This window comes from Diabrotica undecimpunctata, chromosome 5 (genome assembly GCF_040954645.1).
Source record: "Diabrotica undecimpunctata isolate CICGRU chromosome 5, icDiaUnde3, whole genome shotgun sequence".
Classification (NCBI taxonomy): Eukaryota; Metazoa; Arthropoda; class Insecta; order Coleoptera; family Chrysomelidae; genus Diabrotica; species Diabrotica undecimpunctata.
This window is the reverse complement of record NC_092807.1, coordinates 127,175,885-127,320,063: the sequence shown is the minus strand read 5'-3', so window position 1 is coordinate 127,320,063 and position 144,179 is coordinate 127,175,885.

The following is a 144,179-nucleotide window of genomic DNA, read 5'->3' as shown; positions in this document are numbered from 1 at the left end:
TAACATAAAGACTAAAAACTCTACACCCCTCACAACTTTTGATAGGAAGAATCAACTCAATGTATCGCTAAATATAAATGCAAACTATTTCCCATAGACAAGCTATCCATTAAATGTTTACTAAACACTTACAAGGTATTCCAAATCAACTACAAATTCCACAATAATTAAACATCTATTCATGGAAATTCTAGACCAATATCCTAATTATTTTCAAATCTTTATCGATGCCTCTAAATCTGTCAATAGTCACGCTGCTGCCTACAACTGTAAAAAAAAATTCTTATGGCATATCGATAACTGCAGTTTACTCACAGGCGAGACCACAGCTATTTTGGAAGCCCTAATCTGGTCCATGTATAAAAAGAGTATCGGATTGGATGCGTTGAAGTGAAAGATCTTCTTGGTAAGACATAGGGGCATGTAGTCCAGAAGCCAAGTTGCCTAGTGCTAAAAGATGATCTTCTGTATAGAACCTTTGAGAACGATGATGGTACAGAATCAAAGCTTTCGTTGATTGTACCTAAAAGTAAAGTGTCAGAAGTATAGCGCCAGTTGCATCACGGTGCATCAGGTGGACATTTTGGTATTACGAACACTCTGCAAAAGGTTCGAGAACGGTTCTATTGGGTAAACTGTGAAGATGATGTAAGAAGATGGTGCCGGAAATGTGAACTGTGTGCAATCAGTAATGGTCCAGTTGGTAAAAACAGGGCACCCATGAAACAGTACAATATTGGTAGTCCTATGGAAAGGTCCTGCAATCGTCATTGCAGGTCCAGTGCCAGAGACGAATGGTGGAAATAAATATATCCTGGTACCCATGGATTATTTTACGAAATGGACTGAGGCCTATGCGATACTAAATTAAGAAGCTGCTACTGTTGCAGAGGTACTTGTTAAAGGATTCTTGAGCCGATTTGGTGTTTCCTAGGAGATTCACTCCGACCAAGGGCAAAACTTTAAGTTAACCCGTTTCCAAAACGTTTGTAAATTGATTGGTGTCACTAAGACCTGAATGACACCCCTGAATCCTCAATCAGATGGAATAGTCGAGAGGACGATCCGAACGATGGGTAAACACCTGTCTAAAGTTGTATCAGAACATCAAAGAGATTGATAGCAGCACATTTATTTATTCCTAATGGCCTACCGCTAGGCCGTGAATAAAACTACAGGCCAGACTCCAACCTGCCTGATGTTAGGTCGTGAAGTTCGTTTTGTCCTGAGACCTAGAGTTTGGCTGCAGACCTTCCGAAGAACATGTTGCATGAACTTGCCCGACAACACATCTAGTTAGCCAGTGATAGAAGATCAAGATGATTCTCGATGCAAGAATGAAAGCTATGAAGTAGGTTAATCTTATTTGGCTTTATAATTCACAACGTCGTTGAGGTTTGTCTCCTAAATTGCAAAGACAATGGGAGGGTCCGTATGAAATTAAACAGAGAATAAATGACGTAATATACCGAATTAAGAAGTTGCCGAAAGGTAAACCAAGAGTAGTTTACATAAATCGTCTTGCACATTATGCTGGCTCAAATGAAACAGAAGAAGGATGAACCCTTCAACATAAGATAAAAGATGACCGGCGACCAAACTTTAATGAATTTATGTCAAATTACGCAGAGAAAAAGAGTGCTAGATTCGGCGTGACCACAGAAGTTCAGCAGGATCTTTTATGTTCCGCATAACGCCTCTCTAGCTCACTGTGTTGCCCAAGATCTTGAGATGACTAAAGGAATCTCATCCGTATTTTATAAGAAATTTGGTTGTTTGGACGAGTTAAAAAATCAGCAGCCTAAAGTTGGAAAAGTACTGAGATTAGAAGATGGTCCTAGATCTTTGCTGTATATGGTGACCAGGAAGTCGTATACAGACAGGGCAAGCTGCGAGGATGGCGTGCTCTAACTTATCTGAGGAAAATCCTGTGCAATTATGATATCAAGAATTTGGTCTTACCCAACATACATTGAACCGTGATACAAATGAATTAGAGGTGGACTCCTCCTCGTTTGAAGAGGTTTACTCTCCGGACTCTGGAACTCACGTGGGGCATGGTTATGTGTTGTCAGAAGTTAAATATCTTCTTCTTCAAGTGCGATCTCCGCGGCGGAGGTCGGCAATCATCATAGCTATTCGGACTTTTGAGACGGCTGCTCTGAAAAGTTCATTTGATGTACATCCGTACCACTCTCTCAGGTTGCGCAGCCATGACATTCTACGCCTCCCTATTCTTCTCTTTCCTTGGATCTTTGAAGTTAAATATAATAAAGTATTAAACATCACTTACTTTTAAATAACAACATGTACATTTTTTGCTAACTTCATTTTTTGTAAAGGGTTGTACCCTAATATTTTGGTGGCTCAGGCATGTTAACCTGCTTTTTAACCTGATGATGGAATTATTATTCCGAAAACAATTTTGTGTTTTTTGATGTAGCCCTTTTAGGGGTTTTAAATATACCTACATACAAAGATTAAACCTCTTTTTTAGACATCAACTTATTCAATTGTATTTAATGTAATATTTCTTGTATTTGTTATATCCATTAATAACCCTGCGCGTTTGTGTTTATATAAAAAAATTCTATTTGTTTTTTCCATTTAAGAGAAAAAGGTTATTTTCTTAAATGACTGTATAAGTACTTTGTCAATACTTAGTAATTGTTGGTCTTATAAGGTCTCATACTCATATACTATGAGTATATGAGTCTCATATACTCATAGTATAATAATTGTTTACTTACAAATAAATGATGCCGACTGAAATACCATTACCAGTATATTGGCAATATCCCTAATTTATGCTGCGCAGTATATTATTATATCTCGATATTCTGCCATTGCCGGGCCAATTTTAGTTTGTTTAGAAAATATAAAATAACCACAATACTTACTTTTGTAATGTTTATTTTAATAAACTTTAAAAATTACAAAAAATATCTCTTTTGTTGTATTGTATTTTTATATATTTTTGATAGACACAAAAAAGTGTGCTAGTTTTTAGTGTGTAGTAGCACGTAACTCTTACTTTGTCTGAACTCAGTCTAAATTTAGTTACAGTAATTCGTGCAAAGGCCCAAACTCTGTCATCTAGCGCTTTTATCAAGAACACTTGAAGTTCATAAAGAACTTTAGAACATCAGCGATAAAATACGAAAGCATTGTTCTTCGCCTATTACAACGGTTAAGATATCTCTGTCGAGAATTCTGGCTCCAGTCCCGACGAAAGGCCTTAATATATTCAGTTAGAAGTGTGGCGATTTGCATGAGTCTCGAGACACCGTAATGGAAAAATCTAATAAAACAGTCAACTTCAGTGATAACATAATTAAAACATTCAGGTTTTCTTCTTGTGCTAACTGTCGGAAAATGCGGGGAAAACGAAGAAATGTTTAGATAATGAGTTTCGGGAAATTGGCGCTGCTCGATCATATTAAATTTTCCGACGGATTTTCATTTTTATGCAAAAATTTTTTTCGGCCCTTCTATAATTAAGTGACAAGGTAATTTCATTGAAAATAAAAAAATCTTATTACGTGTTTATTAAAGTTGTCAATCTTTAGTGCGGTAAACTTTTTGATAGCACCAATTTATTCAGAAAGTTTTAACAACAAAACCTTGGAAACGATTACTATGTAACATTATTTAAACAAATCTCTAATAAAGTATATATATATATATATATATATATATATATATATATATATATATATATATATATATATATATATATATATATATATATATATATATCATCATCATCATCATGTGCAGCTTTATCAACCGTTTCCAATTACGGTGCAGCCTCCCTTATTTCAATGTTATATGTTCTTATTATTATTCGACGATGTCTTAGTTATACGTTGTTCTAATAATTTGCGCTCATTTGCGCCCATATTTTTCTATCTTGTGATATTTGAGACCACGTTGTTCCTGTTAATTTTCTAATATCATAATCCCATCTGAGATTCGGGCGCCTCTTTGGTCTCTTAGCGTTCCTGGGGTACCACATAGTTGTTCTAGTGGTCCATCTGTTATCTGTTCTTCTTGCCATATGTCCTGCCCATTGCCATTTCAGGGATTTTATTCTTTTAATTACATCAGTCACCTGGGTTTGCCTCCGTATCCATTCAATTCTTTTACGATCCCTCTTTGTTATCCCTAGCATACATCTTTCCATTGCTCTTTGAGTTACTTGGAGTTTCGACGTTATTTCTCTCTTTAATATCCAAGTTTCACATCCATATGTCAAGACGGGTAATATGCATTGATCAAATACTCTCTTCTTGAGGTATAGTGGCATTTTGGACTTGAAGACTATGGAATTTCGTCCGAATGCTGACCACGCTTGTTTTATTCGTCTGTTGATTTTCGGAAGTAGTGATCCCGATTTATGTATGAGCTGTCCCAGGTATATGTATTCATTTACTACTTCTAGCGAGGTTTCATTAATTTTTATTTCCACGTTGGCGATCAGATCATTGCACATTATTTTAGTCTTTGCTAGGTTCATTTTTAGGCCTACCTCATTGCTGGCTGTATTAAGGTCATTAATTTGCAGTTGTAATTCTTCAGGACTTCTAGCAATTAGAATGATGTCATCAGCGAATCTAAGATGGTTTAGGTATTCTCCATCTATACATAGACCTTGGTTGTTCAGTCTAATTTCCGGAAGATATTTTCTAAGGTTGCATTGAAGAGCTTAGGGGATATGGTGTCTCCTTGTCGGACTCCTTTCTGAGTGGGAAATTCTGGGGTATTTTCATATATGCTTACTCTAGCTGTGGCCTCTTTGTATATATTTGCTAGCGTTTCGACATATGGTTTATCTACTCCTTGGTCGACAAGAGCTTCTGACTGCTCTTGGGTATACGGAGTCAAATGCCTTCTCGAAGTCTATGAATGCTAGCGCCAGTGGTAGATCATATTCCTTTGTTCTGCTCATTACTTCCCTTAATGTTTGAATATGATCCATTGTGCTGAAGCCACTTCTAAATTGTGGCTTCTAAAAATAACTTTTGCGAACTTAATGACAAAAACCCTAAAACGGGTCAAAAAATTTAATTTGTTTGCTTTTTACTTTTTTTTTGAGAAAATGAACCCAAATCTAAGTAAAATTTGATAAACTAGCAAAACTTACAAAACACAATATGTAGTGCGATTTACACAAATAATTGCATGAGAAATCCTAAAAAAATGTTTTAATAGGTGTTCCCAAAATGAGAACGTTGTCAGTTAAAAGGTTTCAATTACATTTTTAAGTATTGCAGTCTAATGAACAAATATAATTCAATATAATTTTTTTATTTGTCCTACATCTGCTTATATTTCCTACGACTGAAAATAAGGTGGAAAAAATAATAAAATCTTTAAAAAATAAAAAGTCACCACGATATAATAATATTAGATCTGAAACTTTAACCCTAGGATGCATAACATGAGTCTAAGACTCGGGCGTACATTTACATCTTCGCAAAATGTGATTAAATCCATACCAATCATTGCCGATTTAGGAATTCGTTTTTGACATGTATAACTGTTTGTTAGTGTATAAAAATTTAAAGAGTATGCACAAAAAAACTAAAAAAAAACAAATAATTTTCATTCATACTTAAGAGCTTTTTTAAAAGCTGTTTTAATAAAAGTATTCGAAACTGAAAGAGTATTTAAGAAAAAAGTTTTGCACATTTTTATATCCTGATTATTAGTGTTCCTGATGTTAGCATCTATTCCAAATAACAGAGATAGAGCTAGAAACGCCGAAGAAAACTTCAGTATAGACCAATATAATTTTGAGGTAGTAAATAAGTTTACATATTTGGGTTCTCTCATAACAAACGATAATGACACATCTGAAGAAGTAAAACGGAGGGTACTGCTAGCAAACAAATGTTATTTTGGACTAAACAAGCAGCTAAAAAACAGAAGTTTAAGCCAGAAAACCAAACTAGTAATATATAGAACACTCATCCTACCAGTGCTGACATATGGGTCAGAAACATGGACCATCTCCAAAACAGACGCAAATCTTCTGCTCGTCTTCGAAAGGAAGATACTAAGAAGAATAATGGGCGCATTCTGTGAGAATGGTATTTGGAGAAGGCGATATAATTTCGAATTGTACGAGAAGTATAAAAAAATAGTAAATGGTAGAGATGTAATATCCTTCATAAAAATAGGTAGGCTTAGATGGGCTGGACATGTGTCAAGAGCAAATGAAAATTACCCACCCAGACGAACTCTATTATCGGTCCCAGTGGGAAATAGGAGTAGAGGCAAACCACGACTGAGATGGAGGGACGGTGTGGACAAGGACGCAAGGAAAATCGGCGCGGCAAATTGGCAACGGTTGGCGATGAACAGAAACGACTGGCGAAATATACTGGGGAAGGTCAAGGCTCAACTAGAGCTGTAGCACCACTGATGATGATGATGATGTTAGTGTGTACGTAAAAGTATTTTGTTTTTCTTTCCCGTCATTGATTTAGTCCTCGGAGGTGGCTCAGTCTACGAGCAATGTCCTGGAATTTTACATGCGAAGCAACATATTATTTTTTGCAATTCCAAGTTGTTTCTTCATTCCAAAATGCATTAAAAATATGTTGCTTCTGAGTTTTATCCAATTTTGTGGAGCATTAGTTTCGACAATTTCGACAAGCAGGCTTCATTTGTTTTGCTGGAACGGATTTTCCTAATAATGAAACGTATTTTTTTCCAGCACATTTTTTGATTTCCTAAGGTTTTTTTCCACTGCTTTTCACACCGTACTCGCTTTTTACCTTTTTGTACATCAGTATTTTCTACTGTAATTTCATCATCAGAATCTGTATCCAAGTATGGGGCTAATGATGGTAAAGTATTCTTGGTAGGCTGTTGAATGGGCTCCGCATGAATTTCTGAATCAGTATCACTCGGAATAAAGTCCGGATCTGCATCTGAATTATCATCTTCATTTGTTTCACTGCGTCCTATAGGAACCACGTCAATGTAATTTTCTTCTTTACCAACCAGCAATTTAGAAAAACCATCAGTAATACCTGTATTACATGAGAATACGTTTTTTTCTATCAGTGAAGTTGTATCTTCATTAGGCAGTGCATTTAGTTCACTATTCCTTGCATGTGTTTTGTTTTCCTCTAAGCATTCCATCATTTTTCTTGTCCTACTGTTAATTATAATAATTTTTGCTTTCTCCATATTACAATCAAACCATAAAAAGAATCTTGCACAAACAAATAAAATCACATAAACTCGTTTGCTGTTGAGAGTTCAACGGTTCTACTATTTTTTAATTTGAATAATTTAGTTAGGTTAGGATTTAACTTGACACAACATAAACAGCACTATATCTAAGAAAAACTAGTTAGAACCATAGAAATCCAACTCCAAGATAGGTTTATTTAAATAAACTTTTTTTAATCAAAGTAACATATCTACCAATTAGATCTATTTGGCTCTAAAAATAAGTTTAACTTGGGTTCTTTAAACAACTAAATTTTCCCTAATTTTATGTATATGGAGAAAGGTCTATATGGCTCTTATAGAATAAGAAACAAGCAGTTCATTACTGTATATATCCTATATTGGACAAAAATGGAGTTGGGTTAGTCTGGCTCTCAGGTACAGAAATATGAACATGTTGTTAGAACTCGTGTATACAGAATGTATAGTAAATGTTTGTATTAAAATATAGTTTGCCATAACCTACTGAAAGATCACTAGCCGCTTTATATTTTTTCTTGTTTATTTTAGGCCAACATGTTATCCTTCATACCCTTTAAGAAGAACTGAAGGACATAGATGAAATTACCATTTCTACTAGTTTCCCTGAGTAGGGTTTTAAAAGATATGAAATTCAGATGGTTAAACTGCAATATATCAAATCGAAAATATCTAATGGAACAATCCTGTGTAGCATATAAAAGATTACAATTTTTAAAAAAATACAAAAAAAATCAACATGATTTACATATGTTACAACCAATTTTCTTGGAAGAGACTTGGATATATAGCAAGGAAGGATACAGCAAGAGTTGTCAAGATGGCAGCATTAACGCTAGTAGAAAGAGGAGCGGAGAAAGTGTACGATACATTGTACTCCATGCGGGTTGTAAAAATGGATTCATTGATAATTGCAGTCTAATTTTCAAAAGTTCAAAAAATACTGGAGATTATCATGATTCGATGAATGCGGAAAATTTTGAAAAATGGTTTGAATATCTACTTTTAAAAATTTTAGAGGAACCGTTGTTAATAATTATGGACAATGCACATTACCACTCCATTTTAATGGAAAAAATTTTAAATTTAAGTTGGACTAAATACTCTTTAGTCAAATGGATAAAAGGGAGACATAATTATACGTGTTTCAAAAACCATGATGAAACTTAAATTAATGAAGATGGTAAAAAAACATTAACCAGATAAGGTTTCCCAGTATGTATTAAGAGATATTTTATAAATGAGATTATATTTGTTTTATTCTACAGATTAGATGTACTGGCTCTTCAACATGATCATGATATTATTGAGATACTGTATGGTTATACTGTAAATGAAATTACTGTATTAAGAATTTGGAAAGAAGCATCAGAACAGGTAATTTAAGCATACTAAAATTCGTAGATTATAATTGGATAATAATTGTGGTTAAATTTAAGGTTACACCAGAAAAATAAAAGAAATATGTAGGAGATGCAGAAGATATCATAAATGAATACTAGGAGACAGCCAAAAAAATTGATGCCACCCACATATCTTCTATAATTATTGATTTTAACGAATCATATACTGAATCAGATTGTACATTCAGGAATGATATTAAGAAAATATCTTAAACTATTACCGTTATGGATATTTATATGTATTAAATCGGTTTTTTTAGAACCAAGAGATTTTTTTGAAATGTAAGATATACGTATAATTAATGCCAGCCACATATCCCCTGTACTCATTGATTTTAATGAATAAGATTCTGAATCGTATTGTAGATTGTTTAAAATATAATATTCATTTTTGTTATTCATTAACAAAGAAGGTAAACTTACATTCGGTATCTTGTTTTTTAACTAAACTCCATTAACACTATTTTATCTGCATACTGGACCTGGTAAATTAACTCAAAAATCAACCGCTTCACCATTTAAACTATTTACATTGTTTTTTAACTAAACTTCATGACACTCTTTCATTTTCACACCAAATCTGGTAGAATAACTTAAATATCAACTGCTTCACTATTTAAACTATTTCCACTATTTAATGATAAATCATCAAAAAAATAACTTTGGTTGCCACAGAAACTTATCGGAAAATTACTTATCCAAATATTTGGTCAATCGATGCTATTTTATCACAGGAATGTTTACCTTGATGACTTGCAATTGCCAGTAAAATTGTTCATCTCGCAGTCAACCCTTAAAAAGATTCTAGGAAGAAGCGTTATTTTAAATAAACAAACATTCCAATTCCATAGTGTTTGTAATAAGTAAGGATAGATCCATAAATAAATCTTAGCTAATTAAGCACTTTTCTTGGAATGTATAGAATAGGAATAATGAGAAACTGCCGTTCCAATATAATTAGCAATAAAAATCTATATACAGGACGGGATCTCTAATATGTAAATTAAAAAAAAATTGAATTAGAAGTTTTTATTCCATATTTAAAAAAAAATAACCTTTTCACATTTAGCCGATTTCGATCCTGCAACTGTCAGAATTAACTAAAATGTCATACAATAATTCTCGAAATTCTTAAAATCCTATATGACGTCAAAATAAGTGACGCCCTGAAAGAAGGGTTTGGGACAGACCCAGATTTTTCACCGGAGATAAAAATGTTAAATATTCACGAATCTAAATAGACATTTTCTAGAAAAATAATAATATTATTTAGTATTTGATAATTTCTTTTTTAATATTTAATCCCTAGTTGCATAGCCGTCATATTTATAAATATCCTTAAAAAGGAAGCAAAATTAATGAAGGAAAATTCGTCATCAACACAAAACCAACAAATACAAGCAAAAAATAACACAGCAGCCCATAACGAATTGGAAAGAGTGCATTTCCTTTAAGGCGACTATAAAATCGCAGCGCCCTCTAACAAAAGCTTTTTGTTTAACGAATCGTAAGTCCTGAACAAGCCCGTTTCAGGCTTTAAAAGAAACAATGGGCACCTTTCGCTCGGTGAAAAAGCGGGAATCATATCTACAAAACCAGGGACGAAACTAAAGGGGATGAGGTCAAGGATTTTATAAGTCCTATCCGGTTCACTATCGCTCTTTCATCTGAGGAAATTGGATATATCTCCACAACGAATGTCATGTCTTGCACACAAAAAATATATTTAAAGGTACAATACAATTTTTTTTAATCTTAAGATTACGATAATAAGTAAGATTTAAAACATTTCTGTTGTTTACATTTTTTAATTAAATTTTCGTAATTACGTTATACATATTTTATGATTTCATACCAGTGAAATTACATCGGACTGGCTAAAATCGATCTTTATTCCTCTACCTAAGAAACCAAATGTTAAAAAATGTAGCGATTGTAGACTCATTAGTTTAATGAGCCATGCCGTTAAAATACTGTTGCATATTCTTCTAAACCGAATTAACAACAAGTGCGAAGCAATAATTAAACAAGAGCAGTTCGGGTTCCGGAGATGCCTTGGAACTAGAGAAGCACTATTTTCTATGCAAATACTCCTTCAACGATGTTGGGAGGTAAGAAAACCCGTATATATGTGCTTCATTGATTTTGAAAAGGCATTTGATCGCGTTCAGCATACCAGACTAATTACCGCCTTGCAGAGCATCCAACTAGATGAGAAAGACATCAAACTTATTGAGAAACTTTACTGGAATCAAACAGCCATTATTAATACCAACAACAGAGAATCAAAGCCAATCAGTATTGAACAAGGCGTAAGACAAGGCTGTATACTATCTCACACCCTCTTTAACGTGTATTCTGAGAATTTATTTAGGGAAGCTTTAAAAGATCAAATAGGAATTATCATAGGAGGAGAAATAATTAACAATATACGGTACGCCGACGATACTGTGATTCTAGCTGAAAACATCGACGATCTGCAGGAGCTAATCAATATAGTTGACATGGAATGCACAAATTGGGGACTGTCGATAAATATCGATAAAACTAAATACATGGTGACCAGTAAAGTGGATATCGGCGCAACCCAACTGATATTAAACCAACAACCGCTGCAGAGAGAGTTCAGAGATTCAAATACCTTGGATGTTGGATTACCCAAAATCTAGATCCATCCTTCGAAATTCGATGTAGAATTGAACAGGCAAGAAACTCATTCCAAAAATTCAAGCCTCTATTATCCAATAACTCATTAAATTTGGAAATCCGTGAAAAGTTTACAAGATGTTACGTGTGGTCTGTACTTTTGTATGGATGTGAAACTTGGACTTTAAACGCCGATATCATGAATAAAATCGAGGCGTTTGAGATGTGGTTGTATCGAATGATACTAAAAATTCCATGGACTAGCAGAACTAGAAACGAAGAAGTTCTTCAAAGAATGGGACATCAACGAACTCTATTAAATATTATTAAGAGGAGTAAACTAGAATATCTTGGACATATAATCAGAGGACCAAGATATGACTTCCTTCGGCTAATTCTCAACGGTAAAATCGAAGGAAAGAAATGGATAGGACGGAAGAAACTCTCTTGGTTGAGTAATTTGCGGCAGTGGACAGGTTTGACAGCGGACCAATTGCTACACGTAGTGCAAGACCGAGATCAGTATAAAAATATTATAAGCATGGTAGTCGCCGACGTTCCGTAGGGATATGGCACTCTAAGAAGAAGAAGATATTTTATGATAAATGATGTATCAAATAATATTTCACAGAACATTTTTAGGCAGCCAAAAATTCTGAAATTTGTTTTTTTTTGTATGTCTTTTTGCTCTATGCTAAAATGCCAGATAGTGTCAGTTTGATACCAATTTGGTAAACTATCGAATTGTAGTAGAATCGGAAGCCGATATTTGAACTCATCGTGTAACTTAAAGTCGACTAATGCAAGATTTTACTTATTTTGAGTAATTTGTGCCAAACTTCCAGTCCTTGCTTTTATGAAGAAAGTGATATAAAAACTGGCAGTATATATTTGTTCTCGTCTTACTAAGGCGCGTTGAATAATATATCGCTTGTATTATTTAAGCGGCTTTAAAACAATATTTCCGGTTGAAATTCCTAATTAAAGTCTAAAATTTCTTACCTTTATAACCTTTGGGTTATACGCTCTCATTCCGCACTTCATAAGTCATTATATCTGTATAAGGCGGAGTTGTGTTCTCTGACAGATAAGTCTCACTAGATGGACGGACAGGCAGACATGGATAATTTGACTTTTCGCCAATTTTTTAATGTTGGAAAATGGGTGAAAACATAATGTTCAAGAATAGACCACTATGCCAAGTGGGAAGAGATCAATTCAACACGAATCCAGTAAAATTCATCCTGGAAAAAAAAGCAGCAATTTACCTTCTTTTTTGGATGTGTTGAGCATAAAAGGATTATAAAATGATATGCAATTAAAGTTTACAGAAAACCAATAACAATAAAAAACATCAAAAACGGAATTAACAAATTACTATAATATAAGTACGAAATACATGCTCTAATGGAAACGCATTTCATGATGAAAAAAACCTGCTAATAAAGGGTTTGACAAAACTTGACTCCCATTGTCATTAACTAATACGGAATTTTAAAAGATGGAAGAAACAAGACCACAAAACACCACAAGCAACCCAGAACTACTCACAACAAGGAATTCAAAGATGACAACAATATCTTATGTAAAGTGTTAATTAGAAAAACTGAAAAGGATAGGAAGTACATTATTTAAATGGAAAAATACACTAAGATCTCTCCCCAATGGATTTATAAAACAAAGTCAGCCTTGTTTCCCTTTACTATTTTTTTATTTCTGTTTCTTCTGTTCCATCCGTGTCTATTGCAGATCTCGGATATGTGAAACTTTCTAGAGTTTCAGTATCGTCCTCTAATTTAACCGTGTGTCTGTTTCTCGTAGCTCTTGTCTATGTAAACTTTTTTGTCTTTTGAATATTTATTTCCAGTCCGGTCTTTTTTACCTCTACTTTTAATTTTAAATATATTTTTGCCGCCTCTTTTGTTTTTCGAGATATAATGCTAATATCATCGGCATAGGTGAAAATCTGTATTGATTTATTTGTTAGGAGATTACCTCTTGCTATATTTAGCTGTCTTATCACATATTGGAGAGTCAGATTTATTAGTGTCGGCGCCAGCCCGTCTCCTTGTTTTAATCCTGTGACTATTCAAAAGTTCTCCGTGAGCTTATTTTGTACTCTGATGGTTGCTGTTGACGGATCTATTGTTGCTTTTACTAGTCGGATATATTTTTGGAGATATTAAAGCTATGCAAAATTTAATATAACTTTTGTCTATTAATTAGTTCGTAGGCCTATTTGAAATATATGAATATTTTGTGGATGTCAATGTTATATTCCCACGATTTGTTTGCAATTTGTTTTACTATGAAGAGCTGATCGGTTGTAGATCTTCCTTGTCGGAAACTAGTTTAATATTCTACGACAATACTTGTAGTTAGTTGTTGGAGTCGTTTGTTTAGTATGCTTAGTACAAACTTTGTACGTTATACAAAAGACGGTTATGCAGCAATAATTTTCGCATTTTAATTTATCCCCTTTTTTATAGATTGGGAGTATAATTCCGGTTTTCCAGTCGCCGTGGATCTAAACATCATTCAAATCTTGTTCATAAGCATATGAATTTCCCCTACTAGGTGTTTGGCATTTAATTTTTATATATACATCAGAGGGGATGTCAACACCTGGAGTCTTGTTATTATTTGTGCTCGTATTGTATTTTACTCATATCATCGGAGGTTCTATATTTTCGGTATCTCTCTCAATGTGATGCATACCTAAATTCTCTTTATGGTCATCATTTTCTTGTGCCCTTAGAAGAGTTTAGAAATAGGTTTTCTAGACTGATTTTACTTCTTTTGAATTACTGGGTATTTTTTCTTCATTATTCCTGCATAAATTTGTTTGGGATTTGTATTCTTCACTTCAATTGCGCAAATATCTATACACTTGTCCATTTTCTGTATATTACGGTTTTCGCATTTACTTTTCATCCTTCGGCATATCGGCCCTCCATATTGCAGATCATATATTGCTTTTCTTTCTCTGGTTCTTCTTTTTATACATTTCTTGTCGTCTTTATTTCATATCTGTATGGCCTTTTATACTCGTCGTTAAACCATTTTCTTGTTCTTCGTGTTTTATTTGCCTATAATATTTCTTGCTGCGTCAACTATTTTCGTGTTAATTTCTTCCCGATGTCTTTGGTGCCTAGACTGCCCGTATTTTTCAGTGCTTATATTACTTCTGTCTTATAGTACTGTTTGATATCTTGTCTTAATTTTGTATATCTAGTTGTTCTGTTGCTTGTTAATGTCTGTTCCTGCTGTTGCTTTGATTTCTGCATCTGTAATTGATCTGTTATAGGAGATGGCCAGATCCGCAGCATGTTCCTCTTTGGCTTTTCATATCTTGTATGTTTGTTGCGCACCTTTTGTTTACCAAGACATGAATAATTGGGGGTTTTTCCAATAGACATAAACCATATCGCTTTGGGTATGTCGCGGTGTAGAAAAAAAATCTTATGATCATGTTTTTTCTACTGGCAAAGGTAATAAGCAATTTTCTATTTTCGTTGGTGATTTGATAGTGTAAATGTTTACCAATAGTTTATAGGAAAAGTTCTTTTTTGTCTACTTGAGCATTCATATCTCCTAGTACGATCTTGATGACATTTCTCGGTGAACTTTCGTAAGCTTCCTTTAGCTATTCATAAATCACTAAGATCTATCCAATGTAAAACCAAATTCAATAATTCAAAACGGAAAATTAAAGAATTGCATGTATAAAATACCCTCTGAATGTAACAATTTCTATGGGAAAGAAACTGCAAGACTGGGAAAGCACGAATGCATAATCTTAGATATGCAAACATGCCTGAGAAAACAAGCATAGTAAAGATGCAACAAAAATCATTATAGAACCGGAATCATTGACCGGACTTTGTGGAATTTCCATTGCTAGAGAACCGTCTTTAAAACCTACAGTATGAAATTACGATTTTATATTTTGGAAAATAATATGAGTTACTTAAAATATACCTAAAAATGTTAAATTTAAATTTTCACATTGCAAACAGTCTCTAGTTTGGGAAATTTCTTCCACGAACACTGTATTGGATGAAATTTGTAACTAAAGTTATGTTGTTTTGAAAAACTTGTGCAATCAAACAAATGGTGTTATAAATGTTTTAGTTTGTTTGCAATGAAAAACTTTAAATTCAATGTTTTTTAGGCATATTTATAATTCCACATGTTTGGTGCAAAAACCCAAAATAGAAATTTTATCTTCTTCTTATTCTTCCTCTTTCTTTTAGAAGCAACTCTACTTGTTCATTGGCATATTATTACCTCTAAGGAAGGTTGGCACTTCATGTTTTGCGCGGTTGTCCGATACTTCTTTTACCGATTAGTGACGTATCTCTTGTGTTTGGACGACACCGGTCTTCTCTATTCGGCTTATGCGGTTATTGCATTCTTTTTTTCTATTTTGTGTCCACGCCTTTATACACTAAACGTTACATTTTCTTCTAATGTCTTCACTTTTTTTCGATCTCTCAGAGTATTTCCTGTAATTGTTCTTAGTACTCTTATCTCTGCCGTTTTCAGTTGCCTTTGCTTTGTGACCGTGTCGGGTCTTGCTTCTGAGGCATATGTCATTATTAGTCTTACACTGGCATTATAAATTCTTGACTTTATCTCAGTTTTATTATGTCTATTTTGCCACACAGTGTTACTAAGGCAACCTGTCAGTCTATTTGCTTTTTGTACTTGATCTCTCATTTTCTTGTCCAGGTCTCCATAGCCGGACAGTGTAATTTCCAAGTATTTTATTGTCATTACATGTTAAATACTGATGTCATCAATTTCTATTTTACATCTCATTGGTTCTTTGCTGAATACTATTGTTTTAGTTTTCTGAGATGAGATTGTCATATTACATTCTTTTGTTCTTATGTTAAATCTGTGGACCCGTGTTTGCAGACTGTATATCTTGGGCTATTAATATTGCGTCGGCTGCGTAACAGAGTATTTTTGTTTCTTTAATAGCATGAGGCTCAACAAATCCCCTTGTCTTATTCCGCTGTCTATTTCTGTAGATTCTGTAAGTTGTCCATCTATTCTAACTTCCATTTTGTTATTTTGGTAGATGTTTTTAATAGTTTTTGTAATATTTAGTGGAATTTCTCTATTATACGGAACAATGATTACAACTTTGAGTCTTATTCTGTTAAACGCTTTCTTAAGGTCAATCAGACACAGAAATGCTGGTCTATTATACTCCAGTGTGTTCTTAGTAATTGTTTTATAACGAATATTGCATCTGTACACAATTTTCCACTACGAAAACCCTGTTGTACATCTGCTAAACTTATCCTCTGAATTATTATCAGTCGTAAAATTTTAGTTGTAAGTTTTAGGGTAGTATTAAACAAGTCTATACCTCTGTAGTTTTCTGGCTGTTTTTTAATTCCTTTTATGAATAGTACAGTTAGTTCGCTGGTTCTTCATTCTTGTAGGATTTGATTCTATTTTATAATTGTATTAATTAATGTTGTTTATTTATTAATCATTTTATCAATAATTTTATTAATTATTGTTCTGTCATTGTTGATCCACAATATTTTAGTAATTAGTTTGGCATCCTGTCTTTACCTGCTGATTTTTTGTTTTTTAGCTTTTCAAGTATTTTCTGAACCTCCTGTATATTTACATTAAGTTCTTCATTAGTGGTAATTTTTGGTGTTTCCGGTTAAGTTTTTTCTTTTCTTTACATTTTTCCTTTGCGTCTGTACAAAAAAATGAAGTTCATCGCCTTGGGAACGATTTATTTTTATTTATATTTCTTTTACCCAGTACTTCCTTAGCCGAGACTAGAATATTGCACTTAATTTTGCCCTGCTTTCTTCGGCTCCATCACTTTAGTGATATAGGTGTTTCTTCGTTTTCGGTTACTCTTTTTTTTCTGTTTCTATATTTCTATCTTTGTGATATATTTTGGTGTTTTATTATCACATATATGCGTTTTTATTCGGACTTTGCAAAATTTTATGCTATAAAGATATAAAGACTAACTCTAACAACGGAAGTTCCATTTTTCCATTTTAACCGGTCGTTGAAATTATATTTTTTAAATTTATCTTATGAACATCGTAAAAAAATGCAAACATCGCCCAATGTTTATATATTTACGAATCTTTATATATTATTTAGTTTATATATATTTGACGCCTTTCAAATAAATGTAGCGCCGCTGATTACCATTCGAGTTAGGGTTAGTCTGAGATTTTCGCAAACTGGGTCCAATGGACTGTTCACTCTTAACTTGTTCAGGAAATGTAGACAAATTTGGATGAGAATGAACAACTTAATTCTGCGAAGAGAATAAGGTTTGGCTGTATAAAGGAGGAGGAGGTTCTAAGGAAATTTTAATTAAGTGTTTTTTAAGTTGTACAATTAAATAAACATACTTCATTCATTTTCAAGATGGTGTAAAAATAATGTTATACCAAAATATTAGTTAAGTAAGTACTTAATAATTGTTTTCATTATTTGGATATGGCTTTATTTTTTGTGTTGCTCTTTTAGTTTAAAGGTAAACATAAAAGACTATTTATCAAATAAATTTATGGCTGAATGGTGCATTAAACTCAACATATCACATATTATGCCAGAAACCACCTTAGGAGAAAATATGTCAGTCAGAAAAATGCTCTATGGTTGCAAGCTAATAATCTTATTTAAGCATTTAAATTCTACGTCAAGGCAGAAAGTCATAAAAATTCAAAAACCGGTTGTTTGCCAAGACAATACAGACGTGAAAATGAAACATAAAATATCGTAAAGCTATATAAAAGATAAAAAAAATTAAGGAGTAAGCTTTTGTAAAAGGAAAAGAAAATTAACTATAATTATTTGGGAATGATACTAACACCCAAGTTGTCGTTTAAAGCTCATCTAAAAAAGCGCCAGAGTTTGGCAAAAGTAGCGATTCACACGGCTTGGAGCAGGTTAGTGTCTAAGGCTGATATACCCTTTTTGGCTAAAGTAACAGTGTATGAGTCGGTGATAAGATCAATTTTGACTTATGGGTCTCAGGTATGGGGTCTTTTTGAGTACGATGAGGTGGAAATAATCAGAAGATTTTATATAAAAAAAATGTTCTCTTGTCCATGGTATTGTCCTAACTTTATGTTAGATTTGGAGACAGGTATTGCTAGAGTCAGCCTATATACAATGAATTTACATCAAAAATACGTTAAAAAAATACTAGGATATTCGAGTGATAGGTGGCCAAAATTTCTTTTGAAAGAAATGATAAGAGCAAGGTGTGGCTGGTGGAAAGATTGGATGAGCATGGGAGACAAATTTGGAATTGAGGTAAGGTGTGAATGGGAATGGACAGAAAGCTGGCCTAGTATGATTGAGAATATGATAGAAAAAAAGAAGGAGGAGATACAGCGTCAGGCTGAGAATAGGGCACTCGAATCAAATTTTTGTGGACACTACAAAGAACTGCGGGAAGAAGGAGTAAACATGCATTATCTACTGGAAATGGAAAATTTTGGGGACATTCGATGGCTCTTCAAATTAAGATGTGGAGTTCTATATTTGAATGATCGACCTGGCAGAAATGATGAAAGAAGGTTTTGCTCAATGTGTAACACAAAGGAAAGGGAAGATGTGATACATTTTTTGGGAAAATGTTCGGTGTTGAGACATATTAGGTTAAAGTGGTTGGGTAGACATGAACTTAGTAGAGTGGAAGTAGTTACAATGATGAGACAGGGAAAGGCTGAGTTAGCAGGTTATTGTAGGGAAGCATGGGCGTATAGGTATGAGTTAGTGAGCCTATTTAATTACTAAATCTATTAGCATGGTGTTATTTCAATAGTATTAAAATATTAAAATTAGTATTAATAATTTGTTTGCGAATAGCTATTTTTTTTTATCTGTCTTGTCTATCTTGACTATCTTGTTATTATTATTATTATATCAACAGCTTTCACCCCCTCTAAGTGACACATTCAATCATTTTAAATACAATATATACCTTACTGTTATACTTTGTTATTACTGTTTAGTCTAGGGCGAAGTGCTACTTAGTAGGATATACACATTTAGTTTATTACTTACATTTATATGAATATTTACTTAAATTATTTTTTATTAATTTTAATGAACTTGTTAGATGTAATGAGCCTTATTGTATTTTTTTGTATATTAATTAGGGAATAATATTAGTTTGCCAACCCTCCTGATGGCATGTGCCAAGGAGAACAAATGTCACTAAAAGAGAAAATTGTATTTTTTTTAATGGGAAATAAAAAGACATTATTGATTGATTGATTGATTGAAAAGAAAATTCGAACACTATTAAAGAAAAAGCGGGTGTTCGTCTACAAATTTCTTGTTGGGCGCGGCAAATCCTTATGACGAAGTGTCACATTGGATTTACTTATAGTCTTTTGGTTGTAATTTGCTGATTCTGTTGTTTAATTTTTGTTGTGATGAAATTATATATTATCCTTTATTTGCAATACAAACACAAACCATATGCACTTAAGAATTACTTTGCTCTTTATACTATGAAACTGGTGATAGAGGAAGAGAGAGAGAACCAAAACTTTCTTTGAGTAAATGTGTACGTCTTGTAAAATAAGTCAAATTTAGAAAATTATAGTTGGTTTCCCAACATAGGTACCATCTAGTCTTGAAGCATTGCTTTAAAAGGAAAAAAAATGTTACGACAGATCCGTGTGATTTATTACATATAGAAAAAGTCCCTTGGCGGATGATAAAAAGTATTTACGAAATCTAGAATAATCGAGATGTTATCGAAAATAAACGTTCCGGTTTGTTTTGCTTACCCTATCTCGAGTCCACGAAGTAGACGACGCCATGAGTAAGAGAGGCCTAAACGATGGATAATTAGACAACAGAGAGATAGAAACGGTTGAGCGAGGGAAGACAGTGAATACTGTAGAATCCCTGAATATATTTTCTGTCCCCAATTTTCAATCTCCTATCTTCTTCTTAGGGTGCCTGTCCGTTCCTAACGTTGGCGATCATCCTGGCTATGATGACTTTGTTGGTTGCTATACGAAATAGCTGTGTTGAGGTCTTTCTATACCATGCTCTCAGGTTAGCAAACCAGGATATTCTTCTTCGTCCTGGAGCCCTTTTTCCTTCAATTTTGCCTTGCAAAATGCATTGAAGTAGCTGGTATCTGTCTTGATTTTTCATTATATGTCCCAAGTACTGCAGCTTACGGCTCTTCACGATGATGACCAAATCCGCAGTTATGTTCATCCTCTATAAGTGATCAATCCCCTATAAGTGATTCCAATTTGGTAGGCAATATAACCGCTACAACAGGCAATATAACCGCTACAAACTTACCACTGAGATGAAGTCTAGAATTTAGATCAGAAGCAAGACCCGACACAGCCACAATGCAAAGGCTACTGGAAACGGCGGAGATGAGAGTACTGAGAAGAATTACAGGAAATACGCTAAGAGATTGAAAGAGAAGTAAAGACATTAGAAGAAAATGTAACGTACAATGTATAAATGAATGGACACAAAATAGAAACAAAGAATACAATAACTACATAAGCAGAATGGAGGAGATCTGTGTAGCGAAAATAGCAGGAAATAAGTCACCAATCGGTAGAAGTATCGGACGACCGCGCAAAATATGGAGTGACAACCTTCCATAGAGGTATTATTTCGCCAAAGAACAAGCAGAATTGCTTATAAAGATGAAGAAGAAAAAGCAAAATGTTAAAACTCTTATATCGTCTTTCTAATCCTACTATTTCTGCACATTTTTTTGATTGCCACAATTCCTTGACTTGTTTGATTTTCATTTTATTTACGTGTTTGGATTGTTGTTTGTTTGTTTTTATTCTTGTATTACCCCTTTTCCGATATCAATGATTTTATTGCTTGTGCTATCCATTGTTTTCTTTAAGGAGATTTATCGCACTCCAGTTGTTATTATATGATGCTCCACAGGATCTTATCTAGCTATCTTTATTTTTCTGTAGCGTTAAGTGTTCCTTATCTTTCTACTTTCTTGACTTTTTTGTGTATTTGTTCTTTAATCCGTTGGCAGATATCAACTTTTTTTATTCTAATTACGTTAATTATAGGTATTTTTTTAGCTGTTTTTATTTTCCTTAATTTCAGTTTCATGTCTGCTAAAAAATGGTTGTCGCCACTTGCTACATCTGATTTATAATAATTTAGTCAATCTTACTATTTTCTGACCGTCATGTCTAGGGGCTTTCCAGGTGTATATTCTTCGGACTGTTCGTTTGTACGATGTGTTCTTGATAATGAGTTCGTTGTCCGTTCCAAACGGAACTAGCCTCTCCCCCCTCTTATTACGTATTCCTAGTTCATATTTGCTTACTACTTCTCCATGTCTTTCTTCCCCTATCTTCGTCTTGAGGTAGCCTAAAACAATATTAAAGACTTCTTCGTCTTTGGTTTCTTTTAGATGATTGCCTTATTCTTTATAAAAGCTATCTATCTCTTTCTTTGCGATATCAGAGATCAAAGCGCATGATGTTCGTTGTTGGTGTAAACCGTGTATTTATTTTTACTCATACCGACTTTTGGAGCTTTTTCATTTACCTTAAATACTTTTTATCAAGCCCAATTTTTTTGACATTATTCTAGCACTCGTTGTCATAGCATCTGCTATGTTCTCTTTCATTTTCCGGTCAGCAAATATACCAACTACATTCCTAGTGTTACTGAGTTACTTAGTCATATACCATAGTTTGCATTCGTGACCGACACCGTAATGGTGTCGCTCTTTTTAGTTTATATTTTGACTGTTGAATGCAAGAAATTTGCACACTCCTTCTTTAATTAACAGGTTGATTGCGTTCCCAAAATATGTCAACCAAATAACAGTGCGTTACCAGTCCCCTGGGACCGATGGCTTGACGCGAACACTGTGCGTTACCGACCGTCGGGGACCAGTAGTGACGTAATTAGTTTTTCATTTTTACAGTTATATAATATAAATTATACGAGTTTTAAGATCAGTTATGAACAGTAAAAACATTTTAAAACTTACCATTGTCATTCGTTTTTTGATCACGTTTCCTGTTAAGATTGTTTTAAAGTATCAAGACAGCTTACTATTTTTTACAGATTTAGATTAAATGATCAAAACTTCTTAATATTTTATTAGTGTAAATGATATTTGAAAACAAAAAAACATGTAAACTAAATAATATTTATATCCTTAGCTATTAAACAAAAAAAAACATAAAGTTTCAGGAAAATAAAAGATTTTTTTGTAGTTATTAAAAAAAACAATCAAGTTTCAGAAAATAAGATTATTTTTTATGAATGCTATTAAAGCAAGATAAACACATTCCTGGTTGTCCAGGACACTCATTACAGTAACTTGTTACTTTTGTCACCATATTACTTGCCTGTTTGCTTGAATGTGTTTCTCTTAATTTATGATAGCATCCTTGGCATTGTCTTCTCCTTTTCTTTCCAGGTCCTGACAGTTTAACAAAAGTATGTGGAACTCTTTTGGGAGTAGTGGTGTTTTCGTGTGCAGCTGTAGTAACAAGTAACTCCTGCGCCAATCTTCTTCTAAATTCCATTATAGATAATGTTGTAGAACAACTAATCTTGTTATAAACAATCCAGGCATTTACAATAGATGTTCCAAGCAAAAATTCAAAGGCTAGTTTACGGTACCATTTTAAACTTTTTCTTAAAACGGAATGATAAGAACTCATCTGATCACTAAAGTCTACTCCTTTTTTTGCTTGATTGTAATCAATAATTGCCTTTGGTTTCAATTCAAACTCACGTTGCCAGTTTCGCTTTCCTGTTGGTTCTAAAGTAGTTGTATGGGTTGGATCAGTGCTTAACATCAGAACTGTCAGTTTATCCATCCATTTTATAATACGTAAGGATTTGTTCTGTGTACCCCAAATTTCTCCCTTTTTCATTTTTTTAGGTACCGTTTTGGGAATACCTCTTTTGTCGGACCTCGAGGTTTCACAATAAATTATTTATTTTTTGAATAATGATTTGGCTAAAGGTATACTCGAGTAATAATTATCAGCATACAAATGGCGACAGTAGCTATTTTCGAATTCAACATGTTCAAGAAGATCATACACTATCTGCTCACTCTGAGAGGTATTTGCATTGGTAGTTGTATTTTTACCACGATAAACGATTATGTTGTTAGTATAACCATCCGCTGTACATAACTTATATAATTTAATTCCATATGGGTGTGTTTTATTTGGCAGATATTGCTTTATTGGCAGTCTTCCTTGATAAGGTACTATACTTTCATCGACTACCAAAATCCGTCCTGGAGTTAATGCAGCTTGAAAATTTTTATTTAGTACTTTTAAAACTTCCCCTAACTTATAGAGCCGATCATCTTTATTACACTGCTGATTATGACAAAAATGAATGCAACGCATCAGTAAAAGGAACCTGTCTCGTCTCATGCTAGTCGTAATAAACTCATTCCTGAACATGGGATCTTTCGACCAATATAAATTTATTGCGGGATCATCAACTAATCCCATAACTATACATATTGAAAAAAAAAACGTTTCAGTTCGGCTATATCGCAGTCAACCCAGTAACGTATACGTGATTTTGATCGATGTATATTTAACAACATTGTCCGAGCAAATCTATTTGTTTCAGTGACAATATTCTGTAAAAGATCATCGGTTACAAATAACTTGTAAGCGTCTATAGGATTTTTTATTTCATTAACGTTAAAATTTAATATAGGCATATCTTGATATTGATTCAACTCACCAGTTTCATTGTCACTCTCACCTATATCATGCCACTCGTTTTCAGATTCTGGCATTTTTTCGTTATCAATTTTTGTCTCATTATCATCGTCGAATAAATCACTTTCACCTACATCACTGTACGAGTAGTTTTTGTCGATTATAGAATCGTCCGAATCAAAAGGATCGTCCCGTTCATTTTCACTGTCACTATTTGGCAACTCTGCAAGCACATGGTCTCTTAAATCAGTTGGACTTTGGCGCGAATTTACAATAGTTGGGTTATCTTCGTCATATTTTTTATTTTCAACTGAAGTACTCGGTTCGTTACACTCTACAGTTTTTGTTTTGTTTGTATCAGTTGTTTGAGCTAAAAACAAAATCTTTTTAACGCGAGATGACATTTCCGTGACTAGTAAAACCACGTAAAAAACGGACGTAAACACACCTGCTATTGAAATACAAACGGTACTAAATGGCGATTGACTGCGCAAGCATGCAGATATATAAATATGCACCGGTCTCGCAGGACCGGTCTTGCACCCGAGTAACAAATTGTAATCTCTGTGTGTTACCGGCCCCCAAAGCCCGGTACATTTTTTTCTTTTAGAAATGTTTAGAATCTTAAGACAAGTGTAATGCTGTTTTTAGCATTTAAAACACACGAATATTAACGAAGATATGCCTTCCGCAATTTTAATTGCTCCATACTCTTATCTATCAGATTTTCAAGATTCCAACAAAAGCAGCATTTTAATTTCGACTTGCTTATAATTTGCTTTATGTTGGGAAAGGTCTTTTTATTATAATGACTCAAAAAAAATGTCAGAATATTTATCTTATTTGCTAATAATTATAGATTTTAACATTATTTAGCACTTTTAAAAAAATGTTTTATTGCTCAAGATACTATCTCAAAAATTATACTCTTGATAGACTTTTTCATTTATGTTGCCTAAATTAAACTTAGACAACCTTTTTTTTATTATTGTAATTAGAAAAGAAATGTGATATATTCTCTGGAGTCCATTTTCTTTAGGTCCATAAAAGGTTTGATTTTTTGCACATCATTCAACTCAGCAAATTAGAAATAAAAGTTTTATTATTTGTGCTCCGGTTTCTGCGAAAAAGCACTTTGTCCGAGCTCACAAAGCAATCCTCAAAAAATTATTCTCTACTACAATGTATCGAATCAGATCAACCTTAGATCTTCGAATTTATGAAAGGAAATAAAAAGGAATAAAATAACTCTTTGTGATAAAAACAATTCTTTTCGTCGAAGCTATTTTAAAAGAGGCATTAGTCTGTTCAGTGTTGTACGTCTGGTAGAAGTATAATGTACATAATTTGTTTTAAAAATAAACAATAATATAGCATTTCTTTTCTATCTACATTTATGTCTTTTCATCGTTTTTTTAATATATTTATTTAGGCAAAAAGAGCTTCTCGTGTTCCCAATCAGTTCCGAATTGCAAATTAAGTATTACACACTAAACTTCACATATTTTATAAATTGGTATATGGATAATATTCTCGCATATGACTTATATCAATTACAGGACATTAATATTGACTACCTTTTCTACCAAGGTACTATTGTTGTCCACTTATGATACACCATATACTAGAATTTTTAGCTGGGTCACTTTGTTCGATTCGCATTACATTACATGCCCTATCCACCTCAGACGTCCTATCTTAATATGTTTAACGAAATCTGGTTCCTGCTATATTCTATAAAGCTATAAGTTGTATTGTCTTCTATCCACACTATATTGTCATTCACCGCTCCATAGATTCGCCTTAGTACTTTTCCTTCAAAACATCCTGACATGTTTTCATTCCTTTTTGTTAAAGTCCAGGTCTCTAGACCATATGTTAGGATTGGGCATATTATTGTTTTGTAGAATTTTACTTACCTAAGTATTTCTCGATATAACTGGAGATATAAGAAAACGCTTAAGCCCAGAATAGCATCTATTGTTCAAGCAAATTATAAGGTTTATCTCTGTGATAGTACATCTCATATTTTAAATATTATCCATGGTATCAAAAATAGTAAAATGTTGTACAAAATAATAAAATTGCATTATATTTTTTTTATGGTAGTAATAATTAGAAAAGGCAATCGACTCAACAATAGAACTTTGGGAAATAGAGAGAGCTATGTACAACTGCAGAATAGACTCCCGATACAGAATGCTTATACATATTATTTTCAAGAAAGCCACAATAAAAATACAAATAGATGCAAAAACCAAAGCTATACCAATCAACAGAGGAGTTCGCCAGGGAGATGTTATTTCACCAAAGCTATTCACAGTTGGACTGGAAGATGTGTTCAAAGACATTAACTGGGTAGATAAAGGAATAAATGTTAATGGGAGAAAACAGCCCAGCGTTGAGAAATACTGGGATGACATATCAATGCACACAACCCTTAACTTAGCTAATATCAAAAAACTCATTTCTTTTGTTTTTGACTCTGTGTTTATTTTTAATGACTGTTACTACAAACAAGTCTTTGGTACTCCAATGGGTTCCACTATTTCACCAATACTGTGCAATAATATCTTAGATGACTTGATTGAAGATTGTTTGCAACAAATCAATTTTGAAATACCGTTCATAAAGAGATATGTGGATGACTTAATCTTGGCACTACCTGCAGACTCCATACATTCTACGTTAAACGTGTTCAACCAACAAAACCCACACTTGCAATTCACGTGCGAGGAGGAGCGGGAGGGATCTTTGCCTTTCCTTGACATGAGATTGCATAGATGTGAGGATAATGTTGTGAAAACACAATGGTATAGAAAACCCATATGTAGCAATAGATTCATAAGCTACCACTCTCACCATCCTCCTAGGATGGTGAGAGTGGTAGCTCCTCCTGTGTCACAATTAGTGCCCTCAGCACAAAATAATTCTGCTCCAACAAGTGTGTATTTTTATGCCCTTCCATATATTCCAAAACTGACCGTTGAACTCACTAAGATTTTTAAAGACTTTAAGAATATCAAAATAGCTAACAAGAACATCAAAACCATACGTCAGCTGTATAGCAAAATAAAACAACCCCTAACCACTCTAGAGACTACAGATGTTGTTTATTGCATTCAATGTACTGAATGTCCATCCACGTACATTGGTGAAACTGGAAGGAATCTGTCTAGCCGTATCATTTCTCATAAGAGTGATTGTAGATTAAACAAACCTACTTGTGCTTTGGCAGAGCATACTATCGATCTAGACCATAAGATAGATTTCAACAATGTAAAAATATTAGCCAGAGAGAAAAATAAATTTAAGAGAACTTTCTTAGAGATGGTACATATCAGCAAGAGTGATAATAACAATCTTAATAAGAGATCTGAGATCCAGAATCTTAGCAAAATTTACAATTTTGTATTGACTTTTGACTGAGCTATTTTGCATCTCAGAGTTTTCTTTGTTTCTTTTCTTTTTTTAAAATTTCGGTATTATTTGAATCATCATCCAGCCTCAAGAGTCTACTGCTGAACATAGGCCTCTTCCTCATGTTTCCAACCCCGTCTATCTTGCGCCGCTCTCATCCAGTTTTTATTGAGTCTTCTTAAATCGTCAGTACATCTTGTAGGTGGTCGACCGACGCTTCTCTTGTCTTCCCTTGGCCTCCATTCCAATAACCTCTTTGTCCATCGCCCATCTGTCATTCTGGCTATGTGTCCTGCCCATCTCCATTTTAGTCTGGCTATCTTCTCGATGATGTCAGTCACTCCGGTTCTTCTCCTGATGTCTTCGTTGGTTATTCTTTCTCGCAGAGTTATTCCTAACATGGACCGCTCCATTCTTCTCTGCGTGACTCTCAGTTTGGTAGCTGCTGCTTTTGTTAAGGTAAGTGTTTCTGCTCCGTACGTCAAGACTGGGAGGACGCACTGATCAAATACCTTTCTCTTTAGGCATGTGGGCAGCTCACTTTTAAAAGTTTCTCTCAGTTTTCCAAATGCTGCCCACCCAAGGCCGATTATTTGAATACTTGTGATCAAACTTCAGTTACTAATTTAGTTTTGTTTTGTTTTATTATTTTTTTTTTGAGTTAATATTTTTTCTAAACCTATTTACTAAATACTATTTTCTTTCGATTGCTTATGTTATAAATAACATTTTTAATTTCCCGCTTATTTTTAAGTTGGTAATACAGTTGGTAGTACTCAAAATTCATAAACAGTATTTTGTGAGACGTTATTTTCAAAGTTGTTTTTTGTATTTTCTCCTAACTATTTAAATAATAAATGTCCACCCACTTTCTCTTTCTGCTCGTGAAATGTGACTGAAATAAAGCCTGCAGCGACGACTGTTTTAACATGTCGTCCTTCATTTTGTTTTTAACTTTTAACGTATTTAGTAATCTTTAAAGTGTTTTTTTTAACAGTAACTTTTTTAAGTTTAGTTGCAACTTCAGTATTATCATGTTATTTAACGTTGTTGTTTATGCCACGAATCTTACATTCGGGTAAGTTTTTTATAGTTTTTATAGCCTTTTTTTGGCACCATTCAAATTGCTACAACATAGTAATTTTCTTTGTAGACCTTGATAAAGGTGGCAAAAAACCACCGAAAGCTTGGATTCAGAATAAATAGTACGCCTTAGCAAAGCTCTGTTTTTATTGACTACCACACCCAAAAAGGAAAAAGTATTTACATATATTTTTTCCAAACTAGTCAAAAAACTTTGGACTACTTTTTAATATATATATATATATACATATATATATATATATATATATATATATATATATATATATATATATATATATATATATATATATATATATTTATGCTTTTATCGTCAGGTAAAGTGGCATCCTCAGTTTGAATACAACTGCATTTAGTACGAGTACTAAATATCTATTGACTACCAAAGATGTCCAAACCAGTTTATTTTTCTATTGATTTCTGAGAGTAAGGAGCTAGATTTATGCATTAATTGCCCCAGATATACATACTCGTCTACTGTTTCATGTAGTTGTGTTGTTGTTTATTATTACATCTTGGACATTCACTAACTCTCTGTGCATGGTTTTTGTTTTTGTTAAGTTCATGTTTAGGCCAAATTCATTGCTAGCTCTATTTAAGTCGCTTATAAGTTCTTGTAGTTTTGCAGGGTTATTAGCAATAAGAATGATGTCATTTGCAAATCTTAGATAGCTAAGATAATCTTTATCAATGGATAGACCTTTGTTTTGTTAGTTTATGTTGCTGAATATATTTTATAGAGTTGCAGTGAAGAGCTTCGGTGATATTGCGTCTCCTTGTTGGACGCCTCTGATAGTGGAAATTCCTGGATCGTTTTGAAAAAAATGGTTATCTTAGCTGTTACTTTTTTGTATATATTTGCTTAAGTCTCTATGTACAATTTGTCAACGCCTTGGTTGATTAAAGCTTCTATTACTGCCTTAAAATATATACAATTAAAAGCCTCCTCGAAATTTATAAAGGGTAATGCTAGCGATATTTTATTATCATTAGCTCTACTCAGTAGTTGTCGAAACCCATGGATGAAATCCATGGTACGAAATCTACTTTCGAAGCCCGCGTGCTCTCTTGGCTGTGCAGGATCTAATGCATTTGTTAATCTGTTGCTGAAGATCTTTGTGCATATCTTGTATATAATTTGTAGTAGACTTATAGGTCAGTACTTTTTTATATCTGTCTATTTGCCAACATTCTTATAAATTAGAGCTATGTTTGCTGTATTCCAGTGTTCTGGTATGGATCTTGACCTATAGCAGTTTGTGAATATGCCTCTTGGGATTGTCTATGTAAAATTGCCAGAGTATTTAAGCAGTTACACAATTATGCCATTAATTCCAGCTACTTTATTGCGTTTAGCTTTTGTAATTGTTAATTATACTTCTTCCGAAAGGACTTCTGGTACATCTTTTTGATTACCGATTGGCTTTTTAACAGCTTCAGCGGCTTTGCAAAGTTCGCTGTGGAATCTAGTTGTGCGTTGTACTATTTTATTTCTGTCTTAAATTCTGATGTTTTTGTTTGTTAGAACAACGATTTACTTCTTTCCAGTGTTTGTTACTTTTCTTTTTTTCTTATAGTTTTTTCTGTTTTCGATTGCATTTCCTAACAGTCTTTCATTATATTTCTTATGTCTTCCATAATACTTTTCCTTATCGTCTTACAAATTTCTGTGTATTGTATTTTCTGAATGTTGCTACTTACTTTCATTTTCCTTTTTTATTTTAGCATTATTTTAGCTTTATTAGACACTTTCCTATGTTTGTTTTTGTCGCGGGCCCCCGATTTATTTGACACTATCAAGGATAATTTCCACTAGTTGAGAGCTGTCGCTTTGACCACGTAATCTTTTATTAATTGTCTTGGTAGTAATCTGAGCTTTCCTTTAGATTCTTAATATTTATACCAGTTACTGTCGGTTTTGTGACTAACTTTATTCTTTCTAGTTTTAGATATAGAATATTTTTTTCTCTGATTAGTCTATGGTGGTTGACTGCTTAAAATTTATTTATTACATTGACATATTTTATTGTAGAAAGTTTGTTGGTTAGAGTGAAGTCAATTTTGGCCTTAGTAGTTTCATTTGGTGGTGCACAAGTCCATTTTCTGTTCGATTTTATCTTAAAGAATGTATTTGTAACAGGAATATTTTTGTAGTGTGCCAACTAAATCAGTCTTCCCCCTTTCATTTCTCTCGCCGACTCCTTACTTCCCATGACTTATTCCGTGTCATTTTTTCCCACGTTGACATTAAAGTCACCAATTAAAAACTTGAGGTGACTTTTACTGTTATTTAGTGCTTTAGTTATGTTAGTGTAGGGTTCGTCTATTTTTTCGTCAGTGTGAGTAAACATTGGGGCGTATATTTGTAATATTTGTATATTGTATATCTTTGATAGTTGTAAGGTTAAGCTATCGTTAAGCGATTAGGAATCCAATACTGCCTGTTCTTTCCGTTGATGTTTTTCGGTAGTAGAATGGATTTTCTAACGCTAATTCCAATAGCTCTTTATCTTTTCGTCTTTCTTCGCTTATTTCTATGACGTATCATTTCATATTTGTAGTGTTTTCTCCAGTTGTTTTCTCCAAAAGAGTTGTTGTTTTATTTGGGCATTGGTTTGGAATTTTCAGATTCTAAGCACCTTCTGTTCTCCTGGCTTGATCCCGAAAGCTAACTAGTTCAGGACCATTTGAACCTACGGACCATGATTTGGGTGTATCTTTTATATATTTCATATATAAGTATGTTTATATGTAATAATATATATATATATATATATATATATATATATATATATATATATATATATATATATAATGAACCAGAAGTATTTGCTGACAACGTAAGGAAGTAAACGTTAAATAGTGGGTTTGCAGCAATAAAAATGAAACGTGTACTCTTTTAAATTTTTATTCCAAGCTTTCGGACATTGGTTATGTCCTTCATCACGGAGCTACAAATGTGATGAATAAATTGTTGGCGTTGGTATAATTAATTAAAAAATTCACTACTTACAAACTTAATGAGGTTGTATCAACGAAGATGTATTATAATGTTGATAAAATTTATCATAGTCTCTCATCTTTTTTAATATATAAAACCTATTTTTATGTTTAAAAATTTAAAAAATTACTGTACATCCAAAAACACTTAATTATTCTAAATAAATACATGACATTATTCTGACAAAATTCTTTTAAATGTCAATTGATAAATTATTGTTTGTGTTATTATTGCATTTATCTGGTAGTAACAAATAGGAGAACATTTCATTTAGATGACCAATATCTGTTCTATGATTCATTGCATTATGATTTTGGCAAATGTAGGCCATTTCAAGAAAAAGTCTTTTGGTGATATTACTTTCCTGTTCTACTACGTTGATGTTATTATAATCTATCTAATGTCCATTTTTAAATACATGTTCACCCAATGCACTTTTTTCAGGATGCAGTCTATTATCTGACTTGTGGGATGTAATGCGGTCTTTAAGGCATCTTGATGTTTAACCATAGTATACTTATTCACATGATCCGCACGGTATACAGTAAACAACATCCGTTAAAAACAAGAGTGCGGATTGGTCTTTAAGTTTAGAAAAAACTTTGTTAACTGTTAGTACCGTTTTATGTGCAATTTAGATATTATTAATTAATGAAAAAATTCTACTTAGTTTCTGTCCAATGTCCTTAATGTATGGAAGAGATACATATCTAATTGTAGTTTGTTTTGGTAAAGGATCTACAGGTCCAATTCTATCTTGTGATACAGACAGATTTTCTTCGTTTCTTAAATGACTAGTTAAATTTTGTGGAGTGTTAAACAAAATTTTCTTTAGTAGTATACTTGGGTATGAGTTTTCAATGAATAAGTTATAAAGGATTTTTAGATTTTTTGTATGGAAAGCGGTATCGCTGATTTTAAGGACACGATTTTTCATTTCTTTAACTAAATTAAGTGTCATTGAATATTTATGGTATGACCAATAATTGGGATATCTACCTGAACTGAGAGGTTTTCTATACCAATCAACCAGTAAATGGGTACCTTTTCGTATTAATTTGGTATCTAAAAAAGGTACTGAACCTGTAGTATTTTTACATTCTAATGTGAATTGAATGTAGGGGTTGTAACTATTGAAATACCAAAGTATATCATTTATCCCCAATATACTATATCACCAATAATTTCCTGTTATGTAATGGACCACATATTAGACACCATCGTCCTTGTCCTACGTTATAAATTACATTTTATAAAAAATATGTTGATGACATAATATTAGCATTACCAAGTACAGGGATAAATGGTATACTTCGGTATTTCAATAGTTACAATCCCTACATTTAATTCACATTAGAATGTGAAGATACTACAGGTTCAGTACCTTTTTTAGATACCAAATTAATACGAAAAGGTACCCATTTACTGGTTGATTGGTATAGAAAACCTCTCAGTTCAGGTAGATATCTCAATTATTGGTCATACCATAAATATTCAATGAAACTTAATTTAGTTAAAGAACTGAAAAATCGTGTCCTTAAAATCAGCGATACCGCTTTCCATACAAAAAATCTAAAAATCCTTTATAACCTATTCATTGAAAACTCATACCCAAGTTTACTACTAAAGAAAATTTTGTTTAACACTCCACAAAATTTAACCAGTCATTTAAGAAACGAAGAAAATCTGTCTGTATCACAAGATAGAATTGGACCTGTAGATCCTTTACCAAAACAAACTACAATTAGATATGTATCTCTTCCATACATTAAGGACATTGGACAGAAACTAAGTAGAATTTTTTCATCAATTAATAATATCAAAATTGCACATAAAACGTTACTAACAGTTAACACTAACAGTTAACAAAGTTTTTTCTAAACTTAAAGACCAATCCGCACTCTTGTCTTGAACGGATGTTGTTTACTGTATACCGTGCGGATCATCATGTTTATGGAAATAATACATTACAAATTTTAGATACAAAACAGAATAGTAATTGTGCTATACAGCGTTCCACGTTAAGAAAATAACATTAGGCTTATGGAGATCAGTGTTGCCAAAATTCTCAGGCATGCGGTTTACTAGATTGTCGATATATTTTTCGAATTTCCATTTTCAATTAACATTTAACTGTAAAGTCAGAATAACAACTGAAGAACCACAAAGCCTTATTATCATTATGTAGTCTCAGAGAACGACATAAAATCGCTGACATACGTACACCGTATTATTTTAAGTTGCAATTAGTAATTAGATATATGCATTCCAAGCGGTCCGTTTATTTGCTTTTAAACCTTTAATAGCCGGCAAAGTGGATGATTTAACTAAGCAATATTTTCTACTGATTTCTATAATTCAGGGTATATGATATTCTTACCGAAAAACAAATAAACTTTCGTTACTATAATTAAAATAAGATAAAATAAAATTATCTTTTGCAAATACTATTTATTTAATTAAAATCATTTTCCTTACTTTTCATCTCTTGTTTCGAATGGGCACTTTTGGTGAATTACGTTAAAAAACATTAATTTAATAATTCATGTCTGTGAAAACGAAAATACAAATTATATACAACCTTGAATCGTGCTTGTGTTCGTTCATCGTGGCATCGCTGCGCTTCTATCGTCCATAAGAAATACATGGCCCTATCTGCGCAATGTTATTTTCTTAACGTGAAACGCTCTATAGAAAAGAACCGATAACCCAATTAGGAAATAATTTATATTTAAATTTAGATCACCTTCATTATAATATAATTATAATTATAAATATCGAATGAGCATTACTTCTGACTTCATCTAAGTAACGCCTCTGTACATAGTGAAAGCTTCAAGCCATAAAAACACTTTATTAGTAATAGGGTCAGCACTTGATTCTGAGTGCTCCAAGGATATAAGCTAATAAAAGCTCGCTTTTATTTCCGTCCATGTGTATATTTTTCTGGAATCGCATAGCGCTCATTTTTTAAGCTCAGAAATAAAATATTTTATACCCTTCACACACAAAATAGTAAAATACACTGTAGTAATTTACCTTTATATACTTTTGAAAATTAAAGTTGAAATTAAATTCCTGGAAAATGTTAGCAGGAACAGACAAAGCTTATGTAAACCACAGCAATTATCTTTAACAAAAATAATCAAATAAAAGCTTTCATTTAACATTGGATATGATTATCTAGAGATAAATCTAATGCAGTTTTATCTTGTATCCTAATTTACTTGACGTCAACAAACAATTCTAACAAATATTTTGTATTAAAAATTCTCCATATTCTCATATTATATGAAAACAAACAGTAAAATTTCCTAGTACAGTTTCCTAGAACTGTCCGCTGGAATAAGCCAAGCGTAAACAAAAGATGAATCACAACGAAATTAATCTTAATCACAACGATTTCACACCATAACGACCTAATTGATTTCTTTAATGATCCATCTAATGATTTTTTGGTAGATCTATTAATGTGGCAGTTAATTTAACGATATACCCAAAAAGAAAACCTTATCCCGCTAAATGAAACTGTATTCAAATTCTTTAAAACGGTCTAATATTTCTTTAGTTGTCGCGCATCTTAAATCACCAACAAGTAACAACAAATTAATGTAGAATTTTTCTTCTCAAATTTAGTGACATCTTTATATATGTTAACAGATGGTAATAAGTGCTGACTTACGAGTGCTGATGTTTTCATTATTATTTCATAGTTCATTAGTAGTAACCTATACCAGATCATCTACTAAAAAAAAATTTTGGTATTATTATTGGAAAATGATAAAGAATAAATATGGAATATTGATTAATACTGGATAATAAAAAATAGTAATAAAGTACTTAATAATAAAATAATAAATAAAAAATAATAAGGCAAAGATGGTATGAGTACTTTAGAAAGTTGCTAAATGAAGAACACCAGAGGAGAGACAAACGACGCAAGATCTCAAATATGAGATATGAGAATATCGAGTCGTTAAATGGAACGAAGGATAATAAGACAGTAGTACCTGATGAACTACCTGTTGAGGTTTCTAAGGCTCAAGGACAGGAAGGGCTTGATATTTTGTGACAAATGACGAGTAGGATATATGAGGAAGAAAGGATGTAGCATTTGTACATTTCTTGGTATATATTGAAATCCCCTCGTATGTGTTAAAATACTAAAAATTATTTTTAATCCTCTTTGCGTCGCCGAGTTAATACAACAACATTTTAAAGTTGTTTATATTTCACAGACGTAGCATATTTCTTGGTATTTTTATTTGATAGAAAGCCGCTCGATATTGTGTTTAAAATAAATATCTATTTAGATTGCTGGGAAGTTTTTGACAAATACCAAGAATTGATATATCAAGACCTTGAATAGAATACCAAGACAAATTCTTGAATGACAACCAAGAGGTAGGCGGAGACCAGGAAGGCCTAGAAGAAGTTGATGAGAAGGAGTTGATAAAGAAATGAGAGAAAGAGAACTGGAGGACGATCTATGGAACGATAGAATGAGATGGATATTGGAAATCGGAAGACGTCGAAGAACGTTGTAAACCGACATTATATATATCTAAGGTATGTTGATAGACAATTTTAAATACATTTTCATAAAAAAATAGTGTGGCGCACAGGACCCTTATGATGAATTTGATATGGAAGTGAAAGTGTTAAAGCCAGAGAGTTGGATGGCCAGCAAGAATCAGCAGACTGGTGAAATCAGTGATTGGTATGCAATCGATACAAAATGTATAAATTAAATATAATATATAATGATTTATTAATATAATGAAAGCAATACATACAAAACTTGTCCAGAAATCACTTTTACACACCAATAAATCGAAAATAGGTATAAATTATTACGATAAGATAAACTGGATTTTAATTGTAGTTGGCACACGACTTACTCATTCGAGTGCTAAAACAGGATTTGTTTAATTTAGTTATGTTTGTATTTTGAGAACGATTTTCGAAGTAGAAATAGAAACGTCAATAGACGTATTTTAACCTTCAATTGTGGCTTATTCCCATTTAAATAGTAATTACTTTAAAATGCCACAAGAAAATAGCTTCAGAACAGTATTAAAACAGAAATCACGTGTATATTTAAAATAAGATGTTTTATAGCAGTTATATAGGTACATTTTTGTATAAATTTTTTACATAAAAAATTAACAAATAAGGGTAAATGAGCCGGAACTTCGACAATTATAAATAAAAGCTGCTTTCCAATTTAGTTTTCTTAACTTAACTAAAATATGGATATAAACGGCTTCAGATAAGATTCTTAAAAGTCTGTAGGGTCTTTTCATAATTTAACTTTTGGTAATTTCTCTTTTAAGTAAATGTGCTCAACTAAATAATTCAGGTATTTACCGAAACTTTGAATTTTCAGTTTAGAACTTCCGCAAAGAATTAAGTCGAGAACAAAATTTTGTACATAACCTGCAATAAAACATCGCTATTACTTACTAAGTATATTAATAAACAGTATTAAATCGGTAATAAAATTAACAACTTCAGAAACCTTATCGCAATATTTTTTAATAATACAAGTACCTTTAAACGTTATTTTATACAGATTCTGAACGTAACTAGCAAGATTAGTATGCAAAATATTTTTTTAATTTTTACTACTACCTAATAAGTAGTTAGGTGTACGTATAAGCGTGGTAAATTTCCTAATTACATTTATATAATAGTTTATATCTACTTAGTATTACCTAATAATCATTTCAGCACTGAATGTACCTACCAATTTTAACCTATGCTCCCTATATATCCATTTTTTTTTGTCAAGTCAACTCTTTAGTTAGAGAGTTAACGCCAACGTGACAGATTTCCACAGAGATGGGCAGAGAATAACGCCAGAGAGTATTCAAACCACATAACTATAGCATTGATGAGCGACACACTAAAAGTATTTTTAAAAATAATTCATAAATATTTAACCCGTAACTGCTACCGACAAAAAGTTATCTCGCAGCTGCTATTGACGGGTCACTGTGACCCAGTTTTAAAATTCTGAAATAAAGAAAAAACATTAGCTAATACATTTATTTTAAGTCATAAACACTTTTTTATATAACGGTAAACTAATTTAATGTAAAATAAATTCCTATTTACAATTTGGGCATATTTTTAGAGCACATTGCGCATCTCTTCCTTTTAGATATATTCTGTATTGGCAATGGTGCAGGTGTGTCATCTATATCTACTCCAAGGATATTCGCTGCGAGACATCGAAGTTTCCGGGGTACATTTACGTTGTAAAGTCTTTTCTTCATATGTGGCGTGTACAGTGAACTGCCTAGTTCTTTTAAAAAATTGTAACGGGATATTTATTTTCCTCGGGAAAACTGATATATTATTCGGCTGTTTACACCAGACACATTTAAAATACAGTGAAAAATTGCCATAGGCCATCGATGGGTCCTTGGACAAGTGGAATATGTTGCACATTTTTCGTCCAAAGCATCTACACCTGCTTTGGTTTGGTTATAAAACATAATTATTTCGGGTTTCCCAGTGCTCTGATCAACAGTACTATCGTGATGCATTGATGATATTAAAACAACAGATTTTCCTTTTTTTGGGACATATGATACCAGAGTATTGTCTGATGTAAATCCGAACTCTGAAGAACTAGCAGGTCTCTTTCTGTCGGCCATAAATTCTGGAAGAATCATTCTTTTATTTTTCTTCACTGTACCTACATATGTAATTCCTCGTTTTCTTAACTCGTTGGTTAATTCCATTGATGTGTACCAGTTATCTCCACTGACATTACGGTTGGAATTTTCAATACATTTTATCATTCGAAGAACAACCTCAGTTGGATGTGAAAATAGCGATTTTTGTTTCTGTTGGAGAATTTTTCCTGTATAGACCTCCGCGTTATACATGTAGTGTGTTTGGGAATCGGCTAAGATCTGCACTGTTATACCATATTTCGCAGGTTTATTAGGTATGTACATTCTAAATGCACACCTTCCCCTGAATGGTACCAGCATTTCATCTACTGTTACGTGAGGACCTGGAACATAGTTCTGTTTCTGAGTTTTTTACAAAAGTTTCAAATAGGTTGGATATAGCTGCCAATTTATTAGGTTTCACTCTTTCAGACCTTGTAAGATGATTGTCGAATCTTAAACAGCTTAGCAAAAATAAGAATCGTGCAAGTGACATCGAACATCTAAACAAATCTCTCCCTGTACCATCTGTTGCCCATAATGATTTTAAATCTTCATGGTTAGACTTAAATATACCTTGCATAAATAAAAGTCCAATAAAAGCTTCTATCTCAATTTTATCTGTTCTTTCAATGAAAGTTGGGGCAAATTTTGAGAGAGAGTTTTTACGTCGTTTGAATGTAGCGTAATTTGAGGATACTAAGTCAATTCTTGTGTTGACATGTTCAACAGTAATTTCCAACATGTCATCAGTTATTAATAATTTCCAAGCTTCTTTAGGACACAGTGGTGGATTCTGATGGGTAGAACCTTTCAGTCCTGGTAAAACTCTTATAATGTTATAAGATTTTACTTTGGACCTTTTTGGCGATTGTTTTGCCCATTTTGTAGAATCTTTTCCATACCAAGCTAATTTTGAAATGTTCAAAGTAGCTGTTTTGTTACTTGAAGCGTTATTCGGGGCATCATCTCTGTCCAAGGTGTTTTCATGCAATAGTTCAACCTCAAATTCACTATCAGTGTCGTGTTCACTGTAAATTTCATTGTCTATTTCATCGCTGTCACTTTCACCTGAATAGTTCAATAATTTGTGTGCAGCTTGCTCCTTATTTTCTACTTCTTGGAGAGTATCTGTCGTTTCATCGGCATCTTCCAAATCTTTTCAAAACTCTTCACTGTTTAGAATGTCTTCCATCTCAGACAAAGTTAAATGCTTACTTGAAGAAGCCATTTTATCTAAAACAAAAAATGTGTATTAAGCAAATGATATAAATATTTAAATTATTCAAGCCGTTAACATATTAAAATATATATATATATATATATATATATATATATATATATATATATATATATATATATATATATATATATATATATATATATATATATATATATATATATATATATATATATTGATACGATTAGGGTTTATAGAAAATAATTTATAAGTTATATACTACATAATATTAGATATTTGGTTGTTTTAAATAAGTTATATACTAGAGAATTTAATAAAAATTATTTATGTGAGGGTATTTTTAAGAAATTATCATATAATAATTGTAAAAAGTTGTATTTTAATGTTGTAAATATATTTAAGTGAGCCATGTGCATAGGCAACCAAAAATACTCTCGAAGTGACAGATAGAAATTAAGAATTATAAGGAATATAAAGTGGGGTTATAATAATAATGTTAGTTTAAAATGTTTAATATTTAATGATTTAAGTGTTTATTCTGATCTGAAAAGCCTAAATGTCAACAAAATTATCAATGGAACATTAACGAATTCTCCAGAGTGCAGAGTGTGACCATTGTTTACGGTCGAACATTCTGGAATAATGATTATGTCGGTGGATGGAACAGATATTTTTTCGAGAACATCCATATCGAAGAAATAGAACGAAATTGGAACATGATCTCTTACCAGATGGTTCTAGAATATCCAAAAAGATATAAATACCCGTGATTTGGATTCAAGATGGCAGTTTTTAGTCAGAAGTCAGGCCAGTTCATTATGAAAGTTAGTAGACACATTTAGTGAAGTAAATTGTTCAGAATTTTCAAGAAGTCAGTCAGAAAAGTTTAGGAAGAAATATGAAAGTTAGTTGGAGTCAGTGAATCAAGTACAAATAGTTCAATTGTTTAATATAGTGAGTTAAATGAAGATTAAAAATTATGCATATATTTAATGCACATTTATAATTATACACAAATAATTATTGAAGATTATAAAAGTATATTAGAAGAATATTGGATGGACATTGGAAGGAATTAAAATTATATTATGATTGGAGATTAGTATAAATCAACTTATAATAATTGGATATTGGTATATTGAAAAGAAGAATAAATATAAATGGTGTTTGCTGGTGGTGTATAAATGCTGGTGAAGAAAACTATATCTTAAATTGGTAGAAGCTGATAATTGGAAAAAGTAATTTCACAAAAACAAGGATAACCGAAGTACGAAGACATTCAGTGGTGATTAGAATCTATATAGTGGAAAACAGTTCATTTAGGCATTCAGTGAAAGAAAGGTACAAAATTTTGTTAATATAATTTAGTTAATGTCATAACAATTTCAATTTTGAAGATAGTTTGTTTAAATTTTACATTGTCTATAGAATTTAATTAGTTTTATAAGAGTATCAATTTAAAGATAGTTTATTTTAAATTTACATTGGCTAGGTTAGATATATATGTGTGTTCCATAATAGTTATAATAAAGATAATTTAAAAAAGTACTTACAAACTAATTCTTTGAGAACCGCGATAAAAACCCTATATTATTAAAAATACTCATTGCTCATCATTCAAACAAATAATACATCATAACAATATATATATATATATATATATATATAATAAAAATAGGTACATACCTTTATAACCAAAAAATATTATGTTACTTAAATACTATAGACGGGTCACCGTGACCCAACTACGTAATTATTTCGAATTTGACACGATCAACAAAACTGCTCACTTTGCCTTTTTATAAAATACTAACTGGCCAGAGAATAGGTGGACAGACAGCTCCCCCACTATCAAACTTAAATGGGTAGGGCGGTTTAAAACTATTGATGGGTCACGCTGACCCTGTCGGTAGCAGTTACGGGTTAATAAATTAGAAGAGGACATAAGCGCCACACAGTTTGGATTCAGAGGTAGACTGGGAACACGGGAAGCTTTGTTTGGTCTGAGTGTGTTAATGCAAAGATGTTTGAATGTAAACCAAGACCTCTACGTAGGTTTCATAGATTTTGAGAAGCCCTTCGATAAAGTCAGACACCAAAAGCTGTATGAAATCCTAAGAAGCAAAAACATCGACAGTCGCGACATTAACATCATATCCAGGTTGTACTGGGGACAAACAGCAAAAATCAAAGTTGATAATGAGTTAACAGAAGATATTGAGATTCGTCGAGGTGTGTAGGTATGTCGAGGTATGAGTTAATTAACAATATACGATACGCTGATGACACGCTAATAGTAACAGATAACGCAGCAATTTTAGTTTTTGATGGAAAACATAAACACCCATACCAAAAAGTATGGTCTAAAACTGAACATCAAAAAGACTAAATTTATGATTTTAACAAAGAAGCTATACACCAATGTAAATTTAACCATAAATAATCAGCCAGTTGAAAGAGTTACGTCCTACAAATATTTAGGGGATTGCTTCACTGATACTAATGACCAGACAAGAGAAATCAAGAGGCGAATAGAGATAGCGAGACAATCGTTTGTCAAAATGAAAAAGTTCCTATGCAGCCCGGACATAAATATAAACTTAAGAACGAGAATGTTAAGGTGCTATGTTTTCTCCCTTCTGCTGTATGGCATGGAAGCCCAGATACTGAAAAAGATAAACATCAAAAACATTGAGGCATTCGAGATGTGGTGTTACAGGAGAATGTGGAAAATACCATGGACAGAAAGAGTAACAAATCAAGATGTTCTGCTGAAGATGGGGAAGGAATGCGAAGTCATAAAAACAAAAAAACTGGAATATCTTGGCCACATAATGAGAGAAGAAAAGTACTCTCTTCTTTCTCTTCTTAGACTCATAATCCAAGGAAAAATCTCGGGAAAGAAAAATGTGGGACGTAGGACGATTTCCTGGTTGCGAAATTTAAGGGAGTGGTATGGGTGCAATCCAATACAGTTGTTCAGAGCTGCAGTCAACAAAGTAAAGATTGCTGTGATGGTAGCCAACCTCCGATAGGAGACGGTACTGCAAGAAGAAGAGGGCAGAAACTAAGAAAAAGACTCTAAAGAAACAGTGTACTAAGGCAGTTTATTTAACAGATAACTACAATCAGTAGAAAGATATGACATAATATATCTGCTTTACTTTCTTCTAAACTGGTCAGAAATAAGTATCTTACATGGTTTAATTGCAGTTTTATTTAATTTTTCTTTCAGTTGTATTTAAATTTTACACTAAACATCACCCGTCTGCTACCATTTCATCTACCGGTTCTAAATCTACTGCGTGCATCTCCATCTATCTTTTTACCGCTCTTGTATCTCTGATCTTAGATAGTAAAACCTATTACCCTGATATTATTATTTCAAACCGAAATTGTTAAACTAAACAAAATGCCATTGTATGAACAAAATTTCGATTTTGTAATTGACAAACCTACCATCATACTTTTTCAGCATTCAGATTGTAATATCTTAAACCAAGCCAAACCAAACCAATAATAAAATCGATTTTGAACAGCCTCGAGTTAAACTTAACAAAAATATATACATATAAGACAAAAACGTATCGAAATACAGGTTGGGTATTTTGTGTTTAAAGTATAAATCATATTGAAAAGTACAGAATCTCAAATTATTGGTCCATTTTTGCTGCTAAATCCTTTACCATTTTAAAGGCTTTAAAATGGTGTGCATCTTAAAAATGCACAAATATTGCAATAATTCCAGACTTGAGTCAACATTACAAGCTATTAGTGGTCACCCACTAAATCAATTCCCAAATGCCTCAATTTTGAACTTAAAAAAATTAATTATAGATCTCAACCAAAAATAATATTACTGTTTGGTTTATTTGGACATTGCGGAGCCAAAGGTAATGAAATTGCGTATACGGCCGCAAAATATACTCCCAGTCGACACCATATTAACAAAGTATTTAATTCAAAGGATTTGAATAATGCTCTCAAATCTAATATCAGTTGTAAATGGGAAGATAATTACAAAAAAATTGCAAATAAATCTACAAATAAGTATTTTAGCATTCACTCTACGCTTCCAAAAAACATTCCTCATATCACCTTCTAATTATACACGAGCACAAATCTCAGTATTGACTTGTTTAAAAGTAAACCATGGGTTTTTCCATCCCACTAATATATAATTGGAATACTTAACTCTTCTATCTGTAGTTGTGACACCGTATCAATTGGTGATCAAGTGGTACATAGTTTAACCCTTAACCACTGACATGCGGTATACCATACCGCACCGAAAATATATTTTGTTGTAAAAGGTGTTTTATATAAGATTCCTAGAACACCATCTGTGTACTTTCAAGTGGTGTGTAATAATTCTCCTTAGAGTGCCGTTTCTCTACGGAGGTTGGTAATCATAATGGCTATTTTAATTTTTGAACTTGCTCTAAACAAATCAATCGATCTGCATTGATACTAATCACGTATATTCTTCAACCATAAGGTCTGCCTTCGGCCAACAGATCTTTTTCTTGAATCTTTCCCTGTATTATGAGTCTCAAAATTTCATATTTTGGTCCGCTCATCAGTGGCCTCTCTTGTTTGTATAGTGGTAATTAGTTCTGTTTCTTTACCAACCCTTTAAAGTACTTCTTTATTTGTAATTCTATCAGTCCATGATATTTTTAATACTCTGCGGTGTAACCAGAGTTCGAAAGTGTCGATTGTGTAACGTAAGAACTCCGTTACACAATCTTGTAACATCACTACCAACTCTTCGGTCCAAAGATGTAAGAAACGAGACTTTCATCATTTTGTTATTTTTTTTATTTCCGAGGGTATAATACCAGAAATACTTAAATGGACAAATAATAAATTATGTGCAATTCGTGAAAACTATAGAAAAATAAATTGACCAGAACTAAATGAAATTGGTGAAATAGAACTGAAAGCCTTTTTGGGATTGTTTTTATACACATCAACTTTTAAATTCAATGACGAAGATATAAACTCAATATTTGCTACAGATGGCACTGGCAGGGAAATATTTAGATGTGTTATGTCAAAAGAAAGATTTGCGATATTTCTAAAATGTTTACGTTTTGATAACCCTTTGGATAGAGAGAAAAGTAGAAAGATATATTTAACAGCAGCCATTGGTAACATATCTAATACATTTATGTCAATTTGTCAAAAACTCTAATCCGTAGGCACATGTGTGATTGGTGACATTGATAAAATGTTGGTCGGCTTTAAGGGAAGGTATAGGTTTAAAATATATATGCCTAATAAGCCTGTGATGTATGACATTAAAATAATGTGCCTGACTGATGCACGAGCGAGTTACTTATACAATGCCTATATATGTGGAGGCAAGGACACTGACGGAACAACGTTATCTGAGGAAGAAAAGAAGATGAATAAACTAACTCAATCTGTTCTTCGGCTTGCTAAACCCGGAATTCCAGCCACACCGTTGCAGAGAAGTAAATTTAATTTAGTTTAAAAGGTTAACCCTAATTTCCCATGTGACAAAAAAATCAAAGGCTGTGTTAGTTATTCCTTCAATAAGCATGTATCAGATTGCTGGAAAACCAGAGACTATAGCTCATTATAATCTGACGGAAGGAGATGTCGATACGTTAGGTGCCAAGTGTGCCAAATATGCTGTTAAATGTCGTTTTCGCCGATGGCCACTTACTGTTTTTTACCGCATCATCGATATAGCTGCTGTTAATTCGCATGTTGTGTACCAATCACTATTGCAAAAAAATACGAAGAGGTTAAACTACATAAAGGAATTAATGAAGCAATTAGTTTTACCACATCTTCAGAGAAGACTCGAAAATCCCAGAATCCCGAAAGAATTGACATTGCATTGAAGCATTGAACGAATACTAGGACAAAAGCACCAAAAAGAAGCAGATTTTAAAAAAAAAATCTTGAGAAAAAGAGGACATGTTACTTATGTTCAAGTGCATTAAAGCGAAAAACCTTTTATGTGTGCTTTTCTTGTTGGAAACTAGTGTGCTTACAGTGTACAAAGAAAATTTGTACACCTTGCGCTCAAAATTACTAGTTATTTTATTGTAATTTTTAGTTATTGTCAGTGTTTTGTATTTTATTTTTTGTTTATTTATATTATTAGTCTGTGATTTTTAACCTTTTTGAAGTTATGCTTCTATACGCGCGCTCCACGTTGGAAATTTGTATGGGAGTGAATCTGTGAAATCATTACATATGTAAGATAATGAGTAAGAGAGAGACAGAAGATATATTTTCTCTCTCTTCCTCTCTCTAATATAAAAATGTTCCTTTTGTATATATACTTTAATATAGCACCCTCAGTGCAAGACTGCAGTAAGTCAGAATAAGTAAGTTTCGAGATAAAGACGATTTTGTTTATTTTCGTGATAATATCGGTGAAATAAGACACAAGATTTAAGAAAAATTAACAATTAATTATGATTTTGCATGTTTTTCAGCCTATATTACATTAAACAAAAATAGAAATTTAAATAAAATAATACTAATGCTAAAAAAATTAGGAATTTCAAAGTTACAACACTTTTGCGCGGAGAAAATTGTTAATCACTACACATTTAGTATTAGAATTTTAAAGTTACAACACTTTTGCACGGAGAAAATTGTAAAAAGTGTAGACCCATTTTGTGTTAGTTGTTTTCCTCTTCTCGTATATCATCTTGGGCCAAAATTTTTTTATAAAAACTATGGTGGGCTTCTGGTATCATACCCGAATCGCATAAGTATACCAAATCTTTCTTTTTGGCCATTTGAAGTTTTGACTATTCTTTGTAGGCAGGTTTAAGTAGCACTTCTCTTATATTATGTGTAGTCCGTGATGATTTTTTTAGATAGTTCCATAGTTCGTCATCATAGTTGTAATTAAAAAAAAATTGTGTGTGGACTATCTTTTCGTCATTGCAGAATTTTTATATCTGTCCACTTCACATTTTCTTTATTTTGATCAATTTTATAGTTGTTTCCCAACAGAAAGGAAACATGTTTAAAATCAATGAAGTCCTTTATTTTCATTTCTTAAACTATATAGGATGAACCACTTTTTTTGCTGCATTTCATTACAATTCTATCAGTTTCTATCTCTGCACATGTTTCTGATATTTTTTCACAATTTCTTCGCTTTGTAATGACAATGTTATAACAAGGTAGAAAAATTATTTGTAAAACTTTCAATATTTTTATTTAAATTCAAAACAAAAGGACTATAATAAAAATATGCAAATTAGGCTACCTTGAGTACAGTGATTAACAAAAGGATTGAAATTCACTACCTTAGTGAAAGTTGGGAATTACTGGGGGACATTATGATAAGACACTCGCTCCCGAAAGGTTACATGAAGATTTAATACAATTTGGGATTTAGTTTTTATAGAACAAGTTTTCTGAGAATAGATTTTTTTTTACCTGTCAGTATTGTTAATACACAAGTTTTAAGATAACTGTTTTTCCTTTCATAAGAAAAAATACTTTTTGGCTGTGAATAATAAGTCTTAATTTATGTGTTTTTAATCCAATCTAATATATCAATGGTCAAATATAAATGGTGCGATATGAAATCGCACACATTTTATGGAAATTATATAATGTGACGCAAAGGACATAAAACTTACATGGATAGATTGGTCTCGTAAATCTTTGTTTATTGTCTCGGCCGTTAAAGGGATTATGTAGACATGCTGTATATTAAAATTAAACACCACAGATATAGATATTAAAATAACAAATATCTTACTTTTTTCGTGCCTTTCATTGCTTGTTATCGAAACCATTGCAATGTTCCGTGTAAAACTGTTGTAAGTAACTCTGTTACATTCGAATTATAACAGTTTTGCACGGAACTCATGTATAAAAATGCAAAATAATTTTAATAATACGCATTTTAATAATATTATTACATTACTGTCATTTTTAAATACTTATGGATATTGCATTTTAATTTGTATTGTATTATTATATATGGAATTATGTTGCACTGTATTGTAGTGTATTTTTTTATGTATATTATTGTCATTTTTGAATACTTATGAATATTGCAGTTTAATTTGTATTGTAATATTATATTAATAACAAAATAAACAATGAATTTTACTGCAGAGTATGTTTAAAAAATTTTGCATTCAACTCCTTTCATACATATATGAAAATAAAAATATACATTTTCATCAAAATATTGATTCAATCCTTCATTGTTAGTAAGTTGTTATTAATTATGTTTCTCTTTCTGCTATGTCTTACCTATAGAATTACATATGTAATGATTGTGCAGATTTACTCCCAAATAAATTTGTAACGGCGAATGCGTGTATAGAAGTGTAACTTCCACCGGCAGTCACACTGGACTGCCACGCCCGTTTTTTTTACCATTTTTAGTTGCCAATACCTACTCAAATTTTTTTGTAATTTAATTTATAAAGTATTTTGTAATAACCTTTACCATTTTTTTTTAATATAATACATGCGTTCATAATTTTCTCGAAAAAATAAAGTTTATTTTATTTATAGCAGTATTTTATTGCATAGGAGTCTGAAGAATCATTCCGTAGTTGATATAAAAAACAAATACAGTGATATGAGACAAATTCATATTAAAAACAAAGGAGCATACAAAAAAATAGATTTTGTCTGATATCATGACACCCCACACAATTCAAAACACTTAATTGTTTAATAATTTTAATACCAAAATATTTTATCGAAATATTAAATTTGCATACATTGACTAACCTGCCTTAGATCAGATATTTTGCAGCCATCTACAATTTCTGCAAGTTTCCTATTATGGTAATGGTATAAAAATGATTCTTTTTAATTTTGTGCTTATTTGTTAAAACATTTTTTTATAACATTATTTGCAGTTTTTCAAATCTTTTATAAAAAATGAGTTTTCTTAAAAGAAAAGAAAATTTCTTTATAGAAAAAGCCAGGTATATTACTTTGAAAATCAATATTCTATATAAAAGTGAAATATTACTTACATAATCTCCTTGTAGCATTAAAAGCTCAATATGAATTACAGCTACCAGTCTCCGTCAGTCGGGAATTTTTCATTGGAAATTTACTAGGAACGGTAATGGTTGATTACTCTACCTATCAATTTAAAAAATGTTGGAATTTACTAAAAAGTAAAGTTTTAAAACTAGAAAGATTATAATCTTCACATACATATTGATAATGGTTTTTTCATTATATATGTGTAATACGTAAACAAAAAAATAAACAAAATTATTTTAAATACACCAGCAAATTATTTGTAACATATAGGGCCTTTTCTACTTAAGTTATAACTTGAGTAATATACGAACAAAACATTACAAAACCACCTCTTGCCTATCAATTTTTTGTTTGTTTTTACATAATATGTTAACAAACAATAACATTTAATTAACTTTATCCTTTAACACTCAATCAGTTATTTATGTTCATGAACTTATAACTTATATTTTTATATTTCTCAGGTACCAAATGTGGCCTTTTAACATAGAAGGCCTTTCATGCTTATGATATAAGTAGACTAAGGCAAATATGCAAATTGTATATTTTGCATATAATGCATAAAAAATGCAAAAATTTCAAACTTTGCATATTTTTATAAAAGTGAGCATAAAGTGCATATAATTTGAAAATTTGGTGTTAACTATATATTTTTATATTCAAACTTACAGATAGCATGAAAATGTCAATATTTAATTTTGTTTTATAATCACTTGGTATTCAAATTTTTGATATAGTAACCAATAAAAGACAGCGGCTTTGTCACGTTTTCTCCTGGAATTAAGGGTTTGTGTTTGCCAGTTTAAGTCTCTAGGTAAAAATTTTTATTTTGATGGTCAGTTTCACTTGGGTTCATTTTTGTTGTAAAATTGGAGGCGTAAAAAACGCACGTGTATTTCTAATTGTGGATAATTATTGTGCTTTGAAAATGCCGAAAATAATTTAAAAATTTACACGGTGGTACAAACAAACATTTTAAAATATGTTATATTGAGTTATAAATATAAGAAAGGTACCGACACAAGGCTAGTTCGCAATAAATCGATGTATTTTTTTTCAAGCATTTTTTAAACTACTTGCGATAAAAAATAGGATACCTATTTAAAATTCAAATCATTCAATAGTCTACTGAAAGGTCGCTTACATTTTTTTCCTAACAACAGCATAGTTTGCTTTAATTTTGCTAAAAATAAAAACATATACTAACGGGCGTTAGTACTAAAACCACCGATTTAGTGGATTGAATATTTGAGCCTGTGTTTGGATCGTTTAGAAAAATAACTATGGATAATTGGTTTACAAGTTACGAAATTGTAAAACGCATGCTGGAGTAGCACAAAACTACAATTGTTGGAACAATTCCCAAAAATTGAAGGGAGATTCCAAAAGAACTTCTTGATCCCAGCAGACCACAGTACTCGTCTATGTTTGCATTTTACAAATTCATTACTTTGTTTTCGTATATCCCAAAGAAAAAAAAGTCGTGACGCTGTTATCATCTTTTCAGTATGATGATCGATCGATGAAGATTCTGGATATGCCTGTAAGCCCAATATTATTACTTTTTATAGCATTACAAAATTAGGCGTTGACTAAGTCGATCAGAAATGTGTAGGCAGAAACACCGGAAGATGGCCTATGGTTATTTTTTATAATTTACTCAATAATGCAGGCATAAACTCTGTAACGATGAGACTACCAAAGCGAATTGAAATACTATTGTAAAAATAATACCTCAATCAACCATGGGAGCTTATCGTCTATACCTTGCCTAGCTCAGTATCTCAAGGGTGAGTTCGTCTTGTCTTAAACTAGGGATTGAACCTGAGTTCTCAGTTGATAGCAAATAAGACAAATTTTAACCAAACATATTTATTTAAATGAATAAAAAACAATAATTAACCCTGCCAAAGCTTAACAGTTAATAAGTGTTACTTATTGCTTCGATGGGCTGCTTGTGTGTTCTAGCTGTTGGGTCCTCCAATTAGAAGTTGTGGCTTCTGGAGAGAGAGCTGCAGTCACACGTGGCTGTACCAAAATGTGCCAACTGTGACCAAGCACACACAGCCAACTACAGAGGATGCTCCAAAGCTCCCAAGAAGAAGATCCCTGCCCCCGTAAAACCGGCGAGCAAACCGATTACACCAGCAACAACAACAACGGGCTTCAGCTATGCTCAAGCTGCCAAATCAACTACAGAAGAAGCAGCTCCTACCATGCATGATGCTGCCACACTTATTGCTTTGTTTCATACGGAGTACAATAAGAAGATGATGGAGATGATGTCCATGATGGACCGTGCAACTAAAATGATGACTGCATTCGGAGAAATACACCGACAATGCTAGCGAACCGTACGGAGGATCTACGCATAGGGTCCTGGAATTCCGGTGGAATTTTCAAAAAACTCAACCTTTTGGATGAGATGATCAACAGATTAGAGCTCGATATCGTAGCCCTTCAAGAAACCAAATTAGTGGAAAGGAAGAAAACCAAATTCCCAGGCTACGATATCTATAGAACTGACCATAGAGCGATATCAGGAGGAACAGCCATACTAGTTAAAAAAGGCTTAGAACATGAACACATACCAACACCAGATGGACTGGTGACAATGGAAGCCACGCTAGTCAGATTAAAGGCCAACAACGAAACACTAAAAATAGTGTCAGCTTATGTCAGACCTAACGATTTGATATTCGATGAAGACTTGAGCCTAATCCTCGATACAGAAGAGCCCACAGTGATTATAGGAGACCTTAATGCGAGATCTCCCCTATGGTTCGACAGAGCAACCAATAACAACGGGAGACGACTTTGCGGCCATCTCGAAAACAGACCTAATACCTACGTGATCGGACCAACAGGACCGACCTGTTTTCACGGACAACTCCCAACACATCTAGACATTGCAATCCTACACAACGTGGGTCAACAACACGAGATACAATCTCTAAATGAAGGCGATTCAACGCACAATCTAATCGTCCTGACCCTGGGTGCAATAGAACTAAACTATTTGCAGCCCCACCAAAAGAAGATTACAAACTGGTCAAACTTCAGAAGGGTTTTTAGCGAAAACATCGGTAACATCCCAACAATAAACAACATCACAGAACTAGAAGACAGTGTAACTAAACTAGAAACAACCATAAATAATGCTATCGATGCCAGCTCAAAAATCGAAAACACTACCAGACAACAAGGAAGATTCGGAGATATTAGTCTCGAACTACAAAACCTAATAAAGGAAAAAAATAGAAAAAGAAGAAGAGCCTACCGTACTAGAACTCTAGAAGATAAAAGGATTGCCAATGAGCTAGACAGGGAAGTTAAAAGACAACTACGAGAACATAGAAGCGAAAACTGGGACAACTATATCCAAGAATTAGACCCAAACAAATCCGCCTTCTGGAAACTATCGAAAATACTCCGACAGGACAAGAAACCCATACCTCCACTACACGGAGAAAACGGGATTGTTCATACGGAGAGAGATAAAGCTGAAGTCCTAAAGGACGAACTAGAAAGAGCATGCAGAAACAACGAAGATCCCAATGAAGACATAGACTTCGAAGAAGAGGTAGAAAGAACAGCTAGAAGATTAAAGAGAAGAAAGGGTAGAATAGGAATAACTCATACATCCCCTGACGAAATTAAAGAGCTAATTAAACTATCTAATGCCAAAAAAGCCCCAGGACCTGACAACATCACAAACAGGGCACTCAAAAACCTACCCAACAAAGCTATTGTCTACATAACGAACATAGTAAACAACATGCTCAAATCAAGATATTTCCCAGACAGATGGAAGGAGGCACATATAATTATGATCAAAAAACCAGGGAAAGATGGCACTTTTCCGTAAAATTATAGACCTATCAGCTTATTATCATCAATAAGCAAGATAGCGGAAAGAGTTATACTAAAAAGACTCAATGAAGAATCGGAAGCACTAGGCACCATACCAGAAGCTCAATTTGGATTCAGAAGCGAACATTCATGTGAACTACAAGTTCTACGTTTCACAGAATTCACAACTAAAGGATATAACGAAAAAATGTACACGGCAACAGCATTTCTGGACGTCAGTAAAGCATTTGACAGGGTCTGGCATGATGGACTCATCTATAAAATGAACACCATGGGATACAGCGAGGCGATGACATGCCTCCTTGGATCATACCTAGCCAACAGAAGGTTCAGAGTTCGGACAGGGGCAACCCTGTCCGAGGTCGGGACCCTGGAGGCAGGTGTGCCTCAGGGAGCTGTTTTGTCGCCTTACTTGTACACCATCTATACGGCCGACACGCCAAAAGAACCAGGATCCCTGTTAAGTCTTTACGCTGACGATACGGCAATAGCTGTTAGCTGGAGAAATCCAAACCATGCAGCTAATCATCTGCAGAGAGCACTCAACAGATTCATAAGATGGTGCATCAAATGGAAAATAGCCATAAACCCAGATAAAACACAGGCTGTAATGTTTAGTCACAGAAAAAGTGTACCGAATTAAGAACTAACAATTGGAAACACCCCAGTACAATGGACAAATGAGGCCAAATACCTAGGAGTGTTACTCGATAAAAAGCTTACATTTACGCAGCACATAAATCAGCAAACGTATAGAGCCAAAGCGCTGAAAAGTCAGCTCTCATCGCTAATTGGCAGAAGAAGCAAGTTAAGGTTCAAAACCAAAATTAGGATGGCGAATAGCATTATCCTACCAGTCCTCTCGTATGCCTCCGCTGCGTGGGGACACACCTGTAAAACTAACAGGAAGAAAATACAAACAGCGCAAAATCAAATAATAAGAGACGCACTGAACCTGCCAAGATATGTACCTCTGAGAAATTTATACAGAGACTCAGGACAAACGAGGATCCTACACACAATGGACAAAAAGGCATACGAACTTTTCAATGGACTAAATAACCACCCAAGTAGCATGTTGAGAGAGCTGACAAACTACAACGCAAACACCAGGACGGTACACAGAAGACCTAAACAGCAAATAGCCGGATATAGGGTCCCAAACTAATAAATGAAGAATGAGATGGTCGCAAGGACGTCTAAACAAAAGAATGCAGTCATCAGAAAACAACCACCAAAAAAATCCTTCTCTTTTAGGACTCTGGCGAGAGGATACAGGTGCCAAGGCACTTAGATAAGGACACTATACACCGGGGTGTGTGGAGGCCGTATACACCCTGCAATGCACACCCCAACCCACCCACACACTTAGCATGTAAGAAATAAAAGGGTAAGAATTGTGTCGGCATTTTAAAGTCCCAACGCCAAGGAAGACCCCACATAAAAAAAAAAAAAAAAAAAAAAAAATCGGTTGTTTTCTTTTAAATACAGTTAGTTTATAATCAATTTTAATCATTAAACGTTTTAACGTAAAGTCACTTTAATCTCTCCATATAGAAGACCCTTCAGGCCTTCTATATACCGCTGATGCGGAATAGGCCCTTAAGGCGGATCGAGTGATACAGATCCTCTCGCGACACCCGAGCACTGAGGTCATGTGCGGCAAGCATGGGCTCAGTGGCCGGACCCACATCGGACACCCAGCCGGCGAGGAGAACAAAATTTATTTTGCCAAATCGGCGGCTGAGTGATCGAGCACACACTCTTTCCGAACATGAAGTCGACAGCTCAGGCTGTCGACTCCATGGACGGAACACACACGCTACTTTTTCTTTTTTGTTTTAGGGACTCAAGTCCCGAAGTGCAGTTAGAGTAAAATCTATAGAATCAGTAAAGTAATTAGGGAGAAAAGCCTAGATGTGGCTACCCCTACAGTTAGGTGGCATAACCACAATAATTAAAAACGGGAGTTGTCTCATTACCCAAGGCAACTCTAGTAACTTTCAAGATCATAAGCCTCCTCACGTATGTCACACGATGAGGAGGGGTGGTGGAAAAACCTGGGGGTCAGATAGGTACCACTTCGACTAGCGAAGTGTGACCGGTTTGATCTTCGGACATGTGGATCCCATGCTTAGTATGGTATACACATGTTCCTAGAGGTTGGGTTGATCGCTTAGCGTGATTGTGTGTGTGTGTGTGTGTCACACGTGGCTGTATGTCCTGATTAGTAAAATTGAATGTGGCCAATCAATTTAATCTGGTCAATTCAGTTAATGATAAACCAATATTTCCAATAAATTCAATGAATCCAATAAAATGTCCAATAAACCAATAAGGTTTTGATATGTCCAATAAACTAAAAGACAAGGAACAACTGCATTAGAAACACATCAAAAAGAAAGGTTTAACTTCCTTGCCATCTTACAAAATTACACTTAAACAAATAGCGTCTGGCAAGGATAAAATGAAATGTGAATGTTACTACTTAGTTAAATTCTGTTAAAGAGTCCTAATGCATATATCAGAAAAAAAAATGTGCTTTTGAAAGAAAGTACGGTTACAAATATTGGAAATGTGGTCAGAATTATAGAATAAATATCACAATGAAAGTACTTACCCCAAGAGAATTTGTAGACCATAAAAATGAGTCTTATAATAATTTTTGCCTTCTTTTATAAATTTCAAAAAGAGGCAAAAAATAATCCCACTACAGAAAAGTTGTTTTGACAGAAAGTGGGATTGCCCAAATCGTAAAACACGATATTTTTGTGTCAAATGCCAAAAATGGCTATGCTTAGAGCATGTTAAACTGATTTGCGAGGACTGCAATGAAAATTGAAATTAGGATTTGGATTTTGTTTATCAAGTTATGTGAGGGAAGTACATTTTTGTTAACTTTTTCTTTTTATTTCCTAAATATGTTGTTTATTTTATCATTGGGTTTAAAATGGTTAAGATGTATTAAAAATGAAATAAAAAAAATTGTACATATTATATCAAAAAGTTTTATTTTAATCCTTTCCAATGTATTGTGTAAAATAAAAACTGGGCCTTACAGACCCCACTCGACTGTTCATGTAATTTGCCTGTACCCGATTATTGTGTCTATACTGATATTAACATCAATTTTCACATTCTAATACAATTTACTATTTTTTGGGAACTAGTAACAATTTTAATTTAAAATGCAAAAACACCGGTTGTCATGGTAAACGTATTTAGACCTGGAAATCTACCTCTAAGTTATATTTCCACACAAAACTTCGCTTTACGTTAATTTTTATATTATTCACAACTGTACTCAACTTCTAAGTCTTCTTTCTTCCCATCCAGGTTTAATTTACGTTACAATGATAGTAAATTTTATAAGTGCACGAAATTTTTTCTTTTGCAACTTCTTACAGACAGTATAGACTTTATATTTTGCGAGCTGATTTGATTTTATTTAACAATGGTAGATTTTTCTTTCCGAGTGCATTGATCCTCAGCATAATTGCCACAGTATTTGAACAACGTGGTATTAGATAACAATATGCCTTGGTGTGTCCGTAACGTTAGAGTCTGGAGCATTGGGGCATCTACCCATTTTGATATGGTGGTTAAGTTTTAATTTTATAGTTTAACAGATATAAGTCACCGAATCTTGCTGGCTTTGCTTGCCCGCATCTCACACTGAAGTTTTGGTACCAAAATTAACTTTTATTTTTGATATTTATATGCCAAATGAAATTATTTTTGGTTTGTAATCAGTGTTATTAAATTGAATTTTTACTTTTAAACGTTAACGATATTTTATAGTGTTCGAACAATTAGAACTGGTTACTATTCTTTTACCTTTAACAGTTGATACATCTGAAACCAATTAATACTTATTTTTAAAGAAATAAATGTAGATAAATCAGATTCCTTTTATCGTTATGTACTTGTATTCTCTCCTAATATTCTTTAAGAGTTATGAATTATTTTCTATTAATGCTACCTGCTCGTCCTCTTTTGGGACAGATGTGTAGAATGAGGAATATATGATTAAATTTTCGTTTAATATTAAGGTTTACTTCACTTTATAGTTTTAATTTTGTTTTCGTTTTACTTAAAATGAACATTCAGTCATTTTCACCCTATGTATATCAAAAAACTTCCTGTTAATGTAAATGCCTGCTTTTGACAGGTATATATAAACTCAAATCCATGTTTTCCAAATATAGAGGTAATCAATAATCATAAATTTAGATACAAAGGTTTAAATTAATGTAGGTAATTCGTTGAGCTTAAAACTAAATATAACAATACTGCAATTTCGAACGTGGAAGACCGCGAAAGATTGCTTACGAACTAAAAAATAACAGGCAAGTACTATTTTATATAGGTGTAAATAGATTTATAAAAAAATCATCATTTAAACCGTATCCGGGCAAGGTGGGTCCAACGGACTCGGGACGCCAATTCTTTTATCAAAATGTTTTTGAGTGCCTAATGAAATTAAAAATGAAACTGTAAACTATCCATCTTACCTCCGACAGATGTGGAGGGCAAAAAAAACATATTTTTTGATGAGTATGGTAACCTTTTGGCTGTTGAAAAAAGCTCCTGCAACTATGGAAAGAGCTGAGTTTGTGTTTCCCATAGTGGGCCATTTTTTTCTCACATCCGATTGGGTATTTAATTTGGTAGAATCAAAAAGTAGATCAGAAGAAAACCAGTGATCATTGAACCAGCCGAATACGGTAAAGTTTTTTCTTACTATGTAACTGTGATTCCACTGTATGGCTTAAACTATGATTGGAAAACAAACTTCGAAGTGGTACGACCTCCTGCCCAGTGGCACTTCCACTTCAATTCTTCGAAAAGGTTCCACCTTAAACAAAGTTCTAAGGGCAACGATGTTCTTATCAAAGGATAGAAACTTTAACTACAGTTAGATTTTTGCCAATACAAGGAATTTTGTAAGAAGGAAAGTAATTTTTCAGGTATAGGTGATCCTCTGCTAATTGCTACAAAACAGGGACAATTTCCTCACTAAAAGCCACAGATGTGAGGAAGTTACTGGAAAAATATTTCGGAGAAGATTGGGGGTCTATAGACACTCTTGAATGTTACAAAAGGTGATCAGTTGGCAGCTGAAGCCAACCAAAACAATGACGACATTTGCCAGCACCTCACTGAAGAAGACGGCCTAGTAATCTAACCAGTCAATTTTGTTACATTTCAATAAACAAAATTAAAAATATAAAAATTGCACTTTTATTTTTTTTATAAAATAATAATTTAATATAATAATCTAATACTATAAATAGCTCAAATTTATGCATAAAACTTAATTTCTTGGTACTTAGATTTAATTAAAATCCATATAAATCAGCTACAGTTTGTTTCAAAACAAGATATATCTACAACATTAGATACATTACTAAAGTTGGTTTTAAAACCAGGTAGATCCAAAATTTAACAATTTTTTTAAAAACTAATTATTGGTCAAAAGTAAAAACACAGCCAAGGATGTAATCATTTATGACCAATTTATCTAAAATATTTAAAAAATAAATAATTAGAAAACATGCTAGTTATAAGTTTTTCCTTCTTCCTAAACAATTTGTAAAAAGTGACTTACCTGGTTATGAAACTAGACGGCTAATATATCCCTATGATCCCTAAAATGCTCCAATATATTCTTCGTAATTCCAAACAGTGACTTTATAATAATTATATGGATATTGGTGGTGTATCTACTTTGAAAATTTAATTAAATAGTTATAATCCATTAGTAAACTATTTTGAATTATAAATATAATAATAGTCCGGTAAAATTAGGATGCAACCTCGGAATGAAAGATAATAAGCTGAAAATTTGCATACGTCTTTATTTTGATGGTATAAAACTTACCTCAAAAGTCTCATATATTCACGTGTCCGCGACTTAACCCCTTAACGTACACTTTAATTTTGAAGTTATGGTCAAAAAATGATCGAATTTTTTTTTTAGTAAAAATGTTTTGTTTTGGTTATAATTGAATAAAAAAAATATTTTCAATGGCGTAAAACCTTTACTTTTCGTGGGGGGGGGGGGGGGTATATGCAAATCCGTTGAAGTTTAAAAATTTTGTTCAGACGAAATACTTTGAAGGTAAATAGTAGTATGATTTATATGAACAATACAAATATTCCAACATATTTTATTGACACACACACACACACACACACACACACACACACACACACACACACACACACAATATTGTATTTTAGATGAATTATAATGAAATTTAGTAAAACAAAAAATACACACATTACTCTAACCTACCGAATATTATATGCAAAATTTACTTACCAAACAATATAATAATATGTTGAAAATAAGGCAAAAATTAGTTCAAATGCAAAAAACAATAAATATCGACTTCAGACGACTTTACACCGGCAAGACAGAACGCTTGTATCAAAACAAAAGTTCGACAATAATATCGGTTATAAATAATGATGATTGCAAATTGCAAGTTATGAGATAATAAATATATTTTAAACTAACTCAATACTGACTGAGTCATCTATTTTATAATAGAAAAATAATTTAGATATATGCTTACATATGTGTCTTTATACAAATATCCGCTTTGCAAGGCTTGAAAAATTTTATGGATAAAATTTAACCGGCGCCCGTGTCCCAGACGAGCGCGTACAAAATTACCAGTAAGGCGCGCCCGTGTCTGAGACGGGCACGTACGTTAAGGGGTTAAGATATTTAAGGTCAAAGGTCACGAAAATGAGTTTTCTGCAAATATCTCGTTTCCCTTACACTTTATGACATTTAAGGTGGTAAGAAAAATTGTAGAATGAAAAATTCTCTTCAATTTTTGTCTCAAGTACTTTTATGTACCTTCAACCCTTCTTAAGATAGAGCGCAAAGAGTGGGGGACCGCTTACCTGTGTATACGGTAACGCGAAGTCAGCTAGTAGGCTTCAATAAATAATAAGTTATATAGTTAATTTTTCACTTAAAATACTATTATTATCATTAAATTTTTATTATTTATTATTTCATAAACTATATTTATAGATATTAATTATAAAATATATATTTTTTATATAATATTTATTTTATTTTTAACAAACATACAATATTAAATGAAATATTTCAAATGAACTTTAATGATATTTTTAACAGCTATATACCTATACGATAAATTAAGATCAAGTGCAGAATTCAACAATAATCATTTTTATATTTAATTAAATACTGAAAAAATCATATTTATTATTTTTTTAAATTATATATTTATTTATTAATCCAATAATCGATTTATTAAAGTAACAAATATAATATATATTCTTTTATTATGTATGGTTAATATTTTTGTATTAATTTTCTTCTTCATCGTCTTCTTCTTGTTCTTCTTCTTCCTCTGACTGCTCAATATCGGATTCATCATCATCATTCTCGTTTATTAAAGTATCAGAATAAAAATATTCAAGAATATCAGGTGCATATTCACTTTCTTCATTGAAATCATCTGAAGTTGATAAAGCGTTTAGACATGATTGTCCATTACACTGCCCACAAATTAACGTACATTGCAATCCTGATTTCCTGCATCCGCAATTAGAACCACAACCTTTCTTGCAATTGCAAAATATTGTATTCAGCAGTTCTTCTGGTGCTGGCGGTAATAATGTTATTGGTTCCAGAAATTCATTTTGCGTTACCCAGCCGAATTTTTGGGGTTCTAAATCATTTCCCAACCACATTTGGGTCTGATAATAGACACAAATGATATGCAGAGATTTGTATTTCGAGATATAGTATTCGTAGTAATATGGACGAAAAGTATTTTATTTAATATTGTATGTTTTTTAAAAATAAAATAAATATTATATAAAAAATATATATTTTAAAATTAATATCTATAAATATAGTTTATTAAATAATAAATAATAAAAATTTAATGATAATAGTATTTTAAGTGAATAATTAACTGTATAACTTATTATTTATTGAATCCTACTGGCTGACTTCGCGTTACCGTGTACACAGGTAAGCGGTCCCCCACTCTTTGCGCTCTATCTTAAGAAGGGTTGAGGTACATAAAAGGACTTCAGACAAAAATTGAAGAGAATTTTCCATTCTAAAATTTTTCTTACCACCTTAAATGTCATAAAGTGTAAGGGAAACGAGATATTTGCAGAAAACTCATTTTCGTGTCCTTTGACCTTTAATATCTTAAGTCGCGGACACGTGATTATATGAGACTTTTGAGGTAAGTTTTATACCATTAAAATAAAGACGTATGCAAAATTTCAGCTTATTATCATTCATTCCGAGGTTTGCTCCCTTTTTGCCTTATTTTACTGGATTATAATTTAAAATTTGGTTCAATTTATTTACATTACAACTAATAAAGCTTCCTAATAATGCTGCAATTCGTTGACATCTAGTTTTTGACATGATGGAAATTGACATAAGCTTTATGTTTAATTATTAAAAGGTGTAACACTTTCGATAAAATAATACTTAATACACAAGAATAGAGTTAATTGGAAAACAAGTTAGGATATATGAATTCTTCAGCTGAATACCTGCCAAATGGACCGCGTTATGTAATAACAGATTAAGCGCCAAAAATTAAAAATCGAGATAATAGTGCCATCTAGCAGTTAGGGTGCAAATCTATTTATAAAAATACGTTTTTTTGTAAAAAAGTACAAAATAAAGAGGTTTTTAAGAATCTGTATTAAGCGACATTGGATATTTTATTAAGAAAAATCTCACATTAAGATTTGTAATATCGAATGAAAAGCCAAGTTGATTTACAGAATTAAAAACTTTTACAACAAAAATTGAAATATCAAATCAAGCGCCAATATTAGTACATAATTCATTGTCAAAAACAAAAATCCTTATCTTCTGTGTAATAACGAATCAAGCGCCACAAATAGTCTGATAATTACTTATTAGAAAACATAACATATTTATTGTCTAGCTTTCAAGAGATCGAATTACGCGACATCGTTTGTCGGATAATTCGTTATTTTAAAACAAAGTTCAAGCACTTAATGGATTATTGGGCATTGTGCATCAGTCGTCAACCAATTAGCGATAATATTATTGTCATTTTTTGCCAGGTTACACGTGCATAATAAAATTAAGTTAGATTTATTTTATTATTCCATCAAAATGAATAATCTAAGCCTAATCAATAAAAGTTTTAGAAGTTACAAACTAATGTGTACAGCTATAGAAAATAGTGCAGTTTCTTTTTCCTTAGAAAAGAATGAAAATTTATTACCAGAGCCGGAGGTACGTATTATATAATAACATTTATACAGTGAGTCCATTTATTACATCTTCTTCTTTAAGTGCCGTCTCCTAATCGGAGGTTGAATATCCTCATCACTATCTTTACTCTATCTACTGCTGCTCTGAAGAGTTCTATAGAACTCTCCTTCTTCATTTGCTCCTTCCTTCTTTTATCTTTCCCTGTGTCTTATTTCATTGGATGCCAAACAATTCTACGAAAATATCGTAGGGAATGAAGGCATTCAAGATGATATTGACGGCTTTAATGGATCATTAGACTTCGATATTGAAGACCTATCATAGTATTTTCTCTAAACGATATAACTTTTTATTATGTATTAAAGCTAAGAATTTAATAAAAAGTTATTATAACACGTATTTTTTATTTTGATACATCAGATTAAGTGCCAAATATGTCTTTTAATCCGGTATTTCGATCTTAAATCGTACATATCTTTAAAAATCATTAACGAATTAAGCGACATTTGATCAAATAACTTATAATAATAAAAATTAAAATATAAATTATTTTTAAAACATGTAAGAAACATGTTACATACATATACAAGGATTTCCACAGTTTTCACTGTATTCCTTCACTCAACCGTTTTCTCCAATTTTTCCTGTTTAGCCAGTCCCCTTTCTGTAGGTTTCTTCTACTCATTGCTTCGTCCACCTCATCTCTGAAAGATCTTCGGCGTCTGCCTCTCTTTCTTCTTCCTATCGGGCTCCACTCTGTTATTCTATTTATCCACCGATTTTGGTCTGCTCTTCTGACATGTCCGTACCATGTTAATCTCTTCTGTTCGATGTAGTCTATTATGTCGGAGTTCATTTCCATTCTCCTCTTAATCTCCATGTTATTTATTCTGTCTCTTCTTGTTACTCTGCAGCTTCTCCTTAGGAATTCCATCTCTGTTGCTCTTATTTTGTTTTTGGTTTTCTTATTTATTGTTCAATTTTCACACCCATAAGTGAGGATACTTCTTGTCATGGTATTATATATTTTTTTCTTTGTTTTCATGCTGATGTTCTTATCCCATAGTACCGGGTTCAATTTTCGTATGCAGTCTCTTGTTTGTCCTAGTCTATTTTTTATCTCTTCCTCCGTTGTTCCTTTGTTTGATATTATGAAACCTAAATACTTATACTTGTCTGTTCCTTTGATTTGTTTACCTTCGTCTATTTCCAGCTGTTTTATTTCTGTATTCTCCGTTGTTAGGTATTTAGTTTTCTTTAGGTTTATTTCCATCCCATTCTTTGTATATTCCTGCTCCAGTTTTCTCATCATAAAACTGAGGTCATCCTCGTCTTGTGCGATCACTATTTGGTAGTCGGCAAAACTTAGCGTATATAGATATTCGTTCCTTACTGGTATACCCATTCCTTCGCACTTTCTTTTCCATGGTTTCAGGGTTTTTTCCAGGAATATTTTGAACAGGGTGGGGGATGTGGAGCAACCCTGTAGTAGTCCCTTTGTCGTCTTAAATGGCCTGCATATTCTATTGCCCGTTTTGATAGCTACTTCGTTATTCTTGTAGAGTGCTTTTACCGCGTTTATTAATCTTCGTGGAACTTCGATGTCTTCCATTGCTTCCCATAGAAACATGTTAGAGTTTTTTATATTTGCAATATTCTATCAAAATATAAAACTTGCCAGTACTATAATTTAGAAATAGCACGAAAAACAAATTTAAACTCTTTAAACCCATTTTTCTCAAAACGACATTTTGTCACTTAATCCGCTATTACATAACGCAGTCCAAATAATGTGCTACACATAGTATATTCCCAATTAAAGCTTTGAAGTACTGGGATAACGTGGTTAAATTGACAGATATCTATATCGTTAAAAGATGACCCATTTAGAATAAAAGTCAATTTGTATTAGCAGTGTTTTAATATTTTTTGAAAAAGAAATTTTTTAAATTTTATTTTAAATTATTTACATTAACTCTTATACCGATGATCATAACGAGCAATTATCTCAAACAAAAAACATATTAATCCCGAAAACCTAAGGACCGGTTCGTCCGTTGTTTTTAAAACCTCTCATGTATTAAATTTGTAACGAGAGTAGCCAGAATTGTCAGAAACATTGAATTTTCATGGTAGAAAATCTTCGGCTAATGACCGTCGTCTCACTGCCAGACGAAGCCGACCGTTTTCAAGGATCACTCCAACAAAATTTTAATGATGTTTCAGAGTCCAGCCTTCAAAGAAGTGGTAAGCGTTTACTCGACATTCTATCACAATCGCAGTTTAAAAGTGATTTACCCTATTTGGACAAGATGGACAAAAAAGGAATAAATGACGGAATAATGGATTATGCTTGCATGCCGTGTATCTACCGGGTCACTCAAAATATAGTTAATTTTTCAAAAGAAAATGTTGGCGTATTATGTGTCGCAAAAACAGAAATTGTAACTAATATTTAAAAATTATATAAACACTATTAATCCGTAATAGTGTTTATATAATTTTTATTGTTATTGTTAATAATTAACAATATACGGTACGCCGACGATACTGTGATTCTAGTTGAAAACATCGACGATCTGCAGGAGCTAATCAATAGAGTTGACATGGAATGCACAAATTGGGGACTGTCGATAAATATCGATAAAACTAAATACATGGTGACCAGTAAAGTGGATATCGGCGCAACCCAACTGATATTAAACCAACAACCGCTGCAGAGAGTTCAGAGATTCAAATACCTTGCATGTTGGATTACCCAAAATCTAGATCCATCCTTCGAAATTCGATGTAGAATTGAACAGGCAAGAAACTCATTTCAAAAATTCAAGCCTCTATTATCCAATAACTCATTAAATTTGGAAATCCGTGAAAAGTTTACAAGATGTTACGTGTGGTCTGTACTTTTGTATGGATGTGAAACTTGGACTTTAAACGCCGATATCATGAATAAAATCGAGGCGTTTGAGATGTGGTTGTATCGAAGGATACTAAAAATTCCATGGACTAGCAGAACCAGAAACGAAGAAGTTGTGAAGAATGGGACATCAACGAACTCTATTAAATACTATTAAGAGGCGTAAACTAGAATATCTTGGACATATAATCAGAGGACCAAGATATGAGTTCCTTCGGCTAATTCTCAACGGTAAAATCGAAGTAAAGAAATGGATAGGACGGAAGAAACTCTCTTGGTTGAGGAATTTGCGGCAGTGGACAGGTTTGACAGCGGACCAATTGCTACACGTAGCGCAAGACCGAGATCAGTATAAAAATATTAAAAGCATGGTAGTCGCCGACGTTCCGTAGGGATATGGCACTCTAAGAAGAAAATATTTTATGATAAATAATGTATCAAATAATATTTCGCAGAACATTTTTAGGCAGCCAAAAATTCTGAAATTTGTTTTTTTTATATGTCTTTTTGCTCTATGCTAAAATGCCAGATAGTGTCAGTTTGATACCAATTTGGTAAACTATCGAATTGTAGTAGAACCAGAAGCCGATATTTGAACTCATCGTGTAACTTTAAGTCGACTAATGCAAGATTTCACTTATTTTGAGTAATTTGTGACAAACTTCCAGTCCTTACTTTTATGAAGGAAGTGATATAAAAACTGGCAGTATATATTTGTTCTCGTCTTACTAAGGCGCGTTGAATAATATATCGCTTGTATTATTTAAGTGGCTTTTAAACAATATTTCTGGTTAAAATTCTTAATTAAAAGTCCGAGGTCAAGTTTCTTACCTTTATAACCTTTGGGTTATACGCTCTCATTCCGCACTTCATAAGTCATTATATTTGTATAAGGCGGAGTTGTGTGCACTGACAGATAGGTCTCACTAGATGGACGTAGAGGCAGACATGGATAATTTGACTATTCGCCAATTTTTTAATGTTGTAAAATCGGTGAAAACATAATGTTCAACAATAGACTACTATGTCAAGTGGGAAGAGATTATTCCAACACGAATCCAGTAAAATTCATCCTGGGAAAAAAAGCAGCAATTTACCTTCTTTTTTGGATGTGTTGAGCATAAGCACTAAACACATGCTCTAATGGAAACGCATTTCATGATGAAAAAAACCTGCTAATAAAGGGTTTGACAAAACTTGACTCCCATTGTCATTAACTAATATGAAATTTTAAAAGATGGAAGAAATAAGACCACAAAACACCACAAGCAACCCAGAACTACCAGGTAAAAAATGTCCATCTCGAAAACTGCTAATATATTTATGTTTTTACAAATGTAATAAATAGATTAAACCTAAAAATCTTATGCTTAGTAAACACAGCATTTTTTGAAATATTAATATAAACGGTGATCAAACCTTAATAAACTAACGAACTAGCCTACTAGAACTAAAGAACAGCCTAAAACAAGAAGGCTAATCTGACTCAAAATGTTCAACTGCAGCATCTCTGCAACTTAAACAGACAAACTTCCCCTGCAAACACATTAAAAAACTGTAGCCATTTATTTAGAAGGGACCACAAAAATAAATATTTGTTCTATTTACTTACTCCCAGGACAACAAATTGATAAACAGGATCTTTTTAACCCCGTGAGACAAATACTTTTTCCACGTACTTTACCAGATAAATTTATTGCTTACAACAGTATTTGCGGTTTTTACCCTGCTGTATCGTTCGAGTCAACTATGCAAATGCACTGTTAGGGTCAATATGACCCAACTACTGTTTACGGTCCATAATCGAAATAAAATAAGCTAATGGTAATAAACCACTAGCTTATTTTTATTAATATGGTTTATTCACAGAAAATGATAGTTAATTAAACAAAAATTATATTGCTAATGTAAATTAAACCTTATTAACAAAAATAAAAGGCATTTTTTTCTTTCCCAGAAAATCCTAAAAAGAAATACCTACAAAATGTAATTTAGTTTACAACTGGGACACTAATACAAAGAATAGGTTTTACAAATATGTTTGTGACATAAACAACATAAAATATTAGTCTTGTTATCGTTTTTAGAGCAAAATTTTACAGACGGAGTTGGATTGTCCATAGACGATTCACTACAATTCCCATCTTCTCTACTCGCTTCTGTTCGTGTTCTTTTTACCAGTTCTTGTGAGTATTTAGTTCTTGGTAAATTTTTCCTGGAAAGGATAAGTGGTTTCACCAGTGTTTTTCTCAATTCCTCAAGAAAAATTCGCCATTTTGAAAGTTTGTTGGTTTTCCATTGGGGATTTATTGATGTCCATAAAACGAAGGCGTTGTAGGCAGAAATGTCCAACATATTATAAAAAAACAATCATAGGCCAGCGATTTGTCTTCCTCTTACAAGTATATGTACCAACAAGCTGATCTAAAGTATCCACTGCTCCCTTCCAGGAATTGAAATCTAAAATACCTTGAGGCTTTTTGTCATTTCTGTCACTAATAGCCTTATTATGATGCAAAGTACTCATAAGAATAACATTTTTATTCTTTTTAGGAATATAGTTAACAACAGTGGTATCTTGCGTGGAGTAAAAAGACGAACTATGAACTTATTTATTTGCAATTAATGCTGGAAGCTCTGGCTTATTTTTTCTTCTAGTCCCCAGCATTGTATTTTTTCTTTTTAGAAGTTGTTCTTAATTGTATGATGTAAAAAAGTTATCACAAGTAATATTGTGGCCTTTCAAATCACTACACAAGTCGCACACCACACGCATTCCCTGATTCCGTTCCGGCGCGGCACCTGCTTCCTTTCCTGTATAGATCTGCAATTTTAGAGCATACGAATTTTACTGTCACATAAAGCCCAAATTTTTATGCCATTTAAAAAATTTTTGGTAGATTTTCTACCCATTTTTTCCGAATTTCACGTATTGCAGCAAGTTTATCATTACGTCTAGTAGTCTTGTTATCAAAACGTATTACTTGCGAAATTTTTGTAAATACTTCCAGGCACATTGTTGCTCGAAATATACTACGACCCGTTTCTTCATTACACAAACTTTTAGTTGATTCGCCATGGGACTTAAAAATTCCAGCTAACAATAAAATACCAATGTATGCTTGAAAACCAATTTTATCAAAGTCTTTCCAGTTGGATCCAAAAACACGCTATCCTTCCATGTTGGTCATATTTATAATTTGGTTTGCAACTATGTCAGAAAAGAGTGCGTCAAATGAATTTTTAATATCGAAAATTCATAAACATGCCTACCTTGTAACTCCTGGAGCAATATTTATAACATTGACCGTGGAAAAACGACCGCGTTGATAAGGAGGATCGAAAGACCACTGGATATTACCGTCTTTTGAAGGAACTGTTACAGAAGGTTCTACAGGATGTTGTATGTAGAATTGAACAACCGAATTATCACTACTTTCTTTCTCACTCTCACTACTTGTATTGTTTTCTGTTTCTGATATGCATTCATCACTTTCTGACACTTTCGCGAGCTCGCGAAGCTCATGTTCGATGCGACATTATCAACATACAAACATTTACTGAAATTTGAAATATAAATGAATGCGCTTGGCATATCAGTGTCCTATCAGCCTACCACTTGTCTTATCACCCCCACTTCCTTCCTTCTACGTGACATGCCCTTCTCAAAGACATCGTCCAGCTACACTACACATTTTTTACAAGTTCTAGCTTGCAGAAACTTGTTTCTACTTATAGACGTACCTGATTGACAAACTGTTAGAAAATATATAAAATACTGCCAACTAAATATACGTACATAGGTAATTTTTAACGGTTTCAATACGTGGGTCATATTGACCCGAACGTACTATAGGTAAAAATTTAATTTTTATCAAAAAAATCAGGAAGTTGATTTTTTATATCGTATGCAATTGAAAGACCTCATATTAGGTAATAAAGTCACGAAACACCAAAACGTTACGCCGCGTAATAATTTGCAAAATAAGAAATAAATTGTTTTTTGGGTTAAATAGACTCGAACAGGACAGCAGGGTTAAATATAATGACGAAATTCTTGATAAAAGAAATATAAATGAAAATAAATCGTTCCCAAGCTTCGTGTTCGTTAGTGTGCAAAAGGAAATATGTCGCTTCATAAGAGGTCAAAGAACAGAGGTAAAGGAACCATTAGAACCAAAACACATAAAAAAGGATACGTGGAGTGATCACCCAAAATAGCTATATGTAGAGGAAAAACAAACGACGCTAGAACCGGAGACACCAAAAATTACCACAAATGAAAAACTTAATATAAATGTACAGGAAAATACTTGAAAACCTGAAGAACAGAAAAGCTGCAGGTAAAGACGGGATACCAAACGAATTACTGAAATATTGTGGAGCAACAATGACAGAACAATTAGCAACATTATTAATAAAATTATAAAATACAATAAAATACCGGAAGAATGGAGAACGGGCAAACTAATTCTACTATTTAAAAGAGGAGATAAAAAACAGCCAGAAAACTACAGAGGTATAAACTTGTTAAATACTACGCTATAACTTACAACTAAAATTTTACAAGTGCTAGTAAATCAGAGGATAAGCTTAGTAGATGAACAACAGAGTTTTTGTAGTGAAAGATCGGGTACAGATGCAATATTAGTTATAAAGCAAATTAATGAGAAATCAAAGAAAACCTCTCTCGTATTCACTGCATTCCAAAAATCAGACTGTGTACGGCTGATTTTTTCTTCGCATAGCCTATATATCCTTTGATGTATGATTTTTAGAAATAACTTGAAAATGTGGCTCATTAAGCTGATATTTCGAAAATCATTGCAGTATACGGATTTTTCTTCTTCGGTAGAGCAATAAACGTTGACTTCAGCCATGATCTTGGTATTACTCCGTTTAAATATATGTCATTCAATATTTACATAAAATGTAAAATCATTGTCCAATTATTTCTACGAATATTTGACATTATTCTTATTTTCAAGCAGTTCATATTTTTAACAGCTCCACAATGTATTTTCTGTGATATTAAAAAACACGCTATGCATAAGTAATGAAATTTTCTTTGTAAAAAGCTTTTTAAAAATCTGCCTTATCCTATAAATCTAGTATTTCTGATGTGCTTTTCACAACGCTTTTCTTTTATATTTTTGCTTTGCATCAGCGTACCAAGAATACTATATTGTTCTGTTGATTTTAAGATGACGTTTGTTTCCCGGCACGTTAGCATAGTTCTTACTCCTCGTCGCCGTCGTTTCTAATTGCTTGACCTAGATTTATTATTTACGGTTGTCAAAACTGAGAAATTATTTCTGTTTGAAGAACAAGTTTTATAATTTGCATAAATTAAAACTATGACACTGTGTGACTAAATATTTTGTTAGAAGTCTATTAACAGCATTATTAGTATAACATGTCACAAGTACTTACTATTACAGTTTAATAATAAACCCAAGACCCATTTCTTAGATTACTTTGAATCGATTTGTTGCACTTAATAATGATTTAGTGCAACAAATCGATTGTTTAACAAAAAAATCGCAACAAAACACATTATTTTTTTTTGCAGGTAATTATAGTACTTGACTTTTTTCCATTTTTTTTTATTTTTATTTTTATATAGCTTTCCAAACTTCCCACTTTTGACCACGGTTTGGTCACTGTCTTAATTATGGAGCCATGTTACGTCGTTCTATGTGTTCCATCCATCCTAATTGTAACATGATGTATTTGCATATCCTCTGGATAGGGTTATTCGAAAACAGCACCATTAGCTTGATATCTTATGTGCTAAAGTTACTACTAAAAGTCATCCAAAACCGAATATATCACAAACTGGACATAGACGTTAATGATATACAATTTGGTTTTCGCAAAGGCCTATCAATGAAGATATATACGTATGTTTTATTGACTTTAATAAACCATTCGACAAAGTACGATGTAAACAATTAATGGATGACCTGAAATCAAAGAAGATTGACAACAACGACCTCAGGATCATATCAAATTTATACTATAAACAGCGAGAAAAAGTACGTGTTAATGAACAGTTGTCCGAAGAAATTGAAATTATAATAAAGTGAGACAGGGATGCGTATTATCGCCAATTATTTTTAATGCCTACTCCGAAGAGATCCTGGAAAACGCTCTTGAGGGTGAAACAGCTGGAATAAATGTAAATTGAGTTCCCATTAACAACATAAGGTACTGATCTAAGCCGAAAATATTGAAGATCTTCAGAGACTGGTGACCAGAATACCGAAGTATGGAAAAGAGTACAGTCTAACAATGAACGTCAAGAAGACGAAATTTATGAGAATATCAAAAACTCAAAGAAATAACGAGAATTTTCTAATAAAATGAACCAATGTCGAACAAGTGGACAAATATGCATATCTGGGAACAATGATTAACCCACAAATGATTGCATTCAAAAGATTAAAATCAGAATAGAAAGGGCTAGAGAAAATTTTAACAAAATGAGAAGAGTGCTATGTATAGAAGAATTCTGAAAATATCGTGGACAGAACACATCACAAACAAAGAGGTTCTGAGAAGGATGAATAAAGAAATAGAATTTTTAAATGCAATTAAAACAAAAAATTGGAATATCTCAGACATATTACACGTAGACAGAAATACACCTTACTCCAACTGATTATGCAGGGAAATATCCAAGGAAAGAGAAGCCTAGGGAGGCGTAGAATGACATGGATTGGAGCTTGCCATACGTTAAATTAAAGGGAAAGAATATCACGAATATATTAAGATATATTAAAATATATTAAAATATATTAAGATATATTAAGTTATATTAAGATATATTAAGATATATTAAGATATATTAAGATATATTAAGATATATTAAGATATATTAAGATATATTAGGATATATTAAGATATATTAAGATATATTAAGATATATTAAGATATATTTAGATATATTAAAATATATTAAGACATATTAAGATATATTAAGAAAAAAAACAAGGCAACTACCAAAAGGGCACTACACAGTGTCTTTAATAACCCTTAACTGGCGACGTGTCGTCAAAATGACGTATCGCAACTGCGCGTTCATTCGGGATCCCCACTTCCTCTAAATTTGTATGGTCGACACTCTCAGTACCTACCTTTCAGTTTAGTCATCAAAAGTACTCAGCAGAAATTTGTTGCGTTTTCGAGCGATATATTTTGAATAACCACGTGTAGAAATTCACAGTACGTCAAATTGACTGCACATCACAATTGACGTAACTATTTCAATAAATTGTGCAATATAAAAATGGCCAGTTTACGCAAGAAAATAAAAGTGAGTGATGCAGATTTTAGTAATAATGCATTATAATGGTATAATGCATGTGACAATGACATATATATTGGATAGCATATTGGATGACAGTTTTATACCCAGTGAGCACGAAACAGATAGTAAGCAAAAAGGCGATAAAGACAACAGTGAAGTTTTGTTACATTCTAAAGAAACAAGTACTACAACTGAAAGCGAGGATAAAGGTAATAATAATAAAAAATATTTTTATGGTGAAATAGATTCAAGTGATCAAGCGTTCCTTCAGCAAAAAATGTAAGGACTGTTATATATAACCAAATCAAGATTACCACTGCAATTCGTTTACCCGAAAATAATCGTAAGTACATATTTGAAAGATTATTATCTGAAAATATAGTTACTATAATACTAGAGTGAACCATTCATAAATTATCTACTTTAAGGAGCAAGTATGCAAATGATAACAGGTCAGAATTAGCTGATGTACACATAGTTGAGTTTAGAGATTTCTTAGGATAGCTGTTATATTCATCAATATTTTAAATCGAATCACGAAGATGTCGACTCATTCTTTGTACTTTGGTACTACAATATTTCTGATATTTTTTACATGTTTATACAGAACTGTAAGGTGCTATACTTTATTGGTACCACTGGATACATCGATGAAATGCTTATTGGATTTAGAGGGAGATGTAAATTCAAGATCTATAAAAGCCTGCAAAATATGGAATTAAATTAATGTGTCTTAAGTTATTTGTTCATCCAAACCAGTTATTTGTGCCTTTATATATGAAGGAAAAAATACCGATGGTGTAGGCCTGGATGATCAAGAAAAAAAAAACTAAATATTCTAACTCAATCTGTTCTCCGATTATGAAAGCCTATTTATAAGACCAACAGGAACATTACCGCTGATAACTAGTTTTGCTTTATGGAACTAGTGGATATCCTAAAGATGAAAGGTTTGACATAAGTAGGTACGTTGAAAAAAAAAATAAAAAGGAAATTCCCCCTGCGTTTCTTCCAATCAGAAAAGTTGACGAATCTCTTTATGGGTTTGCTAAAGAACTAACGCTTCTTTCTCATGTGACAAAGCGAAACAAGGAGGTTATACTTGTTTCATCGATACACCACAGTAAAAATATTGACGGTGATTCTGGAAAGCCTGAAATTATTGCATTTTATAACGCGACAGAGGGTGAAGTAGATACTCTGGATGAAAAATGCAGCAAATCCGAGCAGTCGCCGTACACGTAGATGGCCAATATCAATATTTTACAGAGTTGTCGACATAGCTTCTACAAATGCATATATTGTGTATTGTTCGGCAAATTCTGAAGAGAAAATAACTCGATTCCAATTTATCAAAAATTTAGCACATGATCTAGTAACACCACTGCTTACCAGAAGACTAGTCAACACACGAATTCCTAGAGAAATTCGAATGAATATTAGTAGGATACTTCAGAATCCAGTTCCAGTTGTCGAAACAGTGAACGAGAAGTTGCCAAATAGAAAAATCTGCCTTATCTGTCCGCCAAGGCTAAAAAATAGAACTTCTTATACCTGTGTTGAATGCAAGAAACCAACTTGTTTGGACTGTTTAAAAAAATTTGTAATACTTGTTACAGTCTACAAGTACTATTTTTAATTAGTAATTAAAAAATAAAAACATTGGCAATTTCTTAATATTAATTTGATGACGGTGTCAATTGGACGGCACGTCACCAGTTAAGAGTTAATAATGAATGTATATAGTATTTTTCATATAAAAATGCGTGCACGTCACAATTTATGTATAAAGTGACGTCACTTATATTTAAAATTTCCAGAACGTCAACCTTAGAATTTCAATTTTCCTAACACAGCTAATAATACGAAACCCATACGGAACTGCTCGATCTTTCATAGGCAGCAACATGGTGTAATAATTAGAAAAATGTAATCATAATTATATTAGAAATTTTAGAATTATATTGATTAAGTAACCAAAAACACTTGTTATTATTAATAATATAAAGTTTATGAAATAGCTCTTTAAGTCTAATATGCCACAATCTTAATTAAATATATTAGACAATTGTACGCAACTGATATGGGGATACTTCAAATTTTTTGACAGTTCAGCGTGTGGCAAAATTGTTTAAAGTGTTGCCGCTTTTTTAGAGTAAGAATTTTGTGTATGTTTTGATTTCTTACACAATTCGATCATAATATATTATATATTAATAAATTGTATTTATAAATACATATTAAATTTAGATTAATATCTTTAAAAACTAATTATTGTTGCGTATTGTGATTGTGCGATGCCAAAACAACTAAATAATCTGTAGAAAGCTTATAAGCTTTCATATAAGATGGATTATTTTGAACAAGAAACAATAGCGGGACGTTTTTACTATTAATGCTCTAAATAGAGGCAAGTTTAAAATTTAGAATATACAATTTTATTTCAAAATGTTTTCTTATGTATTTTAGTGTGTTGCAGCAGTCTTAAAACTAAGTGTATTTACCGTTATATAATAGTTTGACAAATAGTTGACATTTTAAAAATTCCTCACTTACTAACTATTCTGATGTTTTGGCAACGCTGTGGGTTCTGACGTCGTAAATCTTGAATGTCATAGGACACTATGGATAAAAAAGTTTACCTAAAAGACACATTTTGATTAATTGACTTAAATAAAATAAGGCATCTGGCTAAGTACAAATAATCAACTAAACGAACCTTAACATGCGACGTAGCAAATAAAAGGTGAGGAAATAACGAACATATTAAGTAGGAAAAACCAAACAAGGCGACTACCAAAAGGGTACTACACAGTATCTTCATTAATAATAAACGCATAGCGACGTACGAGATATCCTAGGGTACTATGAATACAAATAGATTGCCTACATGACAAATTTTGATTTTTGACCTGAAGTAGGCCTCTGGCTGAGTATGTTCATTATTAATGAACGTGTAGCCACATAGGAGATATCATAGTAAACTATATATAAAAATAGATTTACTATAAGGTAAATTTTGATATATTGACTTAAAGAATGCCTGTATACAAAATAAACAACTAATCAAATCCTAATACAATATAACGAATTTAATACAAAGTTTATTATTTTAAACATTTAATGACTGACCGCAGATGACAATTGATTGGATCCCCCGTCGCATGCGACGGGCAAAGTTACTAGTCTTTTATAATAGACTGTATTGGTAGGTATTTTAAGCAAACTTAAATCCTTCTCTATGTCGTAAGTAATTACTTTTAATTGTCGTTCTTTATTTGCATTCCCCATATCCATTTTTATCACTTCTCTGGCTGATTTTGCTATACTTTATTTCTTCTGATGTAACTCAGTCTATTGCTAAGCTTAACTGGGGTTTTTTTCTTAAATTAAAATTTTAATTAAATACTTTTTTGTAAGTTGAAAATAAGTCTTTTGACTTTAAGTCATCTAAATGGAAGCTATACATTTTATTTACTGTTAAATTTGGTGCTAAAATACATGGATTCGAATCCGTTTCGCCAATAATGACTATTGTAAGTCGGGAATTGAGTAAAGTGTGACATAATTTTGCTTACAATTTCTAAAGCTAAAGACATACTGACACAAGTCTCTGATTTTCTTCTTTCGTCCCTTATGTTGCTTGTACAATTTTACTAGACGTCGATGAATGGTTTAAGCTCAACAAATCTGTCCTTTACAGTGTAATGCTTTTTATTTGAATCCTTAAGCTCTTTCTGGTTTGAAACGATTGACCAGGGTATTTTTTTTTATTCTACGTTTTTTTATTCAGTCTTTAAATAAAGTCATTCTTTAAGCAGTAAACCTTAGTGTCTTTGTAAGTTTTCCTTAATTTATTGATCCTGTATACTATGACTTGTGCTATCGTATGAAGTATATTCCTCCGAATTAAATTAACTTCCAGAATCTTTAAATGCCTTGCTGTTGTTCAAATTTTTATTCTCTTTGAGTAAACTCTAAAATTTGATAGTATAATAATATAGTAACACACTGTTTTTACTTTTCAATTAAACATTAAAACTCACCGAAATATTCTCAAATTCTGACAAAGCGACATGACAATCCTTTGACTGATTAGGATAGAATTTTGGGATATTTTTGTTTTAGAAGCTAAAAACATATTACCTGGGTAATATCTAAAGATAAACCTAATATGGGTGGAAAATAAATATATTCACTTGACACAACAAAAGCTGCCAAACTTACCGTAAAAATATTGTTGTTAACTTGTGGACTCACATCCATATTATTATCAAAATTAAGTTATCCAGGAGCCCGCTTTCATCTGGATTAACAGTGATAAAATTGTCAAAGCTGCTCACATTTACAGCTTGAGGCATCACATCCACGGTGCGGCGCTAGTTACACCGGCGGTTATGTTATTGACCCGCCTGCTTCCATTTAGATTACCGGTGATATAAGTGTCGAAGCTGGTCACAGTTTGTGAGCATTCCCCGACATTAAACAGAACCTAAAATTTCTTTAGAATATAAGATAACAATTTTCGCTTTCAAGTTAATTGTAAGTTAGAAACAGTAGAAAATATTGGAGTATATAAAATTAACTTTATTAAATCTATGTACGTTACACTAACCCAGTTAACCCAGGTATATCTACTTTGAAACGAAAGAAACCTCATTACGTTTTTGTCACTTAGTTCCTTTTAATAAAATATTCTTATTTTAAAATGTTTGTTCAACCTTTGGGTAATGGTTTCTTACAATTTTAGTTGCCAGGGTGTCATAGACCAGGTGGGTCTAAAAATAGAAATAAAGGATTTTTCTTTTTTATTTTATAAGAATTTAGAATAGGTAAATATTTTCTAAAAAAAGACGTTTTACTAAAAAAATAATTTAAACCGTATTAAACTAAACAGAACAATAAGATAAATAGTTACGGAAAACAAATATCGTGGGTATTAATTTTTTCGTATAAAATAAAAATAAACAAACGTAACACAATAAACATACTTAAAAAATGTGCAAAAAAGATGCACCATTCCAGCCATTTATTGATTTTCTGGTGCATCACTTCGAGTTACTTCCATCTCAGCCTCAGCTTCACCGTTATCGGAAGATTGCTAAGAGCTGCTCCCCTTTTCAAATGTGAATGAACCAATGCGTTTGATAAATCTTTTAACAAATATCGTCGCCGTGTATTTGGGTATCTTTTGTTTGTTTTATATATTACCAGAATATTGATTCTTGCCACATTTAATAATGTGTAGAATATCACCATGGGCCATCTGCTGCTATCTAGCCAACCCTAGCAACCATGAGTGCAGTTGTAACTAGCGCACAACTTATCTACAACGTCGATACCCCACTTTGTATTATTATAAGTAGTAACTATTCTTCTTCTTAACGTGCCCCACTCCTAAGGACATTGGCGATGATCATGGCTATTTGACACTATTTGCAGCCGTTCTGAAAAGTTCTATTGACGTTTTTCCACTCCATTGTCTCAAATTCTTTAGTCAGGATGTGCGTCTTCTCCCCAGTCGTCTTTTGCCTTCCACATTCCCTTGTATGACCAGCCGCACCAATTCGTATTTCTCGTTTTTTAGAAGCATAATATTGCTTTCATCTTATTGAAAGAACTTCTAGCTATCTCAATACGCCATTTTATTTTCGCACTTCTATCCTATTCTTCATTTAATTCGCAACCTAAGTACTCAATCTTATTCTTGCTTACCACCATGATTTTTATTTTATTTGTATTCAGTGCCATTCCATACCTTTCACAGTATTGCGTAATGCGATCAACCAAGATCTGTAGTTCTTCTCTGCTGTCCGCAAGGAGTATTGTGTCATCTGTGTAACTAAGATTATTCAGAAGTGCTCCGTTGTGTCTCACTCCACGATTTATAGGTATTTTTTTCGATTTTTGTTGGTCTATTCGTATTATGGCTTTCTGATAGATTGGAAATGATTCTCACGTCTTCGTCATCTAATTCTGTGTTCTGTAGTATTTTTGCCTTTATTCGGTTTTGTACTTTGTCGAAAGCTTTTTCGAAGTCGACTACACATATGAATACGTCGCAATTGACATCTCGACATCGTTCGATTAGTGTTTGTACAGTAAATAATGCTTCTCTGGTGCCAAAGTCTTTTCTGAATCCCAATTGGTTTTTAGCTATTCTATCATCTAGTTTTTATAGATACGTTCGTGTATCATTCGTAAGAACACTTTTAGAATATGGTTCATCAAGCTAATTGTCCTATGCTCTTCAAACTTCATTGCGTTTGATTTTTTGGTTATTGGAATAAATATTGATAATAACCATTCTTTCGGAATCTCTCCCGTATAATAAATGTCATTGAATAATTCTATTAGTGTGTTCATATAATTTTGTGTTAATATTCTTAAGATTTCTGTAGGTATTTCATCTGGTCCCATGGCCTTCTCATTTTTTATACGTTTTAGCGCTTTCCCAATTTCGTCTTTGGTGATTGGTGGCCAATTTCTTCCTCTTTTTTCAATGACCTCAATTTTCTCGTCGTCTTCGAATAGCTATTTTATGTATTCTTCCCATCTGTTTATTTTATTTGTACGTTCCGGTATTATCTTGTTATTTTTATCCATGATATTTTCGATACCCTTCTTCTTGTATATGACAGCTGTCTCTTTGATTTTCCGGTGTATGTTAAAACTGTTATCTTGTTTTCTAACCTTTCTGTTTCTTCACACTTTTCTGATAGCCACAGTTCCTTAGCTTCTTTGATTTTTTGTTTGATTATTTTATTAATTTTTTTGTACTGTTGTTCGTTTTTATTCTTGTGTGCCCTTCTTTTCGTCATCAGTTCTTTTATCTCTTGTGTGACCATTGTTTATTTATAGATGTGTCTTTTTAAAGTTTTTGTTTTGTGATGTTTCTCAAGATCTCTTTTACTTTCCTCCATTTATCTGTTGTTGTCAATTGCTTTTGTCTTTCTACTTCCTGAACTTCTTTGTGCACTTGTTCTTTGATTTGTTGGTATATATCAGTTTCTTTTAGTTTTCTCAGATTGATTCTCGGTGTTTTGGCAGTTGTTTTTAACCTTTTTAACTTGAGTTTCATGTTATTTAACACGACGACTAACCGTCAGTCACAACGGTACATGAAGGTACTGAATCGTTCGATTCCTTACAGTAATCAAGTATTTATTACCAACATCAAAAAAACAATCTACTCGGTCTCTCACATAGTGACGCCACTACCCAAAGGTTAAAAGGAACACCAAGCCACGCAAACATAATGTAACTTTATTCATTTTTCATTTTTTTAAATAAATAATTACTGCCCACGAATTAGGAGAATGTCTAGTGCTGAATTCTGAAAATATTGTACTCAGATTTATTAAACTTAATTTCGTATATTGCATTATGTTCCTATGTTTCTAACCTACAATCAAATAAAACATTTATACTTACTTTACTATTTAGCTTGACATGAAAGGTTATAGTTAAATCCTTTTGTAAACAACTTACAATAACCACGGATGAAGCTACAATTACCTGAGTAAGGAAATGCCAAATATTAAAACGTTAAAAAAATTTAAAAAAAAACAAAAGGTTAATGTGAGTTAATAATAAAAATAAATGTAATGGCATGTCTCGCAAAAAAAAAGACAAATCAATAAAGAGTTTTTATATTTGAAAGTGATTCTACAAACAAGAATATCGTCATTACATGATGATGTAATTGTATGCTTTCAATTACAATATGCTGAGTTTATGTTAAATCCTCTATTGGGCACCACGTTTTTTAGGGTCCAGGCTTCATTACTTCAGATGACCTAACAATGCTTTTAAGGCACTTAAAAGTGTTCTTCTGCCCCTCCCCCCCATAGAGAAGAGTAATAAATTTTTAAGCACTATGCGAGTTTGTTTTTATTTAACACTACAATTAAAAAAACTAGCCGAATAAAATTAGTTATTAATTATGTTGTAATTGTTTTTACTTCAATAGAGTGGACTGAATGAAAATGATTATGTACTTTTTATTGATATATAAAATTACACATTACTTCAAAATGTAAAACTTGAATATATAAAAATATAAACTGAATAATTTTGTTCTTTTCACATTCGATGTTGGAATTGGAATGAATTCTTGTTCTTGTCTTTTTGTTATCCTCACTGGTGTCTTGTGACGTCGACGTTGCCGTATCGGTTTTAATTCTTAAGATCTTAACAGTAATTGCTTTGAATCCAACGAATTAAACTTTAAAACGCGGACAACTTAAAAAAGCTTGTCCACACTTAATTTGGACAGTTAATTTGGACGTTTTACAAATTTTCTTATTTGTTTTAATTCCCATATACATTTCAATTTGTAATAATTATGATTCATTTTATTTTTTTTTTTATTTCTTTTATTTTTTTATTTAAAGTGTAAGTATTTTATTCACTGTGTCTGCTGTACAAGCTAAAAATAAAGGTGAATATTTTCCAGATTAATACCTAGAAATATTTTCCAGTTTAATTCTCATTTGCGTGGAAGTTAATTGTTCGAATTTTTCATTATTAAAAGGTAGTCGTCTTCCACTTTTTTAAATTATTGTAGCAAATCTCGTGTTAATGCGGAATGCTATATCTCACCAAATGATTTTTTTTTTAGAACTAAAATATGGCTCGGCTACTCTAAAATAAATAAGGTAAGCATTATTTCTTTCTTTTTGTTTTATTTGAAATATTTGTTATGTTTTTGAATATAAAAATACTGAATATTACTCAAAACAAATATTTCTTTATTCAAGAAAGGTAACTGTTCTGCATCTGTCTGCATCTGAGTACCTAGAGATGCAATTTAAAAAAAAATGATAGACAAATTGCTACATTTTTTTATAATCTCTCTTATCTTTTCTATATTATTGCTTTTGTTTGTGGTATATAATATTTGTATACATACTATATTAATCTTGGATTTGTTTAAAAATGTTCATGTATTTATTCTAAAATAGTTTAAAATGCAATCATTTTATTTAAAAAAATATTTTGTTTAACCTTCCAGTACTTAACCCTTAACTGTTGACCCTATTTTTGATTACATAAATGGTGACCATGAGTCTGACAGACTCCTGACTAAAAAAAGCTGTTTTTGTCAAGCTGTCACCTAAAAATGCAATAAAACAGTTTTTAATAATAAAACAATATTCTAATGTCATTTTTATTTAGTTAAAAATAAAAATATCAAACTGTAGGACTGTAGGAACTGTAGGAACAAAAACATAAAAAATGGTAACATGTTTTATATCACAAAATTTTTAAAGTTATATTCCAAAAAAAAAATAAACATATAAAAACAGATATAATATATTATGTATGTTTAAAAATAGGTTCATTTTATATAAAAAAATTGTTAAAAACAACATAACCGCACTCTGCATAAAACCTGCAAATCACAAAAAAAGTTACAAATATATTCTACCCTGATACAACTTATACAAATTTTTCGAGATCATTGAAAACACATGGGTTTTTGACACGTTGTGCATAAATATGCAGTCTTTCTTCTTAATTTGGATGGTCAGATGTACCAATATTTTTTTATTTTAAGCTTTTCTTCTTCGATTTACTTTAAAGGTGTGGAGAGCACAAAATTCAAAAGAAATTTGTTATTGACCAAATGGCTTGAGTTAGTTTGGGGTATAGCCAAAAATTTTTATGATAAACAAACATGCATCCAAAACAACAGATGACGCTAGCGTTCTAAGTTTATGGAAAGAATCGCTAGAACAAATAAAGGCATAACAATGGCAAAATTGTATTACACATACCAAAGACATAATCGTTCAGTATTTTCAAACCGAGCGAGTTATAGATGAGGACCGGCCTCTAATTATTCCGATAGACAATTCAGATAATGACGACTCTGATAGTAAAATATCAGACAGTGAATAGGACAAATTGTTTGCTAAAAAGAAGTAACAAAAAAGTGTTTCGGAAATTCAATTCGAACTTTGTGGTGTGTTTTAATTAAACGATAAAGTATCTTCGGTCTAATTACTGGACAGTATACTCTCAACAGCTTAGGTATTAATTTCGGTATTTTCGGTATTAATTAATGTTTAAACATTTTGTTTTGCTGAAAACTCGGAAGTAATTTAGTGCCAATTTATTTCAAGGTTATATTTAATACAGTGTCTGCAGAAAGTAAAGTCTTGGATGTATTTTATTCAAGTTTGGACACCAGCAACTTGACAAGTATTTTCCAATTTAACTAAATGCAAAAACCATTCGTATAATTTTTACTCTACGCAAAATAGAGACTTATAGAGACCTTGATAAACATTTTGATGTCGACAAATAATTTCGAGAATTCGAAATATTCCGTCTCACTTCTTTTAACACGCCCTGTATATACATATTATATTCATTTTATTTTCCTTTGATACAGTAAAATCTAATATTATTACTGGACATAAAATACAGGAAATTAAATATTTTTACTTTTCAAGCAATCGGAATTAAATATTAACGCCCCACTGTTTGAGGCCCACTGATCATATCTTAATTACATATCGTCAGTCATAGGGTAAAAGGATTATATACAAATGTACTGTAATAAGAAAAGCTCAAGATAAAAAAGAATTTATTTTGCTAGAAGAGGGCAATGGATTTTATTTCACGTCCAATAAAATTTATGCTATCAATCATGTACTATACAAATGTACTGTAATAAGAAAAGCTCAAGATAGACAAGAATTTACTTAATTAACTGACAGCGAATGTGAAGAACAAAACAACTAAATATATAGTATTCTACAATATTGATTAAATATTTATGATTGTAAAACATTGATACTTTGTTTATTAGTCTTATATAAATCTTTTTTTCACCTTTTTTTAAGAACAGAGATATAAAACTGTTCATCATAAATGAATATAGTGGCTTGAAATCAGTCAGATCCTTATTAAAATGTATATTTTTTCTAATATAGGCAAAAATATATATACAATAATATATAAGAACTTGTTTTCCACATTTTTCCTATTCTTCCAGAAAAGAACACTTTATCAAATTGTTATTATTTTGTTGTAATCTTCTTTTACTAAACTGAGTAGGTTCTTTTTCTAAAAAATGTTTTTGCGAAATTTCCTACACGTTGCTATACATGTCTAAAAATTGCTTAGGTCACCTTCACCTTTTTTCTTTTATCGCTCTCACGAAATCTAAGTGTATTACAAGCATGACATTGCTGTTTTCGGTTTATACAAGATGTTGAGTTCAAAATGTAATGGAAACGAACTGGGCTGATGATATACGTGAGTATATATGAAATATAAATTTTAAGATAAATATTTAGAGCGATTACAGCTATATAATAAGAAATGTTATGCTGCTAACGATTTTTTTATACTATTTCTTTCTACATATAATAAAGCATAAGTAATAAGCTTTATTGACACTGAAAATAGTACAAATTTTATAAACAAAGCTTATAACAATAAGACAAGAAAACAGAAAAAAAATCAGAATAAGAATCGTTTGTACTTTTAAATAAAAAAAAACAATAAAATTCTTTTATATTTAAACATAAAAAATACTACCAAATTAAGAACCCACAAACTTCGTAAAATGCACCTAACAAAAAATAAAAATTAGGAAAGCAGATTAATGAATTAAGGGCTAAAATATTCCACCTCCTTGTGCTAAACAGTAACCAAATCTGTCATACAGATTTCTCTTCATATTTTGGAGTAGGGCTGGTGTAATGCATGCAAAGAAATAAAGTATTTTTGCCCTTAATTCGACTAGGTTTCCCTTTCAAAGTGATGCCTATAAATGTTTTCTTTGAGAAAACCCCAAAAAAGAAACTGTTAGCCGCTAAGTCACAGGATCTAGCGGGCCATTTAATTGTACCACGTATACCTATCAGTCGATCAGGAAACCTTTGATTGAAGAAGTCGATAGTTGCTCTAGAGTTGTGAGCCAAACACCCATCCTGATGGAAATAAACCTCCTAAAAATTAACGGGGAGGCGTCGAACTGCCGGAATGATCTTATTCTGTTAAAGGTGTATTTTAAAAACTTATCACAAAACTCCATCCACCTAAAGTTATCTTCCGAAAACAGTTCTTGTGTTGGTTGTATCTTAACACAGTGATATTCATTTCTTTTGAGAACTCGATTGACAGTTCGAGCATTCACGTTAACTTCTCTAGCAATTTGTACACTACTGTAGGGTTCACTACCTTCCACAAAAGCACAAATATCAATATTCCTGTTTTGACGCTCCTCATCGACAGGTCTAACACTTGGTTCATTACCTTCATGACACTTTTTATAACTGTTTACACATCCTGAAGTTTAAAAATGTTTAATGGTATTTTTAACTGTTGTAATCCTTGGCGGGGGTCTATTTTCGAAAGTAACAATAAATACATCAATTACTTCGCGTATCGAATGACCCTGAAAGTACGACGTTACAAGTTGCACTTTTTCTTGGACGGTATACAACGTAATAGGCATTATATTAATTTTTCGTTTATTCTTTCAGAACTTTGAAATTTTTAATGTCAATGTCAATGTGACAATTACGACAATTCGTTCCTACTGTGAAATTAATATATAGGTGGAAACGTGTAACTGTAATATGTCACAGAGATTCGCGTCAATAAAACAAATATTGCTTCTTTGTTGTGTTTTTTTTTCAAAATCTTCATAAATCTGTCACTTTTAGTTAAATATCTTAAAGATATTTAGAGGCAATCATTGTTTTATGCATTATATTTATTTAACCATACAACCCTTTAAGCGAACTTCCCTGCATATGCCTCGCCACGCTTTGTATACATGGTACATTACAACTCTTTAAAATTATGCAGATAAATTAAGCTCTCGAAGGTCACTTTTGATATTGCCAACCAGTCTTTGTTGCGGACGACTAGCTAGGCGATTTCCAACTGGCGTCGATACAGTCATATTTATGGAAGCTTTCACTCCTCAGGACATGACCCATTCATGGAAGTCTTCGAAATCTTACTAGGCTACTTATATTAAGGGTTTTATAGAGAAGTTTCTAATTTCTTCGTTTAGGCGAATCTTCCAGTAACCTTTAGGATTTTAATTGGGCCATAGAATCTTTCTTAATGTTTGGATTTTTAAGGTAGGGAGGCGTTGTTGTTCTTTTAGTATAAGGCATTAATCGTATAATACTACTGGTCTTGTAATAGTAATACATATTTTTTGTCTTAAATTTTTTAACAGTAATTTTAATTTCAGCATTGAACTACAAGCTCCCGCAGCGTATTTTTTGCTGTTATTCTATATTGCACTTTCTTTTCAACTTTATTGTTGCTATTCAGTACTGTACCTACGTACTTAAAGTTCTATATCCTCTCCATATTATCCCCATCAATCGATATATTAGTATTAGATAAATCCCGTTTTCTGAGTGAATTTCCATAAATTTATTATTATTGTTATTATTACTATAAAGCAAATAAGGGCAAAGAGGCGAGCTCCTTTTATACGCACAAACACAGAACAATATGATTACAAAACTAGTAACAAATATAATAATAATACAATTAAATAAATCATACAAAATTGGAAAACAATAAATAAAAAAATAATGCGGTAATAAAATAACGCATTTCTATAAATGAAATAAAGAACTATCAAGTCAATTTTTAAACAATTTGTCAGTTACCAATATGGTGTCTTTATCTAAATTGTTCCAGATATTTAATATTCTGTTTGGCAAAAATTTCACACTGGACTTTGCAGTAGTCTGTTCCCTATATAATTTGTAACGATTGCCTCTTAATCTTTGGTCTTCATTTAAAGTTAAAATGTTTTTAGGTTAAAATATGTTTTAAAATATGGAAGGACATAATTAGGTCACCTCGAACACGTCACTGTTCGAATGTCGTAAGATGAGCCATAAGTCTACCTTCATAATTAGGCCTTACACGGTTACACGGCCGAGTGCCAGTATTGTTGCTTTACGCTAAATATTTTTAATTAAGATCTTATCGCGACTCAGATCTGGACCACACATTGTTTCGGGAAATTTAAAAATAGATCTGACTTATTTTGAATAAAGTTTACTAATAAAGGTTTTGAGTTTGCATGTTTAAACACCGGCAAAGACACATCTCAAATGCTTTCAAACTTCTTCACACATCTTCGTTCAAGGTCCTAGATTCAACACGCAAAAAAGGATAGACAAGACATATCATCGCAACATTCTTACTTTTATACCAAGAGAAAGTTTGTGGCTCTTGAAAAACGCTCCCATCCGCTTGAAGGTGGATCTAGCTTTTCCGATACGCGCTCTTATTTCCGTAGCGCGAGGTGCTCGTACTCGTTAGGTGCCAATATAGTTGTAATAAGTCACTCTTTCTACTAAGTTTTGATTGACGTAGAGTTGACCTGTTATCTTTTTCCTGCTAATTATCATGATCTCGTTCTTCTTTACGTTTCAATTAAGTCCATAGTGTTGACTATCATACGTAACTTGGTTCTTAAGGACTTGTAGGTCTTTTAGGTTGTGTGTGAATACTATGCTGTAATCTGCATATCTGATGTTATTTAATCAATATACGTTTAGAAGGTTGTCTTTTTTAGTTTCGTACAAAGCTTCGATAAATATTTTTTCAGATTAAAGATTTAAGATTAGAGGAGACAAAATCCAGCTTTTTCTCACTCCACGCATCATTTTCAGTTATTTGGTGTGCTCACCTGCAACTCGAGAATTTACGGTCTAATTTAAATAAAGGTTTTTAATTATTTTTAGATCTTGGTTGTTAATTCCTGCCTTTTCTAGTATTTGTACCATCTTTACATGCTGTACTTGATCAAATGCTTACTTGTAATCAATCACACAAGTCGCAGGTGATGCCTCGGCATTTGTGGAAGGAATAAGACTTGTATTGAGAACACAGTCTTTCTCGTACAAACAGCATTTATTATGAACCCGAAATGTTTGAGGGAAATTTGATCTTCCACACAGTTTGTAAATTCTCTTATGGATTATCTTTAGGAACAATTTTAGGAGATGAGCCTCATGAGGCTTGTCGTGCGGTATTCTTTGCATTTTTGACATCTGGTTCATTTTGAAAGTGCAATAAACTCAGACTTTAGCCATTATTTTGGTATTTCTCCAGAGTTGTATATGTTGTTGAGTATGTTCTCTGATTATTGCGCTTGATTTGTTGTCCATTAGTTTAAATAGTTCTAATTGTATATTATCAGGGATTGCTGCTTTGCCATTCTTTAACTTTGTTATTGCAGAATAAACTTTTTGTTGTAATATTCTCTGTCAATCATTTACGTCTTTTTTTAGCTCAAACGTATTATCTCTTTGGTCTTCGAATAGTTTCTCTAGATATTCTTTCCACGTTTAATGTACTCTAATTATCCAAGATGATGCTTTCGTAAGAATTATTTTCCTTTTTTTGTCGCCGTCTTAGTTCACCTACAAGTTCTTTAACTTTCCTATGTACATTGTGACTATCCTAGAGTCTCAATTTTTTCGCATCTGTCCACTGCTTCTTTTTTTTTTGCCTCTTTGCTTTTTTTTATTGTTATATTTGTCATTTTATATATTTGGTCTGGGGCATTTTTGGCAATTCTTATTCTATCCATTAGTTTCAGGATCTCATCTTTTATCTACGATTTTTTCTTAATTAATATATAATTTTTACATTTTGAACTATTTCTACAATCTGTTTTATCGTTTGTTCTTTATTTAAGTCATCTCTAATTGCTGTCACTTACTCGCTTAATATGATTCGGACCATTATTTCCATATAAAGCCCTCTTAATATGCGTAGATCGTTCCACCAGTAGAACGTGGTGCATCTCCATGTATGCTCCAGCATAAGTCTTAACATATGTCAAGACATTTTTACGTGTACCTACAGTTTTCAAGATTGTAATTGGAACAATGTGTTGGTGAAAACCAGTTCTCAGTCTTCTGCGAATTTTTTTAGGAGGTCTCCTCTCTTGTGTCTGATTTCAAGTTCAAAGACTCCGATACACCATGTCTTATCTCTAGTTTCAAGATTGAAGGTAAAATCACCCGTAATGATAAAAACCTCCTGTCGTGGAATCTCTATGATTCTGTTAATTTGTTGATCAAACTTAACTGCTTCTTCTTCCTCTTTGTCTGCAATGGGAGCATAGACCTGTATGATTTTTATATTAATGGGGTTAACTTTTACTTATAGTTACACTACTATTTCTGATATTGGTGTAAAGTTGGTAACGCATGTGGTAACCTCGGATGACACGATTAGTACGATCATGTGATCTTCTACTTGTAGTTCTCCAGAATTTGGTCATCTCCTTTCTGCTACTCCTATGATTTCTATATGCATTCTCTTGATCTTGTGTATAATTGTATATCATTGTACAATTTTTTTGCTTTGTAAAAGGCTTTTACATTCAATTTGAATATGAAGAAGAAGAAGATAAGAAAATATTACTTTTCTCATTAGCTTAAAAATAAGTACTTACAGAAAGTAATCAAAATAAGAGAGCAACAGTTAGTCGTTCTAACAATAATTATGCTTGAAAATATATAATTCAAATTACATACCAGTTGAGACTACAAGTTAAATAATTTGAAAAGCCAAAAAAAATTAATTCAAATAAATCAATAAACACCATAAATTAGCTGTCAGTGTCAATGAAAATATATAAACGTCAAAATTTAAAGTAAACAAGGTATCAAAGACATGCCATATTGTTGGTATTTGTTTAACTTATTGTGATTTCTATGGACAAGCGGCTTAAATTTTCAATACTAATTTCTGTGAGGAATAAAGAGACCTAGTATAAAAAGTATTTCGTGAGTTTCATACCCCACGCGATATTTAGTACTCTTTTCTACAAATCTACCTGAGTTTCATAGCCGTATCTGCAATAAAACCGGATATATACTACTTAAATATTTGAATTTTTTACTAAAATGTTAGCGTTAAAAGCCGCAACTGTAAATGTTAACACAAAAAGCCGTAACTAAAAAGTTTTCGGCAGATACGGCCTATTCACTTAACATTTCAAGATATTATTATGTTGGCGCGAAAAGTAGTAAACTGTCAATTTACTTTATTTCTAAACTTACTTTTTCGTGTTTTCATAGAATGTGTTTAGTTTGTTGTTCATAATAAATATGGATATTAATTTTTCAGAAACAACTAGTAAGTATATTTTCTACTAATTTATATAAAAGGCTATACAAATACAAATTTTTACCTTGTACCTATATGTCAAGGTAAATATTTTTGGTTCTGAAGTTATTGTAAATTGATTATCTCGAAAATAAGGTTATGCCACTTTGGTTGTCACACCACATAGGTATTTATATTATGTATATTCTATTAAAAACTATAAAAATAATTATTGCTTTGTCAAATTACTTGATGAAAAAATTTGTTTCAGCAGAATTTAGAGGACGAGGTAAAATGTTGGTGGACCTGGCTTTAAATTCCACACAAACAAATAACGAGCTGTCGAATATAGCTCAGTCAGATATTGAATCTGACGTGTCTGATGACAGAGATAGAGACTACCTTCCTTCAACATCTACCTCAAGTGAAGAATTTTGGGACACAGATAATAACGTTAGCGACCAAAATATACATATTATTAGCAATATCCTGTTACAACCTGCTTGAACAACGAGCTCATTAGCTATTTCGGAATTAAATTTAAACAACTTATTGACAGATACGGAAGAACATCGTACTACCAATAATTATAACTATTTCAATAATTTAATTCACAGTATTATACAAACCGCAATAGATAAATCAGAGAGCAAAAAATATACTAAAAAGCTACAGATAAGAAAACGGAAAAAGATAGAAGAAAGTTTAAGTGAACGGCGTTCAAAAGAAATGCAAAAGTTAGTCAATACACACAAAAAACAGAAAGTTTTTTATTCAAGTTCCATTTTAAAGATTCTCGAAAAAAGATGCCCAACTAGAAATTCAGATAGTCTCGGCGCTCTTTTACATTTATCTATCAGGTAAAAGATGAAGAAGGAATACCTCAAAATATTTGTAAAGTATTTTATCTGACAACTTTAGGACATCATGAAAAAAATGATAAGCCAGTTAGAACAGCTTTAAGGACTTCCCAATTATCGCTTAAACCTAACAAAGATAAACGAGGAGGCAGCTTAAAAAAATTTGACAGAGATTTAATCATTAGTCATATACATCCCTGTAACCCTACGACATCGCATTATAGACGAGCACATGCTCCGAACCGTTTATACTTGCCTATCGACATAACTATAAAACTAATGTATGAATCAATTAAAGCAAAGTACAGTATTCAATGTTCGTTTTATTTATATCGTCAAATCGTTAGTGAGCTTAATATTTCATTTGCAAAGCTTGGAAACGAAGAGTGTTTTACTTGTGAAAAATACGAAATTCATAAAAAAGAAAGCTCACACATGTTAGATGACGGTCTAGTTTGTCCTGAATGCGAAACATATAAAAATCATCGAGAAAAATTTATAAAGGCCCGAGAGATGTACAACGCTGATTCTAGATCGTTGGGCGATTCTAATGTTTATACAGCTGATCTGCAGAAGGTATGAATTTTATTTTGAATAATATCTGTTATATTTGACCTTACACAATCTTTTTGTAAGTGATTATGCTCCCAAGATGCGATACTTTCAAAGAAATTACATTTACTCCTAGACTGATAGCCTTTAATGAGAGCTTTGTTCCAGTTGGTACATCTGAAACTTCTACAGTTGCTGTTCTATGGCATGAAGCTATTTCTTGACAAAAAGAGGCTGATATTGTTAACACATTTTATGCATTTTTAAACAAAATTAGGGATTCCGAAGAAGTTGTTATTTGGCTGGATAATTGTTCCGGTCAGAACAAAAATTGGTGCTTGTACACATTTTTTGTGTATGCTGTAAACTCATTAGAATTGAACATTAGGAAAATAACTCTAATATATTTTGAGTCAGGTCATACATTTATGGCAGCTGACTCATTTCACCATAGAGTCGACCAATCACTAAATCGACAAGGTAAAGTTTATGACTTCGTTGATTTTGTAAATGCGGTTAAAACGTCAACACGTAATGTTGAAATGGCTTTTAATGATTTTTACAACTGGAAAGACGAATCATCTCAATATAAAATAACAAGGTTGGTCCCTCGTCCGTACTTTCAATAAATGGTGGAAGTTCAGTTCATGAGAGGTTTCCACACATTAGGTTATAAAACTAGTTTTGAAGGAGAAATCATAAGTGCCAATTGTTTAAAGGCTAATATCCAAAAAAATGTCATTGCAAAACCACTCTCTATCTCTCAACCACGAGGTATTACCATGGAAAGAAAACAGAATATAATCACTAAAATTATGCATAATAATGCCCCCAAATCGCATTATATTTTGGAAAAATATTTTTGTCAGCGAAAATTTGGACACAATAATTGATGATTAATATAATATAATAACTAGTTTGAAGTAGAAAATTAAGTATTAATTATTTATATTTGTTTGACTGAGTATGATATTTTAGTTAGTCTGTATTGTTGTTTACTTTTTTAACTTTTCCTAATTATTAAGAACAACTTAAGAAATTAATACAACATTAATATTGTAACGTTCATTTGTTTAATGCAGTAAATATTTTCAAAAAATCATGTAGTTTTGTTCTTAATTATATACCTCATGTTAAGTGAAAAAGGCGTATCTGTCAAAAGTGTTATTTTCCCAAGTTGATACTCTACCAAAATCTGTCACATGATAGTATATACCTATTTGTTAACTTCTATATGGTACAAGTCACAACTTTTTAAAAAATCACGATTACCTAATCAAAACCACTAAAACTGATTTTTCTCGCAAACTAGTTTAAAGCAGATACGCCCTTTTGAGTTAACACGGCAGAATAAGAGTTTACAAAATAGAAGAAAATAATATATTGTTATCTTTTAGAGTTAATAAGTAATTAGAATATACAATTGAATAAGATCATATTATAATATAGTAATAAAAATATTGAATATAAATATGTAAATAAATACTAAACACTTTCCCAAACATCCATTATACTAAATAAACTCATATAATTCGAAATATATTCTGGACATAATATAATTTATTACTTCTATTAATAACTTAAACTTGTAAATTTCAATACCGGAGGCACAAAATACCTATATTTTATGTCTCTCGAGAGTGCCATACCTTAGAAAATAAAGAAATCCTTAGCCACATAAGAAAAAAATGACATTTTAGGATTCAGATCACGAATTATTCCCCGAGGCCGAAAAAAGACACGCACACTTTGATTTTTTCCAGGCGTCTTCATTATCACATTTTCTCTGTGGTCTTGCTGAGAGTGTTTACTTTTATACACCTAAAATCCTTGAAAGTTGGCAAAGGTCATCAAAAATTTAGGTTACTCTGACACTGAAATATGGTGCTGGGGATATTAAAAAGTGAAGTGTAAGTAAGAAGAATGAAAGAGGATTTTATATTAATTTAAGAAGGGCCAAATAATTTAAACAAATATATTTACACTCAATTTGACAGAGTCTTGGTACTAATAAATAGATAACAGTTATTGCGAATTAGGGATTAACAGAAATTAGCTATGTAATTATCATAATAATTAGAGTTCGGATTTAAAAGCATAAAGAAAAGCACAAAAAAAAACGCTTAAAAAGTATAAAGATTTTATAAAAGAGGATACACATACGTTCAAAAATCTGGAATGATGAAGAATTGCCAAAAAAAATAATGGCCTTAACAAAGAAATCTTAACCAAAAATCTAGGGTAAGTCAGATAATCTAATGAGTGGTGGCAAGGTATGTTACAATATGATGATAGAGACAAAAACCTGGCTGCTAATTTCATAGTGGGGATATCTAGATATAGACGGTATCTGCTGATAAATACAAAATTGGGAAACTGATTTATGTAGTATTTTAACCCTTTCCAGTCAGATGATCCCATTTGGGATCATAGCCATGTTTTCTGCTTTAGCGGCAAAGGAAACTACTTATGTCAATTTGGCGAACTGTATTGTGATTCCTCACCTTCCTACTAGATGACGATGCATTAATTTAATTGACAATTCAGTGCGAAACAACGATCATCAATTCACTGTAAATTTCAAATCATTCTAAGGTGAGTAATTGAACCAGTAATTGCACAAAAAAATTTATTGTGCTTCTTGCATTGTTTTTATTTGATAATTTGCATTATAGTTTGCTCATATTTACAAGATTGTTTAGGTAAACATTATAAATATCAATGAATCCAAATGGAACGATTGGGCCATTGTGGAGGTTTCCAAATGGCATCATTGGGAAGTCGTGTGAATTTTTTCGGACAATAAAATCATCATCTTTGGCTCGACAATCCTCTGTGGATCTTGGCCTGCTCTAAGATTCGTCGCCATTCTGTTCGGTTTCTGGCAACATGTTGCCATCGTCTAATTTTTAATATCCGTAAGTCGGTTTCAACTCCATCTAACTACCTAATTCGCGGTCGGCCTTTGCTTCTTCTTCCTACAGGTGTTCCTGTGGTTAGCTTTTTAGCAATCGTATTTTCTGGCATTCGTATTATGTGTCCAGCACATCTAAGTCGCTGTGTTTTAATGAACGTTATGACATCTGTCTCATCAAAGAGCTGATACGATTCAAAATTATATCTTCTGCGCAGTTGCGCTTGGTCGTTTATAGCTCCAAATATTTTGCGGAGTATTTTATGCTCAAATATTTTCAAAAGTCTTTCATCTTTCTGCGTTAGAGTCCATGTTTCTGCTCCATATGTGAGGACCTCAGCAATGTTTTGTATATAATAATTTTAGTTGTTCTTTGAATGTTTCTTGAGTGGAAATGCTTTTGGAGTCCATAGTATGCCCTATTTGTAAGATTTATTCGTCTTTTGATTTCTTCGCTTGTTTTATTGGTAGCAGTCAATAGCGACCCAAGGTATGTGATGTTGTCAACACGTCCAAAGGTATGACTTCCAAAGACTGTTTCTCGTTCCTCATTTGCTATCGGATCCTTTGTAACCAGCATGTACTTGGTTTTATCTTCGTTGATGACTAGACCGACCTGTTTCGTCGCTGTTTCCAATTCTAAGAGATATTGCTCAACATCTCGCTTGCTACGCCCTATTATGTCAATGTCATCAGCATATCCTAAGACTTGTATCGATCTATTGTAAATAGTACCGCCGTCCCTAATTTGTGTATCTCGGACTGCCTTTTCTAAGGCAATATTAAATATAATTAAATAGACAAGGGGATGCCAGAGCATCCCCTTGTCTGAGTCCATCTTTTATCTCAAAGGATGTAGAATTCTCTTCCTGATAATAAAATACAAAAGTATAATATACTTTCTTATTTCAGATGGATCGTGTGTTCAAAACTACCAAAACCAAACTTTTTTTTCGGGAATTGCAAAATCTGTCCCAAGACGAGGTAGTTGGTCTTCTTGGCGACTCTAATATCGAATTTGATGTTGATAATGAGGAAGAGACTTTGGAAGAAGAAATTATTGAAGAAACTCAAATAGAAGAATTATTGGAAAATATTGTTGAAGATAGCTTGATCGCCCAAGTTACAGAAAATATGGAAGACAAAACTGTTAAAGAAACTACAGAAGAGCCACAGACAAGTCATGCCAAGAAAAAAAAAAGCATAGAAAAACCAACTTGGACAGACAACAATTTAATTGATGTAAACAGCGAATAAAGTGATGATTTTTCGGTTGATGAAAATATTTATACGCGTTTCCAATATTTTAAAATATTTTGTGACAATGATATTATTCAAAATTTTACTTAGCAGAAAAACTTGTATTCTGTGTATAATAAAATATAGTAAAACTATTAATACAAATGCAGCAGAGATAGACCAGTTCTTAGGCATACATGCATTGAGTGGGATTGTTCGTGTTCCTTCGTATATAATGTATTGGGCAGAAGAAACGCGATATAATACGATGGCTGAAGATCTCATGTCACGTAATCGTTTTGAAAAACTGCGAGCATATTTTCACGTCAACGATAATTTAAAAGTCTCGTCTAGCAACAATGACAAATTATATAAAGTAAAACCTTTCATTGAAAAAGTTCGGCAAAATATGAATAAGATAGAACCTGAGAAATTCAACAGCATCGATAAGTTTATTATACCATTCAAAGGACATAGTAATCTAAAGCAATATATAAAAAATAAATCTTATAAATGGGGCATAAAAGTTTTTGCAAGAGCAGGACGCGGTTTACTATACGATTTTGAGATATATCTGGGGAAATGAACAGTTAAAGATGAATCAGGTCTTGGAAATAGTGAGGATATAGTACTGAAGTTGGTCAGAAATCTGCCAAACCACATGAATTTCAAAATTTTCACGGATAATTGGTTCACATCTTATAATCTACTTATTAGTCTGAAAAAAACGGGACTTCCGAGCTGCAGGGACTGTAAGAAGTGGGCGGCTGGCAGGTTGTCTTTTTTCAGAAGACACAGTTTTCAAAAGATAAACTGCTCTCAAATTGTATGACAATAAGTCCGTCATATTAGCATCGAACTAAGTATATAGGAAAATATCCTCTTGATAAAGTGAAGAGATAATGCAACAAAAGCAAAACCTATGTAGAAATCGAACAGCCAGCTATTGTCAAAGAATATAATATTTCGATGGAAGGTGTGGATTTGCATGAGATGCTTGTGGAACTAGTAAATTTACTAATGTTTGTAATTTGAGAACGATTTCCAAAGTGTAAATTGAAACGTTAATAAATGTACTTTAAACTTTAATTGTGGCTTATTCCCATTTAAATAGTAATTACTTTAAAATGCCACAAAAAACTAGCTACAGGACAATATTATTAAACACATCATTCTTCTCCAATTCAAATCTCAAATTGGACATGCGTTAATGAAAGCTGGAAAGTCCGACACGAGAAAACGAGGACTTCCTTCTCAAGAGAATACACCAAATAAGAGACAAGTAATGCATCCTGCACCAGTACAAGATGTTCGATTTGATGGCCTAGGACACTGCCAACTACATGATTAAAATCGCACAAGGTGAAAATTATGTATAAAGTCTTACTCTAGAATAAAATGTTTCAAGTGCAATGTTTTTTTGTGTTTAAAAAATAATAATAGTATATTACTTTATGAGGCGGAGAAGCATGACTTTTCTTGACGCGCCCGGTATTACGCAGCGAACGAAGTGAGGCGCATAATAGAGGGCAAGTCAAGAAAAGTCGCTTCTTTGCCGACCATGTAACTCTAGTGGATACTGATTGGACAGTTTTTAGATTTCCTGCTAGCTGTTTGTTTGTTTATGAAGAATCCGATGCCTCCTACTGACTTATGTTGTTCTCCGTGATAGTAAAACAAGTGACCCGATTTTAGGGTCTCGAGGCCTTTACCTCGCCTTCTCACTTCACTAACTCCGACGATGTCCCATTTGATCTTTTCTAATTCTTTTTCCATTTCTTTAAAGCTTTCATCAGAAAGTAGAGTTCTAGTATTCATGGTTGCAATTTTGAAAACTGTCAAATTTGTGTCCCTCCTAGAATCCTTGGGACAGACTGATAAATCAGTGTGAGAGTGTCTACTCACCTGGGGTAGTTTCCGTTTTGTTTTAAAATCTGACATTTGTAAGGGTTTTTGGCTAAGTTCAACGCCACGCTAGCCACTGGGTGTTGGCAAGGTTTCAGTTTCAGCCGCCCACTCTGGGAACAGACGCTGTTTGCAGCCGCCCACTCTGAGTCAGACGCTGCTGCTGTCGCAGTATCACAGCCGCTTAACTCATAATGTGAGTGACGCCTGTGAGTATCTGGAATTTTACTAGGAGCCTACAGGATTTTTACTTCCCATAGCCTTAATCCAGTAATGACATTACTGCTGCCTAATGTCATATCCTCAGTTGATCCGCGGGTACTTATTTGGCAATGCCTTATTCGTACCTGTCCTGCATATCTGCAGGAACTTTCCCTATCAGCCATATGGGACGTGCCGTGTCGAGGTTGAGGACATCCCCCGTCCAGTCTGTCTTCCTTGGAGTACAGAAGAGCCCCTACTCAGTTCAGTTACCAAAACCAGTTCAGACCCAAATAAATCTTACTCTGGGTAAATTCATAAGTAAATTATTAATAAAAATATTAATAACTCTGAAATACTTTCTTCCTCTTAAATGTTAAGGATATATTTGTATTCTATATAACGGACTAGAATAAATATTCCATATTATGTTTACCGAAATAAATAGATTTCCATGGATATAACTCTGTCGGAGTCAGATACAAATTCGACGTTTTAATTAATTTGAGCTGTCTGGATTTCTGCTGAATTTTCGTTATTTTCGATTTTTTACTCCATCTGATGAAAAATTCGCAAATGGTGGATGAAACTTTTCTTGTTCCTTTTAAATTCTACGATTGTAAATGCACATATACTATGTACAAAACAATAATGGCCGCTCAAAGAAAAAAAATGAATTATTTACAATTTCAATCGATACTAGCCAATGCACTAATTGGTATTTTTTCCGACAGAAGACAAAGAGGTGCGCCAACTACTACATGCAAAAACAAAATGCGTAAAATTGGTGAATGTTCTATTTCTACCAATAATGTTACTATAAAAAACGAATGTTGGGGTGCATTTACCAGTAAAAGGGAAGTATTCGTTCTGCGCGGCTGAAGGAAGTGAATATACGTCACGTTTAAAGCGCTCATATAGGCCAAATTTGTTATGATTGTAAGTCCATTATGCTAATGTCAGTACTGACTTTAGTACTAAAAATATTAGTTACAAGTCGATTTAATATGAAAAATGTGGGTTTGTATTTGCAACTATTTTAATTTTAGTTATGTAGGCATATACTCCAGTCACTGTGGAGGAAAAGAGGTCAATACCTCTAAATTTGTTATAACTGAATCGATTTTGCTAATAATTGGGAATTAGGCTTATCTTACCTCCCTCTTCAAAAGTTATATATGCGATACGTGAGCTTTTTATTTTCAAGGGGTGATATCACCCCTTATTGAAAATAATGAAAAAAATTTATATTAAAGCATTTTATGGATTTAAATCGTGTTAAATTATGTAATTTAAATATTGTCAATTATATTAATGGTAATTGTGTACATTCTTAACCCTTAAATAATCTTAAAAACCACCCCTTTTAATAAAAATAATTGTAAAAAATCGTTTAACAGGTTCAAACGCTTTTGTAGTGCATTTATATCATCTACAATGTAATTCTCTGCTTATATAAAATAATTTTGGTTGATTGCAACACTTCAACCCTTAAAAACTACCCCCTATGTCAAAATATATAAAAAAATCTTTTTAAACAACTTCAAAAGTTTTTAATGTACATTTATATTTAAAAATTCCTTTCTTATCAATAAAATACTTTTTGATTGGTTGCTTATTTTCAACCCTTAAAAACCACCTCTATGCTCACGAATCAAATTCCCCTTTGGTAAATGTCTAAATAAAAAAAATAAGTATACTCATGCTGTTGTTATTGTAAAAAATTATGCATGAAAATACTTTACATTAGAAAGTATACAAAATATATTTACAAAAATAAAAATTATTTACAACATATCAAATTATTCATTGTCTGAAGCGTTATTCTCGTCGTGTTCTAACTCCACCTCTTCATCTATTGCAGGACAGTTTTGACAATTGTCGCCAGAGCATGTTCCACACGTAGCATTGCAAAATAGACCTAGTGTACGACAGCCACACGCTGAGCCGCAACCCTTTTTGCAATTGCAAAAAATCAGTTTCAATAGTTCTTCTGGTGCAGGTGAACTTGTCATTTTTATTGGTTGTAAAATATCATCACTCTTGAACCATCCCCAAACCGTTATATCAATCTCTTTGTTTCCAAGCCATATCTAAGTTTGTAAATAAACTCTTTTGATATGCTCATTCAGGGCACTTACAGTTGGTACAAGAGATGATAATTTAACTGCACTATTTTTAGTTGTGGCTTTAATAAACGATTCGTATCGCATTTGTTCAAGTAATGATACAGCAGTAATGTTCAAGGCCATACAGCAAAATTGTACAGTATCTCGCAGGTTCTAAAATGTCTTCGAGATCTGAAGTACTCCTGTCATTGGCACTCATTGGCGGCTTACCCACACAACTTCAAAGGAGTGTCGGTTCTCTGTGTTCGTTATTTCTCTGAAGCAAATGTTCAGTTTAGAGGTGCCTATATTATATACATAACATATATATATATATATATATATATATATAAAGTAGTTAGGTATTATTGACTGACACGTTATGTAAAATAAAGTTTTATTTTGAGGTTGCAGTCATTAATAGGGCAGGAAAGTAAAACTCTTTGTTCTTTAATCAAGCTTTCGCAAAATTTATTTGCTTCTTCAGGATATGCTAAAATATGGTAACAGTAAATACAACGAAATTAGAACTAAATAGCATTGTATAAAACTAGTAAAAAAAAAAAAAACTTACAACATGAGGTTAATCCATTAAATTTTCAAATTTGCAAAACATTAAAACTTAACTTATTTTAAAAATTATACAGTTATGTAAGTACAATATTCCAATTTAATTTAATTTTGTAAAAATTCATTTTGACATTGATTGTTTGATTTATGTCAGAAAGACACTCGTTTCTGTTTATTATATTTTTTGTTGTTGATAACTAGCTCTTGATTGTTATTATGGTTACGTATAAATTATATATATATATATATATATATATATATATATATATATATATATATATATATATATATATATATATATAGATATATATATGTATGTATGTATTATATACATATTTGTGTGAGTGTTAGTGTGTCTGTTAAGAGTTTTTCGAATATACTTGAATAAAGCATTTATATATACAGAAAATAAGTTGATGCTGCAAAATATAAATAACATGCTCCAAAATTTTTTTAGAATAACTCCGTTAATTTTTAAGCCACTACTTTTTAAGCCATTAAAAAAATAATTTGAAGGTAATTTCAAAAGCTACAAGACTAAGTAGATTACAATATGTTAAAATTCTTTCTTTTTAAATAGTAAAGGGCCAAAGTGCTGATTACAGGTGTGTCAGCCGCTGTATCTCAAACTTCAATTGGCTATTATTATTTTTTGAGCTACAACAAAAATAAAAAAATCAAAATTTAAAAAAAAAAAACTACGTTTTGGTATGGAACCATTTTTCACGTATCTCTTATAGTTTTAGATTTATTTTGAAAAAATGTAAATTTTTCGATAATTAAAAAAAAGATTTTTTAATTTAAACATGATTTTTTCAAAAAATACGCATTTTAAACAAGCTAAACTTTTAAAACTTATAAATAACACTAAAATAAAATGAATTGTAGAAGATATACGTTTAATTTCAATTCTGATCGAAATAGTGTTACTTATACTGCTCGTTTTTTTTTAACGCTAGAGTAATTCAAATTCTTTCCTTCGTATTTCGCTTTGTTTTAATCGAAATGGCTTTTAACATAGCTCATTTTAAAGGTTTTTTCTAGCTCTTTAAAAAGTGTTGTATGAGTTTTTATTAAAAAAGATGTCCATTTTCCGATATTTGATGTTAAATGCATCGAGTATAGTATCCCAAAAACAAAAAGTCATCTTCAAACAATTATAAATCGCTTGGTATTGTACTTATAAAACTTAATTTAAAAAACATTCTTTTTGTTTTTTTATAAGCTTTTTTTTGCTTATTATAGATTTTTCAATAAAACGCTTTGTTTTTGAGTTATTCGTACAAAATCATTGGAAATCATGTTCTTTTTTGCGAAAAGTTTACTTTTTCAAGTGCGTATAACTCAAAAAGTATTAATTTAGCGAAAAAAAAATTATATGACATTTTTTGTTTATAATTTGATTCTATATCAATTCCCGGGGTTATTTTGAGTGTAAAAAGTTCAACCTCCTAGATGAGGTGCCAACCACCCCAGGGGTAGAAGCACACATCGACACCATATAACTTATGTTTTTTGAGTAATTTACTACCCACTGTAAAAATTTCAGATAAATCGGTGCAGTTATAAAAAAATTAAAGGGAAAATGCCACAGTAACTGGACTAATACGCTTTACCAATTTTGCATTGATAATCTAGCAATAAAGCTTGTTTTATGATTAACGTAAACAAAAAACACATATGAATGAAGGTCTCCGGGTCGTAAAACTTGTTAAGTAACAAAATAAAAAAATTGATAATCACATTTTGAATCTAAATACCAACAAAATAATTATTTATGAATCATATTATAATTAATTTTTTTTTTTCAATTTTTATTAAGAAGAAATTTATAAAAAATAGTAATTAACAGGTTAAAGTTTTTTATGCATCTTAGTTAAGGATATAAAAATATGTTAAGACACTATAAAGACACTTAACAGGTTATTAATCACTGGGTCAAGTTAGCATAAAATTGTTTAAGTTAAGTCTGTGTTAAGTTTAAGATAACTTTATTTGAGCAAAGTTTATAAGAAAACAAGAGATAAACAGAATTTAAACAACAAGCGAATATAAAAAATAATTTTTAACTGTTAAATCTTGGAATTTCAGTAAATAGTAGAAAGAATGATGTACTGGTGGAATCCACTGGAGGCATGACATCACATGGCCCCTTTGATTAAAGTTTCTATTTAAATCTTCCAGTGAGAGACTAGGTCTACCATTTTTTCTTTTAAAACTAATGGATTGTGAAATTCCATTGTATGTGTCATAAGAAAGCATGACATAAGGATTATTAATATTAAACTCCAGATTCACGGAGTTGCTTATTCCAAAATTAGATTTGCTAAAATTTTCAGAAAAATTTTCAAAATTTTCTCGCTTAAGAGGCGTTATAATAAATGGCTTTTTCTTTTTGTCTACTTTCAGAACTTCTTCCCATTCACTAGGAGAGTACACTGCATTCTTATTTTTTGCGAATTTTTCCACTAATACAAAATCTCTATCACTAGGTAGTCATAGTGTGTCCTAGTTGTGGAAAAACGTGAATTATTTTTTTAAACTTTTTAGATACCAGGAGTTGTAGCCAAAATCTTACGATAGTCCCGTTCTTGTTTTGACCACAGCAGTTACCAGATACAACATAAAGTGTGTCATCACGAACATCAAACTTATCAAAATATTTCTTTAAGCAACTATCAATTTCATCGGATCCTCGTTTAGAAATGGATTTGTCCCAAAGGAAAAAGTAGCCATCTTCTAGCTTGTTACAGCAATGGACACCAAAATTAAAACACCAAAGTTTTTTTATAGAAACATGGACCGGTGGTTAATTTAGGCGTAGGGAGAGCTCGTTGCAGATCAAACGTTATCACATGTTAGTCATTTTCCTTAGACTCTTTCAATGCTTTTTCAAGAACGTCTCTTGCGGCTTTTGCTTTTCTTAAATGTAACTCTTTAGAAGTTTCTAGTTTCTTAAGTTTTTCATTATCACTAATTTTGTTAGAATGGTTTATATTAATTTGGAACTATCGCACTTTGCACAAATGTCAGATTTAAGAGTTTAAAAGAAATATTATAGTCCTATGTTAAAATTCTTCTGAACTTACCTGAAAAAACAAATTGAAGTTTTTGTGCTTGACGACTTTCTATGTACTTGTATATATAATATTTCAATATTGTAATCAAGGCTCATGTACTCTTTACCCGTGTTATCAGGTCGAATGTAATGGCTTTCATGTCGAGTTAAAGAGTCTATGAAACGATGAACTACGTCAATGTCGTTTTGCAAATAGTTTCTTTTTTTTCCATGCCTACTTCTGTGGTCCTTTTTAGGAAAAATAACACCCTTCTTAAGCTTACTCACAATATATTTTACTCGACCTCTACGGATCCCATGCAAAGAAATAAATGCATTTTTGCAAATTATTAAACTTTTGTTGTTTGATTAAATAGAGTATGCAAAAGTAGAAGTACTTTTCGTATCCCCCTTTCTGGTCTTTGGTTTTATATTATTTCTACGCATACATCCAAATAGATAAGTATTTTGTATATCATGGCTTGAGAGCTGCCAGAACTTAGAAAATATTTTGGATCGCTCATCTGCTGATATTATCTCAAAATATTTTCTTTTACATATACATGGAGGCCCAAACTGTTGGTGTGTTTTTCACGTTTATCTTCCTCTAATGTTCCACCATCTTTCAGTTTTCTTAATACTGTAGTATTCTAAGTTTCTAAAACTTTAAGGGTTTTCAAGAATATAGTTTTGCAAACAAGTTGTTCTTCATTGAGAATGTAGAAGTAATATTCTCCAGAGCGTTCTTCTGCACAAATAGTTACTTATTTTTGGTAACCTGTCCCATATTTGATAAGCAATAAACCCCACTTTCTCATATGATCTTCTAGGCATTACAGTTGAAATTTATTCTTGTGTTTCTGACACGTTTATTACGTTGGAATCGACTGAATTCGAAAAGGCTTTCGTCATTCCAGGGACAGGTGAGGATAGTATTCCTTCATTTGTTGATAGATTCTTTGTAGAAACCGAAGGGACATTTGAATTTGGGCAATTGATAGCTACATGTCCAGATTGTTTGCATTAAAAACAGAGCATTTTATCGGTAGACAAAAATATGCGATGTGTATTACCTTCAAATAGAATGACCAATGAAGTTTGGATCTCGTAGTTATCATACGGCGGGACTATGTAGACCTATCTACGAAAGAAAAGAATATGGTTATATTCGTCGTCTGGAATTCCTGCCCTTAGGAACGAGATGGTCGATGCAGTCTGTAGGCCATAATCTTTGAGTGCTGATTCAATAAGCTTATGTGGAATAGATGGGCATATATTTGATAAAACAGTGTAGCTGGTATAACTAGTCTTCTAATACTATGGTCTACGTCTCCTACACGATTGTTATTAATTATATGGAACACTATAGCCTGCTCTTTCTTTAGGTACGTAGTTTTAGGTTTAGGTCTGGCAGCAGCAACATATAAAACTGGGGGGCTATTACTTTAAATTATATTACTGTTATTTGCTGTTGGGGAACTTATATTTTTGATTTCATCTCGCCCATGTAGTCAGAAGCGATAATGGCTTGATCGCTAATATTTATGAGTTGTGTTTGTTATAGGCAAATTTAAATACGGCATACCGTAAAACTGGTTGCCTATCCGGAACTTAGCGGCTATTTTGATATGCTAGTATAACAGAAGAATACTTATTAAAATTGACAGAACTAGTGTCTTTGTTGATTATGTCTTATTATAAAAAATACATTTTTTTTTAATATCTTCACTTTTTTTTCGATCTCTCAGAGTATTTCCTGTAATTCTTCTGAGTACTCTTATCTCTGCCGTTCTTAGTAGTCTTTGCGTTGGGGCTGTGTCGGTTCTTGTTTCTGAGGCTAGAAGAGAATCTTTATGCATCAACGAAACCATAGTTCCTTTCAGAGGAATTTTAAGCAATTTATTAGAAATTAAAGACAAAAGTTCGGCGTCGAAGTGTACGAAATTAGTGTTGAAAACAGTTTATTGTGTACAAGACAAAGTAGAAGGTCAATTGTCTTCTGAAAATATAGTTCTTACGCTGGCAAAAGATTTATTGAATAAAGGAGGCACTATTTATACCGACAGTTACTACACCAGTATTTCCTTAGCTCATTAATTATAAGAAAAAGAAACTCATCTGGTGGAAACACTAAGAGCTAATCGAAAATTTAATTTAAAAGATAATATACCAAAGCCAATCAAAAAAGGTGAGACAGTAGCTACTGAAAATAATACTTTAATAGTAATACAAAAATAAAAGGATAAATGTAATGTTTTAACATTGAGCACAAAACATACTTCAGAGCTTTTTTATGCTACCTTTGGGTACAAGCATACGGAAAAACCGTCCACTGTTATCAATTACAATAATCATAAAGCTTTTATTGACCTATCTGATTAGTGAAATTACTTCAAATACTAAATAAGGAACAATATCGTCGTATTGAACCTCCATTGCCGCAGCATAGGTTAGAAGATGTTGGTCGAAATTGAAGACACAGCTATGTTGAGTGCTATAAAAATCTGAGTGAAGCTAGTGGTCGAACAAAAGCTCAAAAAAATTTGCCATTCACAAAATTTAGATGCAAAATTTTGTCAAAAAAGTTTTTACTTATATTGTCGCCTTGCAGGACATCAGTGTACTAAATAAATGTATTTTTTAACTTACATTTATTGTACTTTTTAATATTAATATTCTTTTTTATCTATGTAATACAATTTCTTAAAAAATAATAAAATGTGTTGTTGTAAAAACAACCTGTATAATATTGTAATCGTAGTATAGTTATTTTATTAAATTGTGCTCTTAGGTCGTCAGCTATTGTGTTAACGTGTGTGCGACTGACTCCCTACATCAGGGACCCGCTCCTCCCCTCGTTGTATAACTTAGGACACAGTGCTAATTTGCCTCTCGGCAAGTGACGGCCGGGTGTGTGTGTTGTCGAAAAGTGCGTAAGCCGCGTATGCGCTATCGTGAGCCGGTGTTTTTAATGTTTTGTATTAAAACGTATAAAGTTGGTCTCTCTCAATTCTATCATTTTGTGTATATCTGTTACTGCCTCCCCGCTCTCACTGTAAAGCTAATATTTGTATAACTCTTTATGTAACTATCAGAATTGCGATAATTGTCAATGTTTGAACCAGCCCTTAAGTCCAATGTGTAAATAAATCGAAGGAAAATACCTCGTAAGTGTTTGATTGCTTCAATGGTCCTTGATAAATATTTTGGTGCAGTCAGGTCTTCAAATACGCCTCTCTTAAATGTGGATAGTTTGGCAACAAAATTTACCCTTTCCATCATGTGTGTTTCTTTGCATAAGTTTCTATAAATAATACTATACGTAACAAGCTGTTTTATTTATATGCAGTTGCATGTTCCATAAGCATTTCACGGCATTGAATTGCATATAATTATGCGGCTTCACAGAGCAGTAACATATCCGCCTATCCGAGGTCCATGACTAGATTCACACGGCAAGTAAGTCGAATTTTCTGTGATGCCGCAATGATATCTCATGGCAGCGAAGGTGTTAAAAATATGTATTTTAAAAATCAAAATTAATTAAAAAGTACCAAAATTGCAAGATTTAAAAAAATGATGAGTATTTATTAATATTTGTTAACTTTTTCTGAAGCTAGTTACTTTCATTTTTGCATCTTCAGGTAGACATTGGGTTCTGAATAAAATATGAAGTTATTATTGCATAGTCCACTATGTGCTGCCGAATTATTCACTGTAAAAAAGTTAGGAAATTGGCAAATAGGAAAATTTGCAGAGATCGACGTCAGTCGAGACGCTAATTATGCTCGAGATGATAATGTGATTTTATCGTCGTGTGCTGCAATACAACATTTTTTTCTATAACAAGACTTCAAGTTCAGGTGAAAAATATAATTTCAAAGAAAATTTTAATTTTTAGCACAAAAATCGCAATTGTGTTGCTCCGTTGCTAGGGATATGAATTATTGGGATATGAATTGACACAAGAAAAGAAAAACCTGCCATCAGATGTAGAAAATGCAGCGTTGGAAGCAGAAAGTTTATTGTTGCCACAAAAATCTAGGATGATGTATGAGAAAGAATACCAGTCTTTTAAAAAGTGGAAAAGCATTAAGAATATCAATGGCGTGAGTGAAAAATTCTTCTGGGGTATTTTTCTGAAAAGTCGAAGAAAGCGATGCCATCGTGATTATGATCGTAATATTCGATGCTGAAGCGTACGTTGTTGGTGAATGAAAATTGTGACATTTCTAAATTCAGCAAGTTAACCACCTTACTAAAAAACCTGAGTGAAGGATACAAAGCTAAAAAGTCCAAAATCCTGGAGTCAGATGAGATTATTAAATTTCTGACAGAGGCTCATGATAACGTCTATTTGTTGATGAAGGTTATTGCTATTTTTGGTGTGCATGGGGCGACTAGGTCCGATGAATTGTACAAGTTAAAAGTGTTTAACGTGGACGATAGAAAATCGATTCATTATCTGATACTAAAACCAAGTAGGAAAGGTCGTTTTGTATTACTATCAAGAAAAGTGGACTGAGTTTCTTGGAAATTGTGAGAAAGTATATTGCCTTGCGCCCCAAAAACGTACCTCACAGTAAGTTTTTTGTAAATTACCGACAGCAAAAGTGCACTACTCAACCGGTGGGGATTAACACTATATATAATATCCACAAGAAGATTGCAGATTTTTTAAAACCTTCAAATTCAGAAATGTACACGGGTCATTGTTTCCGTCGTTCTTCATCTACTATGTTCGCAAATTCTAGAGCTGATCTAGTAAAAGTTAAACGTTTAGGTGGATGGAAATCGTCATCTGTTGCAGAATCTTACCTTGAAGAGTCAATAAGCAATAAGATTGTTGTATCCAAGTGTATACTTGGCGGACCAGAAAATCAATCCAGTACCTCGAATCAAGTGTTTAAGCAAACGAGTACAAGTTGTGTACGAGTACAGTTGTTTTTAATCCTTAATTTATTTGAATTTGTAAATTTTATTGAATAAAAAAAGTTAAAACATTTTATCTACTCTTGCTGTTAAAGTGTCACTTTATCTACCCTTGCGGTTAAAGTGATACTTTATCTACTAAAAACAGTTGTTATAGCAACACTTTAAGATTAGCTATGGAAAAAAATGAATTTAATAATTATTATTATATTATTAAGATGATTTAGTTAAATTATATTAAGGAAACTAAATGCATATTGGACGAAATATAAGTTTAAAAGAAACGTCTGCGGGGGAGGTTATGTATGCATTTATAAAAAAAATAAAATCAAGTCCTAAAAAAGTAGATGTTGGTTAAATAATAAATATAACTTGCCCCAGAGAAGATTTTATAATATAAAATGAATTTTTGATCGAAGCACCAGCTTAAATAAGCAAAAGAAAATATGAAAAAAAATATATTTCACCTCTACAGAATTATCATGACATGACAGAGCAGGTGGCTAACTGACAAATAATGTTTGTCGACTGAAGTGGGGACTTGAAATTTATATGCTCCATGTATGTGACATAGAAGACTCTGAGGTCTAATATAGGAAATATAACCAAAATAAATGAATACTAAAAATGAAAAGTAAAGAATAAATAGGATATTTAGTTGATTATAGAATTGAGTGCCAACTATTTTTAAAACAAAAATAGTAAAATGAAAGATAAAGTAATTATATTAATAAAATCAAAAGAAATTAAAATAAAATATTTATTTAAAAAAAAAGCAAACATGTGACGTATATAAGTTTACAACTAAACTAACCCTTGGGTTAATTTTTATATTACTTACCGTAATACTTTACGTAATACAATTATTTTTTCGACCGGTATATCGTTTTGACGTATAACTTTTGCAGTGTATCTAACAAATTGTTTTCTGTTAACACTGTATTAACTGATTTAATTAGCACCCTCTAGAACCACTTCGATGATTCGAAAATTGTCAATAACAAGCTACTAAATTGGGTCAATATCTATGAAATTTAAATGCATAAATGCTATCGACAGAGACCTAATTTCAGTAGAAATTAAATTAAACAAGATACCGGGCCTGCATGTGCCGGCAAGGAAGGAATCTGTCATCAGCAGAAGAGTTGGAACAATGAAAGCTAATCGAGTATCTCTGAGTAAGCACAAAGGATGCCTAGTGCTCCAGAAGGATATTCCCGTGTATACAATGGTCAAGAATCTGCTAGGTACACTCCTCCCTTACGAAAGTTGTAAGAAGTTTCCGGGGAAATGTCATTGCAGGAAATAGCAAACTGAGAAAGTAAAACAAATGTTATGTGCAGCAATTTAGTCGCGGTTGAACACTAAAATAAAAAAAGATAAATTACTAGTAGAGCGATATATATTTTTTATTTTTAAATCATTAAAAAGTACACTAAAAAAACTGTTAACCTAAATCTAAAATAATAAATTTAAGTATGTCTATCTTATATTCTCTTTCTACCAGGATACCCTTTGACAAAATATTTTTACTAGTAATCACACTGTTGTTTATACAGGGTGAGTCATGAGGAACTTTACATACTTCTACCATATGTAGAGTCCCTCAGGGAGCATATCATGTGGCCACTAAAAAATGTCATTTCCTCTTCTTTATTAATTAACAGGGTGATTTGTGTAATTGACCATTTATTTCATTTTACTGTAGTGTTTATACGGCTCATTTGATTTTTTTAATTTTTGCACGATACAGTACACTACTATCAAGCATTCGACTGGTATTAGCTAAACTAAAAAATTCCAGGACTGGCTTTGGAAAAATTAATTTTGGGATTCGTATTAAATATTACACCCTGTATATATTTTTTTTTAAATGCAATAAGTGATTTTCAAACTACATAAATAGCCAATGAAAACGACATATGCGACAATGTTGTCGTCGCACTTTTATTAAATTTTTAGTGAACGATCAAATCTTACCAAAAATAGAACAACCATAATGAAGTATCAAATTATAAGGTAATTAATTTAAACAAATGTTATAAATTTCAAACATTTTAATTGAAATGATAAACTGAGTCACTGCACAACAAAAAACAGTAACTACTAACAATAACGAAGAACAATTTAAAAAAAAAAACTAAAAATATGCACATAGTTATGATAAACCCATAAATTAGAACTGGAAAAGATACAATAATGGTAACAAAATAAAAATAATTCAAAATAGATTTTCGAAATGGAACCCTGCAGCCTGTACACATTTTTGTTGCCAAATTGTTAATTGACTTATTGAATTACGGATACTCTGGGGATCGTTTCTAATAGTGTTACAACAATGTATAATTATATCAATTAATTGTTGTCGGTTATTAATATTCACTGCGTAAACTAGTTGCTTCAATCGTCCCCAAATATGGTAATCAACGGGATTGAAATCAGGGGACCTGCACGTCCTATCCACCTGTTGCCATAAACATTATTGAGATGTTGTCTCACTGCCAGTAAAAAGTGTGGGGGTGCTCCATCATGCTGAAAATACATCCCTCGGATAGCCACGTTCGCGTTGGCAAGCAAATTCGGCAAAATATTTTGTAGAAAGTTCAAATAGACCTGCCCTGTTAAAGGACCATCAAAAAAGTGAGGACCTACTAATTGGTTATTTATGACACCAATCCACACGTTAACCGAAAACCTTAACTGAGAACGACGTTATCGAATAGCATGGGGATTTTCTTCTGCCCACACATGTGAATTTCCTGAAATATTTATCCCGTCTCTGGTAAATTGGGCTTCATCTGTAAATAGTGTCCTGTATAGCGTTGGTCGATTATTGTTAATCCATCTACAAAATTCCAACCTATCGATCTCATCTCCAGCATGTAGTCGCTGAACCATTTGAATGTGATATGGGTATAGATTATTTTTTTGTAAGACTCTACTTACTTTTGATTGAGTAACATTGAGTTCTCGACTTACTTGTCTAGTGCTTATTGTAGGGTTCATAGTAACGGCGTCCATAATGTCATCTTCCTGCGCTTCATCTACATGTCGCTCTGTTGTTTCACTAGGAAAAGTGCCATTTTCTCGCAAATAATTAAAAACTGACCCAAATGTTGGATGACTGGGAGTTCGACGATTAGGAAATCTTCTGCGATATTCTCTACTAGCAGCGCTATCATTCCCATTACAGAATCCATAAACAAATATTATGTCTGCATATTCTGTGGTCGAAAACTGATGTGGCATTTTGAACGAAAGTAACAAAAGCTCTACCAAAACTAACACAATGTACTTAACGTAGATATGACAGAAGAAATATGTATTCTTGTACACATAAATAACAATTGATAATGACAATAATGACAATGGGTATAGAATATCAAGAAACGTCAAACGGTCAACGCCAACCTTCATTTTAAACTTTTTTAGATTTATTTTTATTTAGTACAGTTGATGCAATGTATTATTATTTAACATAAAATTTTAATCATTTACAATCAACAAAAACTAACACATACAAGAGTTTTGACTTTTTAATCAATTTAATTTATTATTTATCGAAAATAATGCCCCAATACGATCTATGAGTAAAAATTTAAAATTGAAAAACAATTGATTCTATCGTAGAGATAATACAAAGTGACAGTAAAGATGTTAATTTTCTACGTATTAGATTATGTTGTAGGAACTCATTTTAATTAAAATGTTTGAAATTTATAACATTTGTCTAAATTAATACCTTATAATTTGATACTTCATTATGGTTGTTCTATTTTTGGTAAGATTTGATCGTTCACTTAAAATTTAATAAAAGTGCGACAACATTGTCGCATATGTCGTTTTCATTGGCTATTTATGTAGTTTGAAAATCACTTATTGCATTTTAAAAAAAAATTATACAGGGTGTAATATTTAATACGAATCCCTAAATTAATTTTTCCAAAGCCAGTCCTGGAATTATTTAGTTAAGCTAATACCAGTCGAATGCTTGATAGTAGTGTACTGTATCATGCAAAAATTAAAAAAATCAAATGAGCCGTATAAACACTACAGTAAAATGAAATAAATGGTCAATTACACAAATCACCCTGTTAATTAATAAAGAAGAGGAGTTGACATTTTTTAGTGGCCACATGATATGCTCCCTGAGGGACTCTACATATGGTAGAAGTATGTAAAGTTCCTCATGACTCACCCTGTATACGTGTAATGTAATGAAAATGGTGTTGAATGTATTTTATGTTCCTTGATTTCAATAAGTAAAAACATGTGTGTGGTAACCTATAGCATTTTTCACATAAAAATGCTTGCACGTCATTTAATATTTACTCAGAACCCCTCAGCGTTGCCAAAACATCAGTGTCAACTATTTGTCAAACTATTATATTAGTAAATACTTAGTTTTAAGACTACTGCAACACACTAAAATACATAAGAAAACATTTTAATACAAAATTATTGCATACTCTAAATTTTAAACTTAACTCTTTTAGGGCTGTAATAGTAAAGACGTCCTGCCATTATTTCTTGTTCAAAATTATCTATCTTATATGAAAGCTTATCAACCTTCTACAGACTATTTATTTGTTCTGACATAGCACAATCACAATACACAACAATAATTAGTTTTTAAAGATATTAGTCTAAATTTAATATGTATTTATAAATATAATTTATTAATATATATTATATTATGACCAAATTGTGTAAGAAATCAAAATATAAACAAAATTCTTACTCTAAAAAATCGGCAACACTTTATACATTTTTGCCACACGCTGAACTGTCATTAAAATTTGAAGTATTGCGGTATCAGTTGCGTACAATTATCTTATCTATTTAATTAAAATTATTATTTTGTGCAATATTAGACTTGAAGAATTATTTCATAAAATTTATATTATTAATAGTAACAAATGTTTTTGGTTATTTAATCAATATAATTCTAAAATTTTCAATACAATGATGATTACATTTTTCTGATTATTACACCATGTTGACGCCTATGAAAGATCGAGCAGTTCCGTATGGGTTTCGTATTATTAGCTGTGTTAGAAACATTTGAACTCTAAGGTTGACGTTCTGGAAATTTTACATACAAGTGACGTCGCTTTGTATAAATAGTGACGTACAAGTGTTTTACTTTGAAAAATGGTATAGATAACTTAACTCCGTAAGTAATGAAGTGAGTAACATCCCATGACATCTGTCAACGTCTAAGTGTTATGTCATAAAGCTACTAAAATGTGAAGTATATGAAAACTCTCCTCCTCTTAAGGAAATGGTAAACTTATAAGGTTAAAAAATTTAAAAAAAAAATGATACTTAGAAGTCCAGCCTTACAGGCTTTTTTTTATCACCGTTGGGACCGTAGTACAGCGGCGTCATCTGAGCTAGCAGCAGTATTTGTAGGATCTAGTATTTGTGGTAAGCAAGTTGAAGTATTATTTGAATCATGTTCATATGTATCTTGAACTAAACTAGGACATTGTGCTACTTTATTTGACGCAAAATTATTTGTTACAATTGGATTATTAACCAGGTCAAAATGTGTCGGTTGTATATTAATGTACACAGGTGTATTTTCCCCAGTAGATCTGATTTGATCTATATATATCTTCCATATGTTTGTATCGTCTAACTGTAGAAGGAAATGTAATTTCCCTAGTTTACGTTTGACCCTACCAAATTCCCATTTATCAGCATGTATGTAATCACACGAATCTCTACTCTCTCTCCTATCTCTAAGTTTCTTACCTTGAGATGGTTTTGATTTTAATGGTTTTGATTTTGTACAGGTATTTTGTAAAATGGTTTTATCAAATCCAATCGTGGTCGGATCTCTCTTCCAAATATTAAATTTGAAGGACTGACACCATGTTTTACTATGTGGGATTCTTCTGTAATTTAGTAAGAATTTGTTGAGCTGTAGCTCCCTTTTATTACTTTCTTCTTTTTAATTACTATTTAAATGGAAATAAGCCACAATTAAAGGTTAAAATACGTTTATTTACTTTAATTGTGGCTTATTCCCATTTAAATAGCAATTAATTTAAAATGCCACGAGAAAATAGCTTCATAACAATAACTCCTTTTTTTGGCACGTAGCTTTTGTTTTAATGTTTGTACATACCTCTCTGCCATTCCATTTGTAGCTAAATGGTATGGTGCACTGAATTTGTGAAAGATTTCAATTTTCTGTATAAATTGTTTAAAACTAGTAAACGTTTGTGCATTATCTGAAATTAAACAATTTGAAATTCCAAATGTACAAAAAAATTTTCTTAGTAATCTTATGGTAGTCTTGCTTATCAAATCTTCGACCATATGTAATTCTGGCGATCTAGTATGAGCATACACTAGAATAAAATATGTAGTATAAATTCATGAAAGGTCCTGCAAAATCTACGTGAACTCTTTTAAAAGGGGTTCTAGGTGTCTCCCATAGGTGCACTGATTGTTAAGTATTTTCTATCTTCTCAGCGTACTTCCATTTGTATGTATGCTTGTTGTAAGTCAAACTTTGTAAACTTATCTACACCAGCCATGGTAGAAAATAGAGCTTCATTTGTAGGCAAAGGTGATTTTCTAACACTAAACGCTTGTTAAACGTACTGTTAAAATCTCCAGAAATCTGTACTTGACCATTACTTTTAAAAACTGGTACTATAGGTGTAGCATATTCAGAACTATTAACTTTTTCTAAAATACCTTCTTTTTCTAGCTTCGTACTTTTGGTTCAATTTTGTTCCACTGTTCCACTTTTGGTAAAAACGCATATGATATTTTTTTAGCTTTTATAAAGAAAGGTGAAGTGTTTGATTTAACTTTCAATGTAGCTTTTAAACCTTAAATTTTTCCCATATTTTCATGAAAAACTAATGAATATTTTGTAAGTAAATTTGTAAGTTTGCTATTTGTAATTTCAGATACTTCTGAAATGTTATCGAACATTATATCTAACTGGCGTATCCATTCACGACCCATTAATGGTGGTCTATCTGAGTTTAACCCACCACATCTAATGACTTTTTGCAATATGTAACTAACTTTAAATCGGTATGTTGTAATTTTTAATTAGGAAAATATGTTTTGAAATCATTGAAATTTAATAATGTACCAGCTGCAATTGAATCTATTTCAAAGGATAGGCTAACCTTGTTGACTTCAACCGAAATTGTAAATTTTTTCTGTAATATGAATGATCTGAATGAATGTTGAAAATTTCTTCCACTTGATCTACCTGATTCGAACTTTAACTTTTCATGCATACTTTGCTCAGATGGCCTCCTCGTTTACATTTGCTACAGACTAAATGTGTTTTATTACATTTCAAAATCCGAAATTATACTTCACAATTTCAAATTTTCAAATTTTAAAAAATAATTCCTTGGTGTATGTGCTAAAAAGCAATTCTGGCGTACTAACGAGATAAGAAATTGTTTTTTGATCGAAACACTTTACATTTTTTTGAGTTTTTCTCTCCCGGTGGTTGGCTTTTAATTCATTTTATTTATAGTTGATAAGAAGAGAGTTTTAATTATATTATTAGTAGATTTTTACATATTTAAATTAAAAATATAAATCATATTATTTCTAAAAAGATTCGTTTAGTAAAAGTTACAATAGAACCCATTTTATTTTCTTCAAAAAAATTTAAAAAAAGCAAAAATTGATTGCTATTCTACGACTACGAGGTATCTACATATAAAAATATCTGAAGTTTTGTTGCATTTGTTGCCATACTCTTTTTTATTTTAGAAGCAGTAATAGCGCTGACAAGACCGCCCCTAGTGGTACAAATAAGGATTTAAAATCTTAATCAACTTCTATTGTTTTGTGTATAACCTTTGCCGACACTGAAAAATGACAGTGAAAGATCCTTTTATATGCGGCTACATTTTTTGGTGATACGTTTTTTAAACGTATGATTTTGAGTAACAGTAATATTAAAAGATTGAAGAAAATTGCTCAAAATTTTCTGATTCAAAATTAAAATCACGTTAATAAAATTACATCCCTTAATTATTATAAACATATAGTAAAACAGTTTCTTAGCTTTTAACTTATCCTAGAGACGTCATTACCTATTTTTGAAACACCCTGTATAAACGAAAATAAACTATTTACTTCTATAAACGTACTCTCAAAAAATATAGGGTCATTTCTACCTGCATTTAAAATTAAACTTACACCTATTGTTAGAAACGGGGAAATTGGAGAGTATCGCTAAAAGTTTAGCATTCAACAAAACTAGATTCACGTACAGAGTATCAAAAACTTCCTGTTAATATATCTCAAACCAGAACGAAAGCTCTCATCTCTTACGTTCTACGTTCGTGGACTTATATTTTGAGTTATTTTTATACAGTATTTACAGATATACAGGGTGTCCCATAATTAATTGGATTAATTTTAAATTTCTTCATTTTAGATTTTCGGCAAGAACTGAATCTATTTCAGATATTTGAGTAAGAAAGTTCTGTTTTTGATCAGCAGTTGAACGTATAAACCATTCTTTGAATAATTTCACCTAAAAAATACCTATGGTAAAAAATTCATAATATAGATAATAAATCAATTATCCTATAAACAGTAAGATAAACAATCTATAGTTATGCTATGCAATATTTGCTGCCAGGAATCTGCTTATATGTAAAATAAAAAATAATGCTTTTTTTTTTCTTCCTTTTTCTATATTTTTATATCTGTTGAACCAAAATACTTGACAACATTCCAGTAGAGTATACAATTAAAAACTTAATTTTTTTTAATAACTTACTTTATGAGATCATTACTTAATATATGTACTCACCATCAACATACTAAGTTGAATAGTGAAAATGTAAGTATATGATACTTAAAATGAAAATATTTGTACACTGGTTTGTTTAGGAAAACATGTCACACAAAAACTGTTGTACTTATGTCTATAAATAGGAAAAATATTTTGATCAAACAAGAAGGGTACAATAACAATCATTTCTCATGTAGCTCATAAATTTTACTTACAAAAAGTAGTAACAATAATATACTCATTATAAAAATGGAACCTCTAAAATGTTTTAGATAATTTTACTATATAATTGTAGCTAATCCATATTTACTTACTTAAAATTGATTTGCTGTATGAATTTATATAATAATGAACGACACATATTTTGGAAGATCTGGGCGGTTGTCAATTTCACTTAAAGTGGGTATTTCATTATTGAAAAATAAGCTGTGTACTATCTGTCCTACATATGTTTTAACTCTTTCATCATATGTTGCAAGGATAGAATGTAGACCGCCAATATTTTTAGGACATCTTACTGTTCCAGTCTGCTTATATTCCCTAATTGTTCTGTAAATAGTTAAATTCGCACCTAAAATTAGCACATTACTTTAGTCTTGATTTAACAATAACTATTTTGCAAAACTAACTTGTTGCCTGTTTTATTTTTGCTACCGTGGCTGTTATTTTTTTTTCCAGGATTATCAATTTTGATTTGTTTGTACATGTTTATAATACATTGTTGTTCCTTCATTTGATGATACATAACCCAAATCTACTCGGCGTTTTTTAGGTGGAGAAGGATAATTACCACTAGTAATTAGCATTGAATCCATATTGTTATCTTAACAACCCTAATACGTTCCTAAATAGTTCCGAAAAGAATTATTTTTATATAAATGCAAACGAAAAATCTAAAAATTAAAGGAATAACGCAGAAAATATAAAAAATAGTCGATATGAATTGAATTTTAAAATTTCTTAAATGTCATTAGTGTTAAAATGTCATAATTTAGTGGAGTAAACTTGCCGGTTGGACCAATTACAAACAAGCATTACGGCGCGGAAAATGTGAATTACTCCTCATGGTTAAAAACAAATCATAGTATGACTTAATAACGTTTAAATAAAATTTATGACTTTTAAATTTTTACCGTTCGACAATCTTTAGGAATCGAATTCTAGTATTAAAAAAAGTAGCTATATGAATATGACAAGCTACTGTAAAAGTAAAAAAGTAGAAAACCGAGACCTAACAAAAAAAAATATTATCACACAAAACAAATTTAACGTTTTCCAATCAACCTTTATGGCAGAATTATAAATTGATTATCAGGTTTTCTTATATGATCAGCGCGTTTACACCAGAAGCAAATACCTTTACTTCATCATATGCTCTACAAAATCTCGAATTCTCGTATCTCCTTCAAAAACCCCTGTGAACTTTCCCGATTTTCTGAAAGGGAATAAATGACTCGTAACGATCGTGACAATTTCCATGAAATATCCTCATGCTGCGGGACACAGAGCAGGATTTCAGAATCAATAAATATCAACAGAACAAATAGTGCCATCATGCTCACCTGCGTCCGCGTGTCTCCCCGGTATTTCTCTCCCAAAAAATATTGAAAGAAATGCAAAGAAACGTGTCTCCTGGCAGCTTAGGAACTAATATTTGTTCTGTTAATGGAGATTCGTGGTAGGAAGGAAGAATTACAAAAACCGATAGAAAAATCGTTTAAAATTACAAATAACAGAAGTGGAAAGATTCACCAATAATTTTTGACCTGAAAGCTTCTTTTTAAAATATTCGGCATTCAATCGCATTTCATAATAAACCGAGTATATACGAATATAATATTAATAGTAAAAATAAAAAAATTAATTATGAATAGGTACTCAATATGTAAAATTGTTTTGCAATTTGGTTCGTAGTTTATATATATATATATATATATATATATATATATATATATATATATATATATATATATATATATATATATATATATATATATATTGTGACGATTAGGGTTTATAGAAAATAATTTATAAGTTATACACTACATAATATTAGATATTTGGTTGTTTTAAATAAGTTATATACTAGAGAATTTAATAAAAATTATTTATGTGAGGGTATTTTTAAGAAATTAGCATATAATAATTGTAAAAAGTTGTATTTTAGTAGTTATGATTTTGTAGATATTTTTAAGTGAGCCATGTGACTAGGCAACACACTATACATTGTGACGATTAGGGTTTATAGAAAATAATTTATAAGTTATATACTACATAATATTAGATATTTGATTATTTTAAATAAGTTATATACTAGAGAAATTTATAAAAATATATTTATGTGAGGGCATTTTAAGAAATTAGCATATAATAATTGTAAAAAGTTGTATTTTAGTAATTATAATGTGGTAGATACATTTAAGTGAGCCATGTGACTAGGCAACACACTATACCCTCCATTCATAAGTGTCATTTTAAGAATTTTACGAATATAAGTGGGGTTATATTGTTTGAAATGTGTATTTTATTAAATTAGAGTGTTAGTTACTAATTTGAATGTTTATTCTGATCTGAAAAGCCTAAATGTCAACAAAATTATCAATGGAACATTAACGAATTATCCAGAGTGTAGAGTGTGACCATTGTTTACAGTCGAACATTCTCGAAATAATGATTATGGCGGTGGATCGAACAGATATTTTTTTCGAGAACATCTATATGGAAGTAATAGAACAAATTGGAACATGATTTCTTACCAGATGGTTCTGGAAGATTGAAAAGATATAAATACCCGTGATTTGGATTCAAGATGGCAGTTTTGGAAGTTTTTAGTCAGAAGTCAGGCCAGTTCATTATGAAAGTTAATAGACACATTTAGTTAGTGAATAGTGAAGTCAATTGTTCACAGTTTTAGTAAATCAGTCAAGCAGTTTTATAAGAAATATGAAAGTTAGTTGGAGATAGTCCAATTGTTTGATATAGTGAGTTAAATGAAGATTAAAAATTATGCATATAATTTAATGCACATTTATAATTATACACAAATAATTATTGAAGATAAAAAAAAGTATATTGGAAGAAATTAAATTATATTATGGTTGGAGATTAGTATAAATCAACTTATAATAAGTGGATATTGGTATATTGAAAAGAAGAATAAATATAAATGCTGTTTGCTGGTTTGGTTGGTGGTGTATAAATGCTGGTGAAGAAAACTATATCTTAAATTGGTAGAAGCTGATAATTGGAAAAAGTAATTTCACAAAAAACAAGGATAACTGAAGTACGAAGACATTCAGTGGTGATTAGAATCTATATAGTAGAAAACAGTTCATTTAGGCATTCAGTGAAAGAAAGGTACAACATTTTGTTAATATAATTTAGTTAGTGTCATAACAATTTCAATTTTGAAGATAGTTTTGTTTAAATTGTAGATTGTCTATAGAATTTAATTAGTTTTATAAGAATATCAATTTAAAGATAGTTTATTTTAAATTTACATTGGCTAAGTTAGATATATATGTGTGTTTCATAATAGTTATAATAAAGATAATTTAAAAAAGTACTTACAAGCTAATTCTTTGAGAACCGCGATAAAAACCCTATATTATTAAAAATACTCATTGCTCATCATTCAAACAAAAAACACATCATAACAAATTGGCACCCAACGCGGTGGCTCTCTATTTAAAAGAATTAGTTTGGGAAGATAAGTGCTCTCATATAATTAAATTAATTATCAGTAGAAAGAAAAAGTATAGATTTTAATTTTAATTATATTTGAACAAGTAAAGTCTCAAAATGTCTCAAGGAAAGAAAGGTACAAGAAGCAAAAAGAATGAAGAAGATGTGTTAGTAGAAACACAACCTATACAAGAGGAGAGTTTAGTTCAAGTTCCACAAGATACTGCAGAAATGAATCCAGAAAGAGAGGAAAATGTCAATATGGCAGCTTTGATGTCATTAATGATGCAGATGAACAAGACAATAGAAGAGAATTCAAAAGAAGTCAAAGAAGACATGAAAAAAATGGAACAGAAAATGGAAGAGAATACGAAGAAAATGGAAGAGAATACGAAAAAAATGAAAGAGAACACGAAAAAAATGGAAGAGAATTATAGAAAATTAGAAAAGAAAATAGAAGATAATAATAATAAAATTGTAAAGCAAATAGAAAAACAAATGGATAAAAAACTTGAAGCTGCAGAGAAAAAAGTAGCAAATGAAATAAAAAGTATACGGAATGACTACAAGAAAAGGATAGACAATGAGAGGACAGAAGTAAAGAGGATTATTCAAGATAATAAGATAGATATAGAACAGAAAATAGAGTTACAGAAATGTAACTTAGAAGTAAAAATTAACGAAGACAGGAGAAACACAGAAGAAAAATTAGACGATATACAACAAAATATCCAAATAAATTGTAATCAAATAAGAAATGTGGAACAGAGAATAGATGATATTTCACAAATGAGAGACATAGGGAGACCTTACTTAAATTTAACAAATGAGACTGGGATTAAATTCTCTGGTAATATAAAAAATTTGCATCCTAGAGTATACATAAATAGTTTAAAACATAAATTAAGATTGGTGAATAATATTAATGATATTAAAGATTATATTAGAGTGACATTAAATGACAATGCAGCAACTTGGTTTGCTAGTATTGAGAATGATTTAGATAATTTTCAAACATTTGAAAATAAATTTTTAAATTATTATTGGGGTGAATTAGAGCAAGCCAAGTTTAGAGAAATTCTATATTTTGGAAAGTATAATCACAATTTAAAATCAAATATGGTAGATTATGCATTAAAACTGATAACAGTTGCAAAATATTTAGAACCACCACTTAGAGAGGATGAAACAGTCTTAAATGTATCTAGACATTTTGATGTTGATGTTGTGCAAACAGTAACTGTACAAAATATTCAAACAATAGATAGTTTTATTAATTTTATTCAAAGAATACAAAGAGGCAATATGACAAGTAATAATAACAACAGAAAAAACAACAATAACTTTCAATATAATAAAAATGATAATCAACAATATAGACAATCATATAACAATAATACTAGGTATGGTGATAGTTTACAAAATTTTAATAATACTAACAGTAATCCAAATAGACAGAACTTTAATAATAATACTAGTTATAATAGACAAAATTTTAATAATAATACTAATTATAATAGACAACATTTTAATAACAGTACTAATAATAATAGACAAGATTTTAACAATAGAAGAAATACAGAGCGACCTAACTATAACAGACAGGTAAATTGTGTTCGAAGGAATAGGAGCTGCGAAGACAGGGAACGAAATCGTACAAGGCAAGAAAATGTGAGTAGAAGTCATAGTAGGGAAAGACATAGTACATCAGATCCAAGTGGTCAGATACAATCTGACAATTCTAATAATCAAAATTTTGTGCAGTAAACTTTATGAATTACAAGTTAGGCCATTGCTATTATGAAAAACCTTCTGAATTTATTTCTTTAGATGAAGAGAAAATTATTGAATCTATTAATTTAATTTATATAAATGCTTTGGCCAAAAATAAAATGATTAAAATTATGATAGATACTGGTTCAGAAAGTACTTTAGTCTCGGAGAATTTTATTTTTAATACATTAAAACTATCAGATATAATAAAGATTCCAAAAATTAAAATTATTGGTGCAAATAATAAGAAGTTGGGTGAAATTGATAAACTAGCCAATTTTAAAATTAATATTCTTAATAAAGAAATTAATATGCAAGGATTTATTGTCAAGGATTTATGTGTTGATATATTAATGGGAAATGATGAATTGGAAAAGAAGAAAGTAAAGATAGATTTTGAAGAAAAAATGGTAACTTTGGAAGGGCAAATAATTAAATTTATGCAGAAAGATGAGGTAGAAGAAGGAATAAGAGTTGATAGGATATTATTAAAAGAAAATAATGATGTTTATGAAGAAGAAATGTATTTTGATGATAGGGAAATGTCCCAAAAGAATGTAAAGAATAATTATTGTAGTGAATATTTAAGGAATGGAAGTTTTAAGCAGATGGATGCCTACGAGGCGGAGTGCGTAAAATTGGAAGCAAGGAATAATGAGTACATAATGAAGAATAATGTTATTTGTAAAGAAGAAGATATGATGAAAGTTTTAAATTGCCCTGAAGAATATAAATCAATAGTCATTTCCATATTGCAGCAACACAAGGGACTTGTCAATAAAGAAAATAGAATTGCACAGAATTATATCCATAGTATAAGAGTTAAGGAGGAAAAAGATTTTAAAACAAAATCATACCCAATACCATATAAATACAGAGAAGAAGTAAACAAAACAATTAATAATATGTTAGAAGATGGGATCATTGAGAAGGCAGACACACGTTTTATTAACCCCATAGTAGTAGTACGAAAAAGATCAGGTGAAATCAGGTTATGTTTGGATGCAAGGAATATTAACAAGATTACTGAAAAGCAATTTGAAGCACCAATGAGTATAGATGGAATATTAGGAAGAATTACAGGAATGTCATTTTTCACTAAAATCGATTTACAGCATAGTTTCTGGTTAATATCTCTAGAAAGAAAAAGTAGACAGTATACAGGATTTCAGATAGATGGAGTAGTATATCAATTCAAAGTAGTACCATTTGGACTTCAATCATCTTGCAGTGCTCTATGTAGATGTCTTCATGATATTTTGGATCAATATGAACATTTTGTAATTCACTACATTGATGATATATTAATTTTTTCTAAAACGGCTGAAGATCATGAGAAACACCTAAAAACTATAATAAATAGATTAGACAAAGTTGGACTAAAAATAAATCAAGAAAAATGTACATTTTTTCAAAAAGAAGTCATATATCTAGGTTATAAACTTAACACTAAGGGAATCGAAATGGATCCAGAACGGACACAAGTCATTCAGGAATATAAAACACCACACAATTTAAGAACTTTAAGAGGATTTATTGGAATAATTAATTATTATAAAAGGATGATACCAGATCTAAGTATAAAAGAAATTCCATTACTTGAACTACTGAGAAAAGGTGTAAAATGGAGATGGGATCAGAGAAGAGAACTAGCATTCCAAGAAATTAAAAACATTTTTCTGTCAAATTTGAAAATATACTATCCTGACTACACACAGCCATTCATATTAAGAACAGATGCATCAATAGAGAGATTATCAGGGGTATTATTACAAATACATGATGGGGTCGAATACCCAATACAATTCATTTCAAGAATTACAAAGCCGCATGAAAAGGGTTACTCAGTTTCAGAATTAGAACTAGCAAGTATAATACACTGTGTCACAAAATTAAGATTTTATTTGTTGGGTTATGAATTTACAATAGATACAGATCACCAAGCTTTAACGTCTATATTAAATAACAAATATGGAAACAGTAGAATACATCGGTGGAGTCTAATACTTAGTGAATACTGCTTTGAAATCAAATACATTTCTGGAAAATCTAATATAGTGGCAGATGCTTTATCAAGGTTAGAAAATACATCACAAAAAGGGCAGCGAACAATAAAAATTGGATTAAATCAATTAGTAGAAAGTACTGGATTATATTCTAAAGAAGAAATTATAAGAGATCAGATCAATTTGAGTGAAAAACAAAAAGTCCTTAGGAAAGATGGGGTATATTATAAAATAATAAATGGCATAGAAGTATATGTAATAACTAGAACTTTAGCAAAGAAAATATTGAAAAATTTACATAACAATTATATGCATATTGGTTCAAGAAAGCTATGGATGCTATTTAGGGACAATTATTTTGCAAAGAATGACATAAGTATAGCAAAAGAAATTACTACCCAATGCCCAATATGTCAACTAAACAAAGAAAAGAATTTCAAAAACCAGAACACATATAAATCTAATGTTGTGTATGAAAAACTAAATACAGTTTCCATGGATTTTATTTCAAATTTAGTTCTCAGTCCAACAGGAAAAAAGCATATACTAGTGATAGTTGATTTATATACCAAATTTATTAAACTATATCCCTGCTCTAGAACAAATGTTAAAACATTAAAATTATATATTAATCAATTTTTCGAAGAAATAGGACTATTTAGAAATTGCATAATAGATAATGCTACATATTTTAACAACCAAAAATTTCGGACATTTTGTGAGAAAAAGGGAATCAACATTCATTTTACAAGTATCAGACATCCTCAGGCAAATCCTGCAGAAAGATATATTAAAGAAGTTATAAAATATTTAAGGATACTGTGCCAAAATCAACACGAAACTTGGCAGCAACATATACCACAAGTAGAGTATTTTTTAAATAATACACATAATTTGAATACAGAGGAAGTACCAGAATATTTAATGTTTGGCCATATACGAAACAGAAAGTGGATTAGTGAATATAATCAGGATATGTTAGAACAAGTAATGCAGAAAGTGAATAACCGAATTAGGAGGAAAGCTGAAAAATATATCAGAAGACAAAATCGAAATATAAAAAAACCAATCACATTTCAAAAAGGAGACCTAGTGTTAATTCGTTCACTTAGAAAAAGTAATGTTAAAGAAAACCGTTGTAAGAAATTACAACCAATGTTTGAAGGTCCATATACAATTGAAAATCAGAATGGACTAAATAGTTATGTGTTAAGAGATGCAGAGAACAGACTAAGAGGCATATTTCATATCAACGACATTTTTCAATATCATGAAGAGATTGAATAATGATTTCTATACCTTTACCACAAATATAATAACACTAATAACTTACTGATATATCCATTTTATTCAATAGACTTGATTTGTTAAATGGTAGATGGTAGATTTCATTATTTTGAATCAATTTGACATCATACTTGTTGAATTTTGTATATATGGAAATTAATTTGTACCCTAAAAATCATAATTTGGGGTTAGACACAAAATTGATACTACAATTGCTATAAAAATGTCTTTCTAATATAATAAAGTGGAAAAACTTACCAATTTATATTGATGAAAGTTATTTTAAATGGAAATAATTCCTGGATTTTGTCTATAAATAAACAGAACACAATATCCATTATATTTTTAATTAAGGTTATATTTTATTCTCTCCATTTGACATGACAGTTTGACCATAGAATAGCCGAACTGTGATCCGTTGTTCTCTGCTTTGACATAGACAGCGAACAGGGATGTATTTAACACATTTTAAATAAAAAAAAAAATTGAATTATTAATTTATTAAATTTAATAAGGTATGAGAAAATTAATATTTAAAAAAATAATAAGTAAATTATTTATTTTAAATATTATTTTTGGGGTATTGTGACGATTAGGGTTTATAGAAAATAATTTATAAGTTATACACTACATAATATTAGATATTTGGTTGTTTTAAATAAGTTATATACTAGAGAATTTAATAAAAATGATTTATGTGAGGGTATTTTTAAGAAATTAGCATATAATAATTGTAAAAAGTTGTATTTTAGTAGTTATGATTTTGTAGATATTTTTAAGTGAGCCATGTGACTAGGCAACACACTATACATTGTGACGATTAGGGTTTATAGAAAATAATTTATAAGTTATATACTACATAATATTAGATATTTGATTATTTTAAATAAGTTATATACTAGAGAAATTTATAAAAATATATTTATGTGAGGGCATTTTAAGAAATTAGCATATAATAATTGTAAAAAGTTGTATTTTAGTAATTATAATGTGGTAGATACATTTAAGTGAGCCATGTGACTAGGCAACACACTATACCCTCCATTCATAAGTGTCATTTTAAGAATTTTACGAATATAAGTGGGGTTATATTGTTTGAAATGTGTATTTTATTAAATTAGAGTGTTAGTTACTAATTTGAATGTTTATTCTGATCTGAAAAGCCTAAATGTCAACAAAATTATCAATGGAACATTAACGAATTATCCAGAGTGTAGAGTGTGACCATTGTTTACAGTCGAACATTCTCGAAATAATGATTATGGCGGTGGATCGAACAGATATTTTTTTCGAGAACATCTATATGGAAGTAATAGAACAAATTGGAACATGATTTCTTACCAGATGGTTCTGGAAGATTGAAAAGATATAAATACCCGTGATTTGGATTCAAGATGGCAGTTTTGGAAGTTTTTAGTCAGAAGTCAGGCCAGTTCATTATGAAAGTTAATAGACACATTTAGTTAGTGAATAGTGAAGTCAATTGTTCACAGTTTTAGTAAATCAGTCAAGCAGTTTTATAAGAAATATGAAAGTTAGTTGGAGATAGTCCAATTGTTTGATATAGTGAGTTAAATGAAGATTAAAAATTATGCATATAATTTAATGCACATTTATAATTATACACAAATAATTATTGAAGATAAAAAAAAGTATATTGGAAGAAATTAAATTATATTATGGTTGGAGATTAGTATAAATCAACTTATAATAAGTGGATATTGGTATATTGAAAAGAAGAATAAATATAAATGCTGTTTGCTGGTTTGGTTGGTGGTGTATAAATGCTGGTGAAGAAAACTATATCTTAAATTGGTAGAAGCTGATAATTGGAAAAAGTAATTTCACAAAAAACAAGGATAACTGAAGTACGAAGACATTCAGTGGTGATTAGAATCTATATAGTAGAAAACAGTTCATTTAGGCATTCAGTGAAAGAAAGGTACAAAATTTTGTTAATATAATTTAGTTAGTGTCATAACAATTTCAATTTTGAAGATAGTTTTGTTTAAATTGTAGATTGTCTATAGAATTTAATTAGTTTTATAAGAATATCAATTTAAAGATAGTTTATTTTAAATTTACATTGGCTAAGTTAGATATATATGTGTGTTTCATAATAGTTATAATAAAGATAATTTAAAAAAGTACTTACAAGCTAATTCTTTGAGAACCGCGATAAAAACCCTATATTATTAAAAATACTCATTGCTCATCATTCAAACAAAAAACACATCATAACAATATATATATATATATATATATATATATATATATATATATATATATATATATATATATTAAAAGTGAATTCAGAGGTTTACTAGGTGTCATTCAGGTTGGGAAATAAAAAAAGAAGACAATTAATTCATTAGTTTATCAAAGACGTTTCGCTTTATATTTCTAAAGCTTCATCAGTTTTCTAAAATACAATAGATGACATAGAGTTTATAAGAAATACAGGAGTTATTAGTTCATAACTTACAACTCAATAATAATATGTAGTATATTATCGATGTAATTATAATATGGAATGTAAATATTACTCAACATTTAAAACTAACTTAACAAAAAAAAAACCAAAAACACACAAGCTCTGCAGACAGTAATGTTCATATTCGAAAATAAGAAGATTTAAAAAATTTTCAAACTGACATTTGGCTTCATTTAGAGATGTTTCTCCAATAAAGACAGACAAAGCACTGATTTATTGCAATTGCAAACTATGCAAACAACGCGATACCGAAAATTTCAAGGGCCATATATGTCAACCAAATTCCATCACTGCGGAGGTTGGAAACACACATTTTGAACTTCTACGGGGGTCATTGAATAATTATTGGACGGGTGGGTTTGTATGGCGGAAATATTTGATATTTTTGTTTTAATTTATGTTTTAATAAAACTTGGAAATGGGATGATTGTGTTATTACTTTAAATGGAAAATAAGCCACATTATAACTGAAGAAATAATTGATATTATTTATTTCGTAAGATGAGAGAGTGGTAAACCTGGCTCAAATTGTCGAGGTTGGTTTTTTTGTTTATTGCAGATGGGTTTTTGAGGATCTCACATATTTCAATAAAGAAGCGTTTCTGATATTTATTTTGTTTCATAAGTATTTTGATATTTGTGAAGCCAATGTGATGTTTGGTGGACAAGGGCACAAGAGGATTTGTAAAGTCTAATGTCGCTTTTATGTAAAGTTATACGCCCTAGAAACGACCGACTGGTCTGACCAATGTAGCAGGAGTTGCAGTCAGAATAGGGTATCTGATAGGCAATATAAGTGTGCTCTAACGAGTTTAGTGGAGTTTTCGACTTAGAGAATAACTTTTCAATGGTTTTGGTATTTTTTAGTGACATTTTGACGGGTAAGTTTTTCAATAGTTTAGTAAGCTTGTTCTTTATTTGTGGTAAATAGGGAAGAGAAGCATATTTTGTGGCTGGTTTTGGGGTTAACGGGGAATTGTTCGTCTGTATGCTATTGGATATAGAGGCTAGTATCGAATCATACGCACACATAGTAACACATTGGGCACTACGTGGTACAGGAAAGAAATGGGAGCAACAAATAAACAACTAGCCTAATACTAGCATTTGACACATCAAACCAAACGACGTGAGGCGTATAGTACATATAATTTATATAGCCTGCCTCGATTTTATATACACAAGATATAATAAAAAAACATGATGTCAGATCAGAAGTGCACCAGTACATACTTTAAGTCACATTGTTTGTCCGGTAGGGTAACTACGCCACCTAGGAAGGAAATCTAAAGTACCGACATCTGACATTTCAATCTTATTTTGTTCTTAAAACTATACGGTTGATTTGTTTCTAATTAATTCATAATTTGATGATTCAAATATCCTTATTTTAAAATTTTACTACTTCATCAGTAATTAATGTTTTCGTAAAATTGCTAAAAATGTAGATTGCTTTAATTGTACTTACACAAGTACAATTAAAGTAATTCAGAGCTAGTGGATACTAGCTCTGAAGAATTTCTTCCTAATGAAGTGATATCCATTAAATAATTTAGTATGAGGAATATTAGTTAGAATGTATTAGAATTAGTATTGTAGAAAAAGAATCTGGATGATAAATAGATGAAAGATATTGTGACTGGTCAAGGCACGTATAATATCTGTCGCAGTTCCATCTTAAAATAGTGACAAAAAAAATTAAAATAGTGAATTTAAAAATTAATTTAATTGGTACAAAGAATCATATGATATAAATTAAGAGTCATATGAATTGTAGAACGTAAGGCTGTCAAATTCGACAGAGTCTATGGTATTTAATGTGAGTTTTAGCTGTTTTTCAAATGATCTATCAGATACAGTTTGGTATATTTTTCTTCAAGAAGAGAATTGATATTGGTGGTAAAGTTATGAGCTTATTTAATAGGATCACTACTACCAAAGCCATTTTTCTGAAACACAATTAGTTGAAATGCTGTTAATGAACATTTTTCATCTTCTTCTTCAAGTGCCATCTACACGGCGGAGGTCGGCAATCATCATAGCTATTCGGACTTCTGAGACGGTTGCTCTGAAAAGGATTAATACAAATTAGTTTTTTAATACTTAATTGTTTTCTTTTTGTTAGCTAATTTTGGAGTTGTGAAGACTTTGGTAGGTAGTATGTTTTTAGAGTTTAAGTTTGACACTGATGTTAGAGATTGTTCATTTAGGATTGTTAAGTCAGTAAGTGTGTTATTTGTATAGATTTCTTCTTTTGTAGTGGAGGGAGAAGACGATATACTAGTAGTAGAATAACGTGATATTTGGCTAGAAATTGTATTTAGAGCGGGATTGTTAGATTTTTCTAGAAGGTTGGGACAGAATTCTGCAGTGTGTCCAGTTTGTTTAGATAAAAAGCATTCAAATTTGTCTGAAGTAATAAAGATCCTTTAATTTGTATTTTCATGTAATATTACAATTAAAGTATTAAACTCAAAGTTTGGTGTATTTGGTATTACATAGATAAACCATCAAAAACTAAAAATGTGGGCATATTTGTTTTCTGGTGAACTACATCTAATAAAAGAGATATGTGTTATAGGGATAATATGTGTAATAAGTCTGCAAATAGAAAATCTTTGATTTTTAACAGAAATAGTCGTATAAGGTTATCTACTACCGATACGGAGGAAAAATGGATGCGCTGGTTGGAAATACTTGAAGGAGAGGTTATTTCCTTTGAAGTAACAATTTTGCCAATGGCCTGTATTCTACTGGGATATGATGCTGCTGTTATAAATTTTTTCTGTGTGGTTGTGGTTAATGCAGCGAAGCTAGGTTCAGCTGTTTCTGTTGATAATGCCAAAATTTGAAATTTATTATGTTGAATGCCAAAATATTAAATAATTATGGCGAGAAGCGACTGGACAAATATTAGTTCTATTATTAGTGAATCGACTTACTACTAACAGAAGACAGGTGTTTACTCGCTGACTTCTCAAATAAGACTAGACTGTGTTTAGGTCTTCTTAAATCACAAAACTTTACGGAGTACTTTTACATGTGTAATTTATCTTTAACAGATATTTTGACACTCGAGCAATTGAGATATTTGTACTTTCAGGTTGAGTATTATTAAATTCTATATCTTGTACAAAACGGGTGTACAAATGTAAAATTATGAATATAATTTTAGCGCATGAGGACTGTATTATATAGGGCTGGTTCAAATAAATTGGGATGTGAAGTAAAAGGGTTATACAGATTATAGCAAATTAGGTTTTCGACAAAGTCTTACCAATACTTCTGCTGCAGACACACTCGCGGTATTTACAGGCTTTCACTCGCGCGGTTGTTCTCCATACGGGGAAGGTGTATGTGTACCGGTTTCTGAACACATGTCTCGTGGTACTACCACTGAGATCATAAGATCGAGCACATTTGCGTCTGTATACGATTTAATTTGCGGTATTTTTCGAGTAACTATAAGTGGGAGAGAGAGAAATGTCTGTTGTTAGCGGCAGGCAACAGTAGAGGATATACCTCTGTTACTAACGATAGGCAACAGGCAAGAGAGAGCGACTGTTCCTAACGAGAGGCAACAGGCAAGAGCGAGTCTTCTTGTTTGCTATATTAAAACTATCTGTAGTTCTAAAGGAGGGGGGTTAGACATGGAAGTAGAAAGTATTATCAGAGGTTAGACTAAGGTAATGATTGTAAAATTGTGGTAGAATGATAGGTAGTTATACAGTGAAAAAATGACATGATTTTTCACATGTGAAAAAATTGAACATATCTACCTAACGGAATTTATCACTTATTTTTTAAATTAAATTCAAACTTGCTTTTAAACAACCAAGATAATAATTTTTAAAAATTTTATGAAATATTTATTCTGTTACATATTAAAGGATAACAAAACATTGAAAATGTATAAAAAGGGTAAAATAAAATTTATTATGCTCATGCTCATAATTATTCTTATAAAGCTAGATTCATTTACTCAAATAGTATTTTTAAAAATTATTTCTGTAAAAAAATACTAAGTAGATAATTTTATCCAACTTAAGACACAACAGTAGAAATTTGGATAATACTAATAGCCTTGCTTAATAGCTTTTTAGTAATAAATTAAATACACTTTCTTATTATAAAATTATATCTAATTAACATTTACACTATACAACAATCAGCGTGCTGTGCAAACTGGTTGCAAAATAAAATACATAAAAACGAAAAAGCACTTGCTTTATGCCAAACCTCAATCAACCCTTTGTAACTGCGCCATTGGTTCCTCCCTCTGTTAGCGAAGTTGAAAGAGTTATGGGGATGGTCAATCCGCTTTATTGTCAAGAGTAATTGGTTTATTAGTTTCGCTGTACCCTAGAAGAGTCTACAGGGAAAAGGAGAAAAGGAAATTGAGGTGAAAAGAATTAAGACTTTTTTCCAAACAAATTGTATTCGCTTTGCGAATACCGTTTGGCACTCTTTCAGTAATGGTATTAAATCTTTAGAAAAATCATTAGATAAAGCGAATTTTTTCATGTTTAAAAGAGGTGGCAGTTTTAAAATTCAGTGTTTTGTTCATAAGTAGTTTGATATATTTCATGCTAAGAGACAAATATTTTAATCCTGTACAGGTCGCTCCCGTAAAATTTAGTGATGGCGCCTAGTCTGCCAGACCACATATTTATTTCGTGTATTTTTTGTAAAATTTTAAAAAATATAAATTTTTGTTTATTTTTTTTTTAACCCATAAACGCTTTGTGGACTTGAAAAGTTCCTGAATGATCAAAACATGTTTACACAATTTTTTGGTTGCTACAATGTTAGATTCTTTTTCAGTAATTTATTACTAAAAACAAACAAATAAGATAAAGAAAGAATATACGCGTCGATATAGTTTTTAATTGGGATTATTCAGGAGGCAAGATTTGCTTTGATTTTAAATATGTTATTAAAATTTATTTTAATAACATATAACAATATAACAAACTCATTGTTTAGATTTACTTCTAAGATAAGACGGTCTAACATCTGAAAGACTGAGCTAAGCGAGGCCTATCAATTGGCTTCCAAAGAAAGTTGTGAGTTTTATTGTTCTACATTGGCTTCCTACTTTGGGAGGTGGTTATATTGTTACGTATTGGCACCCACCGTTTCTGATGTGTCGTTCAATGGTTACAGTCTTGTTGCTCCCCCGTACGTTTTTATAAATGTAATGATAATTTACTTACTACTACAAGTTCACTTTCCATTCTACTTAGTTCCTTATTTATACAATGATCATACAGATGTTGTCTACGTTATGTTAAACGCTGAATTCTTTAAGATATTTTTGCACTGTTAATGTTAATCTATTAACGTACTGTAATAACTGAGGATTAGATGCGGACAGTAGTAACTTAAAATTCACTATTATATCAATTAATTTTGTGTTTTTAGCTTATTTAGTTTTGCTGTTAAAACTGCGAGTCCACTATCGGACGCCACCTTGTAAACTGAGTAGTTGGACAAGAACAGAGTATTTGGAATTTCCATTTAAAGGTCGAGTTACTACAAATAAAATGATATTTTTGGACGGTAAAATGATTGTGAAAATTAATAGTTTTGTGTACCTAGAATCGGTATTATAGACTTATGGGGAAATTAATGAAGATACAGGCAGTAGAATTAGTGTTGGATGGATGAAATGGAAGAAGGCGAGGGGTTGTGACAGAAAAATTTCAATGCAGCTGAAAGAAAAATCCTATAAAACAGTCATAAGATCAGCTATGATATTTGCAACTGAATGTTGGATAGTTGAAAATGAAGAGGAACAAGGAATGCATGAAGAGGAAATAAGGACACATAAAAAAGAATAAAATAAAGAATAAGGGAAGTCTGGAGGCACCAATTGTTGCCAAAATGGGCAAGCGTAAATTATGATGCTTTGGCTATGTTCAACGTCGAGGCCTTAATTATCTTTGCAGAGGAATTGGTGATCTGCGGGTTTCTGGCTGTAGTAGAAGATGCTTAGAGAGGACATGCTGGTGAAGAGTATTAATCTTGATATGACCCAAGATAGAAACTTATGGAAAAATGTGAGTAGGGCAGACGATTACGCATAGTGATAAAGGCAAAAGTGTTGATGATGATAAGAATGACTGCTAACATTTTTTCAAGCCTAGAATATGTTTTAGCATATATAAGAAAGTGTTGATGAAAATGGAACAAGACATCTTTGGACCACTTCTGGCAGTTAACATAAAAGAGAAAATTAATGTAGAACATTGACTTTTTTACTCGCACCCTGCACTTTTTTCATATACTGGTGAAATGTTAAAAACTCCTAAAGACATATTTGCGAAAACTTTGAATTCGAACACCGAAATGGTTAAGCTTACATTTAATAATGTATAAATACTAGATGGCTTTTATTACTTACACCTCATTGTTAATTCTAAGCCACAAACATTTAAAAATGTTCTTTTTCTTCAGGTGCCATCTTCGCTACAGAGGTTGGCAATCATCATAGCTATTTTAATTTTTGAGGCAGTAGCTCTAAATAGTTGTTTTGAGCTGCATCCAAACTATTCTCTCAGGTTCTTAGGCCATGAAATTCATCATCTTCCGATGCTTCTTCTGCCATCTATCTTTCTTTGTATTATGAGTCGCAGGATGCCATAATTCTCGCCCCACATCACATATTTAATATACTAGAGCTTTCTTTCTTTAACTGTAAATTGAACTTTCTTCTCTTTACCTATTCTTCTCAGTACTTCATTGTTCGTAACTCTATCTACCCAGGAAACCCTCATAATTCTTTTATAGGTCCACATTTCAAAGGCGTTAAGTCGTCTCATTGTGTCTAGATATAACGTCCATGATTCCACTCCATAGTAAAGTATACGTAACATTTTGTTACGCATACTTTAAAAGCTAATGTTAAATCTTTGCCTCATAGGACCTTTTTCATTTTCATAAAATTAGAACTTGATTTTTCGATTCTTACTTTAATTTCTGCAGTGTAGTCATTATTTTTGGTTATAAGTGTTCCTAGGTAAGTGTACTTTTTTACTCTTTCGATCTGCTGACCCTCTACTATCAAGATTTCGTTAGCATTATGGTTGTTTTTACAAATTTTCATAAACTTCGTCTTTTTGATATTGAGCGAGAGTCCGTACTCCCTACTACACATTACTATTTTACTTATGAGTCTGTCCAGGTCTTGTAAACTATCGGCTCTTATTACTGTATTATCTGCATATCTGAACTAAGACTCCATTTACTCTTATGCCGACTGTTTCATCTTCCAGTGTTTTTCGAATTACCTCTTCAGAATAAGCGTTAAATAATAGAGGTGATATTATGCAGCCTTGCCTGACACCCTTCTTTATTTCCATTTCTTCAGATGTCTCATTTTCAATTTGTACTATTGCTCGCTGATTGTAATAAAGGTTTGTTATTAGCCTTAAATCTCTTTCATCTAGGTTTTTGTTTTTTAGAATTTCCATGAGTCAGTCATGTTTTACTTTATCAAACGCTTTATTGTAGTCTATCAAACAGACGTAAAGAGGACGGTTAACATCCAAACATCGCTGCATCAGCACGTTGAAGGAGAACAGTGTCTGGTATCCATACCATTGCGAAAACCATATTGTGTGTCACTAATATCCAGCTCCAGTTTAGAGTGAATTCTGGCGTGAATAATTTTCAACAGAATTTTCAAGGTATGTGACATAGTTAGCTTATGGTTCGATAGTCACTGCACTCTTTGGCATTCACTTTCTTTGGCAAACACACAAATGCTGATGTCAATGTTTCTCTAGGGATGATTCCCGTAGTATAGATAGCGTTGAACAGTTCTACTATTATGTCCAGGTTTTTCTCGTTGACCAACTTTAATAGCTCGCTTGGTAATTCATCTGGACCAGTAGATTTATTGGTTTTCATTGAGTATAATGCCTGACTAACCTCTGATTTGGTTATCTCTGGTCCTACATCTATCTACATCTGTACGCATCTACAGAGTAGCTTCTCTCTGGTCATGAAATAATTCCTCGATGTACTCTTTCCATCCTCGTAGTTTTTGTTCTGTCTTCAATATAATATTTCCATTTTTGTCGAGCAATATATTCGAGGTTCTTCTACTTCTTACTCTGGCTAGTTCTTTGGCTTTTTTATGTAGATTAAAGTTGTCATATCTGTTTTGCAGTTCTTCTATTTATTTACATTTTTCAGAGAAGTAGGTTTCTTTAGCCTCCCTAATCTTTCTTTTTATTTGATTTTGAAGCTGTTTATAGCGGATTGTATTGATGATTTTGTTTTTTTTTTCCTTTCATTCATCAACTCTAGAATTTTCTCGGTCATTAACTCTTTTTTCTTACATTTGGTTGTTTGTTATAGAGGTTTTGAAGAATTGCCACTGCTGCTCTACGTTGCAATTATTTCTTGGGTTTCTATCTAGATTTGTGTTGATTTCGTGTTTCAGATTTTCTTTTGTTTCTTCTGACTTTAGTTTCTGTATGTTAAGTTTATTGTTGTTGCGGCTTTTTTGCGTCTTTTTTAGTTGAAAATGAAACCTAGTAATAAGAAGACTATGATCAGAGGATACGTCTGCTCCTGGATATGCCTTTACGGACTGAATTGAGTTTCGATATCTGTGTTTTATTAGGATATAGTCAGTTTGATTTCTGACAATTTTTTTGTCTTTGCTAGCTGGCGATTTCCATGTATAAAGGCGTCGCTTAGGTAATTTAAAAAGTGTAGTTGCGGCTATAACATTATGCTCCTGGCAAAATTCTATTAGGCGATATCCTCTGTCTGAATATTTTTTTTGCAAAAACTTAAAAACTATATTTTTAAAGAGGCGCATTTTATCGTTTTACATTTTTTTACGCATCAACATATTAGGTCACGAAGGCCAAGATTTAATCGATACAGGTGCCAAACAAAGTGTAGCGGGTATAACTTTATACAACTATTTGGAAAATGAAGGTCAAATATTTAAGTATGTAAAATTTCTGCCAAATTTGCTTATGCTATTAGTAGAAACGAACGAGTGTTAAGAACGTTAGTTGATGTACAAGTTAGAGCTAAAATGATGCCTATTAAGTTTATAGTTTTTCCTAATGCACCAAATAAAACTTTTTTGGTATACAGTGTTTGGCCAATGCAAAAATATTTTTAGATTTGCATAAGAAATGGTATTTTGCAAATGAAAGCACACTACAGCAGTTGTTTGAAGAAAAGTATACATAATCTACTGAAATTTATTGCTGTGAAGATTTAAGACAGAATAAAACAATAATGTCAGCTGAATATCAACGAGCTCGACTCAATAACTTTTTAGAAATTGGGAAAACTACCTTCAGAAGGGGGGGGATAGTACACGAATCGCACTACCGTAATACGAAATGTTACTTACAAAGAAGGAAGTGCTTAAAACTGAGTTAGATAAACTGCTGGGAGAAGGCATCATCAAATAATGAGAAAGTGCGTGGGCCGCGCCGGTTGTATTAGTGCCGAAAAAAGATGGCGATACGAGACTGCGTAGATTATCACCGTTTAAGCACTGTGACTACTAGTGTCTCTTATCTGATTCCGCTTATGGATGGTTTATTACACGTCGCTAACGAGCTTTTTATATGTCTACTGTAGACTTCTTCTTCTTTACGTGCGATCTCCGCGACGGAGGTTGGCAATCATCATGGTTATTCTGATCTTAGATGCTGCCGCTCTGAATAGTTCGATTGATGTGCAACCGTACCATTTCCTCAAGTTACGAAACCATGAGATCCCTCTCCTTCCTACACTTCTCTTGGCCTAGATTTTTTCTTGTATGATTAATGGAAATATGTTGTATCTTTCATTACGCATAACATACTGCAGGTATTAATGGTTTCCAATATTTCCATTTTTTTTTGTTGACTCTTCTCATGACTCCCTTGTTTATTACAAGCTCGGCACATGATATCTTCAGGATTCTTCTATACACCCATAGTTCAAATGCTTTCAACTTTTAAGTAGTCGACACCTTAAGTGTCCATGCTTCTATCCCGTAAAGCAGAGTCGAGAAAATATATCACCTTGCCAGCCTAACTCTCAAGTCTAATTTCAGTTCTTTTGCACAAAGTACCTTTCTAATTTTATTGAAGTTTGTTCGTGCTTTCTCTATTCGAACTTTGATTTCTTTGGAGTAATCGTTTGTGTGATTAATTATTGTACCAAGATAATTGTAGTTTTCAACTTGTTCTAAAGTTTTACCGTTAATTGTCAGGCTTTCATCATTATTTTGGGTTTTTGATATCGTCATAAATTTAGTTTCTTTAATTTTTATTTATAAACCATATTCTTCTCCATACTATCTTGTACATTAGCGTTTGGAGATCTTGGAGGTTGTCTGCTATTATGATAATATCGTCCGCATATCTAATGTTGTTAATTGATGTTCCATTGGCCTTTATTCCTGCTGTTTCTCCCTCAAGAGCTCTTTTTATAATTTCTTTAGAGTATGCATTGAATAGTAGTGGTGACAATATACACCCCTGTCGCACTCCTCTTTTAATTTTGAACTCTTCTGATGTGTTTTTATTAATGCGTATGCGATAGACTTACGATCGGGATATCAACAGGTTAATGTCGTGGAAACTGATCGTGATAAAACTGCGTTTGTATCACCATTGGTACCGGTAATTACAGATACGTTTTGAATTAAAAAGAGCTCCAATTAATTAATCGGAAAAAAGGCGTGTTTGATCGCAAACAAGTGAAACATAAACATGCTAATCAACGTTTGAAGGAATCTAGTCCATTTAAAGCAGGATATTTATTATGGACCAAAACAACTGCTTTCAGTAACAGAGTGCTAAATTCTGCCCCAAGAAAGCTGGACCCCATAGAATTTAGCGAGTGGTATCGCCTGTTACTTACGAGCCTTTTCGAGTAGAAACCCCTACTGCTCTTCGTGTATTTCACGTATCCGCTCTTACACACGCTAACCTCAATTATGTTAAAGCTCTCACGCCTGTAGTGATACGACAAAGACAAAGAGGACCCAGAAAGAAATCTGCATCTTCTGCTGGCCCCTTCTCTAATGAGTTCGATGCCAGAGGGCAAACTGTAATAAATAATAATCCCTATAATGAACTAGCCATGTGCATCACAAGATGACAAGTGGTCTAATGTGGTTATGTGATTCAAGAAATGTTTTGTTATCTGATACACAAACTTAGATAAAATACATAACAGTATTTGTTAGTTAGTTTTTAATAGAGTTGAGTTTTAAATTTTAATAAAGAAACACACGTCACATGTAACCATGAATATAAATTTATTGCAACAAAAATCATAAAAATTCCCAACAAAAACTAGTCATGCTATAACATTTATTTTTACAATAATAAATAGCAGAAAACAATTAACAAGAAAAACAAAATAAAAAGACAACTAGAAATTCTACGTAAAGTTTGTGTTTTTGTTTGTCAAAAATAGCACTCAGTTGTCCTTTTGGCTTAATATTTTGCTGTGCATTTTGCTTGATTACCTATTAAATAAGCAATATAAAGATATATTTAAGTTAGTTTTTAATAAACTTATTTAAATATATGAATTATTGTAATTTTGGTGGTTGGCATTTGCATCTATCTCCATCATTAATATTCAGTCCTATTGCTTGTTAATACCATCTGCTTTTGCATATTATTACACCATAACTCCCATCCCTTCGGGCTTTGAGGGATAGGTGGTAGTTATAATAAGATTACATTTGCATTATATATAGGACCCTTCAAATATTATCGATGTACGCTTTCCTCAGGGTCATTTTTATATATCAAAGGCAAGCATGAATCCAAATCTGTATAAAGAGGATATCTGTGTCGTATGTCTCGAAAAAATATTCCATAACGGACACGGTTACTGATTAAAGAGATTTAAAAAGCTTGACTTTTTCATAAACAAACATGCAATCAAAAAAAGTCATGTGTGTGAAAACATGTTTGATTTTTACCTGATTTAAAACCAATTTTTATACCGTGGGCATAATAATGTGAATGACATAATATAACAGCAGAGGTAAGAGTTTAGGGATCTTCATACCGTTTAATATTACGACCCATTCGTTTTAATTTTTTAAAATCGATTGATTAGTAACCGGAAAAGGGCGTGTTATTGTTTTAAAGATTAAAAATTAAAAAAAGCCCGAAAAATTTTAAACTAAAAATCATATAATCGAGTGGATAAAGGAGGTACCTAACATTTTTTGAAAAATTGACTGTTATACACGGTTAAAAGCGCCAAGTGACAATCTAACATATAGCACTAACTTTAATGCAAAAATATAAAGAAACAGAAAACTTTATATATACATCGGTTTAGAACGTCTTTCGACGTTGTCCGATACCTAAACACCATCTCTTCCCATCTTCGCAGTCGTTTGTTGTTTAATTTCTTTCGCTCATGGACTTGTTTACGCCGTGTTGCCATTCTAATCTGGGTCTTCCTCTATTCCGTCGACCTATCGGTTGCCATTCTATTACTTTTTTGGGGAGTCTTAATGCTGGCATCCGTTGAACATGCCCATACCACCTTAATTGTTTCTTCTCTATATCTTCTTCTTAAAGTGCCTATCCGTTCCGGACGTTGGCGATCATCACGGCTATCTTCACTTTGCTTATTGCAGCGCGGAACAGTTCAGTGGTAGTCGTGTTATACTACTTTCGCAAATTTTGAAGCCAGGAAATGCGTCTTCTTCCCGGTCCTCTCTTACCATTCACTTTCCCTTGGAGAATCAGCTGGAGAAGGCCGTAACGTTCTTGATTTCTCATTACATGACCTAGATATTCCAACTTTTTAGTTTTGACGGTCATGAGAATTTCACATTCTTTCCCCATTCTACGCAGGACCTCCACATTAGTAACTCTGTCAACCCAGGATATACGTAAGATGCGCCTATAACACCACATTTCGAAAGCTTCGAGTCGATTCATAGATGCAACAGTCAGTGTCCATGCTTCCATTCCGTAGAGCAGAACTGTGAATATGTAGCAGTTCAATAGACGGCATTTTGTTTTTAATGATATGTCTCGACTGTTGAAAATAGTTCTCATTCTAACGAATGCTGCTTTTGCTTTTATTATTCGCTGGTTAATTTCTGTTGAGTGGTCCCATTGGCTATTTAAATTGGTGCCTAGATATGTATATTGCTCGACTCTTTCGATATTCTGTTGGTTGATTGTAAGTTGAGCGTTTAGTATTGGTTTTTTACTAATTGTCATAAATTTGGTTTTCTTTATGTTAAGAGCTAGTCCGTATCTGTTGCTGACTTCTGTTATGCGATTTGTTAATATCTGTAAGTCATTCAGATTATCGGCAAAAACTATAGTGTCATCTGCATATCTAATGTTATTCAACCATTCACCGTTTATTAGTATTCCTTTCGCACAACCGTCTAAAGCTTCCTTAAATACCCATTCAGAATAAATATTGAACAACAATGGAGACAAAATACAGCCCTGTCGTACTCCACGTTCTATTGCAATTTTATCAGTTAACTGGTCTTCTATTTTGATTTTGGCCGTTTGATTGTAGTAAATGTTTCTGATAATTCTAAGATCTTTGTTGTCAATTCCAATTTCTTGCATTAGAGTCATTAATTTGTCATGTTTTACTCTGTCAAATGCCTTCTGGTAATCTATAAAGCATACGTATATATCACAATTCACATCCCTGCATCTCTGAAATAGCACCTGTACAGCAAAAAGGGCCTCCCGTGTTCCCAGAGCATCACGAAATCCGAATTGTGTTCTTGTTAGTTGTTCCTCACATTTTGTATATATTCTTTTGTGGATGACCTTTAGAAATGTTTTAAGTAAATGGCTCATAAGGCTTATAATTCTATAGTCTTCGCACTTTCTCGCATTGGGTTTTTTTGGAAGATTTATAAAAGTTGACACTAACCACTCTTGGGGAACCACGCCCGTATCATATATACTGTTAAATATATTTGTCAACCATTTTATGCCATCATAGTCCATAAGTTTTAAGAATTCTGAGTGAAAATTATCAGGGCCTACTGCTTTACCATCTTTGGTGCTTTTGATGGCATATTTTACTTCTTCGACTGTAAATGGTGGTCCAGATTCGCAATTGGTGTTTGTTGTAATACCAGTGTTACTTCGTATATCTTCAAAAGTTTTTTCCACGTATTTGATCCAAATATCTCTTTTATGCTCTATTTCCAGTACTATGTTTCCCTGATTATCTGTCAGGAATCCAGTGTTCTGGATATTCTCTATATCTTGAGTTATATTTCCTTCTATTCCCATACGTTGTTTTATTACATCATTTCAGATTCGGTCTCGTCTGGAAATACCTAAAGGTCTTCTCATTGCATCCATCTCTACTGCTTCTATTCGCTTTTTGTTCTTTTCACTAATTCTCCATGTTTCAGCGCCATAAAGAAGAGTAGTTTTAATCATGGTCTCATATATATTAAATTTCCTTCCTTTCGTTATCTCCTTACTCCACAGTATACTATTGAGACATCCTAAGACTTTCTTTGCTTGAGTGATTCGTTTTTCTATTTCCCGTGTATCAGTTCCTGTATTGTCAAAGGCAACACCCAAGTAGTCATAGCTCTGACAGCAGGAAATATGTTGTCCGTTTTCGAGGTCTATGTTATCTGACTCGTTTCCAATACAAAGATATTTGGTTTTTGTTGTATTGACATTCATTCCCCAGTCGTAATATTTTTCTATCAGTTTTCTTAGCATGTACTGCATGTCTTCCCTGTCGGTCGCTAGCACTACCTGGTCATCAGCAAACTGGAGTGTATATATACATTCATTGCTAAGCTCTATACCTATCCTACGTACCTTTCTTTTCCATCTTTCCAATGCCGCTGCAACATATATCTTGAATAAGGTTGGTGAGATACAGCATCCCTGTCGCAAGCCTTTTGTAAAGAGGAATTCTTTCGTTAGATATTCTCCTGTTTTTATCTGTGCCTTAGAGTCTCTATATAGTTCTTGTACAGCATTTATCAATGTGTGGTTGATGTTAGATCTTTTCAACGTTGTCCACAGTTTTGTTAAGGGGATGTTGTCATATGCTTTTTGCAGGTCTACAAAAGTAATATGAGTTTCTAGATTCTTAGCCGATCTTTTTTCTATTATTTGTTTAAGACAAAATACGTTCTCGGTGCACGATCTTCCTGCACGGAACCCGCTTTGTTCTTCCTCTTCATTGTGCTTATATTCTTCCTCGATCATATTTCTCAAAATTCGTCCATACAGTCTGCTCAGGGTGCTGGTTACCGATATGCCTCTATAATTATTACAATTCCTTTTGTCCCCCTTTTTGTGTATTGAGGACATGTATGCCGTTCTCCATTGTTCTGGTACTGGGTGTCCGTTTAGACACTGATTGATCACATAAGTTAATATTTCAAATAGTTTATGAGTTCCATTCTTAAGCATTTCAGCATAGATTCACTCAGGTCCAGCGGATTTACCATTCTTTAGGGTCATTACAGCCTTCCTTACTATTTCAATGTCTACCCTCGCTTCCTCTCCTTGTATATGTACTGACTGTGTTGGGGAGTTCGCTAGGTATTCTTGTCTTGTCTCTGTCAGCAAGCTTTCATAGTGATCTTTCCATTGTCTTGGTTTTATGGTGTGTATGTGTGCTTTGTCTTTTCCTGTATTTTTTACTGATTGTATAAAATTCCATACCTCTGTACATTGCTTCCCTCCGATGTATGTATTGATTTCTTGACATTTCTGATCCCATGTTTTATTCTTTTCTTGTTTTATCATTTTTCGTAGTTGTCTATCGGCTTCTTTGTAAGCTTGATGGTCTTCAGTATTTTTTGTATTTATCCATTTCAGATGCTGTTCTTTTTTCTGTTTTACCATATATTCTATTTCTTCGTTCCACCATATTTTGTTACTAATTTTGTTTTGCTGTGTCCCGAGTGTCTCCTTATAGGCCTGGTGTAAACTAGCAATAATATTCTCGTAAATATCTGAAAATGTTTGTCTGTCTATTTCTCGTAGTTTTTCATCCAGTCGTCGTTGGTATAGCTGTTTAGTACTATCATTTATAAAACTATTGAAGTTGTACTTCGGAGTATCTGCTGTCTGCAAGTCTTGCTTGTCTTCTAGGTTTTGGTCTCCGTGTATTATCTTATTACTTTCCAGAAACAGAAAACTTTTCAATTCATAAAAGGGATATTTATAGAGATAAAGTGTTTTAATTAAAGCAACTGGATAAAAAGGGTAACTGCAGCAGTTGCCTCTTTTATTTACTTAAATTTGTAGATACCTCTCTTATCCAATAAATGACACTATGTTAGCTTCAGTTGGCTTCTTTATCCATGACCATAACAATATGGTTAAAACGAAGAGAAGCGTGCACTTACTTTTAAAGAAATCCTTACTTTTAAAAAGTTTATGTTAGTTTAACATTGTTAAATTTATGGTGATAATATTATTAAGTAAGTAATATAAAATTGAAAATGGCATAAGACTTGTCTAGGAAAGTAGTAGAATAAGTTATTTACTAAATATGAGTATACTGACATACCCTGATATTTCAGAAAACCTGTATGAAGTATCTGAGCAACAGTTGAATACTTCCGGAGTAGCGAAAGTATTTAACTTCAAGTATAATTATTTATTGTTGTTAATTGAAGAATTGGATGCTGATATTGGAGCACTTCCTACGTTGTATCAGATATAACTATGTGTAAAACCGTAGCCGATGAAATACACAATTCTGTTATATTTGGAATTGGGTATCAGTCATCGATGGTTTTCTCGTTCATCTTTCTGTACTCGACAACTATTCGCCATTTAATTTTTCCTCGG